Here is a 121896-nt window from a genome sequence, read left to right on the forward strand (position 1 = left end):
ACTGCGGCCGGCCCTCCGTCACTGCGGCCGGCCCTGAGGCAGCCCAGGAGCCACTTGGCTGGTTTTGCTGCTTTCCTGCACCTGGAGCTGAAAACAACTGAGGCCCAGATGTTATCTTAGGGAGGAAAGGTCAGGGGTCTAATCCCATGACCAGCGGCCTGCCAGGGGCAGAAAGGTCACCCTGGGGCCAGGCCCTGTTTTCCCAGTTTTGCCTGTTGCTAGGCACCCAGCCCGCCTTGTGCGCCTCACCTCTTGTCCTTGCTCTGCTCCTGTCTGTCTAACCGCATCTCCCACACCTTCCAGGGTTCTCTCACTATTTCCTCCATGATCCCCGGTTCCAGAACTTGTCCCAGAGCAAGTAGACGGAGCAGGGATCGGGGAAGCCGGGCGAGCTTTCCGCGGGTCAGGGCGCACACATCAGGCAGGTCGCGGTGTGCGGCTGCCTCGCTGCGCCGGCTGAACAGTGGCCCCAGGGTGTCCTCCCAGAGCCTGGGGTAGGGCCTCATGTGGATGTCGGTCATGGCAGATGGGTGGGTGAGGGGGCGGCGTGCTGGAGTGGTCGGCCCGCACCCAGTGTGCCTGGAGGCCCAGAAGAGGGAGGAAGGCCACAGATGACGCGGGCAGGAGTGGGGGGAGCTGCGGTGAGCTGCCCGCTGATGGCCCAGGGGGTTCTGAAGACAAGCGGACCACCAGCCCCTAACCCGCGGGCCCAACATTCCTCCCTCAGACGGTGTCTCCGCCAGGCCCGCCTGACACACAGGGACCGGCGCCCAAGGACAGGTCATCACCATTCCTCGCTCAGCAAGCACCACCCCTGCCCCCAGGGTGGGGACACCGGGAAGTGCAGTAAGATGTGGGCAGCGGGGCCTGGCCCCGTCCAGGGGCGGGGGGAGGGGTCCAGCCGGGGCCGCAGGAAGTTGCAACAACGCATTTCATCCGAGTGATGCCCAACGGGGAGGGGCAGGTGCGCAGAGCGACCCAGCCCTGCCGTCCCACCCCGCGTCAGCACGGAGCTGGTCCTTCTATAAGAGGCGCCAGGGGCCTCGTGGGCCATTCCCTCGGCCGCCGCAGCCGCCAGGAGACACCCATGGCTGAGGCACCCGTGGCTGAGGCGCCCGTGGCTGAGGCGCCCGTGGCTGAGGCACCCATGGCTGAGGCACCCGTGGCTGAGGCGCCCGAGGCTGAGGCGCCCATGGCTGACCTGGAGGCCGCCATCAGCATGATCATGGACGTGTTTGCCCGCTATGCAGGGACGCACGGCAGCCGGCGGAGCCTGAGCAAGGAGGAGCTGAGGTTGCTCCTGGAGAAGGAACTCCCGGGCTTCCTGGAGGTGAGGCGGGCCGGCAGGAGGCTCCCCGGGGCAGGAGGCTTGCCTGGGGGTGGAGGCTCCCCTGGGGCAGGACCAGCTGGCTGGGGGGCAGGAGGCGGCTGTGGGGAAGGAGGAAGGAGGGCATGCAGGGCAGAAGGGGCAGAAGCTGTCCAGACCCAGGGCCGCACACTTGCAGCTCTCCAGCGGGAGGGGCCGTGGCCTGGGCGGTCTTGACTGGAATCCACCCTGGGACCTGGAATCTACCGCTCCACCAGCTGTGCCGCAGCAGCACATTCTGCGATAGAATTTGCGGGTTCGGGGCCGGGTCGCCTGCGCCCCCTGCTGCTGCTTTTCGGACCTGCACTGTGGTGGTGCCCCTGCCCCTGAGCAGGCTGGCAGACACCCTCACCGCCCTCTGAAAGAAAGCCGGGGGTGGGGGTGGCAGGGACCGTCCAGGCCTGGGCTGGCCCCAGGTCCCCTTCTCCCGGTGGCCCAGACTGCTTTCCTCACCTGTAACGGTGACACCTCCCTCGCCCGGTGGATTGAGAACTGGGGGTCTACGTAGGGGCCAGCGTGGTGGCCGCGCGGGACGGTGGTCAGTAGACGTGACCTGGGAGTTCTCATAGGCAGCACCCACAGAGCTCGCGGCGCCGAGGACAGAGCAGCGAGTGGGTGCAGTTTCCTGGGAATCGTTACAGTCAAGGGCATTACACAATCCAAAGGCAGCACCTCCCCCGGCCACGTGGCTCCGTGGGTGAGCGTCGACCTATGAACCAAGAGGTCACGGTTCCACTCCCGGTCAGGGCACATGCCCGGGTTGCGGGCTCAATCCCCAGTGTGGGGCATGCAAGAGGCAGCCAATCGATGATTCTCTCTCATCACTGATGTTTCTACCTCCCTCTCCCTTCCTCTCTGAAATCAATAAAAACACATTTTTAAAAAACAGAGACAACCCTTCAAATACGTCGGGCAGGCCCCCACCTGCCAGAGCCGAGTCTGCCCTCCCAGGTGCGGTGTCTGCACGCCCAGCGGGCCTGGCACAGACTCGGACTCCTTCCCTCTGCCCCGCGTGGTGCTTGGCTGAGGCCGAGGCCCCCGCGGGCACCCCCTCACTGACCTGCCCCCTCTCTCCTCCAGAGCGGGAAGGACGACGCCATGGACAAGCTGTTCAGGGGCCTGGACACCAGCGAAGACTCCACAGTGAGCTTCCAGGAGTTCGTCCTGCTGGTGGCGGGGCTCACGGCTGCCTGTCACAAGCACTTCCAGGAGGAGGGAACCAGCTGACTCCGCGGCCCGGCTCCTGGCCGCAGCATGGGGGCAGGTGGGTGGGGGCACCTGGCCGCCAGGAAGCTCTCGGCAGCAGTGGTTTCTGGGCTGAGCGAGCTGATGGCTGTTGATAAATAAAACGCTTGTGAACTGATCCTGGGCTCAGAGAAACGGGTTATTTCCATAAAGCCTCACCACCACACACACACACACACACACACACACACACACACACAGCTCCAATTGGTACTTCATGCGCATCCCTGCCCCGGGGAGACAAGCAGGAGGAAGGACACAGGTCAGAAGGTGAGAATCCTTGTCGGGCCATTTCCTGGGTGCCCCCCTGTGCCAGCCCAGGGGTGAGGCTCGGGCCCTGCTTCTGTGTATTCGTCAGCACAGAGCGATGGCCAGCCTCCAGGGCCCCGGGATGACCGTGGGATATGCATCCGTTCTTTCCGCCAGTCAGTCATGTAGCCACTCATCAAACCCTGGCCTCCACCTTCCGTCTCTCCAAACTGACTTCTCGGGTAGCATCTCTTTACTGGCGCAGTGCCATTGTGTCCTTTCTTCGCCACGAAGACCGTAGAGCACGGTGACAGCCTCAGGGAAGGATGGTAAGCCAGGCCGGGAAGCCCCACCAGGGCAGGCCTGGCCTCAGGACCCGTGCCCATGGCTTCGTGACTCAGAGGCCAGCAGGTCAGCGACTGGACCTGGCTCAGGCGGCGGAGCCTCTTCTATCCGAGTCACTGTCACCAGAGCAGGAAGGGGGTTGCCGAGGGGCCCTGAGCGGCGGGGGACGCGCTGACCGGAGGCTCCGGCTGGTCCCTGGGGGGGGAGGGCTGGCCCGAGTGTGGGGCGAGGGAGGGTTGCATGAAGTTAGGAGCAGGCGCACACGCGGGAGGAAGGTGGGCAAAGCCCGTGGCCGTGGCCGGGCGCTGAGAGTGCGCCAGAGCGGGCATGGCTCTTCCTTCTGTCCTGCTCCTGCACAAGTGAGTCACCATCCTGTGGATGACAAAGTCCCAGGAGCTGCGGCGACACCAGAGCCCTCGCCCCCCGCCTCGCAGCTGGGGTGCAGGCTCCTGACCTGGGACCCTACACTCGGCCCTCACTTCCTCAGTTGATGCCAAGCGGGGGTGGGGGTGGGGGAGAACAGCTCCCCCGGGGTGCAGATGTTTCCAGCTGCGGGGCCTGCCCGGGCGCTCCAGGCCTCGCCGTCTTAAGGGAGAGAAGTCCTTCTGAGCCCTCTCCTGGGGGCGGGGTTCTGTGCCTTTCAGCTAGGAACCCAGACCTGGAGCCGGAGAACGCCCCGCGCTGCCCTCCGGGACCTGGCTCTGGTCCTGCAAGCCCCAGCCTCCCCGCAGGCCACAGGAGGGCCGGTCGGCATGGCCGGGCTCCCTCAAAGCGGCTGCTGGGAGACCCTTTCTCCGGCGCCTGCAGTTCCCACGCCTAGGCCGCTGCCCTGGAATTTCCCTCATCATCCTGGCTCCTCCATGGCCCCAACTGAGAGACTCCGTCTGGTTTGGAGAACAGGTTCCTGCCCCCCGAGACCAGCCTCCCTCGGCTCTCTGTCAGCCGTCTCTGTGCCGGGCCCTGAGCGGGTACAGAACGCCCACGCCTCATGGTCAAGTCCACAGCCATCTCTCGGTTCACAGCTTCCTGGTCGGGGGGTGGAGGGGTGGGGGGGAGGGGGCACCTGGCATCCAGGTCCTCGTGAAGCCGGAGCCATGTCCAACCAGCATTATTTTGTTTGTTGTTATTTTGATTGCCTAAGCTCTTTTTTAAAAAATAAGTCTTTATTGTTGAAAATATTACATATGTCCCCCTTTGCCCCCCATTGACCCCCCCTCAGCCCCCCACCCCAGGCCTTCACCGCCCTAAGGTCCATGGGTTACACAACATATGCATACAATAAACAGCATTTTTAAAAATATATATTTTTTTATTTCAGAGAGGAAGGGAGAGGCAGAGAGAGATAGAAACATCAACGATGAGAGAGAATCAGTGATTAGCTGCCTCCTGCACACCCCCCACTGGGGATGAAGCCTACAACCAGGTATGTGTCCTTGACCGGAATCGAACCCAGGACTCTTCAGTCCGCAGGCCGATGCTCTATCCACTGAGCAACACTGGTTAGGGCAATAACGAGCATTTTTTAAAAAAATATATTTTATTGATTTTTTACAGAGAGGAAGAGAGAGGGATAGAGAGTTAGAAACATTGATCAGCTGCCTCCTGCACACCCCCCACTGGGGATGTGCCCGCAACCAAGGTACATGCCCCTGACCGGAATCGAACCTGGGACCCTTGAGTCCGCAAGCCGACGCTCTATCCACTGAGCCAAACCGGTTAGGGCAACTTGACCATTATTAAAGACACAGTGTGGTGGGCAGCCAGACAGACATGACAGAGCAAGGACCAGGTGCAGGTCACCAGGGCGGCTAGCAACCGGCAAAACTGGAAAACAAGTACCTCACCCCAGGGCGACCTTTCCTCCCCGAGCATATCGCCGGTCACATGGTTTGGACCCCATGACTTCTCCTTCCGAAAGATAGCATCTAGCCCTGGCCTGTTCGGCTCAGTGGATAGAGCGTTGGCCTGTGGACTGAAGGGTCCAGGGCTTGATTCCCACCAAGGGCTCGGACCTCGGTTGCAGACTTGATCCCCAGCTCGTCCCGGGCTCACCCCCTGAACCTGTCCCCAAGGCCCCTTTTCTCTGGCTTCCCAGTGAGCCAGAGCAGCCCGCCTGGGCTCTCCTGTGGCTTCTTCTAAGCTGGGCCCTGCCTTGTCTCACTGTCCTGAGTCTGCTGTTGCTGCGGCCAATGCCTTCTTACTTGATTTGCTGCACTTTGTCTCTTGATGAAACCTTTCCTTCAAGAAGACGAGAACCGAGGTCTCCTCATGTCGCTGGTAACAATAGCTCCTACTTTGTTTTTGTTTTTTTTTACAAGTATGCTACAGTTGCCTTGGCCAGTTTGTTCAGTGGTTAGAGCGTTAGCCTGCAGACCCAAAGGTCTTGGGTTCAATCACCAGTCAAGGGTTCGTACCTCAGGTTCGACCCCCAGCCGCCGTCAGAATGGGAACAGGAGGCAACCAATCAATGTGTCTCTCTCACATTGATGTTTCTCTCTCTAAAAAAAAGTCCCTCCTTCCTTTCCTTCCACTCTCTAGGATTTTTTTTAAAAAGTATGCTACAGTTAATATTTTCATTCATAAATCTTTTACATTAAGCTCAGATAATTTCCCAGAAATGAATCTCATTTAACCTAGGATTATTAGGTAAGAGGAGAATTTTTTTATTGTGGTAAAGATATATAACATAAAAGATACTGTCTTAACCATTTCTAAATGTACAGGTCAGTAATGTTAAGTATATTCACCTTGCTGTGCAACCAATCTCCGGAACTCTTTCATCTTGCAAAACTGGAACTCCGTGCCCATTAAACAGCACCCACCCCCGAGCGCCTGGCAAACACTGTCCTGTTTTCTGTGATTTGACTACCCTAGGACCTCATGTAAGGGGAGGGGGTCATATAGCTTTTGTCTTATTTAATGGCTCATCTCACTGAGCCTAATGTCCTCGAGGTTTATCCCTAATGTAGCACATGTCAGAATTCCCATCCTTTTTAAGGCTGAATACTAGATCTTTGTATGGATAGAATACATGTTGCTTCTCGGTTCATCCATCGATGGACACTAGGGTTGCTTCCAGAGTTTTTGTGGGTGTCTTTTTTTTTAATTTGTTTTGCTTTATTTAACCAAGGTCAAGTGTCTCCCCACTATAATGCTTGGGAATTGTCCCAGGGAGGGCCCTCCGGCTGTCACCAGCAGCCCCTGCTGACGATTTGCAGAGTTGGTCCTTGGCTGGTGAGCACACTCATCTCTAGGTAACATGCTATTGGTTTCTCCTGCTTTCTGGGTGTCTCCGCTACTAGAATGAAGTTCGAGGCAGAACTTCTGGATCGTCCGTCCACTGCTGTATCACCCAGTGCCTAGAACAGCGCCTGGTATACAGTAGGCGCTAAGTAATCCTGATAAATAAAAACACCTGTGATAAAATACAATTTTAAAACGGTTTAAAGAGAACTGACATAGCCCAAGTTTCTAAGCCAGAAACTTCCGTTTGAGTTATCTGCCTTGGTAAGCAGACACCATTAAATTTAAATTAAATTTACATACTTAATTGGCCCTCATTCTTGGAAGGAGTATGAAGACACAACCATGTCCCAGCAAAAAGACACTAGGGACGGGAGGGAACGCTTCCTGGTCCTTGGCATGTGCTTTACCTTGACCTGGACGGAGGCCACGTGGTTGTACGGATGTGCAAAAACGAATGCATTTGGTACACGTACGGTGCATGCACTTCACTGCACCGCTAAACCGTCCTTGAGAGGCTTCGGACTGAGCGCGTGCACACAGAGACCACAGCGCGCGTGCGCGTGCGCGTGCGCGTGCGCGAGCGTGCGCGAGCGCGCAGGCCGGAAGCAGGGGCGTTCTGTGCGTGTGCGTGCGCGCGCGCGGAGACCGGAAGCTGGCCGGCAGCCCGGAAGTCGCGGGCTATGGAGGGTCGCTCGGCGGGTCGCGGGCCGTCTCGCGAGGGATCGGCGGAAGAAGCCGAGCCGCCGGTCGCCTCCTGGAGCGGGGACAGCGGCCACGTGTCGCAGAGCCACAGCATCGCCTCAGGGCCGTGGGAGGATGAGGGCCCGGAGGGGGGCGCGCCGGGACGCGACCTGCCGCTGCTGCGCCGCGCCGCCGCGGGCTACGCCGCCGGCCTGCTGCCCGGGGCCGGGGCCGGGGCCGGGGCGCGGCCCGAGGTGCAGGCCCTGGACGCCAGCCTGGACGAGCTGCTGACCAGGGTGGACGAGTTCGTGGGCATGCTGGACATGCTGCGCGGCGACTCCTCCCACGTCGTGAGCGAGGGCGTGCCGCGCATCCACGCCAAGGCCACGGAGATGCGGCGGGTCTACGGCAAGATCGACCGGCTCGAGGCCTTCGTGGGCATGATCGGCGCCAGCGTGGCCCGGATGGAGGAGCAGGTCGCCAGGGCGGAGGCCGAGCTGGGGTCCTTCCCCGGCACGTTCAGGAAACTCCTGCACACAATCCACGTGCCCTCCCTCTTCACCAAGGCGCCCGCCAGCAGGCCCCCGCCGGCCGCCTACGAACCGCCCGTCCTGTTCCGGACCGAGGACCACTTTCCCTGCTGCAGCGAAAGGCCGCTGCTCTGAGCGGGCGGGCGGGCCGCTGCGGGAGGACGCTGCCCTCCGAGGTCACCCCGAGTGCCGATTGCATCGATGGGGAGCCCTGTTCCCGGGCCGGTGCTGTCGGGGTGTGGAAGTGTAACGGTGATTATTGCACACCCCGTTTCTCGCTGTCTTCATAGTGGTTTCACGTAGGAAGTTTGCCCTGTTTAAGTCTTCCAGTTCCAACCCGAAAGCTGCTTGGTGGGCGCGACCGGGGCAGCAGAACGAAGGAACTCACCGGTGCACTGTGGCAACACTGCTGCTGTTGTGGATTTTATGGCTCCACCAACAGTATTACCTTTTCAAGGTTTATATATTTATATCCTCTCTAGGAAAATTCCTGGGCCGTTAAAGCTTTGTTATAATTTGATCCGAACAGTGGTTCCGTTTCCTATCGCTTACTCTATCGATTGGTGGTAAGTTACTTAACATTCTGTTAAGCTTTCCATGTGGGTTGTAAACCGAAGGAAATGGTGCAACTTCTGAGAAAAATGCCCCGACTCATTGCAACTAATTCTGAAGTATTGGAAAGTATGACCACACCACCTTAACTTGCCCCGAGCAAATATGACCATATAATGGTTGCCAACGTTTGGTTTATAGCTTAAATCTTAATAAAAGTTTTAAACTTCATTGGAAAAGCTTTTCTTCTGGAAAGGACTTTACCTGCTTCCTTTTCTGTTGGTTTGAAAGCGGACATGCTGCTCGTGCGAGTTGAGGAGCGGGATAGAGAGACGGGCTGGGAGCACCTTCAGAAGGCGGATGTGGAAGGCCGACCTGCTCCTTTTCACAGCATCAGATGTCTCTTTCCCCGCAGAGGGAGCAGTTCATCATTGGGGGGGTGGCTGGTATTGGGGTTGTGTTCTTTCACCCTGACAACGCAGAACCCTAAAGAGCCCTTCAGGCACGACAGGCTTTGATCTCCATCCTAACCTCCTTTATGAGACGGCCCCCTGGCAGCAGCCCTCAGTCAGCACCCAGCGCCGGCCGCTCTCCTGTGTTTCTCAGAGGCGGACGGAGTAGGCGTCATTCTCACTTAGCTGCGCACAATGAAAAGTGATAATGTCGTCTCAACCTTAGCTTTCTTGGGCCTTCTGTGTCGTTACACATTTATATTTTTTATTCGAACAATTCACTGATCACACACTGAAGGACTCCTGAATTCAGAGGCGGAAAGAACAAGTAACCTGTACTTAGTATTCGGCCACTACTGGGTACGTGAGTAATGAGTATATCCCTGCAGTGATCCACTGGGTGGGAAAATAGCTGTCTTGCATAACATCTGTACTGCTAAAGTGTTCTCTAAGCTTGGGGCTGTATTAAACAGCAGGTTTAGGACAAGTTATGAAAAAATAGAATAACTTAAAAGAATTAATATCTGCATAATAGACACTCTAAATTTCAGAAAGCATAAGTTAAGTGTTTTATAAAGTGATACTTTTAAAATATATTTTTATTGATTTCAGAGAGGAAGGGAGAGGGGAAACATCAATGAGAGAATCATTGATTGGCTGCCTCCTGCACAACCCCTCCTGGGGGTGGAGCCTGCAACCTGGGTATGTGCCCTTGCCTGGAATCGAACCCAGGATCCTTCAGTCTGCAGGCTGATGCTCTATCCACTGAGCCAAATCTGCTAGGGCAAGTGATACTTCCTTAACTTAATTAGGAACATATAATGCTTAGAAACTTACTTTCAATACTACAGAAGAAAATTAAAAGTATCGTAACCAGTAAAAATGAAATTCAGCTTAACAGATTTTAAAGGCAACCATATGTAATTTTCTGGCAATACGTGGTAAGTTCTGGTTTAGATGGTAATTTACATGATTATATGTACAGCTTTACTCTAAGGGACCTGGGGCCTGAGGTTCTCAGTCAGTGCTGTATGTGGTTTCTAAGCGGGAATTACAGCCGGTTTGCGTAGCACAAGCAGAGTAGAGACAGGTCATTTGTCTCGAGGGGGTTGGGGAAGCCAGACACCTCCATTCTCTGGCTCTGCCACCTTCAGACCTGGCTCCCTCCCACCCTGACCCCCTGGGGCGTTGAGAGGGCCCCTCGCATCTTGGAAACTGGTCCTTCCACCTTCTCATCAGTCAGCCAGTTGGGAGGGGGCTCAGTGTCTTCTTGGGTGACCCCTGCAGACTGCCCAGTCTGCTGGCGGCGGGACTCCTTGACTCTGGAACGGGCAGCCCACCAGTCACACTGGAGCCAATGAACTTGTTCTTCGCTCCACACCCAAGAGCACAGTAACCTCTGAGGGTTTTCAGGAGTCCGTAGGACACACCCCGTCAGTCCACGGGCAGCCGGCACCCAGGAGTCTGTGCACACATAGTTGGGTACCAGGGAGCTAGAAAGCGCCGTAGGCTTTTTCTTCCCAGCCGGGACTTGCAGGAACATGCATGTTGGGTTGGGTGAGGAAGGGGGTCCTGGAGTCAGAAGCCTGGCGGGAAGCTGCTGACGGTGAGGGAGGACCGATCGGCAGGGCCAGGCAGCACACAGACTTGCAGGCCTTGCGGCCACAGCTCACTCTGCCCTTGTACCGGCACAGCAGGCACAGGAAGCATAGACAGGTGTGCAGGCCGGGTGCGAGTGGACTGCTTACAAAACGCATTTCTTAAAACACAAGACACACTGAGAGGAAAAACGCGTAATGGAGGGGTTTCAGGTTTTAAACTCCCCGGCTAGACGGCTGTCGGGCAGCGTGGGAGAGGCGAAGCTTTCGTTCCCAGGGCTGTTTCCTGCTGCCGGAGGTGAGGAGGAGCAAGATGCGCAGACGGAGCTCGCCGCTCCTCTAGGACAAGACACGCAAGGAAGACACACAAGGCATGAGGCAGGCGCAGCCCAGCTCGAGGTCCCATCAGCCTCGTCGCTCCCACTGTTCATTTCCAGAAACTGCCGCGTGGACTCTGGTGAGAGTACCTTCTAATGACCTGTTCATCGCGAGGGCTGACATCCACTCTCAGTAAGGCTGCAGGCACCACCCAGAGCATCCCCAGTGCTCCTCCTCTGTCCCCCGCCCCACCGCACCTGCCCACGGAGAAGTCTCCGAGCCACTCTCCACGGGTACACAGCAGCCAGTGGATCCCGAGAAACCATAAGTCAGATACTGTATGGTGGGCTTTGCCGAAAACCTTCAATGGCTTCTCATGACGTTAGAATAAGGTGACCCGACGTCCTGCTTTTGGCGGGACAGTCCCGATTTTTAACTATTTGTCCCGCGTCCCGCAGCGTTTTAAAAAAGTCCCGATTTTTGGAAAGAATGCACGACAAGCTAGGGAGCGGCGGGAGAACAGGAAGGGAATATACGGTTTTCAGGGGCCATGTGGCTATTTAGCCAGGATATGAGTTTTATATTATTTTTGTTAATTTTATAATGTTAAACTTTAATAATAACAAATAATTGTTGAGAACTGATTATCGAGAACTGCTTATCAAAGTTCGCATTGTTGATCAGTTGTTAGAATTCGACCACCATTGTTTGGACTTAATGAACAATGGCATTTTTTGGGATTGGCAACGACGAAAACATTTTGTAACTGTCTCTCAGACGATACACATCGTACTGCGTGCTAGTAAGCTAGTTACACAAGTGATGTCATTACAAATCAGCTATTCAGATAATTTAGGTAAGTAATTTATTTATTTCATAAATACATAAATTTTATTGAATTTAGCAGACAGTACTCGTATTATTTATATTTTATAGTGGCGGCAAAAAGTCTAGCGCCGGCCTTGAAAGTGACACTTACGACTTACGTTACGGCAAATTCATGACCTTTTAAACAACGACAGCAATCTACTAAAAAAATTCACTCAAATGAGAAATATGCCAAAGAATAAAATAATACTATACATAATTTTTTATTTATTATATTTGTAAATTGTACTTACGTTGAAATTTAAAAAACTATATTACAATACTATTTTTGTGTTCTATGAAAATTTTTGTTGCTCCATATAGACCAAATTTTTAATCAAGAACCCCACCCCCCACCCCCAGTCAATGGTGTCCCGCTTTACCAATGTTAAAATCTGGTCACCTTACGTTAGAACAAAACCCAAGTTCTAATGTGGGCAGAAAGGGGGCCGCATACTAAGCCTGACAGGCTCAGGGGAGGCCGGCGGGGTGGCCTCACGAACTCGGACACCGGAAGTAGCCGCCCACGGTGGTCTGAAGTTGAACTTTCTAACTGAAAGTGAGTCATGGCGGGCACTAACCACCTACTCTCCTAAACCCTCCGACGTGAGAGAATGCGCGTCTCCACGTTCCTGTTATCCAGGCTCAGAAATGCCCGGCCTCGCTTCCTCCGCCTCCCTGATCTATTGCCAGTGGGTTTCACGCAGCCCCCTACGTCCGCCCTTTGATTCCGACGTGTTAAATAAGTGGAAACACTGCCATTTCCCAGGCCATCTCTCAATCCATTGAGATTTTGCTTCCTGGCAGTTTTCAGTTCGGCTCAAATAAACAAAAATCCCCTAGAGGTTGGACGCTTCTTACATCGACACGTCTCTGGCCTCTCTCCACTCAGGCCCCTCCCGCGGACTTGCTCCTGGAAGGTGCCCGCTGCGCGCCTTCGTAGCACTTGTCACAGTTGTGTCCGTGTCATGTAATTACCCAGGGCCAGTGGCACTCTGTCCGTCTCGCCCTCACCCGTGTTCCCAACAGGTAACCATGCCTGGCACGCTCGGCAGCTGGCGGAGTAAGTGAAAGGCTAGACAAAGCCTGGGCACCCCGGAAGGAGTGGGAGACATTCAGAAAGGCAAGTGCAGCAATTCGATCAGATGGGTGCTGGGAAGCAAGCCCCGTGGTGGGCTGAGGGCACCGAGCGGGCCTGCCCGTGGGAGGAGGGTCACACGCCAACGGAGTCCAGCGCAGGGCTCCAGGGCCAGCGTGGTGCATCCGCAGGCCTTCCCGGGGGCTGCAGGAAGGCCTTGTTCCCTCCTGCCCGGAACTGCGGGCCTGCCTTCCTTTACACGCCAAAAGGTTAGAAGCATGGCTCAGGAAACACTTCTCATGGCTGGTGTTGCTTGTGGGGTAGAGCATCTTTTATATATATGTGTGTATATATATAATATATATGTATATATATGTGTGTGTGTGTGTGTGTGTGTGTGTGTGTATGTGTGTATATATGTATATATATATATTTTTTTTATAGATTTTTTACAGAGAGGAAGGGAGAGGGAGAGAGAGTTAGAAACATCGATGAGAGAGACATCCATCAGCTGCCTCCTGCACGCCCCCCTACTGGGGATGTGCCCGCAACCAAGGTACATGCCCTTGACTGGAATCGAACCTGGGACCCTTGAGTCCACAGGCCGACGCTCTCTCCACTGAGCCACACCGGTTAGGGCGTGGGGAGAGCATCTTCCTGTGCACCAAACAGTCGTGGGTTCGATTCCCGATCAGGGCACATACCCAGGCTGTGGGTTCCCTCCCTGTCGGAGTGAGTTTCTCTCCCTCTCCCTTCTCTCTCTACAATCAGTGAAAAACATCCTCAGGTGAGGATAAAAAAAAACCAAAAACATTTCAAACACCTAAATCCTTAGTCCCAGTCACAGGGGAGGAAATGCATTTCTGTTAGAATGATTCCTCCTCCTCTTCATCCTCAAAGGGGAGCGGGCAGGGCTGGTCAGACCCTGGGTGGGGAAGGGCCTAGTCTAGGCCCTAGGGATTCTCCCGGCCCCGCCGGCGGGAGAGTTGAGTGGCTGCAGGAACAGCCCCTGCCCAGCAGGGGGCGCTGGCGGAGCAGAAAAGCCGCCTGGAAGCAGCCGGTCCCGCCCAGCCTCCAGGAACTGAACACCAGCCTCCAGCAGCCCTGGCCTGGGCGCTGGCGCTTCAGGGCTACCCGGCCTGTCCACCTGAAGGGCTCACAGCGTGGGACCTCTGCGCACCCCAACGCTGCTCTTCTTGCTTGGGGCACGGGAGGGAGGAGGGTGGAATGGGAACGCCCAGTCTGGCAGACACAGAGGAGGCCGGGTCCCCCCCCTTTCTGCTGTTCTTGCCCTCTCTCTGCGAAGGAGCGTGCTCATTCACCGGTTTGCTTGTTTTTCTGTCTCCCAGCCGGGGCAGGGAGCGTGGCCTTTCTCTGCTCTGAGTGCCCCTGGATCCCAGGCCCTGCAGACGCATCTGCGGGATGAATGGAAGGGGCCGGGAGGACGGGCAGCCAGACCTTAGGAGCACGGGAGGGCCGCGTCCCACGGCGGCTTGGATGTTGCTTAGCGCCTGTCCTGGCGGAACCAGAACACCTGCTTCAGTGTTTTCTCGGGGGGTTGGGGGGGCAGACTTTCCCCCGCCCCGTGTCCCCCCTGGAATATCTGTCACCGTGTCTAGGCTGTGGAGATGCTTCCTGGCAGGCTTTTAAATAGCGCATCCTTCCATCCTTCCCGCGTCACTGTTACTTGAGATAAGAACCAGCAGGATGGGAGGTTTTGCAGGGAGGTGGTGGGGGAGGGGGTGTTAGTGATGAGATGTGGAAAGGGTTGGGTACGAGATTGTTCAGGAAGGTGTTTAAGTAGGAAATGTAAGTGTTCTTTTAAAAATATATTTTTATTGATTTCAGGGAGAGGGAGAGAGAGATAGAAACATCAGTGATGAGAGAATCATGGATCGCTGCCTCCTGCACGCCCCACACTGGGGATCGAGCCCACAACCCGGGCATGTGCCCTTAACTGGAATCAAATCTGGGACCCTTCAGTCCACAGGCCGACGCTCTATCCACTGAGCCAAACCAGCCAGGGCGTAAGTGTTATTATTCCATTATTTAAAAAATGTCATCGTTTTTCCTTTTTTCAATTTGTGGTAAATACACATAACACAGATTTACCCCTTTCACCATTTCTCAGTGTGCAGTTCAGTGGCATTAAGTTCGTTCACATCGTTGTGCACACGTCACCGCCATCCATCTCTGGAACTCTTTCATCTTCCCAAGCTCAAATCTGTCCCCATCGCACAACCCCCACTGTCCCTCCCCCGTCCCTCCCCCCAGCTACTTCCTGTCTATGAATCTCACTCCCCTAAGGACCGCACATGAGTGCCATCATGGTCTGTGTCCTGTGTGGCTGGCTCCTTTCACTGAGCATGATGTGTTCCCCGTTCATACATGTTGTAGCTGGTGTCAGAGTTTCCTTCCTTTTTAAAAAATATATTTTTATTTATTTCAGAGAGGAATGGAGAGGGAGAAAGAGATAGAAACATCAATGATGAGAGAGAATCATGGATTGGCTGCCTCCTGCACGCCCCACACGGGTGATCGAGCCAAAACCCAGGCATGTGCCCTGACAGGGAATTGAACCGTGACCTCCTGGTTCATAGGTTGTTGCTCAACCACTGAGCCACGCCAGCTGGACCTTCCTTCCTTTTTATGGCTGCATCATATTCCACTGTGTGTGTAGACGGACCACATGTGGTTTATCCTTCCTCTGTCAATGCACACTGGGTTGCTTCTACCTTTTGGCTACTGTGAATAACACTGCTGTGAACATGGGGTGTAAGTATCTCTCTTAGACCCTGCTTTCAGTTGTGGGGGTATAAACCCAGAAGTGGAATTTTTGGACTACATGATAATTCTATTCTTTGAGGAACCGCCATACTGTTCGGCACAGCAGCTGCCCCCTGTTACATTCCCACCAACAGTGCACAGGGTTCCAATTCCTCCACGGCCCCCCAACATTTATTATTTGTTTGTATTTTTTTATAATGGCCATACTAATGGGTGTGCGATGGTAAAAAGGCAAAGGTTTTTCAGGGTAGATGATGATGATGATGATGGTTATAGTGATGGTGGTGATGGTGATGGTGGTGATGGTGATGATGATGGTGGTGGTGGTGGTGATGATGATGGTGATGGTGATGGAGATGATGGTGATGGTGATGGTGGTGATGGTGATGGTGGTGATGGAGATGATGATGGTGATGGTGGTGGTGATGGAGATGGTGATGGAGATGGTGGTGATGGAGATGGAGATGGTGGTGATGGAGATGATGATGGTGGTGGTGATGGAGATGGTGGTGATGGAGATGATGATGATGATGGTGATGAAGATGGTGGTGATGGAGATGGAGATGGTGGTGATGGAGATGATGATGGTGGTGATGGAGATGGTGGTGATGGAGATGGTGGTGATGGAGATGATGGTGATGAGATGATGATGATGATGGTGATGAAGATGGTGGTGATGGAGATGGAGATGGTGGTGATGGAGATGGTGGTGATGGAGATGGTGGTGATGAAGATGATGATGGTGATGGTGGTGGTGATGGAGATGGTGGTGATGGAGATGGTGGTGATGGAGATGGAGATGGTGGTGATGGAGATGGTGGTGATGGAGATGATGATGATGATGGTGGTGGTGATGGAGATGGTGGTGATGGAGATGGTGGTGATGGAGACGATGATGGTGGTGATGGAGATGGAGATGGTGATGGAGATGGAGATGGTGGTGATGGAGATGGAGATGGTGGTGATGGAGACGATGATGGTGGTGATGGAGATGGAGATGGTGGTGATGGAGACGATGATGGTGGTGATGGAGATGGAGATGGTGATGGAGATGATGGTGATGATGAAGATGGTGGTGATGATGGAGATGGTGGTGATGGAGACGATGATGGTGGTGATGGAGATGACAACTGCAGCAGGTGCTTGGTTCCCTGTGTTTATGCATCTCTTTCCGGAGCTCCTGTCTTCAACCCCAAATAGGCGCTGTGGCGCCTCAGGCTGCAGACAGGTACTCATTCCACCCGAGAGGCCGGAACGTGGAGCCCTGGGGCCCGCCACCCGGGAGTCTGCTCACAGGCTGCACACAGACCACTGAGAACCGAGCTTGGTCCTTCTCAGCGTCCTCTGGGTTGGCCTGGGCTTCTTTCTGCTCACTTTGGGGTGAATCTGCTCTTCCCTCCCCAGTTTCCTAAGGTAGAAGCTCAGGCGATGATTTTAGGTCTGTCTTCTGAAATATGCACTCCATGCTATCCTGTCCCTCTGAGGACCGCTGCCCGCCCACAGCTTCTGATACACTGTCCTTTCAGTTCGTTTAGTTCAAAATACTTTCACATTTCGCTTCGGGTTTCTCCTGCCACCCATGTGTTATTTGGAAGAGTGCTGTCCACTCTCGGAGTGTGTTGGGGTGACCCAGCTCTCTCTCTCTCTCTCTCTCTCTCTCTCTCTCTCTCTCTCTCTCTCTCTCGGTTGCTGATTCCATTGTGGTCTGAGAGCACAGTGACTCCTACCCTTTCAGATGAAGGTGCGTTCACGTCTGTCTGGGCGAGGTCTGTCCTGGTGAATGTTCCATGGGAGCAGAGAAGACCCTGCCTTCTGCTGCTGCTGGATGAGGTGGACTCTGTTTTTATTTATTTCACCTTTGTGTTTTGAAGTAGGTTTATTTTTTATTTTTTTTTTGTAAATATATTTTTATTGATGTCAGAGAGGAAGGGAGAGGGAGAGAGAGAGATAGAAACATCAGTGATGAGAGACAATCATTGATCGGCTGCCCCCTGCACACCCCGCACTGGGGATCAAGCCCACAACCCGGGCATGTGCCCTGACCGGGAATTGAACCGTGACCTCCTGGTTCACAGGTCAACGCTCAACCACTGAGCCACACTGGCTTGAAGTAGTTTTGAACGTGTATAGAGGTTGTAGAAATACTCAGAGAACTCACCCCGCCCCCCTCACCCCGCCCCTGCCTCTCACATAACCATCGTGCACTGACCAGGCCCAGGATGCTGGCATTGGCACCGCCCTTCTCACCAAACTCGGCTCGGAGTCCTCCCATGGCTGCTGGCCTGACCCCCACAGCCCTCTGAGTCTGGCACCCTGTTCTGCTGATCCCTGATCCAGATAGTGGGGGCCCCTGAGGCCTTGGCAGTTGGAGGCTGGGGGAGGACAGGGAGCAGGTGGGGCCTCCCAAGCCACGTCTGACTGTGGCCTTCATCCTGGGGACAACGGGAGCCGCAGAATGGCCTTCCCGCGTACGTCAGAGTATTTTGACCCTGTGGACACCCACAGGCACGCAGTGGGGAGCAGGTCCAGCAAGGAGCAGGCGCAGGCGCAGTCCGCACCACCCTGTCCCGTAGTGACCGCAGAGGTGGCTGAGGGCGTCACTGATAGGGGCGGGGGTCACCAGGATGACGGGGTGTGATGACACAAAGTGCATGGATCACTCGCTGCGCCAGACCCTGCCAAGGTTCAAGAGTTTGCTCACGTGGCCCAGGAGCCGCAGGGTCAGGCTCCCCGGTCAGTGCAGGGGCTCAGGCCCTGCCTCCGGGCCATCCCGGCTCTGGCCACGAGGGGGCGGTGTGGCGCAGCTGGACCAGCACGCAGGGCCTCCCGCAAGTTACTGCAAATCTCTGGGTCTCAGGTTCCCCCTCTGGAGGCTGTGATGGGACCACGTGGGCTCAACAAAAACCTGGGGGCGGCCCTGAGCAGGCTGGGGGTGCAGTGCGCGGTGGGCTGTGTATCCCTTAAGGCCCACCCCGTGCGCCCTCCTCACACGGGGACCCGGACACATCCCGCGGGGCAGTGAGGGTCTGGGTCCCTGTCCTGGGAGCGCCCCTCACCCGCCTGCACCTTTGGGGTCGCTGGCCGCCTGCTGTGAGGAAGCCCAGGCTGGCGAGGCCCCGGGGGACAGGCGCACAGGCTGTCCACGGGGAGAAACCGCGGATTCCTGCGAGGCCCCCCGCCGTGGGCGGAGACCAGGCCACAGGACCCGGGAGCGTAACCAGTGGCTCTCAGCGGCAAGGTCACGGGGATTTGCTCCACATCGGCGATGGCACAGCCTGGAGACGCGGCTGCACGTGGTGTGCCCACCCGGTGTGCCCGGAGCCAGTGGAGTTTCCGTCTGGGCCTAGAACAGCAGACCCCGCCCACCTGCCCACACACCCACCTGCCCACACACCCACCTGCCCACACACCCACCTGCCCACACACCCACCTGCCCACACACCCACACACACTCACGTGATGCTCACACACAGGCACGCACCCCCCTCGGGTGGAACACGCAGCGTGGGCACGGGAACACCTGGGCCCCGTCCCTGCTCCGTTGCTCCCCAGCTGGGCCCTGTAGGATGCTCTCCGACCCTCAGGGTCCTCACCTGCGGCTCGGGGCTGGGAGGGGGCCGCTCCGTGGGTTACTGAGGAGCTCAGGCAGCGCGGCTGGCCTTTACCGCCTCCACCTTCCATCGGGGAACTAAATCTCGTTCTCTGCCTTCGGGGAGAGGGGAGGAGGGGAGGAGGACGTGTATGTGTGTGTGCGTGTGCGTGTGTGTGTGTGGATTCCCCGGGGAGACAGGGTCTGTGACTACACATGTAACTCACTGCGTCTGTCCGAGCTCTGGCTGTCCAGCCCCACGCGGCGCAGCCTCCGGAAGGCGGCAGAGGGATGGCCCAGCGTGGCCTCTGCTCGGGCGGGGCGGCCGCCCCTCATAAAGGCCTGCTTCTTCCTGGCGGCGCTCAATGGGCTCTTCTGAGCCCCGCGCCCGCCCTGGACACACTCGGGCCTCCTGTTTGCCCGGCTCCCAGGGACGCGCACAATGTGGCCCTGTTCTCCCCACGCCCGCCGCCCGCCCGCCGGGGGGAGCCGTGCCAGCCGCCGGGAGCTGCCCGCCTGGCTTCCAGGAGGACGCGCTGTGTGTGGCCTGAGACGGGCACCCCTTCCCGGCCGCCCTCCGGGTTAGGGGGCGATTTGTAAGAGCAAACACCTCCCTGGTGCGCGGGCTCCCCTGCCCCTCCGCACGGGCCTCTGCAGTGCTCCTGCCTCCTCGGGGGCCCTGCCCGCCTGAGGCTCAGCTCCTCCTCCTCCCCCCTCCTCCTCCCCCTCCTCCTCCTCTTCCTCCTCGGACCCAGACCCGCCAACGCGGACACTGTCCCGGCCCTGTTTGATTTCCCCACATTTAGCACTTGTCCCTCCATTGGGAGCTGAGCGCCGTCTGCCCTGTGCGTGCCCGGCCTCCAGGCCCAGCACAGCGCGGGCTCCGGAGGCCGCAGCCAGCCTGCTCAGGTGGGTGAGTGAGCAAATCACCCCTCGGACGGACTCCGCTATGAGCCGGTGAAGGCGGGAGTCAAGGGGTCAGTTACTGAATCACTGCGGCCAGGGGCACAGGCAGGGGTCCCCCTAATCTATCTTCAGTCACCTGACCTCCCCCCACCTCTCAGCCCTCCCAGGGCAGTGGTGGCCTTCCCCCCAGGGGCCCAGCACCCACCCCACCCCGGCCTGGAACACCACTGCCCCCTGGTCAATTTGGGGTCACCCCAGCTTTGTCCTGTCGTAGGACCTTTGCACCGGCTGTTCCCTGGGCCTGGAATTCTGCTGCGTCGCCCGCCCCCACCTCCTCACATGAGGCCCCGCCTCCCTCCGGTCTCAGCTGGAACAGGTGGCCTCCCTGGCCACTCTGACCTGTCCCAGCGGCCCCTGCCCGGCACCGCAGAGTTCCTCCCTGGACCTCAGGGAGGTCAGGGTTCGTCTACCTGTTTCCACCACAGGGGAGTGCCGGGGCCGGGACCTGCCCTATCTTGCTCACCGGGAGGGGGCGGGGGGGGGGGTCCTGGTCCCCGGCACCGTGCAAGGCTCACAGTCGCTCAGTGGGCATGTCCAGGGTGCAGCAACCCCGGATGCTGACTTTGTGTCCACTTTACAGCGCAGGGCCCAGGCGAGACGTGGGCCGTGTGGGAGGTCACAGTCAGTCTGAGAGACAGGCACCAGGATCCGTCCTCCTGTGTACCAGCAGGTGTCACCCCGACGGGGCTGAAGCTGCCAAGGGGAGGGACGGGACAGTGACAGAGGCAGGTGTTTCCTTGGAGAGGCCAGGGGTAGGCTGTGGAGGAGCCGGCCACCTGCTTCTTGGAAAGAGGTGGTCAGGGAAGGCTCCCTGGGGGAGGTGAGGCCATCCCTGGATGGAGTCCCAAATAGGAAATGCCATTCAGCAGGGGTGGGGCTGGCCTCCTGCTCTGCGGGGCCTGTGTGAGGCGGGGCCTGGATTCGCTCTGCGCGGCCTCGAGGGCCAGGGTGAGCGGGGCCAGCCCGGAGGACCGACGCCATTCAGTCCGTGGACAGGGCACCTGGCCCGGGAAGGAGCGAGCTCCCCGTGCAGGGGGCCTGTCAGCTGGAGGGGGAGAGGGCAGAGGGCGAGCCCGCAGGACGCTGCAAGCCCTGCTCATCCGGCGACGCTCGGGGCTGGAACGGAGTGCCGTCTCCTCCCGGTGAGGCGGTGTCTCCCAGGGAACAGCACACACCCCCCAATGCGCACAAACCCGACCGTCGCCGTTTTCACGGTGGTAACACCCACCTCATGAAGGCCACTTCCTGCGCGTCCCCCGTGGGTCGGCGTGGCCTCGGCCACCTGGCTCAGCACAGCATTGTTGTGACAGGGAAACCGGGTGCCCTGGAAGCCCGTCTGTGAACACACTGTGCTTCCCTCCGGATTGGCTCCAGGGGGGGCCTCCCTGACGAGCCGCTCCTCCCTCGTCACACCTGGTGGCTGGGAGGTGCAACCCAAGCCCCGGCCCGGAGCTCAGCAGGTTAGAGCGGCGATCCCCGTCAGGGTGGATCAACAAATCCATGTCTCTCTCTCTCTCTCTCTCTCTCTCCTCCCCCTTCCTCTCTCTCAAATCAATAAATTAAAAAAAAGAGAGATCAATGCAGTTTTTTTTTTTTTTTTTTAAGTACAAGCCCAGGTCGGTCGGCGTGGCTCAGTGGTTGAGCATCGACCTATGACCCAGGAGGTCACGGTTTGATTCCCGGTCAGGCCACATTCCCAGGTTTCCGGCTCGATCCCCAGTGTGGGGCACACAGGAGGCAGCCAGTCAATGATTGTCTCCATCATTGATGTTTCTCTCTCTCTCTCCCTCTCCCTTCCTCTCTGAAATCAATAAAAATATATATTTTTTTTATTTTTTAAGAAAAGAAAAAGATTTTTTAAGATAAAGAATCATTGGCAGTTGCTGAGAAATTCCTCTAATCCTTTCTACTTGGCTCAGCCCAATACAAGTAGTCTGAGCCTCCAACAAAATGAAACATGAAGTCACTTTCGGCCGAGTGCCTGCATCCAGCCGTAAAGGCTGGGCAGCTGCGAGCAAAGCCTTTCTTATCCCGCTCACAGGGATGCTTGTCCCGCTCTGCCTCAAACTCTAGCTCAGGGGTCCTCAAACTTTTTAAACAGGGGGCCAGTTTACTGTCCCTCAGACCGTTGGAGGGCCGGACTATAGTTTTAAAAAAAACAACTATGAACAAATTCCTATGCACACTGCTAAGTCGGCTGCTAAGCAGGACAGGCAGCGGCGGCAAAAACACCCGGCGGGCCGGATAAATGTCCTCGGCGGCCGCATGTGGCCCGCGGGCCGTAGTTTGAGGACCCCTGCTCTAGCTCCTGCTCATAATTACGAGATAAATCTTTATCAGGTGGGCTTTTGACTGCGGTCGCAGGAGCGACACGTGGAGGCGCAGAGGGCGCAGCGGGGGTATTCTTAGAGATTTGCGCCCCTCCACTGTAGGCTGTAAGGCCGTGGCCACATCCCGCTTGGACATTCTTACACTCTCCTGTGCTGGGTCAAGGCCATCACGAATTAAAGTAGGAATAGGAATCTTCTCTGGACCTTCCGCGGTGTATCGGTCACGCAACTGCTTTCCGACCATTTCCCACATTTCATCAACAAGACTTAAGAAATCAAGAATCTGACTACGCTTAACAGAGAGCATAGTTTTAAGTGTTTGAGAGTAGGAATCTCTTTCCTGAGACCCTGAATTACCCATATTTTACACCCAGTTAATACAACTTACAACAATCTGCTCCTTACCGTCTTTAAATCTGTTGCGCGGCGCACTTCTTGGAGCGACCCCTCGCCCGACTTTTACTTTTGTGAGTACCCGGTACTCAGTCCCTGTTCGGGCACCAAGTGTAGGTATTTCTCTTTCCGCGTCCAGCGCGGCTAGAGAGCGGGTCCGGTTCCTGAGTAGGGGCGGCTGGGGATTGAGAAATAAAAGAAAGAGGCAAGACACAGAGATAGAAGGAAAAAGCTGGGACCGGGTGGGACCACCGTCCTCTTCTGAGGGAGAGACAGGGACAGTGACCTAAAAATATTTTTAAATAATAAATAAAAATAAAAGCATAAGCCCATTGATGAGGGGAAGGGGTGGGGGGGGGGGGAGAGAAAAATGCAAGAAACAAGTCAAAATGCCAAGTCTCACCCTAAGGAAGCTATAGGAGAAGCTAAGGGGTTAGGGAGTGGCCACGCACGGCTGCTGGGAGGTGGAATTGAAGGTGGTTTTGTTTTCTTCGTGTTGTACTGTATTTCCCACGCTCTGGGTCATAAACACGCATATGTTTGCCCTGTGAGAAGACTCCTGAGGAAACAGGGCATGACGTCAGGGTGAAAGCACTGTTTGGTTTGCTGAGCTCCGGGCAGGGCGTTTCCCCGCCCAACTGAACGCGGGAGACGATCCCGCCGTCCCTGGTGGCGGCCCTTTCCGTCTGGCTGGGAGCAGCAAGCGCAACCCAGCTCCCTCGAGTGGGGAGCAAAGCATGTCCAGTTGTGCCGTGGCCACTCCTAAACGTCCCCCCTCCCACACCCCCACCCCTCACCTCCCACCCCCCCGCCCCCGCGTTTTTTACGGCTTCCTTTGGCTGCAGACTTGACACTTATCTGGGCAAACAGGGCGTCCAGGCGGTTGGGGCGTCCCAGAGCCGCCTCTGTGCGGGCCGATAACGAAGCCCAGACCCCCGCCAGCCGGACCTGCCTTTGAACCTGACTTCCAGAACCAGCTCGCCCCTCTCCCTGCGGAGGATTGTTCAAGGTGCCCAACGGCCCCTCCGTGTCTCCACGGCCAGAGGGACTCAGCCTCCACGTGGGGCAGCCACGGGCGGGCGCGACGTCACCATCACCCATGGCCCCCTGGGGAGGCACGGCGCTCCTGGCCCTGGCTGTCCCCGAAGCCTGGTCTCCCTGCTCTGGAGGCGGTGACTCCCCAGGGAGCCGGTCACCCTGTGGGGAAGGCCGAGCGGCCACCTGGCTCTGCTCTGATCGCCACCAGTGTGGCTCGGCCATTGCCCCGCGGGGGTGGGCAGCTGGCTGGGAGCCCTCCAGGAGGGCCCGGCGCAGGGCCGGGCATGGGAAGGCGGGTGGGAGGAACCCACTCGGCTCCCCGGGAGCCAGGAGCCCTCGGCCTGGGAAAAGCTAGCCATCCTTCTCTGCCAGCCACCGCCTCCTGGAGAAGCCTCCCCCGTCACCGGAAACGCCAGGGCGCTCAGGACCAGGTGGGACCAAAGATCAGCCCACCCGTGCTGACTCGAGCCCTCGGTGGCTTATTGCTGCTGCGCTGTAGGAGTTCTTTATTCATCTGATATTAATTTCCTAGGAGATGCATGAGTCCCTCACATTCCTGGGGTGGCCTTTTCCCTCCGTTGGTAGCACCCTCTCATGCACAGAAGTTTTCATTTTGATGAATCCAATGTATTTTTTTAATTTTGTTGCCTGTACTTTGGTGTCATATCCAAGAAGTAATCGCCACATTCAAGTCGTGAAGCTTTCCCCCAAGGTTTTCTTCTATGAGTTCTGTAGTTTTAGCTCTTCCGTTTAGGTCCATGGAGAGCTGACTTTGGATGTGGTGTTAAAGAGGGCCCAGCTTCTTCCTGTTGCACGTGGACACCCAGCTCTCCCAGCACCATTTGCTAAAAAGCTTGTCTTTTCCCCACCGAATGGGCTCGGCGCCTTGCTGCGGGCTACTGGCCCGAATACTCAGGTTTTGTTCCAGCTCTGCGTCCTATCGGCCTGTGTGTTTGCCTTTATACCTGCGAGGCAGCACCGGCAGCTTCCTGTCCCCTGGGGTGCACACTTCCTTCTGCTGCAAATGCGTGCTTATTGGGGGGTGAGACGAGAGGCGATTTCTTTCTTTCCCTAGTTTTAAATTTTCAATTCGCTTTATTGTATTACTGTTAAAATAAACTCTATGTGCATGTAATTTCTTAAAATATATTTTTATTGATTTCGGAGAGGAAGAGAGGAGAGAGAGAGATAGAAACATCCATGATGAGAGAGCATCATGGATCAGCTGCCTCCTGCACGCCCCCTACTGGGGATCGAGCCTGCAACCCGGGCCTGTGCCCTGACCGGGAATGGAACCGTGACCTCCTAGTTCACAGGTTGACAGTCAACCACGGAGCCACGCAGGCAGGGCTCAGTGCAGGTAATTTGTAACAAATGGCCACTTTTCTTATCACCTTCCCGCCACCCCATCCCCACGGCCATCCCAGACCTGCGTATCCGGGAACACCGGTGCGCAGGGGGCAAGCGTCCTTTCTCGTCATCCCGACTTGATGGCAGGGAGCGGCGATGACACCAGCAGGCTGGGCTCCCACACCTGGTGACCCGGTGGACGTGACCACAGGCCCTCCTCCCGGGCCCTCCCCGCACAGAGCCGCCCTCCCCACACCTGGTGACTGGGTGCCCTCCCCACACCTGGTGACCCGGTGGACGTGACCACAGGCCCTCCTCCCGGGCCCTCCCCGCACAGAGCGCCCTCCCCACACCTGGTGACTGGGTGCCCTCCCCACACCTGGTGACCCAGTGGACGTGACCACAGGCCCTCCTCCCGGGCCCTCCCCGCACAGAGCCGCCCGCGGGGGGGGGGGGGGGGGGAGGAGGAGCACGAGGAATGTCTGGCTCCCGCAGGCTGAGAGTTGCGGTCTCCTCTGCGCAGATGGATTCCTGGAAGCCGTCGGGGGAGGCCCTCAGGAAAGGTGACGCCACCTGCCTTCTGCTACGGAGAAGGTCACGGCCGGACAGGCTCTGTCGGGTCATCAGCCCATGGATCCCAGGCCAGGGGAGTGGAAAAGGATTGGGAGTCGATCCATTAGTTTGTCAAAAACTTTCATCTAGTGTCACCATTCTCTCTCTTTTTTTATTGATTTTTTACAGAGAGGAAGAGAGAGGGACAGAGAGTTAGAAACAACGATGAGAGAGAAACATCGATCAGCTGCCTCTTGCACACCCCCCACTGGGGATGTGCCCGCAACCAAGGTACATGCCCTTGACCGGAATCGAACCTGGGACCCTTGAGTCCGAAGGCCGACGCTCTATCCACTGAGCCAAACCGGTTTCAGCACCATTCTCTCTTAAGAGAAAAACCACTAAGCAAAAGAGGGACTTATTCTCACACCAGCAACAATAACAAGAAAGGACAGCTGTCACCTGCACATGGCGTCTCCAAAACTATTCTTTAAAAAAAAAAACACTTTTTTTTTTTTTTATTGATTTCAGAGAGGAAGGGAGAGGGAACGAGATAGAGAAACATCAATGAGAGAGAATCATTGATCAGCTGCCCCCTGCACACCCTATACCGGGGGATCAAGCCCACAACCCGGGCATGTGCCCCGACCGGGAATCGAACCATGACCTCCCAGTTCACAGGTCCACACCCAACCACTGAGCCAAGCCGGCTGGGCTCCAGAATCATTCTGTAAACAATGTATCTTAAACAGTTGTTCCAAACAACCCAGACGGTCCTCAGTGGAGGAATGGGCCTGTCTGAACACCCGTGGAAGGGACACCGGCTCCCGGGGACCAGCCTCAAAAACGTGCTGCCGGGAGCCAGGCAGAAAGGCCTCGCGTGGCCGGGTTCCGCGTGTAGGAAACGCCCAAAATGGGCAAATCCGCAGAGACAGGAAGGAGAAGGCGGGTCCGGGCTGGGGGAGGGGAGTGGGTGTGGCTGCGAGTTGGGCTCCTGTGGAGGGTGATGCGAACGTTCTGGAATGAGACGGTGGCGATGGTTGCACAACACCAGGGACCTACTGAGAACCACTGAGCTGCACACTTTCAAATGACAGACTGTGTGTGACGTCAATGCAGGTAAATAAAAATGCAGCTAAGAACGCGTACACGCAGGGGGCATGTTTGCGAATGGATAAAAATGGCCACGTCCGTTATGCTGGTCAGTCATCCTGTGGCCCCCCCTCTCAGGTCGGGTCCGCGGGACCTCACCCAGCGCCCCTGCGCCTGTGCGCGGGTGACCCGGTTTTGAATTTGTACCTGACAAATCCACCTTCCCAGCACGAAGCCAGAGAGCGCCCTCATCCGCTCAGGGCGGAGAATGCCTCTCAACGGCCGCGGGCCAGCTGCTGGGCGGGCGCCCCGGACCTGGATGGAGGGCAGGGGGAGGGGGGCACTCCTGCCCCGAGAAGCCCCTTGTGTCTGCCCCCCCCGCCGACCCCTAAGCCCTGCTGTGTGCTCGCGGTCACACCAGGACCCAGGGGACAGCACCGGCTGCGAGGCCCTTGCAGGGACCCCCGGGCCCGGCCCCCGCCGTCCGCCCTGTGGGCGGAATGGAGGGTGGGCAGTCCCCGCTCGCAGGGAAAAGCCTCCGGCAGCAGGTCCAGGAGGTGCCCGGGCCCGGGCAGGCCCTGCAGGGCACTTTGTGAGCCCAGGGCCCAGGAGGGCAGGGCTCTCCTCGCCACGCAGGCCAGGAATCGGCATCTGCAAGCCTGGGCCTGCGCTTGCCTTCCGGCCGGCTGCTGGCCCCCGGGTCAGGCTGACCGTGTGAGCACGGGGCTGGGCGTGGGCATACGTGCATCAGTGAGCGTGACGTGAGTGACGGGCGGTGTGTGTGTGCTGCGGCGTGTGCGTCAAGTGTGCGGTGGGCACGTGTGTTTGCCGGGGAGCGAGATCGCGTGTGGGCTGGCCACTGCTCAGAGCAGGGAGGCGGGGGGCAGGCTGAGGGCCGCACCCCCTCTCCAGGGCTGCCCCCAGGCTTGTGCCCTGGCCCGGCCCCCCAGGCCCCAGACCCTCCCTGTCCAGGCCAGAGCAGCTGTGCCCAGGCTGCCTCCTTCTCCCTCCCTGCCTCTCACCTCTCTCCTTCCCACCCTCCTGGGCCACCTCTCTCTCCCTCTCTCTCTCTCTCTCTCTCTCTCTCTCTCTCTCTCTCTCTCTCTCTCTCTCCCTCTCATTCACCTCCCCTCTAAGGAGAGGCCGGCCCAGGCCCTGCCAGGCCTTTTGGGCAGACAACCCAGCTGCCCTCCCCCTCCCCCTAGCGCCTTCGCAAAGCCTTGTCTCCTCATCTGTGACACAGCTCGTTGCTACCGTCTCATGGGTCTAAATGAGTGTATTCGGCGGCTGGAGCTGCACCAGGTGGGGGACAGATGTGGTCATTAAAGAGGTGCCAGTAGCCAGCCGGGCTGGCACCGGGGTGCCCGGGAGCAGGAACAATAAGGGACCTGCCTGCTCCAAATCCCCACGACGTCTCCCGGGGACCCTGGGGGCTGCAGAGACCGGGGAGCTAAGCCCTCCCACCCCCACACAGCCCTGGGCACACTGTGGTCACCATCCCATTTCACAGATGGGAAGACTGAGGCCAAGGAGGGCCAGGGGATGGCCTGAGGCTGCATCGCAGGGCGAAGGCGCCAGCTGCCAGGATTTCCCTGTCTGTGGGAGGTCTAGGCTGGGAGGAGCCCCGAGTGAGAGGACTGGCGGGCGGGGGGGGGGGGGGGCTGGGGGGGACTGTCCCCATTCAGCCACCAAAGGTTCCCTGACGCTTCCATCACCACCTGAGAGGCTCAGCTAAGTTCCCAGAGTCACGTTCTCCCCGAGAAGGATTCTGGGTCTCATTTCACAGACACTCACGGGGCCTACCAAACCCAGGGCATGGTGGGCCCTGAGAGCCAGCAGCGAACCCCGTCGTAAGCGGGGACCCAGGCCGTGGGCCCCCTCCCAGGCCCAGCGAGGGCCGCTCCCTCAGGAGAACGGTGCCAACCCGTCCCGAGGCCCCTGACCCTGGTGCCTGAGCCTCAGAGGCGGGTGCTGGCTGCGGTTGTCTGTCTGTCTGTCTGTCTGTCTCCTCTGGCCGTGGCTTTTGTGGGCCCCGGCGACGGGCCCGCCCCAGCAGCGGCTGCACAGGGATGGCAGTGCCTCGGAGGTCCATGGGGGTGAGGGGTAGGAGGGCGAGCGGCAGGCGGGCTGGGGCGGGCTGGACGGGAGGGGCCCGCGGGGCGGGGACGGCCAGGTCAGGGGCCAGGTCAGAGGCCTGGTCTTGGTCCAAGTGCCTCAGGCTCTGGAGCGGCCCTGGCCGGCCCCGCCCCCCTGGCTGACCTTAGCCTTTCTCGGGGTCAGCCGCCCCCCCCTGTGGAGCCGGGGGCCGCCCCTCCCAGATGGTTACAGCTGGGGAAACTGAGGGTCAAAGAAGCACCCGCCCGGCTCCAGGGCCCCCAGAGCAGAGCCGGGTTCAAATCCAGGGCTGCCTGCTTCTCGCACCCGTGGAGCGGCCCCAGGGGTCCGCGCTAATAGAGGGGTAACAGCGTCACAGCAACAGCCCCCGCTCCATGCATGGCCTGGCCTCGGGCCTGGATGCTCCCGGGGCTGTGCGGGCGGGCGCTTACCCCACGCACACCCCGCAAGCAGGCCGAGTGGTCCCTGCCGAGACCCGGGCAAGCTGTGCGGGCAGATGCGGCCCACGTGAGGCGGAGCGGGGTGGGGACAGCTGGGCAGGGACAGGCTCTGGGCTCCCCCTCCCCCTCCCCCGGGTGTGCCTGGCCTGCAAGCTCGCCGGGTGGCCTGGACGCAGGGCAGGGCGGGAGGGAAGGCCGCAGGGAGGTCGAGGGGCCGCCCAGGCCTGCCCTGCTCCGACCTGCTTTCCTGGCACCGCTGGCAGGCCCGGGGCGGGCTCCCTGGCGTCCTGCCAAAGCAAAGGTGGCCGAGGGGTCAGCGCGGCTCCCTGCCGGGCCGCCCTAGCACGGCCGCTCCTCCCGGGAGAGGCCTGCGCTCTCAGTCCACGCGCTGTCCCCCCCTCCCCCCGGGCAACGCCGCCCCAGGAAACCCTGGCCTCCCCGGAGGGACCTGCCCCTGCCTCATCGCCACGAGGGTCTCGGCCATCCTGGCTACCGCAGGGGTCCCCGTCCCTGTCTGGCAGGCTCGGCTCCCCCTTCTCTTAGGTGAGGGGTCACTTTAAACCAGGGCGAGTGGGGGGTCGGGGTCCCAGAATCAGGTGTGTATCAGGGAGAGGGAGGGGCTGCTGCAGAGCTGTCTGGGTGGGGCTGGCGGCTCAGGGGCCATGCGGGTAGGAGGAGGCCTGGCTGCCCAGCACCCGCCAGCCTCCATCCTGGTGGTTCGGGGTGCCCGGCTCTGCCCAGCAGCCCAGCTGACTCCCTAAGAAGCTCCATCTTCTTGAACTGGCAGATACCCTGTGCCCTCTGCACCAGGCAGCACTCACTTGGTCCTCACGGCAGTCAGGCATGGAGGGCACTACCGTACCATCTACAGGCGAGGAAACGGGCACAGAGCGGCCAGGAAGCTTGTCACAGTCACACGCCAGGAAGTGGCGGAGCTGGGATTCGGACCCTGGCCGTCGGGTGCCAGAGTCGCTGTCCCGCTGCCCAGAGAGCCCTTTGCTCATCCCGGGGACCAGCTCCCCTGGAGCCCAGAGCCCAGAGCCCAGAGCGGGAGGGCTGCTGCCGGCCCAGAGGCCGGTGTAGACTCCGACCGAGCTCAGGGCCCACCTCCTCCTGGCTGTGTGGCCTGGGCCAGTTGCTCAACCTCTCTGGGCCTCAGATGTCTCCTTTCTAGTTGAGCCAGTACCAACACCATGCATTCGGCGTGCACAGAGCCCCTCTGTGTGCCGGGCCTGTCCTAGAACCCGGGAACAGCGTGATCAGGAAGGCTAAGCCGCCTCCCCGAGTGGAAGGGCCTCGGGCACCGCCCCCAGGACCGGCGCCTGCTGTCATCGGGGAGGCCCTTGTCAATGCTCCGGGCCTGACGGCTCACCCGGCCAGTGACCGTCGGAGTGGCTGCTTCTGTTGGGCCGACCGCAGGCCACACACCACAGAGCTCTTTACCCATCAGGCTTGGGGCCCTTCACCGTGACCCTGATTTCCAGCAGTGGGGTCGTGAGGTCAGAGCTGCTGAATGACACGTTTGGGGACAGAGCCCCGCCCGCGTGGGCACCTGGGTGGGTGGGAGCCCGGGCACCAGCCTGAATCCGGAGAGACTAGTCAGTGTGGTTGCTCCCGTCGGCTCGGCAGGGCGGAGGACGCTGCTGGCCTCTGGCCCACACTGCGGGCGAAGCCTGGGCTTTCGACACCCGCCTCCCGGCTGCCGGGTTGTATCCAATCTCACACACACTCACACACACACTCACACACACATTCACTCACACTCACACAATCACACACACAATCACACACACACACACATTCACTCACACAATCACACACACACTCACACACACATTCACTCACACTCACACAATCACACACACATTCACTCACACACTCACACAATCACACACACATTCACTCACACACTCACACACACACACACACATTCACTCAACACACACACACACACACACACAATCACACACATATTCACTCACACACACACACACATACACTCACACACTCACACAATCACACACATATTCACTCACACACACACAATCACACACATATTCACTCACACACACACACACACACTCACACTCACAATCACACACACACTCACACAATCACACACATATTCACTCACACACATACACACACATTCTCACACTCACACACACACATACACACACACTCACACACACACACACACACACTCACACTCACACTCACACACACACTCTCTCACACACACAGGCCCCCATTAAACCCGGAGAGCTGCTCACTCCAGCCTGCAGCCTCCTGCCTCCGAGGAACACCGTCACCAGCTCCGTCCGGAGAGGAGGTGCCCCGGCAGGCCGAGGACACAGGCAGCTCTGTCCCCAAGCCCAGCAGCCACTCGTGTGGCTGCGCGGCCCTGACTGCCCGCCACGCAGACCATCCCGCCCCCTCCCGGTGTGAAGGGTGGCCCGGGGCTCGGGTTTGGGCACCCACCCGTGTCCCTGCTGCAGGAATGCACCCAGAGCCCTCCGGCTCCCGGGCCTGCAGGAGGACCTGGCCTGGCGGGAGGGAGGACGGGGCGGGGGGCTCCGATTCGCAGAGCTGGGCAGCCCGCCGGGAACAGAGGCCCGCAGCCCTGCGTGAGGCAGGACGTGGCGAGCCGCCAGCCGCCCGCGGGGCTGGGCTGGGCAGCCTGCCCCGGGCACGGGCAGGTGCGGGTGCCAGGGGCTCCCTGACCGCCGGCCATGCCCCCGCGGCCAGCGTGTCCGGAGGAGGAAGCCGGGCCCTGTGACTTGTGTCTGCATGCCTCCCCTGTTCCACGGATTCACTTTACATGTGAAGTATACTTCCCTTCCCACTCGCTGCACACGGAGCGTCACACAACGCCTGGCTCAGAGAAGCCCTGCACACATTTTAGATAACTTTCACCGGCCTAGTTATGTGTGGGTGACTTTAAAACATGGCCCCCGGCCCCCCAGTACTCCTTGCATTGGGAGGAGGGGCCCATGTCCGCACCTCCCGACCCTGGTGGGCCTGTGACCGCTTCAACCAAAAAGTGCCGAGGACGCCAGCCTGGTGTGGCCTGGTTAGGGTGCAGACCTCTCCAGGCCTCTTTCCTCATCTCCAAACGGGGTGAAGGGGTTCCTTCTTCACGGGGTGCTGGGAGGACCAGGGGTGCGCACAGGTGAAGCTCGCGAGCGGGAAGCCGCCCATTGCCTTCCCTAGCAGAGAGGTGTGGACAAGGAGCCCGGAAGGCTGGTGACCCTTGAGCCCTGGCAAAGGTCAGGGCTGTACACCCACTGTTTAGTCCAGACAATGGCAGCTGAAGCAACTTCCCCACCACAGTCACGTAAATCCTTACTGATAAGATAGTCTGCCTGTTCCTGGAAATCACCTGCCTAAGGGCTGTAGGTGTGTCCCAAACCGAATAAAAGGATGGCGAGGCCGGAGCCCACGCGGAGTCCTTCCTCTTGAGCTGGGCTCCCGCCTGGTCCCCCAATATTTCCAAATTATTGTGTCTTGTCTCGTCTCTTTCATTTGTGTGCGGCCCGTCTTCCAGAGCCCGAACCCTGAACCACGCGGGAGGTGGGTCTTCACACACACGCAGTCAGTGCCAGGCTCAATAAACCCCACCTGGGGGTGCCAGCCCCCCACCTCCCAGGCGCGGCCACCCCTGTGCTAGTCTGTGCTCCTTGCCCACACCGCCCACACTCTGCTTTCACTCTCCCACCGCATGATCCTTCCACGCGTGTGCGCGCACACACACACGCACACGCACACGCACACGCACACGCACACGCACACGCACACATTACCCAACAACCAGTGGTTAAACACATCTTTCCTGCACCAGGAGCTCTGGGAGCAGGATGTGGCCACAGCACACCTGGCGGACACAGGTGTTGAAGAGAAGATCATGTGACCAGGGACTCCTCACAGCTGTGCCGAGGCCGTGACGGGAGGCTCGGGGCCAGGGAGCGCCCGGCAGCAGGCGGGTCAGCGGGGGCCTCCTGGGGGGGAGGGGTCCGTGTGCTCTGCAGAGAGAGGGGGCAGGACGTGATGTGGGCACGCAGGCCCCGCCGCAGCCATCTCCATCTTTGAGACGTTTTTTTGTTAGCTTTGGCGCACGTTAAGGTTCCGCGCTGTCTGCAGCGAGCTCACGTCTGTCTCGCCTGCCTCCGTGTCTTCCACCCGATCGCCGAGCCCCGTGCCGCTTCCGCCTGCAGGGGAGGACCTCACAGGGGCTTGGAGGAGCGTGAACAGGACTGACCTTCATTTTAATATAAATATGTTTTTATTGATGTCAGAGAGGAGGGGAGAGGGAGAGAGAGAGAAACATCAATGATGAGAGAGAATCATGGATCAAGCTGCCTCCTGCACATCCTCCACCGGGGATCGAGCCCGCAACTCAGGCCTGTGCCCTGACCGGGAATAGAACCGAGACCTCCTGGTTCATAGGTCGGCGCTCAACCACTGAGCCCCGCCGGCCGGGCTGGACAGGACTTCCTTAAATGTCACCGGCGACCCGGGTCCCGCACAGGCCAGAAGCTCTTCTCAGGGACCCGCTGCACCCGTCTCCCGTCCCTGGCTGGGCCCTGCTTTCCCTCCTCGGCCGGCCCCTGCCCGCTCCTCCCTGGGACGGAGGACACCCGCCCTTCCTGTTTGAAAGGGAACAGGCAAGCCAACAAGGAGCAAATGTGGGCAGAGCCCCAGGTAGGGCTCTAATGGCGCCGCCCCCACCCTGGGCCCTCTCAGAGAGGATCCCGAGCCCAGCAGAGGCTCTGGCGTCTGCCCGGAGGCCCTGAGCGTGTGCTCGCGACCCCTGCCCTCAGAGAGGCCCCGGGGGCAGAGGGCTCAGTGGCACCCCGAGCCCACTTTTCTCAGCTGGCAGGGCCGAGGCCCCTCACCAAGCAGCACCTGCCCCCTGGGCGCTCAGCCCCCATCCAGGGTCCCCTCCCATCGCCTGTGTCCTCGGGGACCCTGGGGCCCAGGTAGCCAGGCCCGGCGGGGGGTGCGGGGGAGGCCCACCTCCTCGGAGATGGGGGTGTGGCTCTGGGACTGAGCCCATCGGCACACTCACTAACCTTCTCCAGGGCCGCGAGTTCGGCCGGCGGTCCCAGCCTTTCGGACCTCACGGACCGCCAGTGGCCCACGGACCACCGGTTAGCGACCGCTGCTCCAAGGGCTTCCTTAGGCCGTTCCCAAACGCGGCAGCAGGCCCGGGGGTGAAGTGAGTGGCCTGCCCAGGGCCCCAAGTGCGGTCAGGACCCCCACAGCTCTGCCCCTCCGGCCCCCTGTGTGGGACCGACCCCCGTGCTGGGGGTCATGGCGGAGGAGGAGCCTCAGCCGGACGCTTTAGCCGTGAGCCCCGCACAACCCGGACCCTGCGGCAGCGGGAGGGTCACCGGGACCCACTCCCCACGCGAGCAGAACCAAAGCCAGGTGCATGCGAGAGCCTGCGGCCATGCCGTCTGCGTGCGCGGGCTCCCTGGCGAACCCTCTCAGCGCCTGAGTGACGGCGGCAGTGGGCAGCAGCCCCTGCGGCGGGAAGCCGTGTGCCCACCCGACGCCTGCTGTCCTGCCGGGATGGGGCCTTCGGGGGGGCGGGGGGCTTTGCGTGCTCTCTCACTTCTTTTTTTTTTTTTAATATATTTTATTGATTTTTTTACAGAGAGGAAGGGAGAGGGATAGAGAGTTAGAAACACCGATGAGAGAGAAACATCGATCAGCTTCTGTCCCGGGGGCGGGTGACCCTGGACGCGATGATTCTTGTCCGGACAGACCGTGGCCCATTCATTGTAAGCGACACCCTGGCAGCTAGGACCGCACTTGGGCCCTGGGAGTCTGGGACGGGCGTCAGTGGTGGATGGGGGTGGGGGGAGTCTGAAGCGCCAGCCTCTAACAGGGATCCGTGCCTGGGTGGCTGAGGGAGATGCAGGTTTCCAGCAGTGGGGTGCCCCTCCCTCTCGGCACGCTCCCCAGTCCTGTTGGCCCACCCCTAGCTCCCTGCCAGGCCCACAGCCCCCTCCACTTCCTTCCCAGCCCGGGCCCCTGCGGTGTGCCCGCTTCCAGGAGCCGAAGGTGGTGCCGATGGCAGTGCCCAGGCCTGGCCCCCTGGAGGGAGCACCCAGCACCCCACGTGTCCTGGAGCCCATTGCTCGCCCTGGCTCAGGCCTCAGTGTGGTCAGTCTTCCCGTGCAGCTGGCGGGGGTGGGGGGAGCAGGGGGAGGCTGAGTCACCGCTCTCCGGCTGTCTTCTCAGCGTCAGAGCGGGTGGTGTCGGCCCACGTGCCTGTGTCCGCTAATCACAGAGCCATCTCCTGTCCTTCTCAGACCAGTCCACGAGGCGGTGACGATCATGGCCTCTGTTTCGCAGGCAGGAGACTGAGGACCAGAGAGCTCAAGTGACTTGCCTCAGGTCACACCGCTGGGCTGTGGCAGAGCCAGGCCTTGAGTCAGGCACTCGGAACCCTCCCCGCCCTGTAGCTCCAAGGCGCACGTGGGGGAGGGAGTGTGGACTGCCTTGGAGAGCAAGCCCTCCCCTGGCCTGCGCCTCGGCCCCCTCCCCGGCTCCGTGGAGAAGTCCCTGAGCTGAGCATTCAGTCAGCACATCTGTTTTTTTTTTTTAATTGATTTCAGAGAGGAGAGGAGAGAGAGAGAGAGAGAGATAGAAGCATCAGTGATGAGAGAGAATCATGGATCGGCTGCCTCCTGCACGCCCCACACTGGGGACCGAGCCCACAATCCGGGCATGTGCCCTGACCAGAAATCAAATCGTGACCTCCTGGTTCATAGGCGATGCTCAACCACTGAGCCACACCGGCCGGGCTCAACAAATCTTTGACACGCAGCCACCTGGGGCCAGGCTGGCGGGTCCAGGCGCTGGGGGTGGGGTGGGAAACAGAGCGGCCCCTGCTGTCCTGCCGGTGGCCTTCGGGGGACCACCGACGAGGAACCGATTCTCAAGCTTATTCTAGGTCAGGCGATCGGTGACAGGGACGCGGGAACACTCAGCCCCACTGCAGCGGTGTGCAATGGCCCCTCCCCCACCCCCCGAGGGGCGTCAGGAGCCCAGCCCAGTGCACAGGGGGCCCCGGGTGGGGCAGGGTGTGGGTAATGTGATTGCATCCTTCGCCGCCAGGGGCTGATAGCTGTACCATTTGGTGTTGTCCTCCCCACGACCCGCAAGGGAGGTTTTACCCCTCCCTCTCCAGATGAGGAAACTGAGGCTCGAAAGATCAGGCTCCTGGCTGGGACGTGCACAACCTGGATTCGAAGAAGCCTCCGGACTCTAGGCCCCGGAACCACGTGTTCCGAGACACACGCAGACGGAGTTCTTGCTTTATGAGTCTAGATTGAACTCGGGAGAGCCTGAGGTCAGAGGAGCCGAGGAATTCTCTCACGTGTTCCTCCGACCTGTGACCTGTTCCAGGCCCGTCCCGGAGCCCGGGTGGGGGAGTGAGGGGGGAAGGGACCACTGCGATGCGTGAGCCGAGGGCGGTCCTCCTCCCAGGGGCCCAGGGTTTAATGAGGGGGCCCGGGCCTGGGACCCAGAATCCCGGCGATGGTTTGGGGCGCCTCAACAAGGGATGGGCGGGTCACCCTTTCCTGACAGGCATTGATTAAACACTTCCCCTGTGGCAGGGCGGGGCGGGGCGGGGCAGGGCAGGGCGGGGCAGGGCCCATGTTCTCTCCTGCTGTGTGACTCAGGGCAAGGTCCTGCCCTATCGGACACTGGGGCACCGCTCCGGGGTGACACTGGCAGAGTGATTCCAGGAGGAAGGTGGGGCCCCATGGCACGTGTGGCTGCTGGGCAGACACATTCCTCCCTGTGGCTTGTAAGGAGGTGGGGCTGCACGGGGACAGCCTGGCGGAACCTGTCGTGCCTGGGCCCTGGGGAAGGCGCCCGGGATCGAGCGAGGAGGAAAGCGGCCCCTCCTCGGGGCCGGGCATCATAGGGGCCTCAGAACGAAGCCCAGAGGCTCCCATACACTTTGGGGTCTGGGGACTGGGGTGCGATCCCGGCTCTGCCGCCAGCCAGCTGTGTGATCCCAGTCACCCAGCCCCCCTGAGCCTCCATGCCCTCATCCACAGAATGGGGTGATAGTTGGGGGAGCCTGGCACAGTGCCTGGGAGCTGCTCGCTCAGTGGATAGTATTTGAAGCCACAAACGATGAAGCTGATGATGATGAGGGCGCAGCATGGAAGCTACGTCTGTGAGCGCCTGCCCGGTGTCCGGCGTGGGGCGCGGAGTGGGCTCTGCATCGCGGTGACACGTGTGTGTGAATAGAAACACAAGCTTACACTCTGCTAACAACCTCTCGCTCTCCCTGTATGCTGACCTGTGCACCAACCAGGAAACACGCTTACAGAGAGAAGGAGAGAGAGGAGCGGGAAGGAGGGGAGGAGGGAGGGAGGGACAGAGAGAGCAGCCTTCGCGGAGGATGAGGGCCGGTTGGCAGGAAGCCAATACCCCTTTCTGTATTTGAATGTTGAATCGCGTGACTGTTTGGCTTATTTAAAATGTCATTTCGTCTGCCCGGCGTGGCTCACTGGCTGAGCGTTGACCTATGGACCAGGAGGTCACGGTTCAATTCCCAGTCCGGGCACAGGCCCGGGTTGGGGACCTGATCCCCAGTGGGGGGCGTGCAGGAGGCAGCCCATCCATGGTTCCCTCTCATCATTGATATTTCTATCTCTCTCTCTCCTCTCCCTTCCTCTCTGAAATCAATAAAAATATTTAACAAATAAAAGTAAAGACAACGGCACTTGTCTTAGACTTCTTGATTTATCATTGGTCCTCAGAATGACCTGCAAGAGCGAGCGGGCCCCACCTGTCTGGCACACGGGTAACCTGACTTGCTCAAGGTCACACAGCGAGAGGGTGGCTGAGCCGGGCTGAGCCCCCCCCCCCCCCCCTCCCACACACACACACACACAGCAGCTGAGTCACGGGCTGTGCTCCAGAGGAGGAGCCCCCGCGGCCACTCCTGGTGGCCTCTGGCCGGGCACGCGGACCAGTGTCCTCACTCTGGCAGGGCTCACTGGTTCCGGCTGAGAACCTGCCCCAGGCCTCAGCTCTGCAGGGGGAAGAGCTAAAAATAGCCCCGCGGAGAGGACGCTGGGGCTGTGGGCAGCAGGGCGTGCCTTTCCCATGACTGGGGTCTGCAGAGCAGTGACCTACCCTGAGCATCCTGGGTGTCAGGCAGGAGGCAGAGCCGGGTCAGGAGGAGAGAGAGGTCACGTGGGAGAACACCGGAGTTAAGAAGGGGGAGGGGGAGGGGGGAAGGGGATCCAGGCAGTGGGAACAGCATTTGCAAAGGCTCCAAGTGACAAACGTGGGCCGTGGGGAAGTGCAGGGAGCTGGAGGATCTGGAGGGCGGGGCCTGTTGGGCAGGATGCTGCCGGCTGGGCAGGCAGGCAGGCAGGCAGGCCCCCGCAGGGGAGGCAGGACAGGACTGTGGGGCCATGGGGAGCCAAGGGCGGTTGCGGAGCCGGAGGTGACATACCAGATCAGCATCTTAGAGAGACTGGGTCTTCCCGACTCAACGAGACAGTGGCACAGAGGCCTGGACCCCACCACCGGTCCCTTCGGCCCTGCCGCAGAGGCTGCTGAGCACACTACCTGGCCTCCAGTCCCAGCCCCTGCCAGTCCTCCCGAGGGCCTCTGGTCCCAAAATCAAAGCCCCTCCCACCTCCGCCCCCTGTCCCCAGGGCCCTTGGAGGTGGCTCTGGGGCAAGTGGACTAACTTCTGGTGCCGGCGCCCCCCTCCCCCCACATGCCCCCTCCTGCTGGTTTAACCGTACTGCCTGCCACTCCCCCGCTGAGTAAGTTTCCCGTCTCTGCTGTAACAAATGGCCCCCAATTTAACAGCTTAAACAGCACATGCATTCTGTGGGTCTGGAGGTCAGACGTCTGACACAGGGCGTGTCCAGGCTAAATCGGGGTGTGGGCAGGGCTGCTCTGGGGAGAGTCCGGGTCCTTCCCTCCTCCAGGTCACCCGAGTGCCTTGGCTCCTGCTCCCCTCCTCCCCCGTCACAGCCAGCAGGTCAAGTCTCTTCTCCTCCTCCTTCTTCTTCTTCTTCTTCTTCTTCTTCTTCTTCTTCTTCTTCTTCTTCTTCTTCTTCTCCTCCTCCTCCTCCTCCTCCTTCTCCTCCTCCTCCTCCTCCTCCTCCTCCTTCTCCTCCATCTCTTCCTCCTTCTCCTCCTCCTCCTTCTCTTCCTCCTCCTTCTTCTTCTCATTCTTATTCTTCTTTTAAATATATTTTTATTGATTTCAGACAGGGAGAGGGAGAGAGAGATAGAAGCATCAATGAAGAGAGAATCTTTGATCGGCTGCCTCCCCTACGCCCCCTCATAGGGATCGAGCCCACAACCTAGGCATGTGCCCTGACCGGGAATCAATCAAACGGTGATCTCCTGGTTCATAGGTTGATGCCCAACCACTGAGCCACGCTGGCCGGTCTCAAGTCCCTTCTCATCTGGTGCCTTTCACCCTCCAAGCCCCGCCCCCGGCCGAGGCTCTCTTCGGGGGACAGTCAAGGCAAAAAGCCGGGCAGAGAAGGGAGCCACACTAGGGCTGGGAAAAGGGCACAGCTTTGGCCTCCGTGGGATCCGGGTTCGAATCCTGCCTCTGCAGCTTCCTTGCTCTGCAGCCTTGGGAAAGCCCTGAGCCTTTCAGAAGCTCGGGTTCCTCGGGTTCCTGCCACGGGGAGCGAGGGCCGCAGGGGTCGCTGGCCGGGAGACGCGCTGCCGCTTTCCTGGGCAACGGGCTGCCAGGTGGCCCGGTCCTTGTCGCCTTGGCATCAGGACAGAACCACAGTGAACACAGGCTCTGCTACCACCCGGGACGGCCAGCCCTTCTGGGGCGAAAGGCCTGTGTTTGTTTGTTCGTCTCCTGGAGACCAAGCACCAGTTGGCCTCTGCGAGCCTGTGCAGGGACACTTGTCCCCGCCGCGATGACGCTGCCTGGAGGCGGCCGACACGGGGTGGCCCAGGAGAGGGCTCCTCGAGGACCTGCCAGCACCTGTGCCTCAAAACCAAGACGAGCTGCAGGCCTTGTGCCAGCCCCGGGGTAAGAAATTGGTCTCGAGGCAGAAATTCCAGCCCGTCCGGAGTGTATGCATCCAGCCGCAAACGGAGCGCGGGCGTGAGATTTCCCCCGGCCGGGTGGTGGTTGTGCCGCGATGTCTCCCTCCAGGCGCGGCTTCTGTGCGTCCGGCCAGCCTTCCCTCCACGCCATCATGGAAATACATCACATGATGGATTTTTAAAAAATATATATATATATTTTAAAATTAATTTCAGAGAGGAACGGGGAGGGAGAGACAGAAACATCAATGATGAGTGAAGATCATCCATCTGCACACCCCGCTGGGGATCAAGCCCACTACCCAGGGCATGTGGTCTGAACAGGAATCGAACCATGACCTCCTGGTTCATGGACCGACGCTCCACCACTGGCCCACACCGGCTGGGCTGCATGATGGATTTTGATGTTTGGGGCACTAATGTATATCCTTAGCATTATTTTTCTTTCCCAAAAAGATGTATGAAATGGGAGTTTTCACATGATTCTGAATGGGTTCTGTTGTCGTCGTTCTGTTCTGTTTTCAAAGGGTGGGCTGAAGGAACATTACTTTTTGGTAACAGCTGGGCACCTTTTGGCCAACGAGATGGGCTGCAGGGCCCTCTGTGCCTTTCTCCATCTTCCTCCCCCGCTGACCCCGCGGTGACCCACTCCCCACAGTGGGGATGCTGGGGACCAGCCAGGCTCAGCAGTGGGGCCAGGAGAACGGGCCCCTGCGAGCTCCCAGACACGCCGCACCCGGGACCACGGGTGGGGGAAGGTCAGGCCCGAGAGAGCGTGTGTGGCTGAGCGAGCCGGGCTTGGAGCCAGTCTCGAGCTCCCGTCCCAGCTTGGCCACTTCCTGACTGTTTGACCTTGGGCAAGGTCACTGCTTCTCTCTGCTTCCATAACATGGCACAGCCCTGGCACCCACCCCACAGGGCGGTGAGGGTGTGCGGCATAAATTCAGGCACAGGTACAGTCCCCGCACAGGGAGACCTGCGCACACGCCGGCCTCTCCCCTGCTCACAGGCCCCTGGCCCGGCAAGCACACGGCAGGCAGCTCACTTCACACATGAGGACGGCACCACTTACCAGTGAGGAGGCTCCCAAAGGAATGACCCAGCCCGGCCGCGTGGCTCAGTGGGTGAGCGTCGACCTGTGAACCAGGAGGTCACGGTTCCATTCCCGGTCAGGGCACAGGCCCGGTTTGTGGGCTCGGTCCCCAGTGTGGAGCGTGCAGGAGGCAGCTGATCCATGATTCTCTTATCATTGATGTTTCTATCTCTCTCTCCCTTTCCCTTCCTCTCTGAAATCAATTAAAAAAATATTTTTTAAAAAGTTGAGGCTACCTCATATTTAAAAAGAAAGAAAGGAAAGAACCTGGTAGCATGACTCCCGTAGCCTAAAGGTGGACACAACACACACGTTGGAGGAGGCTGAGGGGATGAACAAAATGTGGTGCATCCCTACGATGGAATGTCACTCGGCCATGACAAGGAATGAAGGCCTGACAGCTGCTGCCCGTGGGTGCGCCCTGTTAACGTAACAACCATTGAAACCTGTAAAGAATTTTGTGAGTTTATTGGAGCCAAACTGTGGACATGTGCCGGGAAGCAGAACCTCAACGGATTGAGATGATGCTCCGGAGAATGGCGGGTTACATCTGTATTTATACATTGCCATCAAAGGAGGGACGTAGGTGGGTTACATGAAATCCATTGGTGACGGATTAAGGAGATAGGATAAAGCAAAGAGGTGGGAAACCCCTGGGATTGGATAAAAAGTGAAATGATGGACACATACTTAGGTGGGTGCAGGAACAGTTAACATGACAATGAAGGAATTTGTGGCATCTGTCCTGGCGCCCAGCACATTAGGTTGTGCCTGGAGGGGCCCAGAAAAAGGGAAGTTACAGGTTACCCAGACATTTCAAGGGTGTGTTATCATAGATGCAAAAAGACAGATAGGCTCAGTTAAGGTAAAGGCTGACCTTGTAGGTGAAGATACCGGCCTAGGATGTAACTACTAACGAAACTGCTTTTGGTTAAAGTTTCATTTCAGACGTCCTTTGTGGTGACTTTAGGGCTCTGAGTTTGCAAGACTGCCACGCAGGCCTCCCCTGAGCTGTCAGGTCAGCATGTGGCCCCTTCGTCCACAGCCCTGAGGACATGATCCTGAGGGGAAGAAGCCGGACACCAGGGCCAGTACTGCCTGTCCCCTTACAGGAGGTGCCAGGGGGTCAGAATCAGAGACCGGCAGTGGGATGGTGACGGCCACGGCTGGGAGGGCGGGGAAGTCCGTGTTTAATGGGAACCGGGTCAGGCTGGCAAAGTGAAATTATGGGGATGGTGCCTGTGACAACATTACGATGTATTCAGTACCACCGACCCGTGCACATGGGCATGGTGAAGACGGCAAATTGTATGTTCCGTGTGTTGTGCTACAATGAAAACTTTTCAGAAGCAATGAACGACCCAACTTTCCAGGCCTCTCTGCTGGGAAGCGCGAGAGGCAGGATTCGGACCCGGGTCTGAAGGCTGCCCCGCCAGCGGCTCCCGTCACAACCCTCCTGCTGTGCGCCTGTTTGACGGATGCAATCCGGGGGCGAGGTGCTCCAGAAAGAGAGCTGAACACGTTGCTGAGGAAAGTCACGGGGGCGACCTGAGAGAGAGGGGAGATCAGCGAGAAACGGAGGTGCAGGCAGCTTCCGCTGTGAGCGAGGGCACCCCACCCCGCTCCCTGGGGTCCTGGCTGGTGCTGGGCACTGTCTTCTCCCCTCAGCGCCGGGCCAGGTCCCTGCTGGGGGGCTGGCATCCACTTAGGGGGGATAGGCAATACCAAGTAAGTGAACGGGACTCGATCCTGGGAAGAAAGACGGGGGAAGGGGAGGGTTTTTTTCAGGGGCGGGGCCAGCAGAGTAACTGGCAAAGGGAAGGCTGCACTCCGGTAGGGGCCCCAGGAGGGCATCCTGGAGGAGGCGGCATTTGGGCCAGGTCTGAGCCCTTCCTGAGCAGACTGTGCAGCTGGGCTGGGGGAGCTAGGGACGAAGAGCTCAGTCTTGTGGGGGGACTGACAGATCCCAACGCAGCTGGGGGGGGGGTGGGGCGGGCACAGCAGGGCCCCTCAGGGAGCTGTTGCCACGCGTGAGCTGGGCTTCGGGAGCGGCAGGTGTGAAGGCCCAGGGCCCGCTGCGGAGGCTGGGCCCCCGTTAGGTGATTCTGCCTCTGAACCCCGGGCCCCCACTCCTCAATGAGGGGGGTTCTCGGGCGCCTTGAGAGGGCGCTGTTTGGTGAGAACTGGCGCAGGGAGCCGGGTGATGCAGGGACACAGGAGGCTCCTTCCTGCCCCTCCCAGCCCTGTATGGCTGGTCACGCTCCGCTCGGACCCTGGCCCAGCCCCTTCGCTACCAGGGCTGCCCTCCCCTTGGAGACCCCAGGGTCCTCAGGGGGAGCCCCCAGCCCCCAGCCCAGCCATGTCCACCCGTCCAGGCCGCACGCCTCGGGCCCTTCTGCCTGCTTCTGTCAATGGCTGGCGAGGCTGCGGGAGTTCCTGCCCCGTCCAAGCGGCTCCGGGTCCTCTCCCTTCACCCCCAGAGGGACAAGGGACACCGCTGGGTGAGGACACCTGGAGGGGGGCCGGGAGGGGGGGCAGGTGGGCGCTCCCACCACCAAGGCCTCCCCCTTGAGCTGAAGGGTCCTGGGGAGCAGCCCCCAGCACCCCTATTCCTGTAGCAGAGGCTGTAAGCAGCAGACCCACCAGGCCCCGGGCCCCGCTCCCCAAGGCGTCTCCTGACTCACATCCCCCCCCCCCCACCCCGAAAGCCCAGCTTCCCCCGGGCAGGTCGGCTGCCTCAGGCCATGGCAAGGTTGTGGCTCATAAACATAAGTACAGCACCCGCTTTCATCAGCATCCATTACCCCGCCCTCGCCCTCGCTGCAACCCCCATCGGGGGCTGTGGCCGCTCTGGCCTTCAGGAGTGACCCCGCTGGGGCTGTGCCTCTGTGGCCTGGTCTCCATTCATTGAATGCGTGTTTATTGTGAGCTCCTGGGGTGTGAGGCCGCCCGGGGGGGGGGGGGGGGGTGCGGCAGGGCATGGGGTCACAGAGGCCTGCCCGCCCTGGAACTTACAGTTGGGGTGGCAGGGAGGGCCCCACACAAGTAAGCACACAGGAGGCCGGGGGAGGCCGGCGGTGGAGAGGAGATGGGGTTGCACGAGGGGGGCGGGGGGCTGTGCTGTTTGTGACCACGGGAGGTTTTTAGGACCACGATGCAGCGGGTTGAATGGTGGCCCCCGAAAGACAGGTCCGCCCAGGAGCTGTGACGGGGCCGTGTTTGAGAAGAAGGGTCTTTGCGGATGTGATTAAGCGAAGGAGCTCAAGAGGCCGTCATCGCCCTCCACCCGGTGACAGAGTCCTCAGAGGAGGCAGAAGACAGACACAGACGCCCAGAGGCTGCCGGTGGCCGGAGAGGCAGGGGGGGGGGGGGGCGGGGAGTGACGAGGCCAGCAGCCAAGGCATGCGGAGTCACCGGAGCTGGAAGAGACAACGGCTCTCTCTCAGCACCTTAGGAGGGAGCACGGCCCTGGGGACGCCTCGGTTTCTGGTCTCTGGGACGTGAGAGAGTACATTTCTGTCGTTGTAGCCGCCAGCCTGTGGTGATATGCTGCAGCGGCCCCGGGAAACGGGTGCACGCCTTCTGACCCACGCTGGAACACAGCGAGGCAGTCACCCACGCTGGAACACAGCGAGGCAGTCACCACGCAGGCGTGTGGAGGAGAGCAGTGCAGGCTGAGGCGACAGCAAGTGCCAAGGTCCTGAGGCTGACTGAACAGATTTGGGAAACGGCAAAAGGCCAGCGTGTCCGCTGCACGTGGTGTGGGGGGATGTGAGAGTGAGCAGGTCCGGAGCTGCTGGGAGGGCCTTCTCAGGAAAGGACTTTGACCTTCACTCTGCATGGCCTGGGGAACGGCTGGAGGGTTTGGGGTACGGGGTGACAGGATCTGATGTGGCCAGTAATCACACCGTTGTGCAGCTAAGATGAGACTAAGGGGGAGCAGCCCACTTTCCATGCCCCCCAGAGAAGTGAAATCTGACCCCCAAAGTGTTGTCAAGCTCACACGTCTTCCTGCAGTTCCGGTGGGAAAAGAAAAGGGGAAGTTCCGAGGCCCCGCACCCGGCGCAGGTCACCCTCCTTCCTGTTTGAACATCTCAGCTCCTTGCGAAGGCATTTCCCGTGGACGCCGCGGGCTGTCTCCAGGCAGCCTCAGCGCCAGAGCCTCCTGCGGCCCAGGGCCAGGCCCGCCTGCTGGCTCCGTTTCCGTGCCAGACAGTGAGCCAGCATTTTCCGTACGCAGAGTAGGTCTCCCTCCAAACTCACCAGCAGGCCGGCCCATTACCCCACACCCATTTCACAGGTAAGGAAACTAAGGCTCGGAGGGGGCAGGGCCTTCAGCCCAGGCTATGCAACCGACAAGCAGAGGAGCCAGCGCGCCGGCTCCGCATTCATGCAAACGTCACCCCGACTGGACTGAGGCCAGGAAGGTCTGCAGGGACCTGCACGTGGGGGACTGGCAGAGGCACCCGGCCACCCTGTTTCCTGGCACAGCCGGGACACTCAACACTGGCCTCTGCGGCTTCAGGCACTTCCAGGCCCCTGGGGTGCACCCCAAAGGGACCAGCAGGCAGGCTCCAGACTCCCTGTCACCCCCACCCCTGCCTCCTCCTCAGCACGTGGCATAATAAATGCACTATTTTTTAAATATATTTTTTTTCCAATTGATCTCAGAGAGGAAGGGAGAGGGGAGAGAGAGAGATAGAAACATCAATGATGAGAGGGAATCATCAATTGGCTGCCTTCTGCACGCCCCCTACAGGGGGGACTGAGCCTGCAACCCCAGTATGTGCCCTGATCGGGCCTGGAACCATGACCTCCTGGTTCCGAGGTTGACGTTCAACCACTGAGCCACGCCGGCCGGGCGCTCTTTAGCCGCCCTCTAATCCTAAGTCCCAAACTTGCAGGGCGGGAAGCATCCTTGGCGATCATCCTGTCCAGACGGTGCCATGGACGGTGCCATCGCTCCCATCTCTCCTACAGGGTCTCAGCCACGGGGTCGGTCCCTTCGCAAACCCTCCACGTACAAGTTCCTACCACTCCTGAGAGGGTCCACCCCATCCTGCAGCAGCCGTGGCTGGACGGATCACCAGAGATCTGGTCGGACGCCGAGCCCGGTGACCTTGAACAAGTCACTTCACCTCCCTGAGCCTTACCTGGGAAAGGGGGGCTCTGGGGTCGTCGGTGAGGTCGAAAACACACGGTCTAGGTTCTTAGCACAGCACCTGCACACAGGTACTCAGTGAAAGCACCCACTGCTAACAGGGTGACCCTGTGTCACCTCCTCGGGTGCAATTCCAGGTGCAGCACCGATGGCGGGAGTCAGCTGTGGGCACGCTGGGGGGGGGCTCACCGGCAAGGTGGGCGGTGTGAGAGGCAGGTCTGGGGCCTGGGGGAAGGTCAGGGGAGGGGAGAGGCGCGTGTCCTTCCACCTTCCTGTCAGTGCGCGAGGCAGAGTACGCGGAACTGCCCCGGAGCAAGGCGAGCGCCGGGCTGAGTGGTCCATCACTCAGGAAGGACGGAGGAAGGGGGACCGGAGAGGGGGCGGGGCGGGAGCCTCGGAAGGAGGCCCCGCACTTGCTGACTGTGGGCCGGGCACTGCTGTGACCTTCTCTGTGGATGCCCTGACCCGCCTCACCACAACCCTCTCAGGCAGATACTGTTATGCTGACGTCAGTCACAGGTGAGGACGCTGAGCGGCTAAACGGCCTTCCCGCCTCAGCGATCTAACAAGAGGTGGATCCGGCTTCCCCATCATACTACCCTCCCTCCAGCCTGACGGGTTCTGTGGGTTGGGGTGCAGGGGTAGAAGTGAGGAAAAGCCATCAGCCCTGGGAACAAACTCGAAATTGTAATGATGAGACATGACATTTATGCCTCCAGGAGATGGTGGAGGGCACCACACCTCTGAATACAACGACAGGCCAGCACCTTTCTCTCCCCGTCATTTCAGATACTCGGGAGCCCTGTGAAGGGCACGGAGCCTGTGAGGCCGTGTCAGAGGCTGGACCTTAGCTCCTCACACGCTGGAGCGGTCCACACCACTCCTAAGAGGCGTGCAGGGCGCGGAGAGGGCGAGAGGAGGGCTGGCGGGGTGCAGGCCTGGGGAGGGTAGTGGACCACCTTGACAGACGGTGTCCAAGCTGAGATGACCAGTTAGAATCCTGACCGAGGGCGCTGGTGCCCTGGGAGGGCCATGGGGGCGTCTCCGGTGGGGGCTCTTACCTGGACATCACTCATTTAAAAGCGGACTCAGGATATTGAGCCTTGAACAAGAAGGAGCCAGCTCTGCAAAGATCTGGGGAGAGAGGGTTCCATGAACAGGAATTGGTAAGTGCAAAGGCCCTGAGGCGGGGGTCAGCCAGCCTTCCAGGACTTTTATCAAAACAAACCATCTGAAGGGGAACCAAGTAACCAAGCGGGTTTCCTTCTCTAATCTGTGTGGCTACAAAGTTGCTCCTGTTTCCTTTGCTCTGAGACACAGTGTTACTTTTTTTTTCCTCTTAGTAAGTCCTTTCACAAAATAATGCACGTTGATGACTACAGTGTTACCAATGTGGCAACATGAAAAGCTGACCACTCTGCAACCCTCCTATAATATTTGAGGGGGGCATTTTACTAGCCTGTGATTTCCAGGTCTGGGGGCACTTGGGAACTAGCCTCAGAAGCTCCGTTCGTTGCTCCCAGATCACCCTGGATTTCCCACACTCTTTCATCCCCTTCCTCCCCTTTCAGAGTTTGATCTCCAAAAGGCTAGGGCCACCCCTGCCTGGCATCCAGCCAGGCCCACCACAGGTGCAGACGAGACACGGATGGAATGAATGCACTGTGATTCCTGATGAAATGAACACTCAGAGGGTACACCTGCGAGCAAGCCTGGGGAGAGCTGTGTGAAGGAAAAGGCCCCAGACCTCAGAGCCAGGAGCCTGGGTTCAAGGCCTGCCTCCTGCAAGGGGCAGTGTGGCTTAGGGACGTCAGAAGACCTTGCCCACTTACCACACTCACGGCTTAGGTGAACTCTGAGTCTCAGCTTCCTCACCTGTGACATGGGGATGCTAATGCCTGGACCCAGGGTTCTTCTGAAGAATGGAAGTAATGCTGGCAGAAAACCACTTTGTAGGCGGTGTGTCACTGCCAGCTCTCCGGGCTCGTCCCTCCAGCGCCCCAGCGCCCAGCACGCAGTGCCCCTCCCAGCCCAGAGGACTGCTTCCCGAACTGGTGCGCGCACTTTGCTAAGTCCTGAACTGCAGAGCTCAGTGCCTGGCACCCAGTGGGAGCGCAATAAGTAAATCAGTGAATAAGGACCCGGACAGGCCGCTCCCCCTCTGAATCCCCCTCCTCTTTGTAAGTGGGTCCCTCCCGGCTCCCTCCTCCCGGGCTCCTCTGATACCGAATGATTTCCTTTTTCGGGACAGGCCTCGGAATCGCATTCAGGGAAGGTGGGTGGGTGAGAAGAGGCTCATTCAAAGGTTAGTGCACATTTTTGGTTCCCACTTCCGTATCTTCCAGATTTATTTTTGCCTACTTAATAAAAAGAGCCACGTTACATTCCTTTAGCTTGTCTTTTTTTTTTTTTTTTAAATTAAAAGTCTTTATTTTAAACCGCCCACTCCAGCCATCCCAGGACGCAGCGAGGAGGGGGCGCAGACAGGTGGAGCGAGCGCCCGGGAAGGCGGGGGCTGTGCCGAGCCGCGGGTGTGGCGGCGCAAGCCGAGCCCCACTCCCCCCGCGGGGGCCGGGGCGGCGGCGGAGTTTAGGGGTGTTTGCAAAGAGCAGCCCCACGCGCCCCTCCGGAGGGGGCGTCTCCTCTCCGACGCCTCCAGCCCTGCTACCTCCCGGCGGGGTCCGACAGCCGCCCCAGGTTGCAGGGCTCCGGCCGGCACCCGTGCGCTCCGCCCGCCTCCGCGCCGGCAGCGCTGCGGCCGGAGGGGCGGGGCCGGGGCGGGCGGGGCGGCGCTGATGTAATCCCGGCGCCTGGGCGGAAGGATATGGAGCGCGCCCGGGTGGCGGGGCGCTGAGGCCAGTTGCCGGGTAACGGAGCGGAGCGGCTCCGCGCGCAGCCTCCCGCCCTCCGCGAGTGGCGCCGGAGCCGCCGCCGCTTTACGTAAGGCGCAGGCCAGGGCCGCCGGCGCTCGGCAGCCGCTCGGAGCCCGCAGAGGAGAGGAGAGGAGGCGCCGCCGCCAGCCGCAGCGCCGCTCGGCAGGTACCGGGAGGCCGGGGCGGGCGGGCGGGCGGGCGCGGCCCCTCGGCCGGCCGGCGGGGCGGGGACCCGACGGGCAGCCGCCGCTGAGGGACTCCGGGGCCGGCGTGAGGGAGGCCGGGCCGCCCCGTGAGCCGCGGGCTCCGCGAGCACCCCGGCCCGGCCCCGGCGTGCGGTGGGCTGCGGGCTCCGGGACCCCCCGCCCCGGCCCGGCTTGGAACCGCGCTCCGGGAGAGCGAGGGGCGGACGATGAGTCCGCACAATGGGCCGGTGTCGCGGCGCTGGGAGCGGCTCTCTGCGGGGAGGTGAGCGCGGGCCGGACGTGGGCCGGGGCGCGGAGCCCCGGGCGGCGGCGGCGGCGGCGGCGGGGTCCCGGCGTGGCCGGCCGGCCTGCGGGTGGGCGCTCGCGGCGCGGCCCCCTCCCCGCCAGCATTGTCCTCTGGGGGCCCGGGGAGGGAAACCGCCGGCGGGGGAGGGGCCGCGCGGGGCGGGGCCGGCCTGACGGACGGGCGCGCGGGCCTGTGGCGCGGCGTGCGGGGGGCGGGGACTGGCGGGGGCCGGGGCCGGGCGCGCGCGGGGCGGGCGCGGCACAAGGTTCGGCGAAGGTTACGGCCGCCGTCGGGAATGACAGGCCCGCAAAGTCACTCGCCGCGGCGGGGCGAGAGGTCCCGAGCCCTGGCTCCCGAGCACTCGCGGCCTCTGCGGCCTCTCGAGCCCCCGCTCCGCTCCGCTCCGCCCGGGAGACGCGGCTGCGGCGGGTGACACGCCGTGCGCTGGCCCGGCGTTTAGCGCGCGGCGGGGGGTGCACTGACGGGGGCCTGCGCGTCCCTGGTCGCAGACGCCCAAATGGCCGAGCCCGGTTTTGATTTCTCTTTCGCCACCTCTCAGCCCTGCCCTCCATGGGGAAGCTGCAGAGGCGTCAGCTGGTAGAAAGTGTAGCAGAGAAGCGGGGAGGGGGCCTGCGGGTCGTTGGAATGATTTAACTAAATGCGGTTCCTGCCCGTAATTTCCTGGGTTGGACACTTGGATATGCAGGTTGGATACTTCTTCCAAGTTCCCGAGAAGGGGCTTTGACATCTTTGGGTCTTTGCATGTTAAAACATACACACACACACACCACAAAACGGTGGTAGAAGTTTGGTGAGGTGGGTTGGGGGCAAGCAGTTTTGATAATAGGTGTTGTGAGTAATCCAGATTTCTCCTCTAATATAAAACCCGCGCCAGAACACCTTGACCGTTTCTTAGACTTTGAAATTTAAAGGGGAGGGGGAAAAAAATCTACCACTCTGCATTCTGAAGGTCAGATGTTCTCTCATCATTTTTTTTTTGGATCCATCCATTTTTTAAAAATATTTTTTTATTTTTATTGATTTTAGAGAGGAAGGGAGAGGAAGAGAGAGAAACATCAGTGATGAGAGAGAATTATTGATAAGCTGCCTCCTGCATGCCCCCCACTGGTGACCAAGCCCACAACCCAGGCCTGTGCCCTCACCAGGAATAGAACCTGGGACCCTTCAGTCCACTGAGCAAACCAGCTAGGGCTGGAACCACCCATTCTTAAATGGGCCTCAGGATCTTTATGCCATTCTTTTGTGACAAACACTGATTCTGAATTAGGTAAGCTCCTCGCACGTACATCTTACCCAGGGCGGGGCCGAAGGAGCTGTACAGGTGTGCCTGCGTGAAACATCGAGTTTGTTCTTTACTATTACTTATTAGTTATTGTGGTATTTTCCATATGAACAACTGTAAACCTCCTTCTGTCCCACCCTGTGTTCTAGATTCAATTGCTGTAACCTGCTAAAGAATGACTTTTTAATAATTCAAAAAGTAGTTTAGGGCTTCAGTTGGGGCACAGGTGTAGTGGTTTCTACTCAAGCCGGTTTCGTCAATGAAATGCCAATTTGGCTACTTGAACATGGAATGGAGGGCAGAATACTACTCTTAAATGTTTAACTCCATAGCACGTGGGATTAGAGGTACCAGGGTTTTTCTGTTCGCTTTTTAAAGGACAGGTCTTTAACATGGGGTTAACAGAAAGCATATCTGTAACTATTTTAAGGCTAATTAGCTTATTTGTTACACAAGTTGCAAACATTTGGGAAAATTACACGGATTTTTAATACTTCTCTAGTGATCTTATAGATCAGTCTGCTTTTACAGTAGCAATATTGCTTTTCAAAAGCAATAGGATTAAACATTTTTTGCCCAGTGTGGAGAAGTACTGAGCCTGGATTTTCTCTGTTTTAGCAGCATTTCACTTGGAACCATTAGTGGCCTCTGAGCCAGTTTTCTCATCAGTAAAATGGGAATAATGATGATATCTGTCTCAGGATGGTTGGGATGATCAAGTAAGGGGAGATGTGAAATAATTCCAGCAACATTCAAGCCCCGTTAAAAATACTAGATTAGTGCCAGTGTCTCAAAGCTTCTGATTCCTTTCTTGGCTTAAAGCTCTGTCTTCAGGCTCCTCGCCATCTCCTCCTCTCTGGCCGCCAGAGTCCTCTTTCTGAAACACAGATCAGATCTTGCCAGTCTCTGGCGCAGAAAGCTTCTAAGACTGCCTGCTGGTTGGGGAATGGAATCCGGGCCCACCAGCTTCACATCCACGGCCCCTCGTGGCCTGTCCTTTTCCTCACCTTTCCACACTGTGCCGCCAGTCAGGACGACTCTTGGTCTCGGAACATGCCACGCTGCTGCTTCCTTCTTTGCTTGTAGCCTCAGCTCTGATTGGAATGCTTGTCTCACTCCCATCCCCTCCAGTTTTTAAAATTGTTTGTTAATCCTCACCCGAGGATATTTTTTCCATTGATTTTTAGAAGAGAGGGAGTAAGGAGTGGGGGGAGAGAAGAGAGAAACATGATGTGAGAAAGACGCATTGATTGGTTGCCTCCCACACGCAGCATCCTGACCTGCATGAAACCTGCAGGATGAAACCTGCAACCCAGGTACTGCCCTTGACCAGGAATCGAACCCGAGACCCTTCGGTCCACGGGCTGAGGCTTTATACACTGAATCAGACTGGCCAGTGCTCCCCTCCAGTTTTTAAAAGCCCACATCTGATTTTACCTCCTCTGGAGCCCTTTGGAAATCCTGTAAAAATGAGTTATTCATTTCTGCAGTCATAATCCTCTATTTTTACTTGTATTATTGCCTGTATCGTGTTGTATTGTGTATGTTAAACCCTGGCTGTGTTACATTAGCCCCAACACTTTGCTCAGGAGTTTAAACATGAAAGTGTTCAAACGTTTGCTAGAGTCTGTAATCGCCTTATGTAGTGTGTTATTGTTATGAAATATGTTAATAGCAAATATCAGAGTACCAACCACAACATTCAAAATGCAGTTATACTGTGTTGAAGATAGTTAATACTTAGAATATTTCTTTTCAGTTATTTTTGGCCTCTCATGTGATACCAAGTGGGATCTTTATACGAAGTACAAACAACCGCCTCCCATCTGTCTCACTGCCAGGACCCAGGAGCCTGCCTGCCGCCCGCGAAGCCACCGCACCTGTCTCCTGGGTGGAGGGAGCCAGGACACACGTTTTAAAATGTCCCTTACCTTTGAAATCCAGTTGTACTCCCAGCAGATTACTTTTTATTAAAATGGTTTTTAGAACGAGATTTATTAAGCTCATTAGATAGTAGTTTGCACCGGGAGGGCTTATTTAAAGCGCCCGAGGCCTGCATTGGAAGACTCGGCTGTGTGTTGGCGCAGCGCTCACCCCTGGGTCACTGTGGGCAAGGCGGTTACATCCCTCTCGGACTTTAGTCTCTTTGTTCTGTGAAATGAGAGCAGTCTTGTCTGTGCTATTTTTGTTTGTCGTGTCACTGAAAGTGGCCATACTTGGTGTCCCGCGTGTCCTCGCTCCGCTGTAAGTTAGTGAGATGCCTTACCTCCAGCACACTCGTCCTTCTCGTTACCCAGGCCGGAAGCTCCGCGTCTTCCGCTTCTTGACCAGATTTTTACCCCGTCTGCCTCCACGTGTCTTTTCCATCCACCTTTTCCTAGGGCTCCTCCGCCCCTGCCCCTGCGGGCTCTCGTCAGTCCTCACGTGGGTTGTTAAGTAGGCCTGCTGCTGACCGGCTCGCTTTCTCAGGCTCTCTGGTCCTCCCGCATTGTTACAGAATGATTTAATATGCAAATCACACGATAGCACGCCTTCCCCCAGTGTGCACCAGAGGTTCTCGGCATCCCCCGCCCCATCACACCTGGAGGGGATGGCCTGGTTCTGCTGGGAGGTGGGCTGACGCCTCCAGAGCCCGCCCTTGGAGGCACACCACCCGGCCCTCCCTTGGTGAGAATTCACGTTCTAGGGTTAGGAAATCATTCTAAGACCTTATGCCATCTGGCCTCATTCCAGCCTCGAGCTTGATCTTTTACCGTGTCTCTCGTCACCGTGTGTTTCAACACTAGACCTCTGGCTGCTCTCATGGTTGGTTGTCCAGTTCCTTTATTCTGGAATGTCCTTTCTGCCTCTTTCTTCCTGGCGGAATTCTTGATACTGAAGGTTTGGCTTAAGTACTTCTGCTTCTACGAGAGAAGCCTCCCCGGGTTTGCAGAATCAACTCCTCGTTCTTCTCCCACACGGTGCTGGACTGGTACCTCCAGTTCGCTACCTTTTCCCTTTGACTTTTAGGTAAGTCTTTATGTAAACTCCTGGAGGGAAGAGAGGGAAACCTTACCCATTGCTGACTCCTGCTAATGGGCAGTGTAGCTTTTCACATAGTACTTACTCATTGAGTGTTTGAATTAACTCATTTAGTCTACAGTCTCTGATTTCAGCAGGGGGGAGGAGGGTTGGAGTGGCTTTGTATGAGAGCTCCTTGAATCCATCCACATGACACTCGAACAAGGCCCAGCGCGTAGTAAGTGCTCAGTAAGTGGCAGCTTTTAGCTGTTGGTTGGAGCAGGTGTAGGAACAGGAGTGGTGGGTAAGTTGATTGGTTTTATAGCTTATGCTGGTTTACTGTAACTGTTCACAGGGTTATTTCTGGGCCTGTGTGGTCTCTCCAACTGCACCTCTGTTCTTTCGTTGGTTTTGGGAATAAGCAGAAAAGCGAGCATTGGCTGGAGAGGGGTTTTGCACAAGTCGATTCGTGATGGTGGCCCGCATTGTTCTGAAGACGGCAAACTGACTAGGCCAGGCGGTTTCTTTTGCCTGTGGCTTATGTGGGAAATGGAATTGTCAGACTTTACACTGTATATTCTTTTTCAGTAAAACAAAGGTTTCCATTTCAGTCTTATATCTTGAAATAATTCATTAAACAATAGTGTCTCCCTGTGTAGTATTGGGAATGACGGTTGAGATGGAAATTCTGGTTTAGACATCTTCAAGCTTTTGCCCTGAGTGAGGCTTTCTCTGTCGCCCCCTCTCTTTGTCTGGTCAGCAGCCTTACCCCTGACCCGCTAGGGAGGAAGGAGAGGGGAAAACCAGCTATAATTTGGAAACTTGTAATTCAGTATTTGTTATTTTTCAGTTTATATGCACTAGTTATTAACAAGCTGTATCCAGAAACTTGAAAAGGTACTGTTAGTTCTAAAATAATGTGGAATTTCCTACTTGCAGCAACACAAGAATATGTGTTGATTGCTATTTAACGTACATTGACTATATTTGTGATTTTGAACTTTAAAAAAACCATTGGAAATCTACATATTCCTAATAAACTGCTCTTAAAACTCGCCCCAAAGAATTGGGGATGATAGGGCTATCCCACTGAATGAACGAACTAGGAACTGTACTAGAAATAAAGACAATAAAACAGTTAGAAAATTAATAGTTACAAAAATGCTTGAGAATGTGTTGCTCCGTGCGTGTGTGTTTCTAGCTAGAGTGATGAAGGAAGGTGAGTGCCATGGGTGCAGGCTGTGTGTGTGTGTGCATGCGTGTGCGCATGCTCATGTGTGTGCGTGCGTGAGTGATTCTCTAGTGACCAGAGTGAGCCTGGTCACTGTGAGTGGAGTCTTTAATTTATGGTGCCTGGCGCAGGGCAGTGGCACTCAGTACATATGGAAATGAATGAATCCATCCCTATGAAGAAAAAATACATGGAGATAAGTAAGTGTAAAGAAATACGCCTCAATGGATTTTCAAAATTGTTTTTTGGGGGTAAAATGGTTGTTACCTCAGTAATGAAGAGAGGTAGAACACGGGAGGGATTTATTTTCCCTTCAGCCAGGAGTTTGCTTGGAGCTCAGTTACACTCCCAGAGTACCTTTGGAATCTTAATAGCCAGTACATCACTGTTCAAAATTGTCTCCCTAATTGGGGATTTATTCAAGTTCTTTACTTTTTTCCTTCAGTTACTTGCCTTTTCTTAGGTGTCTAACATTTTGCTCCTTGTTAGCATCTTCCCTGAAGACTTTAATGGAGAGGAAGTTGAAATTGAATGGACACGTTCTTTTACCCATTTTTTGGTGGTGGTGGTTACTCGCTGCTGCTCTCATTGGTTATCACCATAGATAATTGGCTACTGATAGTAATTTTAATAATTTTTTGCTATTACCAACTAAGGAGTTTTTTGTTTTTATAAAATGTAAAGCTTACAACTGTTAAAGTATATTTTGTATTATTTACCAAAACATTGTTTTGAATATAATTGTTATAAAGCCCATTTGTTTATTTATTTAAAAGCCTGAAGATGGTAGAATCATGTATCTTTAATTTGTTTTTGTTAATCCTCACTTGAGGATATTTTTTCCATTGATTTATTTTTTTAAAGAGTGGGAGAGAGGGAGAGAGCAAGGGAGGGAAGGAGGAAGGGAGAAAGAGAGAGACAGAGACAGAGAGAGAAAGAGAGAGAGAGAGAAAAGCAAAAAACGTTGACGTGAGAGAGCCACATCCATTCATTGCCTCCCACATGCACCCTGACTGGGGCTGAGGATAGAACCTGCAACCCAGGCATGTGCTCTGACTGGGATTGAACCGGCGAGCTTTCAGTGCACAGGACAACGCCCAACAAGCCACCCTGGCCGGGTGAGCCTTCTTTTTATTTTAAAAAATCTAAGAAAGAAGGAAATTTTAAGAAGAAAAGTAAATCTTCACTCCTCTTCCCATCCTGTACTCATCTTGAAAAACCACTAAGTTTCTTGGATGTCATAAAAAAATTATGCCTATACTTGTAAGAAGTGGGGTCATGGTAGAGAGTGTTCGTGTTTAAACAAACACTAGACTTTGTGTCTTGGGTGCTTTTCTTATCAGGCACACAGATCTGCCTCCTGTACAGATCGCCTTCACGCTTCTTACGGTCCAAGAATTCCGTTGTGTGAATGTCCCCTGGCTGATGGGAGGCCTCCCCATTGCAGTGGACATTCTAGACGTGTGTCCTGGGGAGCTTGCATGGTAACCTCCTTACCCTGTGCAGCCGACAGAAAGCTGACCAGCACGTGGCTAACTTCTCTGAATTATTGTTGATCATGTGAAAATTTTTCTTGGTGGCTATATTTTAATAATTTTAGGCATTAGGCTTGATATTTTTTCTCTGAAGTAGTCCTGTAATCTAATTTTGTAGTATTAAGGATGACAACTTTTTAAAATTAAAAAAAAATTTTTCTTTATTGATTAAGGTGTTACATATGTGTCCTTATCCCCCTTTTGCCCTCCCCACCACCCCCACTCATGCCCTCACCCCGCTGTTGTCTGTGTCCATTGGTTCGGCTTATATGCATGCATACAAGTCCTTTGGTTGATCTCTCCCCCTTCCACCCACTCTCCCTTTCCTTCCTCTGAGGTTTGACCGTCTGATTGATGCTTCTCTGTCTCTGGATCTGTTTTTGTTCATCAGTTTATGTAGTTCATTATATTCCATAAATGAGTGAGATCATGTGATATTTATCTTTCTCTGACTGGCTTATTTCGCTTAGCATAATGCTCTTCAGTTCCATCCATGCTGTTGCAAATGGTAAGAATTCCTTCTTTTTTATGGCAGCGTAGTATTCCATTGTGTAGATGTACCACAGTTTTTTAATCCACTCATCTGCTCATGGGCACTTAGGCTGTTTCCAAATCTTAGCTATTGTAAATTGTGCTGCTATGAACATAGGGGTGCATATATCCTTCCTTATTGGTGTTTCTAGTTTCTTGGGATATATTCCTAGAAGTGGGATCACTGGGTCAAATGGCAGTTCCATTTTTAGTTTTTTGAGGAATCTCCATACTGTTCTCCACAGTGGCTGCACCGGTCTGCATTCCCACCAGCAGTGCACGAGGGTTCCTTTTTCTCCGCATCCTCGCCAGCACTTGTCATTTGTTGATTTGTTGATGACAGCCATTCTGACAGGTGTGAGATGGTACCTCATTGTCATTTTAATTTGCATCTCTCGGATGATTAGTGACTTTGAGCATGTTTTCATATGCCTCTTGGCCTTCCTTCTGAAGGATGACAACTCTTTGTGTTGCACATTAAAAATTAGATTGCTAAAAATTACAAAGGTTCACAGCCCGCCTCAGGAACTAGCAACCTGGACAGTCACGTGGGCCCTCACTTGGTTTAATGCTCTGCTGTCACGGTCTCGATATTCTTAATGATTTTACCCTGGACCCCACAGATTATGTAGCCAGTCCTGTCAGACTTTTTAAAAGAAGTTTATAAAAATAAAAACCCTCACCCTCATGCTTCCTACTCCTGCTCCCTGTGACTCACGCTGACCATTTAGTTACCCACTTGGAGGTTTTCCAGAATGCATATGTAAGAGGTGCACATACGTCATGCTTGAGGTTGTTGTAAAAACTGCTGAATTGAAATCCACGAAAAGTCAGAGCATATGTTCTTGAAAAACTCCATAATAATCTAGAATGCTACAAACTTAAAAAAATTTTTTAAAGGGGCTTTGAAAACCTTAGTGTTAAGAAGTTGGTACTGAACTGTATTTTTAGATTTTGGACTGCGTGTTTTTTTTCAAGTGTACTTTTTTTTTTTTTTTATCCTCACACGAGGATATTTTGTCATTGTTTTTTAGAGAGAATGGAAGAGAGAGGGAACGACAGAGGGAAATACAGATTTGAGAGAAACACATCAACTGGTTGCCTCCTGCCTGAGCCCCGACCAGGGCCCGAGCTGGGAGGAGCCTGCAACCGAAGTATGTGCTCTTGACTGGAATTGAACCCGGGACCCTTCGGTCTGCAAGCCGACACACTATCCACTGAGCCACACCAGCTAGTGCAGAAGTGTACTTTCTTGAAGCTTTAGGGAAACAGCTTAAGTTTCAGAGTATATGATACCCATCTCTGATGATATTTCACTTTCTGAAATCTAATAAATAAACTCGAAGTCCATCATAGGAATGAAAGTAGTTTTTTCGTTAGTTAGGCTTAATTGAACAAGGGATTACTAGTGGGTATATAGGGTCATTTGGGGCTTTATTTCATTAAAAAAGGTCAGAAGTCATGGGGAAGGGGAAAGGCAAAGGATCTCAGCAGCAGCTACAGGAGTGGGTTAGGAGGAGAATGAGCTCACACTCGAGGACGGGGCTGCGTGGGCGGCCGTGTGGTGGGACCTTAGGGAACTGTCATTTCATCCTCCTGACAGTCTAGAGAGGGTGGGATTGTCTCCATTTTACAAATGATGATGCTGTGGCTCAGGCCTCAAGAAACTTCCCAAGGTTACAAATAATAAGACAGCAGGAGCCCAGGCGTCTACCCTTGCAACTTAAAGTGCACGTTCTGCCACTGCCCCACTCTTCCTAGAGGGTCATTCATTCACATTCCGTATTTTCCGGCGTCTAAGACGACTTTTTAACCCGGGAAAATCTTCTATACGCCCAGTCGTCTTATACGCTGGAAAATACGGTTATAAAGTGCCTGCTTCGTCCTAGGCACAGATGCCAAGACCGTCAGACGTGCAGGAGACTTGCCTGGGAAGGGAAGGAGGGAGGGCAGGGGCACATCGGATGTGACTGAAGGGAGAGGAGGCAGGGACTGGGTGGAGCAACCTCGGGCCAGGCAGTTCTGAGGAAGTCATGGCCAAGCTGATAGGAGGTCTGCCTTGGGCAGGGAGGCTGGGTCTAGTCCCCCTCTCTGGTCAGTGTTGCTGTGGGCAGCCTGATGTCCTTTCTGTGGTGACTCGGAATGTGCAGCAGGCGGAGGCTGTCGGCCACCTGAGGGGACACCCACCCACACAGCCAGCACACGGCACTGTTCTGTCCTGGGAGGGGTGGGGGAGTCTGGTGATATGAGTAAGCGGTGGATCCGCATGTCAGGTGAAGATTTGTGCTAAGAGGAAGAACAGAGCAGGAGTGGCAGGGTTGTTGTACCGGGTGGACAGGGAAGGCTCTGGTAAGGTGACGCGAGCTGAAGGAAATAGGGAGAGAGATGGGAGGACATCTCAAGAGCACAGCAGGCTTTCAGGGGGAGGGCAGAACATGGGAGCACCCCGTTCTGGGTGCAGTGTGAAGGTAGAACTAAGAGGAGGTGCTGATGGATAGATATGGGATGTGAGAGGAGGGGAGTCAGTATGGTGCCAAAGCTTTTGGCTTGAGCAGTGGAATCACGGCATTGCCCTTGACTGACATTGGGAAGGTCATGGCAAGGATGGTGGTAGTGAGAATGCGGAGTTTGTTTTTTATTTAAGACACTAGAGGCCCGGTGCCTGTGCCCTCTCGCAGTCCAGGAGCCCTCGGGGGATGTCTGACTGCCAGCTTAGACCCGCTCCCAAGCTGTCAGTTGGACATCCTTAGCGCTGCTGTGGAGGCGGGAAAGGCTCCCACCACCGCCGCTGTGCTTGCTAGCCATGAACCCGGCTTCTGGCTGAGCAGTGCTCCCCCTGTGGGAGCGCACTGGCCACCAGGAGGCAGCTCCTGCATTGAGCACCTGCCCCCTGGTGGTCAGTGCGCGTCATAGCAACCGGTTGTTCCGAAGTTCGGTCCATTTGCACATTAGCCCTTTATTATAGAGGATAAGTTGTGCCCTAGCCAGTGTGGCACAGTGGATAGAGCATTGGCCTGCCGACCTAAGGGTCCCAGGTTCTATTCTGGTCAAGGCACGTGCCTCGACTGCAGGTTCCTCCTTGGCCCCGGCCCTGTCAAGGCCCATGCCAGAAGCAACCAGTTGATGTGTTTTTCTCACATCGATATTTCTCTGTCTTTCCCTCTCTCTTCCACTCTCCCTTAAAATCAATGGAAAGATATCCTTGGGTGAGGATGCACAACAAAAAAAGACATAAGTTGAGCAGCCAGTTGGACACCTCATGTACCTTGATGACTCTAGAATTCTGGGGTTCATGAGAAGCAGAGTAGAGAGGACACTTGGAGTAATTGCTACATCGATAATAGTTGAAGTCTCGGGACTGGAGATCACTTAGGACTGTGCTGTTCAGTACGGTAGCCACGAGCCACATGTGGCTTTTGAGCACTTGAGATGTGGCTATTTTTACTTGAGCTGTCTTGTGTCAAATATTCCCCAGATTTCAGAGACTCAGTATCGGAAAAAAGAATGTAAAATACCATTCGTAATCTTTAACCTGGATTGTATTTAGAGTGATAATATTTGGGATATATCGAGTTAAGTGAAATATATTAAAAGTAATTTCATTTGGGCCCTGACCAGTATTGCCCAGTGGTTAGAGCGTCAGCACATGCACCTAAGGGTCGAGGGTTCGATTCCCAGTCAAGGGCACATACTTGGATTGCAGGTTCGATCCCCAGTACCAGTCGGGGCATGCGTAGGAGGCAACCAATTGATGTGTGTGTCTCTTTCTCATGTTGATGTTTCTCTCTCCCCTCTCCTCCCTCCCTTCCATTCTAAAAATCAATGGAAAAAATATCCCTGCATGAGGAGTAACAAAAAGTAAACAAACAAACCAAAAAATTTCATTTGCTTTTCCCTTTCAATATGACTACTAGAAAACTTTAAATTCCACACGTCTGCCTCAGGTTTTGCTGTAGGAGACGCTGATGGAGGAAGTCAACTGGAGAGGGTGGGCACCAGGGCAGGAGAGGTGACCACGGACTTTAATGCCGGAGAACGCTTCTTGTTTTAAAGCACAAATGTGCCAAGAAAAACTGGAATGCTTTTGGAAGACGAATATCTTTCTGACCATAGTGTGGAGAAGGATATTTGAAGACTGTGTTCTCAGACCTGGTAACATGCAGGTTCTTTCTTACTCAGCCTTCAACTTACTCAGGCCTCCGGTGGACTGGCTGCGGCCCACCCACACGGGGAGGGCAGCCTGCTGTGCTCAGCCCACTGATTTGGACGTTCATCTCGTCGAGAAGCACCTCACAGACACCGGCATCGTGCTTACCAAGTATCTGGGCACCCATGGCCCAGGCCCGCCGACACACAGCGCGGGCCATCCCAGTGGCTGTTCCTCTCCTAAGCCAAAGCTTTCCCAGCTGCTCTAGTAACGCACTCAGAGCCTGGGAGACACCCCTGTATCTTAGCCCTCTCCCTGCGTTTCACTCCTGCCTCTTTGCCAGCACCTTCCTGCTGGGAAGTTAGTCTGTGAGGCCTGGTGGCGTTGGCTCCACTGTGGGCGTTGAATCCAACCCGAGTGCTTCATCTTTCCCTGCCCCGAGGACGGAAGGACACACGGGACTTTACTAGAACATAACAGATTACACCGTGGGAATGCAGGCACAGAGCAAGGTGCTGGACGCAGGGAGCCAAGAGTGGTAGATGAATGGACGTAAGGTTTCCTCTGGGAGGGCAAGAATGCCGCTGTGGAAGGAAGGATAGCAGTTAAAAGTGTGCGTCTGCGCACGCGTGAGGTTCTTCTAGCGATCAAGGCCCAATGGGCGTAGACTGAGGGCACAGGCTGGGCCGTGGTCGGCAAACTCATTAGTCAGCAGAGCCAAATATCAACAGCACAACGATTGACATTTCTTTTGGGAGCCACATTTTTTAAACTTAAACTTCTTCTAACGCCACTTCTTCAAAATAGACTCGCCCAGGCCGTGGTATTCTGTGGAAGAGCCACACTCAAGGGGCCAAAGAGCCACATGTGGCTCGCGAGCCGCAGTTTGCCGACCACGGGGCTAGGGGATTTGATTTGTAGGCAGTGACATTAGTATAAATTGTACAGATTTTTTACATTGAAACATGAATGTTCTAGGGTCTAGAACATCTCGAGGCAAAAGTCACGCCAGCATTCATAGTTACTGGTGGTTGGGTAACCCCTGGAAGATGCATTTGGATAAGATCACTTTAATTCATTAAATATTTCAGGGATGGTACTCTATTTCCAGAGTTGTCTACTTTCATAGTCACTTGAGCAGAATACTTATTACTAACCCCCAAATCAAATATTTCTCATGATAGAAAACTTGACCAGAATCTATAAGAAAGGACGGGTCAATTTTGTTTAACATAAGTCATTTGAAAGTTGGTTTTTATGTTTAATGTTTAGTTAACTACTTTTTTTCCATCTTTGCTTACATGTTTTTCTGAGCCATGCAGTGTATATTTCTACCCTTTTTCTTCCTTTACATTTACCTTTATAGTGTAGTAATATTTATGAGTTGCATATCAGTGAACTTTTAGAGTTTTGACTTGTATGGGGCTCTGCAGGTAGTCATTTCAATCTAGTTTTTGAGGAGAAGGGTCTTAATTAGTGTAAAAATTCCAACCCCCAATGTGTCACCTCTGCTGAGTGTCATACTTTGCTGAGTATTTTTGAGAACTTTGCATTGCTAACCTGTCTTTAAAGTATTTATAATTGGGGTTTGAGGACTCTGTCTGTTTCAGTGATCTAGGGAGAACTCCATAGATAGTCATATTAATGCTACCCCACTTTGGCTTGAATTGTGGGGCTTCTCGCACTTTCCCCAAATTCAGGGGGGCCTGAAGGTACACTTAAATTGATAGCATTCCTAAGTTTTTGGCAGCTATGCCTGACACCCAGCAAATGCAGGTGCTTCTCATCAGTTTGCTCTCCCCCAACCCCCGGAGGGAGTCTCCCCCCTCCCCCCAGCACCACACTGCCTCCCTGTGCTGGGGCCACTGGCAGTGGGTACAGGCCTCTTGAGGGCTCTGCCATTAGCACCTGTTGTCACGCATCTGTCTTCTGATCCCCTAAAAGCAGCGTGTGGTTCTGTGACGTGGAAACAAACCCAGGATCATCTGCGTGGCTGCAGGTGCCTCCTGGACGCTCAGGTTCCTGCCTCGCCCAGGGCCGTGCAGTGTGGCAGAGAGTACCCCGAGGGCATGCTGGCAGAGATGACAAACCAGGACTGAGGCCTGCCTGGGGGAAAAGGAGAATCTGGAAGTTTCTGAGCCCATGTGAAAGGGACTACTGATAGATTTACTCTCCAGAATAGAACAACTTATGCAGATTATTTAAAGGAAAGAAAAGAAGAATATACTTAATGATCTTATTCCTAAGATATATCTTCAGTTTAACTTTTCAGTCCTGGGAAGTTCAGGCCATAGGACCCAGGCGATCTGTCTTCTTATCACTTGGGCCTCAGGGAAAGGCTCTTCCCAGAAAGGGTCCACAGTCGTGAGGATGGGGAGTGCTGTCTACCGGTTCCTTTGCACAAGGCCATGGTAACAGCTGCAAGATGGCCCACGGTAAGCCTGCTTTTGTTTCAGCTCTGGCATTTCCCTACTTTCTGCAAAGGAAGAAGTTTATAACAAAAATAATAAAAATTTGTATCACCCACAGTACACTTTGGGGAAATTGTAGTAGGTTATCTTTTAAATGAGGACACTGTTCATTTAAATAGCTTTCTAGGGCCCTAGCTGGTTTGGCTCAGCGGATAGAGCATTGGTCTGCGGACTGAAGGGTCCAGGGTTCTGTTAACCTGTGAAGAATTTTTGTGAGTTTATTTGAGCCAAACTGTCGACAATTGCTGGGAAGCAGAATTTCAGCGGATTGGGATAATGCCCCGGAGAATGGCGGGTTTTCCTCTATTTTTATACCTTGCAATCCAAGGAGGAGACAGGTGGGTTACAAGAAATCCATTGGTGATAGAGAGTAGAGAGGCGGGAGAAAGCAAAGGAGGGGGGACCTCTGGGATTGGATAAAGAGTAAAATGATAGACACGTACTTTGTTTCCTTAGGTGGGTACAGGAATGTGAACATGAAAACCATCACAATGAAGGGATTTGTGGTCCCTGTCCTGGCGCCTAGGGCATTTGGTTGTGCCCTGAGAAGTCTGGAAAAAAGGGAAGTTACAAGTTACCCTGACATTTTACATGTTATCGTAGATGCAAAAAGACAATAAGCTCAGTTAAGATGAAGATTGACCTTGTCAGGGGAGATACCGGCCTAGGAGGTGACTACCCACCCTCACTGCTTTTTGTTGAAGTTTAATTTCAGACCGTCCTTTGTGGTGACTTTAGGGCTCTGAGTTTGCAAGACCGCCACGCAGGCCTCCCCTGAGCTGTCAGGTCAGCATGTGGCCCCTTTAGTCCACCGGGGCGGGAGAAAGCCAGCACAGAAACCTCGGGGGTTGGATAAAAAGCAAAGCAGAGAGACAGGCCCTTCTTCTCCGTCGGAGGGGGCTGCACCGTTAGCATGTACAGAACCGGAGGAGGGAAACACACGGTTAGCATGTACAGAACCGGAGGAGGGTACAGCACGGTTAGCATGTACAGAACCGGAGGAGGGTACACACGGTTAGCATGTACAGAACCGGAGGAGGGTATACACCGTTAGCATGTACAGAACCGGAGGAGGGTACACACGGTTAGCATGTACAGAACCGGAGGAGGGTACACATGGTTAGCATGTACAGAACCGGAGGAGGGAACCACACGGTTAGCATGTACAGAACCAGAGGAGGGTACAGCACGGTTAGCATGTACAGAACCGGAGGAGGGTACACACGGTTAGCATGTACCGAACCGGAGGAGGGTACAGCACGGTTAGCATGTACAGAACCGGAGGAGGGTACAGCACGGTTAGCATGTACAGAACCAGAGGAGGGTACACACGGTTAGCATGTACAGAACCGGAGGAGGGAACTACACAGTTAGTATGTACCGAACCGGCGGTGGGTACACACGGTTAGCATGTACCGAACCGGAGGAGGGCACAGCACGGTTAGCATGTACAGAACCGGAGGAGGGTACACACGGTTAGCATGTACCGAACCGGAGGAGGGCACAGCACGGTTAGCATGTACAGAACCGGAGGAGGGCACACACGGTTAGCATGTACAGAACCGGAGGAGGGTACACACGGTTAGCATGTACCGAACCGGAGGAGGGCACACACGGTTAGCATGTACAGAACCGGAGGAGGGTACACACAGTTAGCATGTACAGAACCGGAGGAGGGTACACACGGTTAGCATGTACAGAACCGGAGGAGGGTACACACGGTTAGCATGTACAGAACCGGAGGAGGGCACAGCACGGTTAGCATGTACAGAACCGGAGGAGGGTACACACGGTTAGCATGTACAGAACCGGAGGAGGGCACACACGGTTAGCATGTACAGAACCGGAGGAGGGCACACACGGTTAGCATGTACAGAACCGGAGGAGGGTACACACGGTTAGCATGTACCGAACCGGAGGAGGGTACACACGGTTAGCATGTACAGAACCGGAGGAGGGTACACGGTTAGCATGTACAGAACCGGAGGAGGGCACAGCACGGTTAGCATGTACAGAACCGGAGGAGGGCACACACGGTTAGCATGTACAGAACCGGAGGAGGGTACACACGGTTAGCATGTACAGAACTGGAGGTGGGTACACACGGTTAGCATGTACAGAACCGGAGGAGGGCACACACGGTTAGCATGTACAGAACCGGAGGAGGGTACACGGTTAGCATGTACAGAACTGGAGGTGGGTACACACGGTTAGCATGTACAGAACCGGAGGAGGGAACCACACGGTTAGCATGTACAGAACCGGAGGAGGGCACACACGGTTAGCATGTACAGAACCGGCGGTGGTGTGTGAGCGGACAGCGGACAGCGGGGTCCCGCTCTGGTGCAGTGGCTGTGCCTTCCAGGGGTTTGGGCAAGATTGCGCTGCTATCTCAAAGGCACCTTCTCTTAGGTGCACAGACAACAGGCCATGTCACAGGCATGTTATCTCAGGGCACAGGACTGTAGACAAGGTCAAAGGTAAAGACTGACCTTGGCCACAGGCCTAGGAAGGGACTCCTCCCCGCCGGCTTTAGTCTCTGGGTTTGTAAGACCTGCCCTGCGGGCCTCCCCTGAGCCTGTCAGGGTTAGTGTGTGGCCCCTTTTCATCCACAGTTGTCTGATTCAAAGTTTTCACCTTTTTGGGAAAAAGGCATTTTTGTAAATCTATAAGGACTTTTATGCAGGCATAAAAATCTGCCATTTTTGTAGCTCTGCTAAAGATTGTTGACATCTAGTAGTAGATCGAGAGGAACTGAGCACCTCAGTGGTTATCGTGGTGTGGTAACCTGCAAAGAAAGTTTAATCTGTGAAAAGCAGTCCAGATTTTAAACCACAGATATTAACAGCTGAGTATGAATCATCAAATAACTGCCAGTCAAGTGAAAGAACTAACACAATGTTACTTTACATAAGCAGGCTGTCTCCTTAAGAGGCAGCCCCGTTAAAACTAGAGGCGGGTCCAGACTGTCCGGAGAAGCTGTCCAGGTTCCATAGAGAGCTCTTCCCTTACTTAGTGTCATCAGAGTGAATGCCTGGCCTCTGCCTGCGTCTTGTTCAAGCCTGTGTGGGTGGGTCCCGTGCCTTCATGCTAAACGCTCTGCTTAGTCTTGCATACAGACATGCTCACCATTAGAGGGGTTCTGCTTTTGGCTTGGCTTTTATAGAAACAGCCCCTTGTAGAAGGTTAAGGAAAGTATGTATTGTTTATCAAAGATTTGCAGGAACCTCGTGACTGGACTCACATCAACTAGAGTCAGCAGACTAAGAACCATCTTCCTCAGACCCTGCTGGTGTTTTCGGTTGTCCATCACCTCTTGTCCCTCCCATTTCCCCTTCCCTTGCTGTAAAAGAAGCCTGAACTCTGTACTTTCTTAAAATGGATTTGAGAAATAGGTCTTCCCTCTTCTCAGTTGGCGCCTTCTCCATCAATAAACCTTTCTAAGCATCAGAGCACAGACTTTGGAACAGTAACATGCTTAGTGCTTATGCTTCCATGTAGAACGGAGTGCTTTCACCTAGATTTTTATCATTCTATCTTGGTTCTTCCTTATCTTTTTTTCCTTATCTTTTAAACATAGAGATTAACCAGGTCTACTAATATTCTGTGCCTGTAATTTGCTAATTCCTGTTATTATCAAGTACTAGTGTTATCTATAAGAACAATAATACATTTTAATTGCCACTGGAGAATATTCACTAATCAGTTGATTTCTGATAACCTAGCTAGTAAAAATGGAATTTCTTAATATTTATGCAGTTCTTCCTATTTGCATAGAAAGTACTTATGTCCCACACTAGTTTTATTTATGACATTATCTTAAAACGAAGCCTTGTTCATTTCCTAGGACTTGATAACTTCTAAATGGGGATGAGGCTGTAGGTCTGATTGTCCATTCCAGATACCTAGGCTAAACAGGTGTCCATGGCCAGCTTTCAGCACTTGGTCCTGTTTCTTTGATAGAGTTTCAGTTCAGGTTGTAGAGTCTCGACGATTTTCTTTTCTGGCTATACCAGGTGTCCCGGTTAATAATGCAGACTTTTTTCAATAGATGGAGTTACTCATATGTTGATATATATGCGATTTGATATGTATGCTATTTTGTTGTATTGACAACAAGCTTCAAAACTTCATATGTCAAATTTTCTGAAGGTGTTAACATCATAGATATTTTTACGCTTAAAAATGTCAAATTTTGCCGAGACCGGTTTGGCTCAGTGGATAGAGCGTCGGCCTGCGGACTCAAGGGTCCCGGGTTCGATTCCGGTCAAGGGCATGTACCTTGGTTGCGGGCACATCCCCAGTGGGGGGTGTGCAGGGGGCAGCTGATCGATGTTTCTCTCTCATCGATGTTTCTGACTCTCTATCCCTCTCTCTTCCTCTCTGTAAAAAATCAATAAAATATATTAAAAAAAAAATGTCAAATTTTGTGCCAAAAAAAGAGCATTTGCGGGAAGTTTTAATCAATTATAAGCATTATTGGATGAAGATGCGTGTCAAACTGAAAAACTACTTGCAGAAAGATTAAACGTTGCTCAGCAAACAGTTTCCGATCGTTTACAAGCAATGGGAAAGATTTTAAAGGAAGGAAAATGGGTGCCACATCAACTGAACGAAAGACAAATGGAAAACCGAAAAATCATCAGTAAAATGCTTCAATGGCAAGAAAAAAAAGTCTTTTTTGCATCGAATTGTGACTGGCAATGAAAAGTGGATTTATTTTGAGAATCCCAAACGCACATAATCATGGGTTGATCCAGGTCAGCCATCAACATCGACTGCAAGGCCAAATCGCTTCGGAAAGAAGACAATGCTCTGCGTTTGGTGGGATCAGGAGGTGTGTTATGAGCTTCTAAAACCAGGTGAAACCATTAATACTGATCGCTACTGACAACAAATAATCAATTTGAACCACACTTTGATTGTAAAATGACCAGAATGTGCCAGAAGACACAGCAAAGTAATTTTGCTTCATGATAAAGCACACACTTCAAAACCAGTTAAAGACACGTTAAAAGATCTTGCCTGGGAAGTATTAACCCACCCGCCGTGTTCACCAGACCTTGCTCCTTCAGATGACCACTTGTTCTGATCAATGGCAGATGCACTTTCTGACCAGCACTTCAAAATGTATGAAGAAGTGGAAAATTGGGTCTCTGAATGGTTTGCCTCAAAACAAGAAAAGTTCTATTGGGACGGTATCCACAAATTACCTAAAGATGGGGGAATGTGTAGCTAGCGATGGACACTACTTTGAATAAAGCACTTTTGATGTTTCTCTTAAAATTACCGTGTTTTCTTTGATTACAAAATCCGCATTATTAACTGGTACACCTGCTAGATTGGCTCTGAGTCAGGCTACCTTTCAAAGAGAATAAGCTGTACCTTAGTTCCAAATTAGTGTGCTGAGATCAGAAAATACAGGCCAGGGTTATGTATAACTACCTGTTATGTGTGTACAGTCTAGTTTGCCAGGCAAATATTATTTAGGATCTTGGTGAGAAGTAGTAGAATCTTAGTATTTTAAGCATCCACTTTCCATGTTCTCTTTTCTATGGTCTGCTATTTATACTTTATGTCTTTTACCTTTACCCTTCAAAGGCTTTTCTTTGTGCAAAAATTCTGAGGACACCCTAATTGAAGAGTTATGAAAGGTAATGCACACCCTTGAATACTGAGCACTTCAGCATGTCCATTGGGAAATGTGTCGTGAGACAGCACCGTTTAAAATTCAGCACGAAAGGCGTGAAGTGCAGAAGTGCCTTACTAGATCAGCGGAAAGGCCGTGGTTTCCCTGGAAAGAAGTACAAGTTGGTTCTCTAAGGATGAAGACCGAAGCCCACCCACCTAGGATGGCCAACACAGAAGGACAACCCCAAGGGTCGTCATCTGCAGGTCACATGCCCAGTGCCGGGGGCACAAGAGCCTCCAGTACCTGTGTGGGTGGGGAAGGAGTTGAGTCCCCCTCCCCATGCTAGTATTATAAATATTGTTTTCTTTCCCAAATCTTCCTTTTCCAGAAGTTATTCCCCCCATGTAGGTTGGGAAGGATTTAGTTTGACTTAGTTTTGATCACCTGCCAGGGCCTAAGCCTTCTGCTAACTAGTGCATGGAATATGTCACAGTGTGGCCCTGAAGAACTTGGAGCCTCATCTGTGAAGGAGCCCACACGCAGGAGGCAGATGGAGAATGTGTGCATGGAGGGCGTTGGAAGCAGAGGGTGATGGGAGAGCAGCATGGCCTAGGCCAGTGGTTGGCAAACTCCGGCTCGCGAGCCGCGGTTTGCCACTCTGTTGACTAATGAGTTTGCCGACCACTGGCCTAGGTAATTAGAGAAGCTTCCTAGAGGGGGTGGGGCAGGCGGGGACTCTGCTGCTGTTTGGGTCTGAATGTGTTAGCGGTTTTCATGCCTTCCGAAGCCTCTCTGAACATATTACTCTAGCTTCTTTTGTAGGGATTAGTTTTTCTTTGGCAGTTTTTTTTTCTTTTTTCTTTGGCAGTGTTTTAATTCACCCGTGCCTCGCATAGTCCATCTAAGTTGGCCAGAGTGCTGGTTTCAGCAGTGTTGACCTAGAGCAGTGATGGCGAACCTATGACACGCATGTCAGCATTGACACACGTAGCCATTTCTGATGACACGCGGCCGCTGAGGTTTATTAAATACAATTATATATAACAATTACACATTTATGTTATTTAAGCTATAAATATCGCGAAATAATGTTTTTCCCTCAAAGTGACACACTACCCGAGTTATGCTCAGTTTTTTGGCGAAGTTTGACACACCAAGCTCAAAAAGTTGCCCATCACTGACCTAGAGAGTTGCTTCTGATCACGGAAGTAGCCGTGAGAGCTCTGACACCTGTTCTGTTCTTCCCTCTTCTCTCCGCAGAGGTGGGCATAGGTGAGGGTGCATGTCCCCCCTCCCCCCCGCAGTGAAGGCGGCCAGGAGCCTGGCTTGACTGGGAGCTTGTGAGTGGTTCACTTCCGGGGAAGCTTTCAAAGCTCCAGCGCACGCTTTGGACAGATCTTGTCCTCTGGCTCCTGGGCTGGCAGGGTTCAGTCTCCCAGGGCGATTGCACTGAGTGGGCACACTGAGCACCCTGCCAGCCCAGGACGATGTACAAGAGCAGAATAAAGGCCTTGGTGTTAAGCAAGCTGCTGCGATTTGGGGTGGTTTGTGTCTGCAGCATAACCTACCTGTTTTGACTAAAGAACTTTTCCAAACTTTGTCCTCTGGCCCTCATCCTGGTTATTCTGAATTTTCTTCTTCCTTTGTAGTAAGCTTCATCTGTGCTTGCTGTTCTGCACAGTCTGACTTCGTCATAGACCGTTCCATGATTACGCTCTGTAATGAAACCTGACCAGTTGAAATTTGAGACCTATCAAACATAAAGGCAGTTCCCAGTTCCCCAAACAGTTCCTTTGGGCACATTGTTACCTCACATAGCTGTGTGAGCAGCCCAGCTCTGGGAGTAAAGGGGAGTGTGGGGCACAGCCCCCCGGCACATGAGGAGGGGCACGGGAACTCCGCTGAAAGAGCTCAGGACTCTGCTCAGCCCAACCAGTCATTCGCTGGAGAGTCACAGCCAGCACTGGAGAGTGTGTGAATGGTGGCATCGAAGCAGAGGGTGACGGGGCAGCGCAGCAGGACCTTGCGCCACGATGGAGCCGGCTGCTGAGCACTTGAACTGTGGCTAGTGGCCCACGGAGCTGACTTTTAACTTAATCACACAGCACCACATGACTTGTGGCTGCCACGTTAGTGCCATGAGAACAGCGTTGGGAAGACATAATATTAGGTGAAAAAAGCAGAATATAAAATAATATTATTCTACATGTTGAAATAATAAAATTTAAGTTCTATGCAAAGGAAAAAACAATAAACCCACACCAAAATACTAACAGTGAATTGTGTTAGGATGGGGAGATTATGTGTATCCTTTTAAAATATATATATACTAGTAGCCCATTTGCAGGAAAATCCTGCAAGCGGCTGTTGCGGCCGCGTGCGCTGCTGCTGCCGCCGCCTTTGCGGCCACCGCGCCTGCACCCGCTCGCCACTGCCACCTGCCCCGCTCCGCCCCATTCCACCCCGCTCCGCCCCACCCCGCCTGGGCTTTCCCTCTGGCAGCCACCTTGCTTTCCGCTTTTCCTCCCTCTTCCTTCTAGGTTGTCTTCAGTCTTCACTCCTCTCTCTCTCAGCATATACAAATTAACTGCCATCTTTGTTGGGTAATTTGCATACTCACCCTGATTGGCGGGTGGGTGTGGCTTGGGCGTAGCGAAGGTGCAGTCAATTTGCATATTGCTATTTTATTAGGTAGGATTTTTAATGATTTCAGAGAGGAAAGGAGAGAGAAAGAGATAGAAACATCACTACTAGGTGCTATAGGACATCATTAGGGATCGATCCTGCAATCCGGGCATGTGCCCTGATCAGGAATTGAACTGTGACCTGCTGGTTCATGGGTTGATGCTCAGCCACTGAGCCAAGCCAGCGGGGCAGGTGCCTAATCCTGTGGATTTTAACCCACATTTTATATTTGGGCCCCACAAGTAAATTGAGAAAACCTTCCACAAATAATACGTATGTGCCACGTCAGAGAGAGATTATGCTTTATAAAAAGTATTCTGGCCAGGCTCACTTTAGTTTAATAAGTGACAAGCAAATCCAAATTCTTTAGCCATAGAAAATAATGGATTATTTGTGGTAAAGTTTAAATTTAAAGAACTAATTCTCTTTATCAGTATTTCAGTGACGTTACTATTCAGCTGCTCATTTTTTGTTATACTTAAAAATGACGAGTGGTTTGTTACCAGATAAATTCTTTCAGTATTACATATGAACAGAATTTTTGACTAGTTCTCGAAATAGCAAAATAAACATGAGTCTAATGGAGCACAAGCACAAGAATATAAATTTCTGAGTTTTAAAAGATATTAAAATTTTTAAAGTTTAAAATGCCATTTAGCTAAAATGTCAAAGATGATAGCAATAAAAAAATCAGTGTTCTAAGATACCAAAGGTGTTTTAATAAAGAGGAACAGTTCATTTGGATATTTTCAAAAGATCAGTAACTTAATTTACATGTCTACGTAATGCATACCTTTCTCTCTCTCGTGCTTGTAGGTTCTGCCACAGACTCACATTCGGCCTCCATGGGAAGTTAAAGGAGAGCATCCCACCTGCTTGTATGCTGTCGGGATGCTGACGCCCTGGTTCCGCCTGCAGAGGGGAGTTCTGGGCTAGACGCTGACTGCCAGCCAGACCAATGCTCACCCCGCACGTCCCGCCTCTCTCCCCTCTCCCGGAGTGAACCCCTCTGACACCAACAGCACGTCAGCTGCGGAAAATGCTTTGCGCTCTAAGGAAGTCTGCCACCTGAATTCATGCGCCCCGTCTGTGCAGTTGTGGATGGTTTACCACCTGAAGGCTCCTCCGGCTCTTTCCCAGGCCCCGTATCTGTCTCTGAAATGTCTCTGCTGCATGCTTTGGGTCCAGTGCAGACCTGGCTGGGACAGGAGCTGGAGAAATGTGGCATCGATGCCATGATCTACACGCGGTATGTCCTCAGTCTCCTGCTGCATGACAGCTATGACTACGACCTGCAGGAACAGGTACGTGCCCCTCTGAGTGTCGTGTGGAAATCCATGACTGTGTGCACGCTGGTGTTTCTCTTCAAAGGGCGCTCGCATACTCTGGAGCGGGGTGTGACTGGCGGGGCCCCGGACTTCAGCCTGGAGCCGAGTCCCAGAACCACCGGGTCGCAGACGGGTGGCAGTCCGACGACCCCGGCCTCTGAGGGCCTGCTCCAGGGTTTGCTGCTGCTCGTCCGGACATGTCAGTCATTGCCTGTTATCTGCCTCGCTCTCCACAGCGCAGTGCCGTGCGTTACCTGCAAGAAGGGTGTGCGGCGGCTTATCCATCAGAGAGTGTTCCCGGTCAGCAGACTTACGTTTGCTAAGCACAGGGCTTTGCCATCGTCACTGTGTATCCCCTGGTGATTGGCCGTTACCACATCTTGTTTGACTGACGTGCTGAGCTCAAAGTGAGGAAGCAGCCAAACCCAGGTTCTTGAGGAAAGTCTCATCAGTCTCCGTTTCCCGGAGGAGCTCCTGAGAGGGAGGTCGGCCCAGAGGCAGGTGGAGTCACTGCCAGCAGGCACGGCTCTGGGTGACTTCTACATACACGTCACTCAAAACGCAGTGTTTGGGGGCAGTTTCTGTTGTTTTAAACCATGTTCTTAACACAAGAGCCTCAGTCCCTCAGATGCAGGGTTCAGTGTGCTTGACCTGTGTCCCTCTGGGCTCCTCACCCTTCCCAGCTGGACTCACCGCACTGGCCGGGCCCGCTGCCTTGTCTGGAAAGCATTAGGTCAAGTAGAGTTTCCAGGGGATTGACTTATAACCTAACTAGAGGCCCAGAGCACAGATTCGTGCACGGGTGAGGTCCAGCTGGCCCCACCCCCAATCGGGATGGCGGATGGCTGATGGGGGTGGGGCCGGCCAGGGGGAGGGGCCATGCGCGGTTGGCGGGGTTGAACTCCGGTCAAACTTCTGGTCAAGGGGACAATTTGCATATTACCCTTTTATTATATCGGATAATTAGAAATGTGTTATTTTGGTCAAAATTTTGTATAAGGATACCAAGGTTCTATAATTTTCCATTATTTTTCTAGTAAATGTAAAATATACTTCAAAGTAAAATGTTAAATCTATAAACATGGAAAAATTTTTATTTCCAGAAATAAGGAGGCTATTTCTCTTAACTCAAAAATCATGTACTCTTGGAATTGTCCTATATAATAAAACCCTAATGTGCAAATCGACCAAACGGTGGAACGACCGGTCGCTATGATGTGCACTGACAACCAGGGGCAGACGCTCAATGCAGGAGCTGCCCCCTGATGGTCAGTGTGCTCCCACAGGGGCAGTGCCGCTCAGCCAGAAGCTGGGCTCATGGCTGGTGAGCACAGCGGTGGTGGCAGGAGCCTCTCCTGCCTCCGTGCAGGCAGGTGGTAAGGAGCGAGGGGTCCCGGACTGCGAGAGGGATGTCTGACTGCCGGCTTAGGTCTGATCCCTAGGGCAGTGGTCGGCAAACTCATTAGTCAGCAGAGCCAAATATCAACAGTACAACCATTGAAATTTCTTTTGAGAGCCAAATTTTTTAAACTTAAACTTCTCCTAATGCCACTTCTTCAAAATAGACTCACCCAGGCTGTGGTATTTTGTGGAAGAGCCACACTCAAGGGGCCAAAGAGCCACATGTAGCTCGTGAGCCGCAGTTTGCTGACCACGGCCCTAGGGGGATCAGGCTTAAGCCAGCAGGCGGACATTCCCCAAGGGGTCCCGGATTGTGAGAGGGCACAGGCCAGGCTGAGGGACACCCCTCTCCTCTCCATCCCCTTGCCCAGTGCATGAATTTCATGCACCGGGCCTCTAGTATATTAATATCAGTCTAAAATATTTAATAAATAGCCAATAAATTTGTTAGCACAAAGTATTTATGTACTAGGTGCTATAGGACATCAAAAAGGGCATAAAACATAGGCCTGCTGTTAAGATTATAGTTGAACACATCTCTGATGAGATGTGTCTGTGAGTCCTCCAGTTTTCTTATTAGTGGGGGCTTGGAATCAGAGGTCAGCGCTGCTCTCGGTGCCCGGCTGTGTTTGCTCCTCCTTCCAGGGTTCTGGTTCAGTTCTGGTTCGTCTTTAGGAAACAGGACATCCTGGAGTTACAAGGGGAATCCACAGGGAGGTAGAAGACCCCTAAACACCTCTTCAGTTTAGCCCAGGGCGGGAGTGCCAGGCCCCATGCAAATGCAAGTGATCCTTGTTTTAATTAGAGGTGACCTAAGAGTCAGTCAGCACCTCCATTACTTGTCCATGACTGGAGGGGATGATGTGCTCCTTGTTTCTTCAAAGAGAGTTAGGGCGAGGAGGCGAGGGAAACCTCTGACAGGAGGATGGGAAGGGAAGGGCCTTCAGCCCAGCTAGCAGTCACGTTCGCCAGCTATTGTGGACAAGGAAGGGTGCCACCTTTCCTGGGCTCTCGGTCAGGCTTCCGGGGGTCTAGACCCTCAGCTGGAGGTCAGGTGACTCCACTTTTGTTTGTTTTTCTTTTAAAATATGTTCTTATTGATTTTAGAGGGAAAGGGACAGAGAGAGAGAAACATCAGTTGGCTGCCTCCTGCATGCTCCTACTGGGGATTGAGCCGCAACCGGACGTGTGCCTCAATTGGGTTCATGGTTGACGCTCAGCCACTGAGACACACCGGCAGATGACTCCACTTTTGGGTGCTCCTTTCATCACATCTTCCCCCACCCACATACCCAGTTCTTGAATTAGTTGAACCTGAACTTGAAAATGGCCAATTTTAAGGCCATTACGTCAGCTACTGGCCTCACCTGCCCTGTTAATCTATTGTTTTTCCCATTCTTAGACCCTCAAAGAGCTCTTGAGTTCTGAGAAGCAGACTTTGAACATGACTTTGGTCTCAGCTGCCCAGGATGGTTAGATAGGAAGTGAGGCTGATCGGACATGGTCCTGGTGGGGGCTGAGTAACTAAGGCCAACCTCTGAGCAGGGCTGCAATCCAGTGGCGTTGGCTGATGACTGTAATTCTCGAAAACAGCCGCCTTCTAATGTGTCCCGGTAGTTTGACTTCCACACACTCTTTTCTTCTTTTCCTTTTTTCTTCTGGTCATGATTGCCATCCTCCAGTAAATGTACTCTCAGATAATCAGGAATTCATTTTAAGATGATATATTAACTACTTCCTAATACATTCTGTAAGGCCCACGTCACTTTTCTCTAGGAACCCTTTTCTGATAATTCCTAAGGAAAAGTGTCATCTTTCAAACTTGGTCATATTTCTACTGCAGAGCTCTTCACATTAAAGTTATTACATGTATTGTCTTTACCAGGAGATAAAAGTCTTATGGGCATAAATCACATGTTCTTTTTTGAAAAAAATTAAAACTTCTTGAGAAATAATTTCAAACATTGGGAGAATTGCAACACCAGTACAAAGGACTGTGATGTAGCTTCACTCAGTCAGCTAACTTTTTCTGCTTTTGCTGTCTTTCTCTCCTTTCCTTGATGCCCACTTCTCCTAAATAAGCATACTCTTCTTACAATTGGACTTTCTCTTAGTCGTAGTACAATGATAAAATACAAGAAAATTAACATCACCACATTCTTATCTAATATACTGTCAATGTTCCGTTTTTATCAGTTGTCCCAGTGTTAGAAATAAGGCGAGTCCCCCAAGTCAGGGGTCCTGGTAGAGCACAAAGCATTCTCGGGAGCCAGACAGCAAGGCAGTACCTTTGCTCCAGCAGCAGGTGTGCACCAGCACGGAGTCCGGCAGCACGCACACTGAGCGCAGGCACGGGCTTTAATTCCTGGCCACGTATCTGTCCCTCACTCTTGATTGGAGCTTAGGCTCCCAGTCTTACGTGATTGGCTAATTTAAAGGGAGGGGTTGACCTTTGCCTTTTCAAAATGGCAGCCCCCAGGGAAGCTGCCAAGTAACTGGAGCCAAAAGGGTGGCTGTGAAGTCACGTGAGCCAACATGGCAGCTGCCTAAACTCCCTTCTTTCACAGAAAAGATTACTTGTTTATTCTCACACCAACAGTGTCCTTCGTTGTCATTTTCCCCTCATCTAGGATCCCGTTTGAGACGACACACAGCCTCAGTGGCACCTCTCCTTTAACCGGAGTGGTTCCTCCTCTTCCCTTTGTCTCTGGTGACTGACATTTTTGGAGCATCCCGTACTTTGGGTTCTCCGTTGGCAGTCAGCTTACAGCTCACGCAGGAGCATTGCTGAGTGCTGCAGTGTGCTCTGCAGCCGCTTCCCTCCTTGCAGGCCCGCCTCCCCCCAGTGGCCCTGGGACTGGGAGAGGCTGACTGAGTTTCACCCTCCATTGGGGATCCCACCTACCTCGGTGGTTGCTTTGTGGTTGCAAAACGGTGGGTTTCCTAACAGCTCTCCCGCCACATGCAGTGGTTGGCGCTCTCCTGCCAGGCCTTCATCTTTTTAAACCAGGTGCCATCACATAGGGACCGCCAGCGGCCACCCCCCCCCCCATCCCCCCCGCACTGGCGCTCACATGCTGTGTCCTCCGCCATGAAGGCAGGCGCTGCTTTCCTCGCTCACTCCTATGGGAATGCCCATGAGAGGCTCATCTGTCGGAGGCACACCCACATCACGTGCCCACTTTTATATGAGAGACTTTTGTTCTTGTTTGTTCTCATATAAAACAAACTAGAGGCCCGATGCACGAAGACTCGTGCAAGAATGGGTCTTTCTTCCCCTGGCTGCTGGCACCACCTTCACTCTGGCCAGAGTTGCCTTTTCGCTCCGGCCTAGAGCCTCCTTTCTGCCTTCCCATGCTGCCCAGAGGACTGGAATGGCTGGGGCGGTGCGGAACGCCTGCATCCTGCCCCGCCCCTGGCCACTTGATGCCTGTGTACACAAATTAACCCGCCATCTTTGTTGGGTTAATTTGCATACTCCTCCTGATTGGCTGGTGGGCGTTGAGAAGGTATGGTCACTTTGCATCTTTTTTTTATTAGTGTGGATAATTGTTGATGGAGGACCTACAAACACTTGTGAAGGCACGTTTGGGAAGGGTGTGGTTGTTAGAGGTGGGAAGCTCCTGTGTCCTCTCAGCTCTCAGGTGAATTACGAGTGGAGCCCCACAGAGCACACGTGAATGATGCGGCAGCTGCCTTACCGGGGGCTGGCCAGTGAGCCTGCCCTGTACTCTTAAAACAGACTTGTGCTCCCTTGTTTGCAATCATTGTGTAGTCTTGCTTAAATACTAGAGGCCTGATGCATGCAATTCATGTAAGGGGCTCAGCCCTTGCAGCCCTGGCTGCCTCGTGGCCCCGTCCACCACCCCTGGACGTTCAGGAAGGTTGTTCCGGAAGGTCATTCCTCCATCCGGTCTAATTAGCACATTAGTTCTTTATTATATAGGATTATATAGGATGGCTAAAAGGGAAGCTAGTGAAACCCTGAGGGTGGATGTCAGCTTCCCTGTGGGAGGCTGTGTTGGGCTGAGGATCCCGCCCGTCCCATCCTCTGTCCCGAGAGGAAGAGGGCTCCTCTCACCTTCTTGTAACCCAGAGTCTTAGTTTTCCTTTTTCCCTGACTGAGACCACCATCTGAGAGTTTATTAAAATACTAGAGGCCTGGTACACAAAACTTGTGCACTGCGGGGGGGGGGGGGTGGGGGGCGGTGTCCCTCAGCTCAGCCTGCACCCTCTCCAATTTGGGACCCCTTGGGGGCAGTTGGACATCCTCTCACAATCCGGGACTGCTGGCTCCTAACCACTCGCCTGCCTGACTGCCTGATTGCCCCTAACCACTCTGCCTGCCAGCCTGATAGCCCCCTAACCGCTCCCCTGCCAGCCTGATTGCCACCTAACCGCTCCCCTGCCAGCATGATTGCCACCTAACTGCTCCCTTACCAGCTCGATCACCCCCAACTGCCCTCCCCTGCTGGCCTGGTCGCCCCCAACTTCCCTCCCCTGCAGGCCATCTTGCAACAACGTGGGGACGGCCATCTTGTAATGTAAGGGCGTGAGGGTCAATTTGCATATTACCTCTTTATTATATAAGTTTTTTTAGTCTCTATATGGTAGTGTTCTCAGCATCGGGAAGTCTTCACGCATCAGGAGCCTGTGATTACGACAGACCCCGTGGCTCGGTCCCATCCGGCTAAAACGGGGGAATAGTAAAATGACCTTGTTCGTGTCACGTGCGGTGTGCGTGTCACGTGCTGTGTGCCAGCCAGGAGTCTGCACTCACTTCACGTGTGCAGGGACTCAGCCCTCACCGTCACCTCCAGTTCCTAGGCGGAGGTGCTTACAGATAGTGGCTAAGTCACCTGCCCAGGGTCACACAGTAACTTTTGGCGCATTTGTTGGTGTAAAAACCTGCACTTTCAAGGGGGTAAGGCTGGTTCAGTGGCCGCTTGATCTGGGGCCTTCCCTCGCAGCAGTGCCCATTGGAAGCTGCCTTCTCCCGAAGCTGCCCGCTCCACGCCCTGCTGCAAGCCCAGACTCCCACGCGGGAGAGCCTCCCTGCTGCTCCACGTCCTCACGGCGCCTGGTGCTGTCAGTGGCCCAGATTCTGGCCGTTCTGAGCGGTGTGCAGTGCTGCACTGTTCTCACGTGCAGGTCCCTGATGACATGCACAGCTCTTCCCAGCTCAGGGCATCTCTGAAGCTGCTTCACTCAAGTGTCTGTTGAGGTCAGTGTCAGGTTGTTTTCTTATTGCTGAGTGCTTAAGAGTTTTTTTGTATATTTTGGATAACAGTCTTATCAGATGTGTCTCTTGCAAATGTTTTTCCCAGCCTGTGGCTTTTCTTCTAATCCACTTGACATTGTTGTTCAAAGAGCAGTTTGTATTTTAATGAAGTTAAAACGTACTCATTTTTTCTTTGATGAATTGTCCACCAGTTATTTTTATAAATACATTTTTGTTGATTTCAGAGAGGAAGTGAGAGGGAGAGAGAGATAGAAACATCAGTGATGAGAGAGAATCATTGATTGGCTGCCTCCTGCACGTCCCACACTGGGGATCGAGCCCACAGCCCGGACATGTGCCCTGGCCAGGCATCGAACTGTGACCTCCTGGTTCATAGGTCAATGCTTAACCACTGAGTCACACCGGCCGGGCCATCTTAACCATTTTTAAATGTGCAGTGTAGTGGCATTAAATACATTCATAAATGTTGTGAAAGCATCACCACCATCCATCCCATCACTCTTCATCTTGTGAATATAAAAAACTGTCCCCATTAAACAAATTTCCTACTCTCTTCTTCCCCTGCTCTTGGCCACCACTATTATACTTTCTGTCTTAATGATCTGACCACTCTTCGTTCCTCATATCAGTGGAATGATCTCGTATTTGTCTTTTTGTGGCTGGCTTAATTTCACTGAGTGGTAAGGTTCATCCTTATTGTAGCATGTGTCAGAATTTCTTCTCTTTTTAAGGCTGAATTTCATTCCATTGTATGGATATGCCACATTTTGCTTATCCATCCATCCATCAATGGACACGGGTTTCTTCTCCGTTTTAGCTATTCTTTTGTGAATAATGCTGCTGTGAACATAGTGTACAAGCATGTCAACTCGCAGCGCGCGGGCCGCATGCCGCCCACACGAATGTTTTTGCGGCCCAGCCAATGTAACGGCATGTAAGAAACGTTTTAATAAAAATTTCGTAACCTAATTTTTACAATATCCTGTTATACATAATTATTAATAACGAACTACACCATTTAATAATGACTGATCACTATCATCGAGTTGCATTCATTTCCCTTACGTGCCTTACGCGCAGGCGCACCATTTCTCTCCACTAATACCAGCAGCGAATATTTTAGCAGCCGATGGCCACGTCATTAGTCTTGTACTGACCTGTTTGGTGTGCACAAGAGGAAATATTTCACTTTCAGAGAACAAGAAAAATAGGTTTATTTGCATGACGCTTATTAATTTGTACAGTTATTAATTTATGCAGTCTGGTAAGTTAATGTTCAAGAAAACAATATTAATTTTTATTAAACTGTTCTATTATTTTATGTTAACAATTACTCATTTATTTCAGCTCTTTGTATTCAGCATGTCTCTATCTAAATAAACCTACGTTTCTATGAAAATTGAAGCTTTTGTTTTTTTGCAGCCCACATAAACCTTGTTTATTTGGCCCGTGTTAGCCTTTGAGTTTGACATGCGTGGTGTACAAATTTTGAGACCCTTTTTTCAATTTTGGGGGGTATATACCCGGTAGTAGAATTGCAGGTTATATGGTAATTCCATTTTTAACTTTTTGAGGAACTGCCAGCACTGCTCCATTGTATATCTCCACCGATGGTGCACAGGGTTCCAGTTTCTCCATACCCTGGCCAGTACCTGTTACTCTGATTGGTGTGAAGTGGTGGCTCTTTATAGCTTTGATTTTCATTTTTCCTAATGATTAGTGATATTGAGCATCTTTTTGTGCATTTATTGGCCTTTGTATATCTTCTTTGGAAAACTGTTTTTTTAAGTCTTTGCCCATTTTTAAAATCTGGTTGTTGTTTTTCTGTTGTTGAGTTTTAGGCGTTCTCTATGTATTCTGGATATTAACCCATTATCAGATATAATATGCAGATACTTTCTCCCATTTTGTGGATTTCCTTTTCACTATTTGTAGTGTCCTCTTTTTAAATTTCTTTTTCAATTACATTTGACATACAATATTAGGTTATTTTCAGGTGTACACCCCAATGATTAGCCATTATATACTAGTAACTTACTAACTGATCATTCCAATAAATCTAGTTCCCATCTGACACCATACATGGTTACTACAATATTATTGACTATATTCCGTATGCTGTATTTTACATTCCCATGACTATTCTGTCACTACCAATTTGTACTTCTTAATCCCTTCACTTTTCCACCCATCCCCCAACTCTCTTCCCATGTGGCAACCATTAGTCTGCCCTCTGTATCTATGAGTCTGTTTCTGTTCTGCTTTTTCTTTTATTTTGGTTTTTAGATTCATTTGTTCATAGATATGTATTTATTGCCATTTTATTTTTCATGTTTTTTATTTCTTCCCCCTTCTTCTTCCTCTCCTTAAAGAACACTCTTCAACATTTTATGTAATACTGGCTTAGTGGTAATGAACTCCTTTAGCTTTTTCTTGTTTGGGAAGCTCTTTATATGTCCTCCGGTTCTAAATGATAGCTTTGCTGGATAGAGTAAATTGGCTTACGTTGGGGAAAGAAGTCTCATAACTAAAAGTTCCGAAGTAGAGCTGGCCCCAGCTGGTTCTAGTCTGAGCTTCATGGTGCCATCTGGGGCTTGTGCCCTACCTCTGTCTGCCTCCCTCTGTCGGTGGGTTTTGCAACCAGCTGCCTGGGAATAGAGGACAAAATGACAATGAGTACAACATATTTCCCCCCCACACACTGTCTGAAGGATGTGTTCCCTACATTCTCAGCAGTAAAACTTTTAAATTATTGTTTGCTTATTTCTGATTGGTCACGTGCCTCTCTCTGTACCAATCTTGAATTAAAGGGATGAAACACGCTGATTTGTTTTAAGCCCGTTGGGACTCAAAGACGGAATGGCTTTTGTCCCATTCAGACACATCATGGTTTTAGTTTTTCAGGATGCTGCTAACAGGAAGGTGTGGGAGGCGGGGGTGGATGCTAAGTGGCGAACAGCAGACGTCACTGTACCAGCTGTATTCCAGAATGTCGTGTTCTTTTTCTTCCTCCAGTTCCGTTTCCTTTTTGATAGAAGACAGCAGGGAAAGTCAATCAAGACTGTAGCCTTATGTTACCTTGCAGTAGTGTCTGAAATAGACCGGCAGATTCCCCTGTTGAGAAGTTCTTCAGCCGTGTCTTCGAAGTTTTGGTACTTAGCATTTGTACTCTATCTTTGAGATTATGACTTTGAGAAGTCATATTTGATTTTACTGGGAAAACATTTGGCACATGTCTAATTTTATGTTTATGTTTTAATGAGTACAGCACAAGAGACAGACTGAAAATGGTAAAATAGAAACACGTGGACCCTTTTTAAAAAATACTGTGTTCTTTTTAAGATCTGTTTATTTGTTCAATGCTATTGATTAAGTAAATGATAATACATTCACATAGTACATGAAGCCAGAAAAAAGTAGGGTGAAGGAGCTCTCAAATAAGTGGAAAGAGCATAATGCAGAAAGTATATCTATTTTTTGTGTAGATTTTGCTATAAACTTGATGTTTCTAATGAAGCCAACCTAAAATTACAAGGCAAAAGAGCACTTATATCCAAAATTCATAATGTAGTAAAGTAATTCTAACAGATAACATTGTTTGAATCACAAATAAGTGGCATTATACATTTTCTGTCAAAAGTTAAAAAAAAAGTTAAAACAAGAAGCAGAACCCACATTCCCACACAGACCTGAGGCGGTGTGTTGTTCAAGCTCAAACTGCAATTCCAGTCTCATGTTCACACCTTGGCACAGTGCAAAGGCAGCGTCCGCGTCTCAGAACCTGTTTAACTTCAGCTGAGATGCTTCCCCCTAACGTTAGCTTGGGAATGATGCATCTGCAATATAATGGCCTGCTAAAAGACAACTATCAGGAGAAGAACCCAACAGAGTTTTATAAAAGCCTTCTAAGAATTACTGTGTTCAGTCAAACTCATGCCTGGGGATTAATATCAGTAATTTGGCAGTATATTTACGTGAAGACATTTTCAAAGATGAAATACATAAAGTCTTATGATAAATCAGCATTAACAGGCAGTTAAGTAAGGAAGAACTAAAAATATCTCTTATTGACATACTAGATGCCTGGTGCACGAAATTCGTGCACGGGTAGGGTCCCTAGGCCTGGCTGGCAATCAGGGCTGTTCTGAGGAGCGACTGGTGGGGCGACCGGGGGCCCCTGCTGGCCACTGCCCGCTTGCCGGCCCTGCCCTCCGCTGCTGCCACCAGTTGCCTCCCTCTGTGGGACGACTGGTGGGGCGATTTGGGGGCCCTCGCTGGCACTGGCCTTGGCTGGCCTAGGGCCTGCGGGCTGGGGGCAGCTCCTGCACTGAGCATCTGCCCCCTGGTGGTCAGTGCTAACAATAGTGTAAAAAAATTAAAATACTTGGGAATAAATTTAACAAAAAATGTGTAAGATTTGCACTTTAAAAATATAAAGTGTCATTGAAAGAAATCAAAGAAGACCTAACAAGTTGAAAAACACCCCACGTTCATGATCAGAAGGTGTAATAGTGTTCAGATAGCAGTACTCTCCCAACGACCTGCAGATTCCACACAGTCTATCATAATTTCAGCTGCCTTTGTTGTAGAAATTGGCAAACGGATCCTAAAATTCATATGGAAATGCAAGGGATTCAGAATGGCCTAAAAAATCTTGAAAAAGAACAAAGTTGGAGGACTCACACTTCCCAATTTCAAAACTTACTACAAAGCTCCAGTAATCAAGACAGTTTGGTACGGAGAATCTAGAAATCTTTATATTTATGGTTAGCTGGTTCCCAGCAAAACCGTTCAATGGGGAAAGAACAGTCTTTCAGCACAAGGTGCTGGGACAGCAGGGGAGCCACATGCGAAAGAATGAAGTGGGATTCCTGCCTCATGCTGCATACAAATATTAGCCCAAAATGGACGGTAGACCGAAGTGTAAGAGCTAAAACTATAAACCTGAGGAGAAAACATAGAGTAAATCTTCATGACTTAGAGTAAGCAGTGGTCTCTTAGGTGTGGCCCAAAGCACAAGCAGCCAAGGAAGACGGCGACACGTTAGGTTTTATCACAGTGAGAAACTCGTGTGTTTCCTAGGGCACCATCAGGAAAAGGAGAGACAGCCGCGGAGTTGGAGGCTATTTGCCGGTCACAGAGTTGATGAGAGATGTGCATTCAGAACAGACAGTTCTGAAACGGGCAGAAGATTTGAATAGCTATGTGTCTAAAGGGCCAACAAAGTTATGAGAAGATGCTGAACATCATTAGTTCTTGGGGAAATCACATCCATGGTGACATACCATTTCACACCCACTAACAAATGTTGGTGAGGACGTAGGGCGTAGAGAAATTGGAACCCTCATACCTTGCAGGTATGTAAATTGTAAAATAGTGTAGCTGCTTTGAAAAGTAGCCTGGCAGTTCTTCAAAAGGTTGAGCGTAGTTACCATGTGACCCAGCAGTTAGAGAATTGAAAGTAGATGTCCATACAAAAACTTGTATATGAACATTTATAGCAGTATTATTCATGACATCCAAGAGGGAACAACCCAAATGTCCATCAGTGGATGAGTGGATAAACAAAATGTGGTACATCCATGCAATGGAATATTATCCTATATAATAAAAGCCTAATATGCAAATCATCCGAATGGTGGAACAACTGGTGGAACGACCGGTCGCTATGATGCGCACTGACCACCAGGGGGCAGACATTCAACACAGGAGCTGCCCCCAGCCTGCAGGCCCCAGGCCAGCCAAGGCAGGTGCCAGTGGGGGCCCCGCTGGTCGCCTCGCAGAGAAAGGTGACCTGAGGTGGCAGCGGGGGGTGAGGGCGGGGCCAGCGCCAGGCTGGCCATTGTGGGTGCCAGCAGGGGCCCCACCGGTCGCTCCACAGATCAGCCCTGATCGCTGGCCAGGCCTAGGGACCCTACCTGTGCAAGAATTTCATGCACTGGGCCTCTAGTTCAGTCATAAAAGGAAATGAAGTACTGACATATGCCACAACATGGATGTGTCTTCAAAACATCACACTAAGTGAAAGAAGCCAGACACAAAAGGACATACATTGTATGATCCATGTATATGACATGTCCAGAATAGACAGTCCAAAGAGACTGCGGATTAATAGTTACCAGTGACTCAGGAGAGTAATGGGAAGTGCTGCTAGTGGGTGCAGGGTTTCCTTGTGGGACGGTGAGAATGTTCTAAACTTAGATGGTGGTGGTTGTTGCATAACCCTGAGAATTATTCTAAAAACCACTGAATAAATACACTTAAAAGAGTAAATTGGATAGTATATAAAGTATATGTCAATAAAGCTATTATTTAAAAAATGAGCATTAACAGGTGAACATTTGTAATTGATTTTGATGATAGAGAACACTAACTTGGAGCCCTGATTTAGCAACTGTTATTTACCCCAAAAAGAATTTCATTTTTCTCATTAGCAGACCAGTGTTACAAAAAATGTACTGAATTATATTTTGAATTCTATCAGTAAATGTGAAAATTTAATTTCTCTCTTTTTGGTAAAAGTACCTCATTATCCCCTTGATTTATCCTCTTGGCCCATGAAGTTTAAAGTATTTACTATTTTGCCTTTGGAGAAAAAGTGTGCTAGCCCTGGCTTCAGCTCATTGCTTCTGCCGGTTACTCCCCTCCTTCCAGTCCCAGCTCCTCTTTCAGACGCCGCTTCCCTGACCCTTCCTTCTGCAGGAAGCCTTGCTTAAACCAAGCCAAGGAGCAGTGCGCCTCTTTTGTTTTCCGAGTGCTTCCCACAGCCTTCCCACCAGCAGCAGCCATGCATCGTTGTTGCTCCCAGGTCTTTATCCCACACTGGACCCTGGGGCTCTGGCAGGCAGGGACTAGCTTGTGTGCATTCTCGTAATCCCTGGTGCCACAGGAGGGAGTGGCAAGAAATACTCACAGCGATGAACAGCCAGGACCTGCAACCAAGATTACTCTACCCAGCAAAGCTCTCCTTTAGAATTGAGGGTCAGATAAAGAGCTTCACAGACAAGAAAAAGCTAAAGGAGTTCATCACCACCAAACCAGTATTACATGAAATGATGATGGGTATTCTTTAAGAAGAGGAACAGGAAGAAGGAGATGGAGAAGGAGAAGAAGAAAAAAATAGATAAAAAATACGAACAAGTTGCAATAAACAATATCTATCAACAGTTGAATCTAAAAATCAAAATAAACTAACAAGAAATCTAATGAACAAAATAAACTGAATAATAAAATAGAATCAGCGGCATGGAAACATGGAACAGACTAACAAATCTCAGAGGGCAGGGGGGTCGAGGGGTTGGAAAAGATTAACCAGAGATCTTACATGCATTTATGCATTACCTGTGGACACAGACAATAGGGTGGGGAAGGCTTGGGATGGGATGGGAACCAGGTGTAGAGGAGTAATGGGGAGGGGGAAGGGGAACATCTGTAATACTCTCAGCAATAAAGATTTTTTAAAATATGCATATTTGAGATGTTTGGTCTGTGTTGTCAGGCTGCCCTCCAGAAGAACTGACCGCGTGTCCATGTGAATTTTGGGGGCGGGGGAGGCGTGCCGGAGGCAGCTGATCAGTGATTCTCATATTGATGTTTCTCTCTCCCTCTCCCTTCCTCTTGAAATCAATAAAAATGTTAAAAAAAACCCACAAAACTATTAGGACCTTTGAATGTGTGCTACCTCTGCTGGGCTATAATATAGCTTCAGTAGAGAAATCTATAATAATAAAAGCATAACATGCTAATTAGTCCAGACGACCTTCCAGACGAAGCCGGGACTGCGAGGGAAGCCCAGGTCCCAGGTGCCTGCTGGCAGCCAGAGGGAAAACCGGGTCCCAGTTGCTGGATGGAAGGCCAGGTCCCGGGTACCAGAGGGAAGCCGGTGCCGGCAGCTGAGGGAAGGAAGGCCTACTCTTGGACGAATTTCGTGCATTGAGCCTCTCGTATGGTTATAAGGCTCAGTAAAGAGAAAGCCAGTCTCAGAGCTCAAACAGAAAGGATTCCTGCTTTGAATAATTACACAAATAACTTCTCTACCATGTTTTATGCACTATGAACAACAGAAAACTCTAACAGTTCCCCTGCCTTCAGAAGCGTGGAATCTCCATGGTTACGGTTCGGTCCTCTGTTCCTGTGAAGGCCAAGCCCTATCTCCAGAAGATATCATTGATAAGAATCGCAGGTTTCAGGTGCAGCCCCGCGAACACGTCAGATGGAAATATACTGATGGTTCTTCCTTGGCCCTCACACACATTTTCCCTTGGAAAATGGAATAGACACCACTCAGCCAGAAAAGATGGTTTTCAGGTCGTTAACCCTGCAAACATGCCTAAGAAATTGGGTAAAAGGGCGCTAATTCTGGTGAGTGGGGAGGAAGGATGGACCTTCTAGCACTCTCATCTGGTGGCATCAAAGTAGTTGTATTGTTTAAAGGAAAACCTGGTTTAGACAGTTGCTGGTATATTATTTGATCTTAAAAGGTCTTTTGAATGAATTGTTATGCTTTTCCTTTATTCCATCTCATTCATTTATATCTATTTCCTCAGGGCCCTGGAGGCCAAGTCCTCTTCTAGATAATATTCTTAATTTTTTTTTTAATATATTTTTTCGATTTTTTACAGAGAGGAAGGGAGAGGGATAGAGAGTTAGAAACATCGACGAGAGAGAAACATCGATCAGCTGCCTCCTGCACACCCCCTACTGGGGATGTGCCCGCAACAAAGGTACATGCCCTTGACCGGAATCGAACCTGGGACCCTTGAGTCCGCAGGCCGACGCTCTATCCACTGAGCCAAACCGGTTTCGGCAATATTCTTAATTTTGACATTGTGTGTCTCTCCTATCTTTTTTTCCCTTGTCTCTCCACTGGTTTTACTCATAATTTATCAAATAAAAGCTTTTAAAAAGACAGAACAGCCCTGGCTGTTGATAAGTGGTTAGAGCATCGGCCTGAGAACCAGAGGGTTGAGAGTTTGAATCCTGGTCAAGGGCACGTACCTGGGGTGCTGGTTCGATCCCCAGCCCTGGTTGGGCGCATGGGGGAGGCAGCCAGTCTATGTGTCTCTTTCCCATTGATGTCTGTTCTCCCACCTCTCTCCCCGCTCCCTCCACCTCCTCCCTCCCTCCCTCCTCCACTCCCTCCTTTACCCCTTACACTCTCTCTAAAAATCGGTGGGAAAATATCCTCAGGTGAGGATTAATATCAACAACAAAAGACAAAACAAAGCAAATCGATTAAAAATATTAAATTTTGACAGTCCCAGTCTAAGGAAATAGCTAAGTAAACCTAACATCTTGGAATATTATGTAGCCCCAAAGAATTTGTAGTAACATGGGGGTAATGTTCACACTATAATAAGTTCAATCCAATTAAAATTATACTAACAGTGTGAATTCACCTCTGTGTTTTAAAGCATAAGAAAAGACCCGGTGAAGAGACCAGGTTGTTGTAGTGTTCACTGGCGGTAGGTCATGGGTGATTTGCCTGCTTTCTTCCTACTCTTCAGATTTTCTTCAGCTTCTTGTAATGGGCATAAAGATAGAGGGAAAAATAAACTTTAAATACGAACAAAATATTTTGTATCTGTTTTTTGTTGTTAATCCTCACTGGAAGATATATTTTTTCCCCATTGATTTTTAGAGAGAGTGAAAGGGAGAGAGGGAGGGGGAGAGAGAAAAGAACATCCATATGAGAAAGACACTTCACATGGTTGCCTCCTGCACACAACCTGACCAGGGATCAGACCCACAACTCAAGCACATGCTTTGACCAGGAATCAAATCTGAGACCTTTCAGTCCTCAGGCGATGCTCTAATCACTGAGTACAACCGCCAGGGCTGTTTTTTTTTTAGACTACAAGATATAGAAATAGGGATTTAACCATTTAACTGTTAAATCCTGAGCACTCACTATTGAAGAGTGGGAATTATAGAAGAGAGGACACTTAATTGTGTATGTAGTTTTGGACTCATACTAAAATTTAAGTAATACTTGAATTTATATACAAACTAGAGGCTCGGTGCACGAATTTGTGCACTGGTGGGGTCTGGCCAGCCCGCCCCGATGCGGGGGAGGTCGGCCGGGGTGGGGGTCGTGGGCAGTTGGCGGGCTGGCTCTGCCCCCTGGTCGAACTCCTGGTTGAGGGGACAATTTGCATATTAGCCTTTTATGATATAGCATGTCTGAGTTGTTTATTAGCATTTGCTATAAATATGTGGGTCAGATTTAGTAAGATCATAAATAATAAATCATAAGTAACCAGTAATCTCAGGCGTAGATACCAAACCAGTGGGTCATCCTGAAGTGTTCTGATTGGTAGTGTTCTGTGGTCACTTGGTTAGTGTGTACCAGTTTATGAACTAATATGCTTAGTAGGGGATGTATGTGTAAGTATGTGCGAAATAGTGTATGGAGCTTGTTATTTATGCTTGGTCATTGAAACTTGTCCAATCTTACTTTAGGAGAATGACATCTTCCTGGGCTGGGAAAAAGGAGCTTACAAGAAATGGGGAAAGAGTAAGAAGAAGTGCTCAGATCTAACTCTGGAAGAGATGAAAAAACAGGCTGCTGTCCAGTGTCTTCGATCTGCATCCGATGAAGTAGGTTTAAAAGTTTACAAGTATAACATCCTGACTCAAACCTTAGAAAAACTATCTACTTGTTATCTTACCATGTAACATAAACATTATTACTTTTTTCTTTATGGTATTTATATAATCTATTCTTTTATATGTATCATTGTAATTAGAGTATACACAAAAATTTTATATTCTTTTCTCCATTTAACATATAGAACATCTTGTTAATATATATCTTTATTCCTTTTAGTGTCTAAGTTATATTTCATGAAATAATACTCCAACAGCAATATAATACACTTTTTATTGCTGGATATTTAGCTTACTCTTGATTTTGTTGTTGTTGTTATGCTCTCCAGGATATTTTCATGTGTGACTTTTTCCTTGGTTTATATTATTTCTTTTTCAAAAATTTTTTTATCCAAGGATATCTTCTTATATAATAAAAGGCTAATATGCAAATCAACCAAGCGGTGGAACAACCAGTCGCTATGATGCACACTGACCACCAGGGGACAGATGCTCACTGCAGGAACTGCCCCCTGGTGGTCAGTGCACTCCCACAGGGGGCGTGCCACTCAGCCAGAAGCCCTGAGTTGGGCTCATGGCTGGCGAGCACAGCAGCGGTGGCGGGAGCCTTTCCCGCCTTTGCAGCAGCGCTAAGGATGTCTGACTGCTGGCTTAGGCCCGCTCCCAGACTGCAAGAGGGCACAGGCCGGGCTGAGGGACCCCCACAAGTGCACAAATTTTGTGCACCGGGCCTCTAGTATATATATATTTTCTGATATATTTTTGTTGATTTCAGAGAGGAAGAGAGAGGGAGAAAGAGATAGAAACATCAATGATGAGAGAGAATCATTGATCGGCTGCCTCTTGCATGCCCCCATTGGGGATTGAGCCCACAACCCAGGCATATGCCCTTTACCGGAATCGAACCCGCGACCCTTCAGTCTACAGGCTGACGCACTATCCACTGAGCCAAGCCGGCTAGGGCCATATATATATATATATATTTATTTTTTTTTTTGAATATATTACTGATTTTTAGAGAGGAGGGGAGAGGGATAGATAGAAACATCCTTAAGAAGCATCTTTAATCAGCTGCCTCCTGCATGCCCCCTCCTGGGGATCAAACCTGCAGCCTGGGCATGTGCCCTTGACCAGAATTGAATCCAGGGACCCTTCAGTCCACAGGTTGATGCTCTATCCACTGAGCCAAACCAGCTAGGGCGAGGATATGCTTTTTTGCTTTAAGAGAAAGAGAAAGAAACATCTATGTGAGAGAGAAACATTGATCAATTGTCTCCCATATACGCCCTGACTAGGGATCGATCCAGCAACATTTTAGTGCACGGGATGATGCTCTAACCAACTGAGCCACCCGGCCAGGGCTATATCATTTCTTTTGTATGTATTTCTAGAAGTGGAATAACAGTTCTCTAACATTTTAAAAACACTGTATTTGCTTCTGATTTATAAATTTTTGTTTGTATATTAGAAAATATTATGATTATTTTATTAGTCTTTTAACATCCCATATAATAAAGAGGTAATATGCAAATTAACGCTCATGCCATCACAAGATGGCTGTGCCCACAGCAGAGCAGGGTTCCCATAACGAGCCATCAGTAGGGACCTGAGGCTGCGTGGTGCTGGGCTGGGGCGGGGGACCTGAGGCCGCGCCCCCCCGCCGGCGGAGCTTGACAGGGGACCTGAAAGCGCGCCCCCCGCTGCCCAGCGTGCGCTGGGGGACCTGAGGCTGCGCCCCCCACCCAGCGGGGCTTGATGGGGGTGGGGCCGGCCGATTCTGGATCTCGCCTAATGGGGGTGGGACTGGCAGGGTCTGGGTCTCAAGTGATTTCGAGGCACGTGCGGGTGGGCGGGGACTTGACTCTGAGTCCCACGACTCAGAGTCCCAGACTCTGACAGAAGGAAAATTTTCATATACATTTTACTAATTTTCTTTAATCTCTTACACTTTTACTATAGAGAAAGGGTAAATAGCAATATTAAAATATTCCTCTAATTAATTCCCTTTTAATGTGCACAAATTTCGTGCACCGGACCACTTGTTTCATATAAAATACTTCTCATGGCCTTCAACATTCTGAAATAACAAAGTAATTTTAGAATATAATCATCTATTTAAAATTAGTACTATGAATTCTTGTTTTATTACTCACTGTATGATGCAATCTCTATCATAATTACTTAAAAATTATTTTGCTTTACCTTTGAGGTAGTGTACGATACCTTTATAATGCAAAAGTTAATGGAGAGTTAGAAAAAGCAATTCTTTTTTTTTTTTTTTTTTAATATATTTTATTGATTTCAGAGAGGAAGGAGAGAGAGAGAAACATCCATGATGAGAGAGAATCATGGATCGGCTGCCTCCCGCACACCCTACACTGGGGATCGAGCCCGCAACCCGGGCATGTGCCCTGACGGGGAATCAAACCCTGACCTCCTGGTTCATAGGTCGACGCTCAACCACTGAGCCGCTCAACCGCTGAGCCACGCTGGCCGGGCGAAAAAGCAGTTCTTGAGTTAAGTGGTAGAATCTTAGCATTTTTTCCACCTCCAGCATGTTCTCACTAAAAATGGGTATAATTTTTCCCTGTATTTTATATTCTGTTTCATTGAATGATTTATCTGTTCACACACCAATACCTTAGTATTTTACTTTGTGGTTTTTTGTTTTGTTTTTTAATATATTTTTATTGATTTCAGAGAGGAAAGGAGAGGGGGGGAGAGAGAGAGAAACATCAATATGAGAGAATCATTGATTGGCTGCCTCCTGCACGCTCCCTACTGGGGATCAAGCCCAGGCATGTGCCCTTGACTGGAATCGAACCCGGGACTCTTCAGTCTGCAGGCCGATGCTCTGTCCACTGAGCCACACCAGCTAAGGCTCCTTTGTGTTTACGTCTGTTGTTTTTGTTTGGTAGTATTCCATACTTCCTCCTTCTGTTTCCTCCCCCCCCCCTCCCTCTCTCTCTCTCTCCCTCTCTCTATCTCTCTCTCTCTCTCTCTCTCTCTATATATATATATATATATAATTGTTTCAGAAAAAAGGAAGAGGGACAGAGAGATAGAAACATCAATGATGAGAGAGAATCTTTGATCAGCTGCCTCCTGCACGCCCCACAAGCCAGGCATGTGCCCTGACTGGGAATTGAACCAAGACCTCCTAGATCAGAGGTCAACGTTCAACCACCAGCCATGCCGGCCGGGTTGTTTCCTCTTTTTTTTAAGCTGTGTGACCTGGTGTGGGGATTTTTGTGTGGTTACCATTATGTTTATAGGAAATAAAGTTGTGTATAGTACCGTGGTGTTCTTTTTCTTTTGAGTGCATCTTCATCTTCCTTTGCCAATTCAGATTTTTATCCCCTCCCCTTTTATGTTTTTGTTGCCACAAATTATTCCTGTTTATGCTGTAAGTTTTTTGGTGATGTTATTCGTAGTGTTGTGATCTTATGTTCTTTATTTTAGGTAGAATAACTCCCTTGAATATTTCCTGTAATGGAGGTTTTCTGGTGATAAAATCCCTCAGCTTCTGTATGTCTATGTCTGAGAATGTCTTTATCCACATTTAAAGGATAATTTTGCTGGATATATTATTCGTGGCTGGTAATTTCTCTCTTTCTGACGTTTGAATATTTGGTTCCACTCTCTTCTGGCTTGTAGGGTTTCTGCTGAGAAGTCGGATGAAATTCTGATAGGTTTTTCTTTGTAGATCACTTCCTTCTTTTTCCCTGGCTGCTTTGAGAATTCCTCCTTTTTCATTAATTTTTGGCAGCTTTAATACCAAGTGCCTTGGAGAGAGCCTCTTTGGACTGAGGTAACTAGGTGTTCTGTTTGCTTCTTGGATTCGAGGCTTTGATTCTTTCCATAGGTTTGGGAAGTTCTCACCCACCATTGTTTGAATAGGCTCTCCATTCCATGCTCCCTCTTCCTTCTCCAGAATTCCTATAATTCTAACGTTGCTTTTTCTGATGAAGTCAGATAGTTCTTGTAGAGCTCTTTCATTTTTCTTTATGTCCAGGTCTCTCTCTCTTCTTCCCTCTGCGTCATTTCTAGATTACTGTCTTCAATATCACTAATTCTTTCCTCCATCTGGTTGGCTCTGTTTTCTAGTCTCAGTAGTTCACTCTTAATCTCTTTAATTGCATGCTTCATTTCTGAGATTTCTGATTGGTTCTTGTTAAGTTTTAATCTCTTTAGTAAAGTACTCCTTTTGTTCATTGATCTGCTTTCTGAGTGCATTGAATTGCCTGTCTGTATTTTCTCGAATTGTTGAGTATTTTCAGAACTGCCATCTTGAAATCTCTGTCATGTATATCACACATTTCCATGTGTTCCAGCTTGCTTTCTGGGGAGTTTTCATTTTCTTTCCGATCCTCCTTGTTACTGTGGTTGTTCATGGTGTTTGGTTCTGCTTTGCTTAGGTTCTTTGCTTTTCTGTCTGTATTGACGAAGAGGTCTTTCTACTGCTTTCCAGTAGATGGTGCTGAATCGCAAGATTTTTTACTCTGTGACCTCCTCTTAACCTCCACAGCTTCCCCAAGACACTCTGCTTGGTGGGGTTTGTTTTACCTTCCCTGTAATGGCGACCCCTGACCTCCATGGTGCCCAAGCACCCCTCCTGGGCATCAGTCAGAGGGAAAGTGCAGTTCGCCTGCATCAGCTCCTGGTTTACAGAGAACACGCTCCGGGACCCAGCTCCAAGGACAGCGGGAGGCGAGGGTTGGGAGTAGAAGCAGCGGCAGGGCTCTGTGGTCTGTTTCTGTTTGAAACACGGCGTGGAGAGCCGCACGGCAGAGCCCTGTGCCCTGTCAGGCGTCTGCTGCTCAGACACTGTTCACTCCCGCGCAGCTCGCCCTGCTGGGCTGCCTGTGCAGCGCTCCGTTCCTCCGGGCCGCGAGCTCCAGGCTGCCGGGCTGTCTGCGGCCGCCTGCGCGTTCCTCCTGGTTTTTCCCGGGTGCCCACCTTCAGATGTTCCCATGCACGCGTCTCTCAGGCGTGCTTCTGTGTTGAGCAGGGATTTCTCTGTTGAATTATAGTTGATTGACTTGTTGACATTTCAATAGGGGAGGCCAAGGGCTCTCTCACGCCGCCATTCCTCTGAGGTCACTCTCGCATTCTTGAATGCCCTGTGGATGTGGTATACTATTAAAGTGTAATTTTTAAGGTTATGTAATAGTTTATATTATAATTGGGAAAGCAAATAAAGTTTCTCATTGGCAGCTCCAAACGGACAGTTTGGAGCACCTGCCCGGATGGGAGGGGACGCTGCTCTTTTTGCTTCTCACTGGCTAATACGATAGCCCAGGGGTCGATTGATTAACATGCACACACACGTGGGATGCTGTGATGGTCAAGGACAGGAAACAGACGCCTGGTGGGTCAAGCTTGCTTTTTCTTTTTTTAAAATATATTTTCATTGATTTCAGAGAGTTAGGGAGAGGGGAGAGAGAGATAGAAATATCATTGATGAGAGAGAATCATTGATCAGCTGCTTCCTGCATATGCCTCACTGGGGATCGAGCCTGCAACCCAGGCCTGTGCCCTTGACTGGAATCGAACCCAGGACCCTTCAGTCTGCAGGCCGATGTTCTATCCAGTGAGCCAAACCAGCGAGGGCTAGAGCTTGTTTTTAGGCACAGAGTTAAGCAGTAAGTTCATTGTTTCTTTGCTATTAAACAATGAGAGCAAGTATATATACTTCTGTGTTGTATTACTATCCAGGACAACTAAATGACAGGTGTGTGGAGAAGACAAGCATGAGAAAGAATATCTAGTCCCTGGTTGTGTGAAGGTTGTAGCATGCAGACTGTTAGACAGCCAGCAGCCTTGGTGCTGAAGGCAGAGGCGGAGGCGACGCCCGAGGCTCGGTGCTCTGCCCTGGGACTGGCACTGGCTTCAGAAACAGTGACATAGGCCTGTGTACAGAGCCGCCTGCAGCAGCGCGCGTGTCAGCTGACGCTGGGGTTAGGTTCATGATCTGGAGGAAGTGGAATAAAACGGCCATCCTCATCCCACCTTGAACATTATGGTAAGCAGTCTTTCCAGTGGCATTGTGTAGGAGGAGCGTGTTTATGACTAAGAGCTGCCATGGGCTGTAAGAGTGGTTTAAGGAAAGAATAATTCTCTTTTGGCCCATTTCCCAGTCTCCCTCCGTCTCGTCTCCCTAGTGAAAGCTGTGAACTGATGTGGATAGAATGTAATTATCATCGTTACAATTAACTGTTTTCATGTAATCTTGCTGCTTAAACTGCTCACACTGTGTAACGCCCGTGTTTCTTGCTTAGGGTGTCTGTAAAACTTGTGCTGAGTCATTCTGAGTGAAGTCAGTGGGGCGAAGTTCTATTCTTAGCCCCTGCAGGCCCAGGCGGGCAAAGGGGAGCGGTCCTGTGCACCTGTTCGGTGCTGCCCACCTAGGGAGACTCAGTGCCGTCCACGGCATAAGGACAAGGTTCTACAAAATACATTCCCTTTCCTTGTATATGGCGAAAGATTTTCTTTCCTCTAGAGAGAAAGAGAGAATTTTAAAGTTTAAAAGTTTACATAAGTAAAAGGTTATTTGCTTGTGCCTGTTTGCAACATTCATTTTTCTGTAAAGTTGGCTCTTATTCTTACCCTCCCCATCCCCTCCTCCCATTCACCCTGTTTCTGCACAGGGACTGGTGTCTTGCCCGTGACCCTGAAAGGAAAACGGGCCGGGCCGCCCGGGCCGGCCTGCTCTCTGCTGCTCCTCGTCAGTCATGAGGGCTCGTTTCGGAAAGAAAAACCACCTTCTTTTCTTCAGACCATGAGCTCCTCAAGGACTCAGATGAACTTTTTGTGATTTTTCTTTTTTAAATGACTGACGTGTTTCCTTTTTCTTTTGAAATTGATTTTAAAGAGAGGAAGGGGGAGAGAAACACCAGTTGGTTGCTCCCTCACACGCCCCAGTCGGGGATGAACCCACAACCTGGGTATGTGCCCTGACCAGAAACCAAGCCCTCTGGTATGTGGGGGGAGCCCGCTGGCCAGGGCTGCGGTTTTTCTTCATACGAATTTAGCACAAAACCCTGTGACGTAGGCAGTGAATAGGATGGTGACGTTCAGCTGTGCGGAGGGCACGTGGGTCCTTAGGCTGCCCCATCAGCAAGATGCTATGCCCCTGGGAAGACAGTGATTTTTTTCAGTAAGTGCCATTGAATATACTTAATTAGTAAAATATGAATATTAAATTGGGTCTACAGATGTATAATGTTTAAACTTTTGTGTTCATTTAAATATCGATAATGTATTTCTTTTGAAACATGGAAAATTAATTTCTTTATAAAACCTTCATATTAAAGCAAAAGAAGACAAATACCTGGTTTCTACATACCCGGCAGCAAATGAATGTGAGTTTTGTTCCCACACAGAGCTCTGGGATCGAGACGTTGGTGGAGGAGCTCTGCTCCCGCCTGAAGGACCTGCAGAGCCAGCAAGGTGAGCGCTGCCCCAGGCCTGTCTGCGCAGGCGCAGTGGTCACCAGGACGGGGCGGGGGCGGAGGGGAGGCCTTAGGATGGAGCCAGCAGGAACCACAGCGGTGGAGAGTCTGTGTTCAGCGTGTCTCCAGGCCGCGTGGGACAGCCCTCCGCTGTCACCTGAAGGGAGACCCCTGCTGCTGAGGGCACGGCCGCAGGTGCCCTGGGAGAGAGCAGCAGCACTTCTCTTCCCTCCTGTGCCCTGCTCACACCTCCCTGCTGACACCAAGGCTTGTTAATTAGGTGTCAACACTGAGTGCCGCAGCTCTGGAAGAACTTCTGCTTTGACTCTTGAATTTTGCGGGGAAGGCAGGCTTGACCACCTCAATAAGCCATTTGGACTCATGAGCCCTCATCACGTCTTTTCCCCACTTTTCTGTAAGCCCATACTAAGATTAAGCACCTTTATTTTCCTGGTCCTCCTCATGCTCATTTTGCTGCCCACCAAGTCTTGACCTTCCTGTTAAGGGCGTGGTTGGTTGGCTTGTGATTAATTCCTGGCAGGGTCTTGCGCTAAGCTAAGGGACTAGCCCTTTGATTCTGTTCTAGTGGGAACAGCCCTCGGCCATCTAGATGCTAAGTGACGGGTTGCGAATTGTGATTAAGAATTTTCTGTTGAGATTAGCATTAGTCAAGGTGAGTGGGTATAGAAAGTCCGTGAGTGCAGAATTTTGTGAGAAAATATTTTTGGAATCTAAACAGATGTTCTTTCTTCCTGGTGTAATTAACAAGTACCCAGGGGATTTCAGTTTCTCAGTCAGGTGCCTCCAGAGCACTGGCTCGGTGATGAGACGAACAAGTCTCACCTCAGCCGTCTTCACGGGGTGTAGCCAGAGTCTTCCCGCTGGCACGCTGCAGAAATAGGTTGTTATTACCAAGATAAACTGCCACAGAAGCCTAGTAATTTCTGTTAAAGTTCGAGAAATGTTTAAAAACATGACAAATCTTTCTCAATTTTTGTTTCCCAACAGAAGAGAAAATTCACAAGAAGTTAGAAGGGTCTCCCTCTCCAGAGGCAGAACTATCCCCGACAGCAAAGGATCAAGTGGAAATGTATGTAAGACTCGTTTAGCCACAGAGTGCACATTTGTTAAAACTGCATGGTTTACAGTTTTGTTCATCGTCTTGTATGTAGTTTCTTATTTTATAATTCAGGGAACATTGAGCACTTATTTGCATATTTGACACGGAATTCAAAGGCGAATAAGATTCTATCCTTAACATACATGTTGAATCAATATTTGTGCAGTGACTGAAGGAAACAAGGTGATTATTTGCGGTCCATTCGTGTCCTGTGACCACTGAAGCTCCCACCATCCTCCGCGGCACGGAAAGGCGCTGTGCTTGCCTTGTGGCACACACAGGGAACCGGTGCCACTGCCGGCTCCGGTCCTGGCCTTGCCAGACTTGTTCGCTAGAACTTTAGTTCTTTCTCTGTAATGGCTGGTATTAAAGTCAGCTGCATTGTAAGCAGACTGCTTCATCATACATTTTATTTGAATCTTCTGAGCCGCTAAGACTTAAGGAAAGAGTAGCATTGGGTTGGTTTGTGTAAACCTGTGATGTCCACCACGGTGGCCTAAGCCACGTGTGGCTGCTGAGCCCTTGAAATGTGGCCACTTCAAAACGAGACGTACTGTGACTCTAAATGCCAGCAGGTTTCAGAGACTGTGTAAAAAAGAATGTAAACTATTCTGTGAATATCTTTTAATACCAATTACATGTTGAAGTAATGTTCTATATCATGGTTATATTTGGCTAAGTAAAATATATTATTGAAATAAATTTCACCTGTTTCTTATACTTTGAATGCGACTCCCAGAACATTAAAAATACACCTGAGGCACACGGTATGTTTCTCCTGGCTCTGCTGCGGACTGAGCGGGAAGACGCCGCATGGGCCCTTGTGAGCGTGGCCTTTCGTTGCTTCACGTGTGACCTTGACTGTTGCACCCAGAGCGACAGTCCCCTTGGTAGCCAGCCTGCCCCGGAGTCTTCCTTTGCATTCTGTCCCGCTGTGAACTCTTCTGGGCTTCCAGTTTCCTAGCAAACTCAAAGCTCTTCTCCCACTTTTCCGGCCTCTAAAGCCCGCCTCCCGAGGTCCCATCTGCACCGCAGGTCGCTGTCTAAGCAGGCTCCGGTCCGGGCACATCTGTGTCCCCAGGGCCCTGCACCTCACCGGTGTCCTCTCTGCACTGCTTCCTCTCTGGACCGTGAAGGCGCCCTGTGGTCCACCTTCTCTGATTGCCCCAGGCCTCGCTAGCACCTGGTTTGCACACTTGCGGACCATAACCCCTGCTAATTCTGAGGGTCTCCTTAATGCCGCATTGTGCTGTCTCCTGAGAAAAAGCAGTAATGACGACAGTCACTCAAGAAGATGCTAGCAGGACTCATTTCACATGCTAATTCCTTCCTCCTCACAACTCTGTGAGGTAGATACTGTTACTAAAGTGACATGCTTGAGGTCACACAGCTAGAAATGGACAGCCAGGATTTGAATTCGGGAAGTGTGGCTTCAGAGTTTATGCTCTCACCTGCTTGGCTATACAGGTTTTCAACTTCATCCACTCCCAGCCTCACAAAGCCTGTGAGGTAAGTCATGTCATCACCACTCCACAGCTGAGAAAAGACGGCCGCGGCATAAGTAAGTAGCTTAAAGCCGCGGCGGAGTGGGTCCTGAGCTGAGAATGACATTCAGGCATCTCTGATCAAAAGATTACATTTTCCCACAATATCGTATATTTCACTTATGGCTTCTTAGTTAAAATTCAGACTTTGAAAATAAAACTCATTTTACATATTTTAATATTCTTATAATGCTTATCTCGGTACTTGGCACATTGGACTAACTGTAAAGGCTATTTACTGTGTTGGTAATTATTTAAAAGTTAGTGACTCATGGATAACGTAACCATTGACTGTTAAGATGGACGTCCCCATCTTCCGTCTGGTCATGTTTACTAGGGCCAGTACATCTCCGTGCCCTGCCGAACTCTCTGGCTGTCTTGCAGGTACTACGAAGCGTTTCCCCCGCTGTCGGAGAAGCCCGTGTGCCTGCAGGAGATCATGACCGTGTGGAACAAGTCTAAAGTCTGCTCTTCCTCCAGCTCCTCGTCATCGTCCACCGCGCCCCCAGCCAGCACAGACACGTCCCCCAAGGACTGCAACAGTGAGGGCGAGGCCAGCAGGGACAGAGGCGAGGCGGCGCCCACCGCCGTACACGCGAAAAGCCTGAGCAGAAGTAAAAACGAGAAGGAGAACAAGTTCGGGAACGGCACGATTGAAGAGAAGCCCGCTTTGTACAAAAAACAAACCCGACACAAACCCGAAGGCAAGGCTCGCCCTCGCTCCTGGTCTTCCGGCTCCAGTGAGGCAGGCTCCAGCTCGAGCGGCAATCAGGGGGAGCTCAAAGCGGCCGTGAGGTGCGTGCGAGTGAGACACAAGGCGCGAGACCTCCGGAACCGGAGAGGGCGGAGCGGGCAGGGCAGGCTCCCGCTGAAGCAGGGCGAGAGGGCCGAAAGGGGCACCCACGGGGGCGGCGGCGGCAGCAGCAGCGGCGGCGGCTCTGGCAGACAGCTGTGCAGGCGGGCCAAGAGACCATTGAAAGAGGTGGGCAGGAGGGACGCGGACGGCACGGAGGACAGAGACGTGCACCTGGACAGCAGAAACGACAAGGAGTACAAAGAAGAGCCACTGTGGTACACCGAGCCAATTGCAGAGTATTTCGTTCCTGTGAGCAGGAAAAGTAAACTAGAGACCACGTACCGGAACCGACAGGACGCGTGGGATCCGCCGGCTGAGGTGGTGGGAGAGCTGTCTGACTCGGTGCACGGTCTTTGCATCAGCAGCAGTAACGTTCATAAAGCATACCTCGCAGCGGGTACTTTCATCGATGGCCACTTTGTAGAAATGCCTGCGGTTATAAATGAGGAGATTGACCTCCCTGGGACCTCGTTCTGTTCTCTCCCAGAGGACAACAGCTACTCGGATGATATTCATCTATCAGAGTTAACACACTTCTATGAAGTGGGTATTGACCAATCCATGTTGGATCCTGGTGCCTCAGAAACAATGCAAGGAGAAAGTCGGATTTTGAATATGATTCGACAGAAAAGCAAAGAGAGAAGCGATTTTGAGGCAGAATGTTGCATAGTGTTAGATGGGATGGAGTTGCAAGGGGAACGTGCAATATGGACAGATTCCACCAGCTCCGCGGCCGCCGAGGGCCAGTTCCTGCAGGGCCTGGGCCACCTGGCGCAGTTCTGGGAGTGCTGCTCGTCCAGCTCCGTGGATGCTGACGGCGAGAGCTTCGGGGGAGAGTCTCCGATCAGACTCTCTCCCATCTTAGACGGCGCAGCCCTCAATCCGCATCTGCTTGCTGGCAATCAAGAGCTCTTCTCAGATATTAATGAAGGATCTGGTATAAACTCTTGTTTTTCAGTGTTTGAAGTGCAATGCAGTAATTCTGTTTTACCATTTTCTTTTGAAACACTCAACTTGGGGAATGAAAATACAGATTCTAGTGTGAACACGCTTGAGAAAACACAGTCCAGACTGCTAATATGGACCAGAAATAGTGCCTTTGAAGAAAATGAACACTGTTCTAATCTTTCCACAAGAACCTGTAGTCCATGGTCCCATTCAGAAGAAACTCGTTCAGACAATGAGACATTAAGTCTCCAGTTTGAAGAATCCACGCAGTTTAATGCAGAAGATATTAATTATGTAGTTCCTAGAGTCTCGTCAAATTATGTAGATGAAGAACTTCTAGATTTCTTGCAAGATGAAACTTGCCAACAAAACAGTAGAACTTTAGGAGAAATTCCTACTTTAGTTTTAAAAAAAAAATCGAAACTAGAATCTGTCTGTGGTATTCAGCTAGAACAAAAACCAGAGAACAAAACCTTTGAAACCACGCACGTGCGCTGTGGGAGCAGCCCGGGTGGAGACGGCTACAGCCCAGGGGTCATGAGAGACATCTGGACACAGCTGGCGGAGAGGAACTCCGTGGCGCTGGTGGAAGTCGAAGGAGCTGCTGATGAGCTCTTCTCGACAGACGTGAATAACTATTGCTGCTGTCTGGACGCTGAAGCCGAGACGGAGCCGCTCCGGGAGCCCAGCAAGGCCGTGCAGAGGTCGGAGTACCGCCTGTGGGAGGGGCAGAAGGAGAACCTGGAGAAACGAGCCTTTGTTTCGGGCGAGCTGTCCAAGGTGGACGGCGGCGACTACACCACACCCTCCAAGCCCTGGGACGCGGCCCAGGAGCAGGAGAACGCGTTCATCCTCGGGGGCGTGTACGGAGAACTGAAGACCTTCAGCAGCGACGGGGAGTGGGCGGTGGTGCCGCCCGGCCATGCCAAGGGGAGCCTGCTGCAGTGCGCGGCCTCCGACGTGGTGACCATCGCCGGCACGGACGTCTTCATGACGCCGGGGAACAGCTTCGCCCCCGGCCACAGGCAGCTGTGGAAGCCCCTCGTGTCCCTGGAGCAGAGCGACCCGCCGAGGCCTGGGGAGGGCGGGTTCAATAAGGGGTTTTCCTTGGTCTTCCGTGAAGACCTCCTGGGAGCTTGTGGCAACTTCCAAGTTGAAGATCCGGGACTCGAATATTCATTCTCTTCCTTCGACTTAAACAATCCGTTTTCACAAGTTCTTCACGTGGAATGTTCCTTTGAACCCGAAGGGATTGCATCTTTGAGCCCTAGTTTTAAACCGAAATCCATCCTCTGCTCTGATTCCGACAGTGACGTGTTCCACCCCAGGATATGTGGCGTCGACAGAACCCAGTACAGGGCCATTCGGATCTCGCCTAGGACTCACTTCCGCCCCATTTCCGCTTCTGAACTGTCCCCTGGAGGGGGGAGCGAGTCCGAGTTTGAGTCTGAGAAAGACGAAGCCAGTATTCCCGTTCCTCCTCAGGTTGATGCGTTCGAAGATCCACAGGCAGATCTCAAACCCCTGGAAGAAGATGCGCAGAAAGAAGGCCATTACTACGGAAAATCTGAACTGGAGTCGGGGAAGTTCCTGCCCAGGCTGAAGAAGTCCGGGATGGAGAAGAGTGCGCAGACGTCCCTGGACTCGCAGGAGGAGCCGGCGGGGCTGCCGGCGGGGAAGCAGGCCCAGTGCCTGGAGTGCGGCGGGAACGAGCCCCCGGAAACCAGTGCGGAGAGCTCGGAGGCAGATTGTAAAATAACGGCCCCGTGCGAGGAAGAAGTTAACCATTTCTGCAGCTGCAAAGCAGGTTGCCAGCTCCCTGCCTGTGAAGATGACCCGGTTCCTTGCGGACCGCTGGAGGAGGTATGTGTCCATGTGTGGGTGTCCGATTCAGGGGTTTGACAGACTTTACCCCAAGGACAGGCAAGGAAGGCTAGCGGTAAATTATTGGGGAATGAGTGTAACTAGCTTAAAATTGATCATCCTTATGGTTTTACATAAGGACTTAAAATGGACTTGATGTTTATAAACTTAAACTAGACATTTTATGCAGAGGAAAGACATTTAAAAATAGTGGGTCTAAGATTCTCATGTGTTGTATTAACATGCATGTATTTTGCTTAAAGCCAAACCTAGTATGTAAGCGTTACAGCTTCCAAAGTTGATGAGTCAGAGACAGGGTGGCTCTTTACTCTTCAGGAGGTGGTTTTGTTGGCACTGCGGGAGTGGCACCAGGTGCTACAGCAGTGGGGTCAGACCACCTCGGTACTTGAGTTCTGGCTGAAAAAGAATTCCGAGCCAAACTCTAAGAGAGCGTTTATTTAGAAAATCACAGGTAGAAGTAATTTGTAGAAGAAATGTGCTTAGGAAACAAGTTATAGAGGGAAAGAAAGGCCCTTGGGAGCTTAGAAGTGAGGAAGGTGAAGGTGCCATGCTTGGGGGGTGGGAAAAGGCACAGCCGTGCTCCCTGGGGGAGAAGGTGCTGGGTCCTCACCCTAAGGGTTTTAAGGGCGGAGATTGTAGGGGAGGCCCCAGGGGAAGATCTCAATAGAATATCAGCAGCTTTCCAGGTGTGTCCTTCAGGGTCAGGGTCTCCACTGATGGATCGGCGCCAGGGCAGGGGGTCATTATCTAGTGCGGCCGGTCCTGAGGTCAGCCGTGGGGTTGAATGTCTGATTTTGCTGCTTTTCTGGTCCTGAAGCTAAAATACAACTGAGGCCTAGATATTAGCCTAAGGAGGGAAGGTCAGGGGTCTCAACTGGATGACCAGAGGCATGGTAGGTCAGGGGGTCCAAACCGCATGAGCAGCGTATGCCAGGGGAGGAAAGCTCACCCTGGGGAGGAGGTCCCACCCTACAGTTGTCTGTTGCCAAGCACCCAGGGCTTTCCGCCCTGGTGACCTTCTGTAGCTGGCCCATCGGCCTCGCTCTGCCCATGTCTAACTGCCCTCCACACTGCTCTGCAGAAGTAGCAGCGAGTCCCTCTAACTGCCTCTCAGCATTGAAGTCCGTGGAACCTGTATAGCGTTCTCTGCATACATGTGGTGCATGTAAAACTAGCCCGCAGCTCACGGGCAACCCGACAGCTTCCACAGAACCTCTGCGCAGGCACCTCAGCTCACCCCTGCGCATGTTCCCGAGGCTGATGAGTTGTCTGTAATCTGACGAGGGAGAGCAGGAGTCAGTTAATGGGAATCACTGTCCCCTCTGGGCTCCTAGGTGTGTTTGAGCTTAAATTCATTGCCAGGAAATACCACTTAAAGCAATCGCCTGCTTCACAAGAGTGCAGTGGTCTGCCCACTTCCGGCCATTATTCGGTAGAGCAGCACCTGGCCTGCGGGAGCAGCTGCTCAGCCATGGCACCGGCGCCCGGGAGCAGCCGCGAGTCGCCTTCCTCCCATGTGTCCTGCGCACTCCACCACCTTTGGCACATCTGAATCCTCCCCGTGCCGGAGCCTCAGACCCTCCTCCTTCCCTGGCACGTCCCGAGCTCCTCTCGCCCCTCCCACGGCACTCCCCGCCCACCAGAAGCAGTTCTCTCTTCATTGTCCCTGCATCGCATGCCTCTTCTTTTATTGCATTTGCCATTCTTCCCGAGTCACTGATGTACTTCCTCTCATTAGACTGAAGCCCCTTTGCAGACAGACCGGTGCCTTCCTCATTTGTCCATCGGGCCTGGGTGCGGGCCTGGGTGCATGTGATGGCAGGAAGCCCCAGGTGACAGGAGTGCTGCCCTCATAGCTTGCTGGATGTCCTTAGAGAGACTGAACTGAAACACAGAATTCCTGACTTGCTGAGGACAGAAACAATGTTGCTCGCCTTTGTTTACTGCCCACTTCTCCTCCTTAAACATTCCTTTATGTACTTTGTATCTCACCTGGCTCCAGATTGGGAAGAAAGAAAAGGAGGGAAGAAGCGATTCCACATCAACCACTACACTACCATATTCCTCGCTTGCTAGTATGTTGATGTATTTACGTGTTATCAGCATTCTGGGTTGTCTGGAAGGTTCTAGCACCAGTACAGTCCTCAGAGGACATTGCGGTCGCCTGTCAGTGTAGGTGTTGTTGGTACCATCAGCCCTGTCTCTCGGCAGCGGCACCACAGGTCAGAGCTGTCTGAGCTCACTTCATAGACTCGTGAGGGTGGAGAGGGGCCTGAGGGACCGCATGGCGTCAGGCTGGGCGAGCCCGTGCCTCCTCTCTCACCGCCTGGTCAGCCTCGGAGCTGCTGCAGGGCCTCCCCTGCCCTGGGCGCCCCGCCATGTCCGAGCACGTGGACTACACATGCAGGATTTCTAGTAGAATGGGTGCCCAGGAGCATGAATTACTATTCTTTTCCGAAGTTCCAATCAGCAAACATTCATCGCATACCTGACAAGGCGCTGTCCCTGCCCCGAGGAGTCCGGTCTAGTCCAAGACCACGTTGTAAACAGATCACTTATTGTGGTTGAAGCAGGTCATTCATTCATTGGTTCAAGATCCAACCTTAGAGGGAGCGCACAGTGAGGGTCCCTCCCCGGCCACAGCCACAGCCACGAGGGGTTCTGGGGTCTCTGAGTGTTTTCCACATGTATATGCAAGTGTGTGGTCACATCTATTTCCCCCTATTTGTTCTTTTTACTGAAATGGCACTTTATTCTAATGCCCCTTCCTTTGTTTCTGCACACTATTCCGTTGTGTGGATGTACCGGGATTTGCCCGGCGGGTCCCTTATCTTCAGGTAATTTTAGGCTGCATGGCCGGGGCAAGGCGCCGGGAGCACAGGATGCTGGGAGCCCAAGGCGCGCCCTCGCCCCCGAGAATCAGGGAGGCATCTTAACAACCCGCGGGCCCAGGAGGAAGGAGGCCGGCGCACAGGCAGGAGGGACGGCTTGGGCGAAGGTCAAGAGGCTTGAGATGAACTCCTCCACATGTGCAGGCCCTGCCTGCAGTAGCTCCCGGCTCCTGAGGGCCAGCAGAGTGTGTCGCAGGACACTTGTCACCTGCTCGATTGCCGCCTTGGAGCCCTGTACTTCGAAGCACGGAACCGAGGCGGAGGCCCGGTCATAGAACAGCACATACTTGTTTGGCCAAGGTCATGTATGTCAGATGGTCACTAGACTCACCGTGGCGATCACGTCCTGGGTCTGTCCATGTTGAGTAACTGTGTCGTGCAGCCTGCAGGAGCCTGCAGTTCTGGAGAGGAGGCCGTGGGGCAGGCAGGGTGCCGGGGCCAGAGGCTGATGGGGTGGCGCCCGGGGCCGCCCCACAGGTGCCGGCAACCATGTGACCATCCCCGCTGCTGTGCACCGCGTGCCGCAGAGACCTGCAGCCGGTCCCCTGTGGCTGCCAAGGACACTAGGTCCAGGGGGTAAGCACCTGTCCCAGATCCCCGTCTGAGGGACAGAGCCGAGTTCTCGCTCAGATTTGTACTTGCTGTCGGTAAAGGGAAACTTCAGCCAGCCAGCGTCGGGTCTGTCAAGTCTCTCGTTGGTCCCTGTTCTCTCTGCAGCTCTTCATTTACACTTCCTTCTTCTTCTGAAGAAGAGGCCATGGGAGGCTTGCTTTTCCTTCTGTGACCGCATAACTGAGACAGACTGTGGCAAAGTCAGTCCAGAGGAACCCCAGTCCTTGCTCTTCACCAGAACCAGGAACACGCAGCGAGTTTAACGGAGCCTCTGCCCCTTCCACCTGCTGAGCATTCCTGAGCGCTGCTCATGGCTGGCGGTGCGGGCTGGCTCTCTGGCTTCAGTTGGTGTGTCTCTCTCTCTCTCTCTCTCTCTCTCTCTCTCTCTCTCTCTCTCTCTCTCTCTCTCGTCCCTGTGAAGAGCCTGTGATGCCGGGTGCTGCTCGGTGCTGGCACAAGGAACAGCGACTGCGGCCGATGCTGTGGGAAGGGGGAGGGCTGGGTAAGGCTCGGTGGCAGGAGGAGGAGTGTCCGGCAGAAATCTGGTGGCTGGCAGGCGTCCGGTGCAGGGCAGTTTCAGGAGAGGCCTGAGGGAGGACGAGCTGAGGCGCTGTCGGGAGGCGTGAGGTCGGGCAGGTGCCGGCTCGTCCAGGCGGTGCTCTCCCAGCCTCCTCCTCTTCCTCTCACTCGAAAACAAACGGAGGTCGAGTTAATGCATGAAGCAGACTTCACTTAAACAGCATGGGCCTCTCCGCTGTGCGACCTAGAAGCTGCAGACAGCTAAGCGGGAAGACGTCCTAGAACAGCGCATACTCGTTTGGCCAAGGTCACGTGTGTCAGATGGTCACGAGACTTACCGTGGCGATCACGTCCTGGGTCTATCCATGTTGAATAACTATGTTGTGCACCTGAGACAAATATAATATTGTGTATTAACTATATATTTAAATACGTTTTTATTGGTTTTAGAGAAAGGGGGAGAGAGAGAGAGAGAGAGAGAGAGAGAAACATCAGTGTGAGAGAGACATCAGTCACACCCTGTCCTGCACACCCCCTATGGGGAATCCAAGCCCGAAACCCAGGCTTGTGGCCTGACTGGGTATTGAACTGGCATTCTTTTGGCGCACAGGACCTGGCCGGAGCTTATTAACGATATTAATAAAAAAACAAACCAGGAGACAAGGCAGCATAAAAAATAACGCTGCACATTGATTATGTGTTCACTGTAGCGTGAACAGGACAGGAAGTCCCTGCCATTGGGATTGCCACTCTAATGGAGGATGCAGAAAAAATTCTTCAAACTGGCAGAAACTGGCACGATCTTCACAGGTTTCAGCATGAGAGGGAGAGAGTGTGCTTGCTAATCAGGAGCTTTAGGCAGGGCTCTTCCGCGGGTCCACAGACCCAGTACCTGTGTGTGCCAGGTCCCCTACCTGGCGCAGAGGTAAATAAGACCTGCTCCTGCCCTTAAGAAGCGCACAGTCCGGCTCACTCGTACCCCGCCTCCACCTCGCTCCTGCCCGCCCTGCTCCTGGGTGGTGCCTGCACCCCTCAGCCTGCACTCCTGGCGTTCTGTGGCCTCGTTTGCATTAAGCCTCGCCTGGGCAGTCCCTCTCGCCTTGTTTCTGTTGCTCTAATCGTAGTGCTAATGGTCATTGTTCGAGGAAGCTGCAGGAGGGGATAGTGACGGCCAGCTGACACTGGGTGACCGCATAACTCCTTCCGTTTCAGATCTAGGCACATTTCTGGCAAGTTATGTTAAGCAAAAGTGAAAGCTTAAAGTGTGTTTCCCATTTAGGTAAACAATAAAAAACATCCCGTTGCTAAATCAAAAAGTTGTAGGTCTACAAAGTATTTTAAGAGAGTAACAGTCCTGTTAGAGGATTGGTGAGTGTTAGTTGCTAAAACAGATTTAAACTTGAACACTAATAACTGTCTCCTAAAACGGTGAGGATGTGTGCAGTGTGCACAGGCCTGTGCCCTGAGAGGGCCGGGGCTGTGGGTGGTGAAGACACCAAGGCCAGGCCTTCCCCGGGGAGAGCCTGTCCTCCGGCCCAGGGAAGGAGGAGCATGGCGGAGGGTTGCCCTGGCCACCAGCAGCCAGGATGCATGTGGGCACTGCAGCTGCCACAGACGTCTGATTGCCACCCCACGGACACCTGCTGCCTTGCCCACTGGCCACATTGCCCAGGCAGGTGGGCGGGATCTGGCTGGGGCCTGAGAGTCGCACTAGTCAGGGATGGAGCCTGGATTCAGATGGGTCCCCTTGGGGCCTGGTGCCACTGTGCAGGGCCGGGGAGATGCAGAGAGTGTATGGGTTTCCTAAGCCTCAGAGTTCCCCCTCCACCACCCCCACCCCCACCCCCCATTTCCAAGGCCATGTCCTGGTTTGAATCGGAATTGCTCTCAGCATTATTATTGGGTTTTTAGTCTCAACTTCCTTCTGGTTCTCACTGAAGCAAGTAATTCTGTTTTAAACACATTTAGGCCAAAAACTGGCTATAAAATTTCCTTCTGTCCCATTTCTTCTTTGACTCCCTCGAGCCTGGTGTGTGAAGAGGAGGGTCCCCCGTTTTCTGTAGAGCACCCACACCAGCAGAGACCCAGACCACCTGACGGCACTCCCAACGTCTACAACCTTCCTTACTTGGGGGTATTTGCTCTAATATGTTTTTGCCTTGTAAGAATTTTAGTGTCTGTGTGTTTAAAGATTTTTCATTCCACTTTCAATATACGTGCTTCTTAAGAAAAACTCTCTTTACATGCTGTGATCACTTTGGCTTTTTAAAATCCACCTTGTCTAGAACAGAAAAAAACAACACTCATCAATTTAAAAATACTGGGTTTGTGGTCCATAGTTAATGCTTGGATGCTTCCTTTATCCCGAAAGCTTGTAAACCTTTTCTGTCTGTGGTTGAATCTAAACAGTTTCCCGTGTTGAGCACTGATGTACAAGGAGTAAACAGAAGCCAAGAGAAGCAGAGCTGGTGGGAGAAAGCCCTGTACTCGCCCCTTTTCCCTGCGTCAGAGTGCGAAGGTAAGGAGACGCGGTTAGGTCCTCCCTTCACGTTTCTCATCCGTTAAGAGCAATACATGCTTTTGCTCTGAATGTCAGTCTGAAACAAATGAGGTGTCCGTGTGGCTGGCATGGCAGGCGCTGGGGACACGGATGGAGGAGAGCCGGTCCCTGCTCTTGCACTCGGCCACAGCCTGACGTGGGGAAGGCATGGAAACGCACCCGCAGCCCCGGCCTTTGCCGAGGCTGTGCCAGCCCCCAGGGAGCTGCGGGAGGAAGTCGCCCTCAAGGCCTGCAGGGAGGCCCAGGTGGGAAAACCGGAGGCCAGAGCCTGAAAAGAGCAGCTGCACAGAACCGAAGGCTCTGAGCAGGGCTGCAGCTGAGGCCAGAAGGGCAGGCGGAGGGGCGTGTCAGGTGTGGGAGCCCTGTGGGTCAGGCGCAGCTGACCGTGCAGGAAGGAAGGCCACCCTCAGGAGTTCACTGGGTGTGGGGCTGGGATTACAGCAGTCCTAGCAGCGGGTGCAGATGGAACAGAGGCCGAGGGCCTGCGGTTCCTAGGCCCTCCCAGTGTGGCTCCAGCGCGCAGCAGGGAGAGAACGGCTTCTGGAGGTTTGCAGAGGGTGCCAGAGTTTGTTGGGTGACTTGCTGTGAGGAGTGAACAGCAAGGGGGCGCTTGGGGAGACCTGGGGGAGGAGAGATGGGACCAGAGGTTTGGTGAAGGTGGTTTTCATTTATGAGCCTCCTAGGTAGACCCACCCAGGAGCCATACAGACCTCGGTCTGAATTCTGGGAAAGGTGGGCGGGAAGGAGGCACCCTAAATGGACCAGCGCCAGAGGCTGAGCTTGTCGGGTTGCTGCGTCTCCCGGCGTCAGCGCTGGTTTCACAGTCTCTCCCGTCAGCCCTGCGGCCACGTAGCTCATTTGCTAGCGTGTACATGTTCACGTCTCCCAGCTGTTTGTAGTGTGGGCGCAGCGCCGTCTGTCCCTCGCTGCCCAGATGCCGCGCCCCTGGGTGCTCAGGGCCTGCACTGGCCTTCAGTCTGGCCTCGGCTGATGGGCAGGCCAGAGCGTGCTTGTCTCTGTGAGCACAGAAACAGCTTCCCAAACCCCGCCTCCCTCCTTCCCAAACCCCGCCTTCCTCCTTCCCAAGCCCCGCCTCCCTCCTTCCCAAGCCCCGCCTTCCTCCTTCCCAAGCCCCGCCTCCCTCCTTCCCAAACCCCGCCTTCCTCCTTCCCAAGCCCCGCCTTCCTCCTTCCCAAGCCCCGCCTCCCTCCTTCCCAAGCCCCGCCTCCCTCCTTCCCAAACCCCGCCTCCCTCCTTCCCAAGCCCCGCCTCCCTCCTTCCCAAACCCCGCCTCCCTCCTTCCCAAACCCCGCCTCCCTCCTTCCCAAACCCCGCCTCCCTCCCCCTCCCTCCTTCCCAAACCCCGCCTTCCTCCTTCCCATGCCCCGCCTCCCTCCTTCCCAAACCCCGCCTTCCTTCTTCCCAAGCCCCGCCTCCCTCCTTCCCAAACCCCGCCTCCCTCCCCCTCCCTCCTTCCCAAACCCCGCCTCCCTCCCCCTCCCTCCTTCCCAAACCCCGCCTCCCTCCTTCCCAAACCCCGCCTCCCTCCGCCTCCCTCCTTCCCAAGCCCCGCCTCCCTCCTTCCCAAACCCCGCCTCCCTCCTTCCCAAGCCCCGCCTCCCTTTCCCAAACCCCGCCTCCCTCCTTCCCAAACCCTGCCTCCCTCCTTCCCAAACCCCGCCTCCCTCCTTCCCAAACCCCGCCTCCCTCCTTCCCAAACCCCGCCTCCCTCCTTCCCAAACCCCGCCTCCCTTTCCCAAGCCCCGCCTCCCTCCTTCCCAAAGGTTTGCTGAGTCAAAAGGGGAGCCCAGAGCGGGGGCTTCATTTTTAGCGTCTATTTTATTTGACAGCGTTCAGTAAAGGCCAGCTGCTTTACCAGTAGCTAACGTCTGGGTTGCCCTTTAATATTGACAAGGTGCTCTCAATATCTTTTCTGTTCTATAGCTCCCACAGAAGCCTTGTGCAGTGTCACCCCCGGTTTTCAGGCGGGAAGCTAATTCTCAGATTTCATAACTTGCCCGAATCCTGCACTAGCGCTAAGCTCCGGCTTGAGGCCAGCTGTCTCCCCGCCGTTCCAGGGCCTTGCTGTCCGCAGCCGGGGTCTGCGCTCGGTGTCAGGGAGACGCTTGGGCGATAGGAGCACAAACCTGCCTTGACTCGTGTCTAGTCTGGTTCCCTGGGTGCGGGTTACGTCACTGAGATGCAGTAGGAGGGCCGAGTGCCCCCGAGCAGTGCAGCAGGGACCTCCTGGAGGGGCCAGGGCGGAGCGAGGGATGGGCCGACGGCAGGCTGGGAGTCGAGGAAGCCCAGTACCTGTGAGGCTGAGGGGGATTCTCAGACACTCGGAGTCTTGCTTTGTTAGCGTGCCCTGCCCAGTTGCCTCTCACCAGCTAGCGAGGGACCTAGTCCTGGCTCTCACGCCGGGTCCTTGTGTCTGTACGCCCTTGGCAGGTGCTCACATGGTTGCTCGTGCATTTTCACCGTGACATGGCTACAGAGAAACTGAGTGGGTGCGGAATGGTGACCAGGCTTCTGAGTGATCTCTAACTCCTGTGAGTTAGCTCCTGCACAGCTGCCTGCGGTGGTGTTTGGAAGCGTCTTTCTTTCCTCTAGGGCAGTGGTCGGCAAACCGCGGCTCACGAGCCACATGCGGCTCTTTGGCCCCATGAGTGTGGCTCTTCCACAAAATACCACGTGTGGGCGCACACGTACAGTGTGATTGAAACTTCGTGGCCCGTGCGCAGAAGTCGGTTTTCGGCCTGGGCGAGTCTATTTTGAAGAAGTAGTGTTAGAACACTCAAGGGGCCAAAGAGCCGCATGTGGCTCTAGGGAGTGGGCCTGTCATTTCAGGAGGTTGGCCAAGGAAGCAGGTAGCCCCTCCTCCACTCGGCTGGAGGCAGCTCCTGACCCTCTCAGGCTGCTAATGATGACTAACAAGTTCATGCTGCTCCTTCAGGGGCTGACCTGGGAGCACTCAGCCTCCTGGGGAGGAGGGTCCTCCCACTCACAGTGAGGCAGCTTGTCCAGGCGCCCAGAGCAGCGTGGGAGCCTGGCTGGCGTGCGCCCTGCCACTGCCGGCCTTGCTGTGCACTCATATCCATTCGGCAAACACTTCCTGCATGCCTACCTGTGCCGGGCACTGTTCTAGGCACTGGGGGCCCGGAGGCCACAGGCCGAGTCCCTGACCTCCTGGGGAGCTGACATTGGAGCAGGGACCCGAGGGAATAAGGATGCTGGAGCTGCTGCAGGGACAGGTGCCCGGCAGAGGCCCGGCTAGAGCCGGAGTGCATTGCCGTGCCCCAGCGTGCCTGGCAAGGGGGCCCATGCGGGACTCAGACCCCAGAGCCTTGCCGACTGTGCACGGCGTTTATCCTGCGGCGGGTCTGTCCTGGCTGCGATCCCAGAGCTCACACACTCGACTCTGAACTCATTGGCAGCGTATGCGTTATTTTAGCCCAAAGGGAGCCCTGGAGGAGCCAGTGAGATAATAGCTAAGGGCTCAGGAGACAAAACTGAGTGGGAAGCGAGTGCCTACTACCAGCTACTGGACCTTGGCCATGACCCGACCTCTCTGTGTCTCCATGGCCCGTATTTGTAAAAAGGGGTGGGAGCTAAGCCTCCCTGACAGGGTAGCTGTGCAGAGAAGAGCCTAGAACAGGCCCGGCACAGGCACAGCCTGGACACGTCCTTCCTGTGGCGTCACAACCCCCTTTCGTCCAGAGAGGGCTCCTGAGCCCGAGGAGAAAGCGGGTTGGGCGGCATGGACCCTCGTCTCCTCTAGGTGTGTCCCAGGCCCTACCACTCACCTCACCTGGTACCAGTTCTGACCCGGGGTGGGCCTGTCAGGCCGCCCAGGAAAAGGTGGCCTCCTAGAGCGGGTGACGGGTGTCCCTGCCTCATCAGAGTGCAAGGTGACCTCCCAGCTGTCCCGGGGCAGCCAATCCCCGAGCCCGGGGCGGGGTCGTGCCCGTGGGAGAGGTGTCACTGGGCATGCCAGCGCTGCACAGGGCGCACCACCCGGAAGCCTGGAGGTCCGTGAGCCCCTGTGTTAGCAACGAGGGGCGGCTCAGAGCGGCCCAGCCAGCCTCCCCTGTGCCTCACACGTGCCGACCCGGAGCCAGCTGGGTCTGTCCTGAGCCTGAGTGCTTTCACAACCTGCACTCCGAACTGTGAGGGCCTGAGGCAGGCTCTGGCGAGGGCGGTGTGCCATCGCGGCCTCGGGGAGAGGCCTGGCAGGGCCCAGGTGGCCTGCCTTCGGCACAGGCCCCCCCACCCCGGGCCTGTCCTCTGCTTCTGTGGAGAGGCAGCCATCTTGTTGGACACCTGGGGGCAGATGCTTGGGGTGTCAAAGGACCTACACACCGTGACTTCAAAAACGGCCCGAACCCAGGCCTGCCGAGGGCCCACTCACTGCATCTCCTCCAGCTGTTCCACAGTCGTGGGAGGAGGTCCCCGCCCTGGCTGTGCATCAGCCCTCCCTGGGGAAGAGTCAACTCTGACTGCAAAATTAAAGTCAATAAAAGGCTATACAAACATAAAACACTGGAGAAAAGGAGTCCCTGGGAGCTTTTCGGGAAATGCTAATCCCCAGACTCTTCCCCAACCAGCTGAGTCAGAATGGCAGTAGGCTGGGCCTCGCCCTCCTGCAGTCGCTAGTGTGGGCTCCAGGACCCTGGGACACACGCCCTACTTCCTCTGACTTCAGCTTCCGGCTCCTCGCGCACCCCTCTGTGGGCCGCTACCCAGCCAGAGCCCTGGCCCGTTCTCCTCCCGCCACAGATGAGGAATGTGTGGTCGTCGGTGTTGAGTTGCTGAAGGGCAAGCAAGGACGTCCCTGCTTTGATTTCTCATCGCAGTTCCCCCTGTCTGGCCCCTTTGGCCATCTGTTAGACCAGCATACATGGGGCCCGTGGTCTCCCTCCATGCCATGCGCACTCTTTCGAGCTTGGACCTTGCGTCTTTGTCCTGTGTCCCAGGGCCCACGACTCTGGCGTGATACAGGCACACCTCGGAGGTTCTGCGGTCCGTTCCCGCCACCGGTGAAGAGCTCACAGTAAAGCGAGTGGGAATCGTTTTGCTGGCAGAGGGTCTTGCCTTCAATTTGTTATTTTGTTGTTTTTTTAAAGTAAATCTGTGAAGCGCAGTGAGATGAGGCTGTGTGTGTGGCTGTGTGCGTGGTTGAGTGGGTGTGTCCTGGTCGGACAGCAGGAATGCAGGGTGATGCTGGCCTGGTTTAAAGACCCAGTCTGTGAAAAGAATGTTTCCGTTGCCCAGTGTTTGCCTCGCATGCCCTGGCTGGCTACTTAGTGACACGGACCCCCCCCCAGGCCCCCCCGGGTTGGTCGCCTAACTGATCTGACTTTCAGCAGAAAATGAAGCAAGGATGTATGTGTCATACTGTGTCTTAATGGAATTTCCCCCTTTCCCTTTTTTCCCTTCTCCACTCAAAATGAGTAAGAATGTTATACAAATGCCAAGGGAGAGAATGGTATAGAAGAGTATCCAGATGCTAAAGAAAGGCCCTGTAACGAAGAGCGCCTGTTAGATTTTAATAGGGTAAGTGGACTGTCCTGCTCCTCACTGCTGACTCACCAGCGGCAGCCCCCCCCCTCGCCTCGAGGCCGAGACTGGGAGTCTGAGCTGCCCCTGTCCTCCCCTCCTGTCACTGAGCTCGGGGCTGCGACCTTTCTCCTCTGTGGCCCTTCGCTTGGTCCACAGCGCCTCTGGCCTCACTGAACCCAAACCTGAGCCTGTCGCTCCCACATTCACACGGTGGGTACCCTGCTCACCTTCCCCAGCACAGCCCAGGGAGCCCGCCTGTGCCTCCCGTCCCGTGTCTGCCTCCCCCGCAGGCCTGGGCCTCCAGAGGCGGGCAGGCAGATGAGTTGCAGGAAGCTGCTGCTTCTTCCCAGTGTGCCTGTCAGTTCAGCCCGTGCTGTGAGACTGTTCTCCCCGAGCGCCCTGCGTCTCGCGGCTCCTCCCGCGTCATGCTCGCTGCCATGGCCCGCAGTCCCTCCCTCCCCGTGAATGCACCCCGCCCACAGCTTCTCCCCAGCCTTGGGCATTCATCCCTTCTCACCTTCCACGCAGTCTGTATGCCAGGCCTGACCCCCCACCTCAGCCATTCCAAACCCTCCGCTCCTCCCGCCGCCAGGGCTCCCTCCACACCACGCCCCCTGGTCGGCTTCGGCCTTCCCTTCCCCTGTGCCCCTCTTCAGGCTCCCCCACAGCAAGGCACATGACCGCCCCGGTCTGACCTGCCTCCTGTGGTCCTCAGCAAGCCCCCGAGGTAGGTGCTGTTACCCTGTGTGCAGGAGAGGACACCGAGGCACTCCGAGCTCCCGAACCGTGTCTCTCAGCTCATGCAGCTGCGCGCTGAGGGCACCCGGAGCCGGTGAGGATCCACACTCCTAGCCAGTGTCCTCTGCCTTCTTAGATGAAACCCAAACCCTTGTCATGCCCCTGAGGCCCTGTGTGTGTGTCCCCAGGGGCCCTAGCTGCTGGGACAGGTGGGCGGGTGTTGCTAGTTACTGTGATGGGGAAACTTGGTTCGTTATTATGAGTGGGGGGTGCTAGTTACTGTGACTGGGGGTTGCTATCACTTTGGGGGCTGAGGGAAGCGTTACTAGTTACTATGGGGGGTAGTATGCTGGTTACTATGACTAGGGAGGGGTCACCACTTACACGTGGTGTCCTGGGGCAGAGATACTGACCCTCTAGTGTGGGAGACAGCCCCATACAGCAGAGTTCTCCTAAAAGTACCAGATGGTGCTGGAGCCCTAGTCCGAGGCCCAGCCCCAGTCCCCGGGGAGCTTTGGCTGTGACTGTGGCTCCGCCTGCTTCTCAGTCCTCAGGCGAGGATGCCGCTCAGAGACCTGCCTCCCCCAGGACTCCTGTCTGACGTGCCCCCGTGCGTCGCCGGTCAGTCCCCCACTCCCGCAGTGGGGTTTTGTGGTTGGCGTGGTGGTCTCCCTCTTGGATGGGAGCCGTGGGAGGGCGTGGCTGTGCGTGGCGTCCCCATGCCAGCCCCACACCCACCTGGATCCGGGGAGAGGCTGCTTTGCTTGGAGACACTCAGACTCTTCACGTGTGTCACTCTCCGCAGGAAATCACCAGTGTTTGTATTGGGCCACGTGGCCCTGGGGACAGCCTGTCTGACCTGTGGGACATGTTCCTTCCTTAGGTGTCTTCTGTCTGTGAAGCGAGGTGCACGGTGGAGAGGACGCCCGGAGCAGCACCTCGGGGCGCCCACCGGAAGCGCTGCTCCAGCGCCAGCTCGGGCTCGGAGGACTCGGGCTCGGACGGCGCGGGCGAGTGGGCCGACCCCGGCGAGGAGGAGCTCTTCTCTCGAACTCATCTCTGACCGCAGAGTGGCGCCCGTTATTGTTTAAGAGGAAATGTGATGGGAAATGACCCTTTGTGAGGCCTGTTCATCTAAACAACTTAGGTTTCTTCTCAGTAACTGAGTCAGATCAGTAATTCTCTTTCTCTTCTTGCTTATTTTAGAGTTGAGGACAGCTATCCTGTTGAAGATTTTTTTTCCAAGCTGTTAAATTCTTGGCTCTTTGAACTAGACTAGATTGTGTTGTCAAATCAAGAATGGGTGTGCATGTGCTTGTCTCAGAAATGCCACTGCTCCTGGCATCTCCCGCGGTCACTCCCCTCGGACTGTGGTCCGTCGCGGTCCCCATCTTAGCCTAACCACAGTGGCTGCGACCACTTCCGCCCTCCGGAGACTCGAGCTCGGAACGCTAGGCTTTATTCTCTTTGAGAACCAGGATAGAGCCGTCCCCGCAGTCACCTCCCGCAGTGGATCGGCGCCGGTGACCCGAGCGGTCTTCCCCATGAGATGGCGTGCACGTCGGAAGTGGCAGCCACGGGGCGAGCTCTCAGAGACTTACAGATGCTGTTTCCCCCTAGGATGTCCGTGGAGTGCCGTGGAAGGTGCTGTGGTTGGGACTTCCTTGCTAACTGAAGAAGCCAAGGATTCGGGGTGGGGTAGTGCGTGAGGCACGTGGCGTGTGGGCCCCGGCGTGTGCCGTGCTGTATGTGCTGACACCAGAACACCCTTCAGGGTCCTGTGGGGCAAGTCCGACAGTACCGGGTGAGGATTTTAGTTGCAAATTATGATTTCCTCAGAATCTACGTTGAACCGAAAGCCCTAGAACTCAAAATCGTAAACATCTGAATGCATTAAAGGCCACCCCATCACCCGAGGAAACCTTGGCCGCTGCTGCTCCTGTGGCTGTGCTTTGTGTAGCTTAGCTCTCCTTCTGTGTGTGAGAGGATGCTCGGGCAGTGCCGTCGGGGGGCGGGGGGGGGGGGGGCGGGCAGGTGGAAGATCGGTTTCTCCCGAACCTGTAACCGCCTCCCGAACCTCCCCTTCTCGGCGGGGCCCAGGGTCAGTGCGTCCCTCTCGCCGCCTCCACGCTTCATGCGGCTCTGCCACGGGCGGAAGTGAGGAGGAGTATGTCTCAAAACCTGAACATTCACAATTGCTTTTCTCTTCTAAACCCATTACACACACACACCTAACGTGGGAAGTCAGTTTGGCATGTCTGGCCTCATGCAGGAAAGCCCAACACGGACAAGGCGGCTTCGCCACGGACTTCGGTGAGCAGTAGCGTCGTCGTTCCCCAGCGGGGCGCGGCTGCTGGCCATGTGGGGCTTGCTCTGAGCATGGGGCTCTGTCGCCTTTTCCTTAGTTGATGACACCGAAAACTCCCTCTGAGGCTGTGGTGTCCTCCCAGGCTCTGCACGCTCCCTGAGGGCCCGGCAGGTGCAGCGGCTTCTGACACTTTAAAGTGGGTTTGTGAGTGTGCGTGCGTGTGCGTGTGTGTGTGTGTGTGTGTGTGCGCGCGCGCGCGCGTGAGCATGTGCGTGCACGTGGAAGGTTTTACGTTGCTGTTATTTATTTACAGATTTTATAAGGTTTTACGTATTTTTCTTTCTTCCGGAGCTTCCTAAAAATTCATTAGCACCTGCACTGAAATATAATTTAACAGCAAAGGCAAAAAAGAATTGGATGTTATAAATTCCTAAAATCACTACAATGATAACTGTCCTAGAAATCATTGCTTATGTAGCAGAGACCAAATAACTCTCAGACACCACCTTTAGCTCAGTTGATGGACAGCTGCTGCTGATCAGAGACAGCTCCAGGTGGTGGCGGGCAGCCTCCCCCACGCCCACGCGGGAAGCTGGCTGCGCCTTCCACGGGTGGGGATGGATGACCAGTGGGCCAGGTTAACAGGTTATGTATTTATTTGTTTTCATAGCTAAGTGGCTGAAGCCGGAGGCTTTCAGCTACAGAGTTGCAAGTGTGGTTTTTAGTTTTGTGAATGGATGATCACAAAGATAAAGCATTTTTAAAAAGTTGGCAAAACGCTGAGACGCACTGTGGTATGAAGCGCATTGCACATCCGTAGCACTGAGTGTCCGTGTCCGTCCCGGGCCGAGGTTTCCCGCGGTTGTATTGTTCTGATTTCACGTACACCGGAGTAACTGAGTTTTTGTTTTCTTGTGGAGTTAACACCAAAATAAAAAATTTAAAAAAACTGGCTGGTCATCTCTATTTGTCGTAGTAATTATGATAATTATGCGCATCATTCCAAGGGAAGGTTATACCTTCTTACAGGCCTGCTGCTTTGCTGGAGGAGAGAGGGGTGGGGCCTGCTGAGAAAGGAGCCCCCAGCCCGCCCTCCCCCCAGCCGCCACCTCGGTCTTGCAAAGGACAAGGCATTTGTGTCCCTCGGTGGCAGACAGAGCTTAGTCCTTTTCTTCTGAAAAAAGTGTGTATACTTTCTATATTAACATGACAACATTCATTGTAAAAAAGAAACCTTGTAAAAAATAAAAACTATATTTTTTATTGATTGGCTTTAGAGACAGAAGGAGAGAGAGAGAGACATTGATTTGTTTTGTTCTGCATATTCATGCATTCATTGGTTGGTCTTACATGTGCCCTGACCAGGGATTGAACCCAACACCTTGGCGTAGCAGGAAACACTCTTAGTGAGCCACCTGGCCAGGGTCCATACCAGTGTATTTTTAAAGACATGAAGGAAGACTCATCTGTACTTCATCACTCTGAGATGGTAGCTTCTGGCATTTGTGCAACACACTCCTTGACGCCGAATGTATCCATGACCGTATGTACATAGAGAAATTCACGTTAACGGTTGAGCCACAATGGCTCTTGTGTAAGGTCAGAAATAGGGTTTTACCCAGTGTCTTCGTGTCGGTAATTCTCGACCTACTTAACTTTTCAAGTTGTGTTACTCCATTATCTAGACAAGTTTTCCGTTGAGGAGTGCTGTCTTCAGTGCTCTGAGCGGCATGTCGGCGGGCCTCCCTGTGACCGCTCCCGGGAAATGCCAGCCTTGGGAGTGCCCGCTGCTGCACGTGCCAGCGCTGCCCACGTCCTGCAGAGCGGGCGGCCCGGAGGCCTTGTTTGAAGCCGGACGTCCAAAAGCTGATGCCTCTACTGACTTGAGGCAAGTACTTTTTTCCAGTTA

The 121896-nt window shown here is 53.4% G+C and overlaps 3 protein-coding genes and 1 long non-coding RNA gene across 6 annotated transcripts; 3 read left to right on the forward strand and 1 right to left on the reverse strand.

The window, feature by feature from the left end:
• The first annotated feature begins 1161 nt into the window (after window positions 1-1161).
• Window positions 1162-2593, forward strand: S100P (S100 calcium binding protein P). The gene is made up of 2 exons (XM_054722443.1): window positions 1162-1330; window positions 2447-2593. Exons 1-2 carry the CDS (start codon window positions 1193-1195, stop codon window positions 2591-2593), a joined length of 285 nt encoding a protein of 94 aa, XP_054578418.1. The 5' UTR covers window positions 1162-1192.
• Window positions 2594-7078: 4485 nt separating this feature from the next.
• BLOC1S4 (biogenesis of lysosomal organelles complex 1 subunit 4) lies at window positions 7079-8443 on the forward strand. Its single transcript, XM_008150949.3, has one exon. The coding sequence runs from the start codon at window positions 7132-7134 to the stop codon at window positions 7795-7797; it is 666 nt and encodes a 221-aa protein (XP_008149171.2). The 5' UTR covers window positions 7079-7131; the 3' UTR covers window positions 7798-8443.
• A 41022-nt stretch (window positions 8444-49465) lies between these two features.
• Window positions 49466-120924, forward strand: KIAA0232 (KIAA0232 ortholog). 3 transcript variants are annotated; one of them, XM_054708231.1, is made up of 10 exons: window positions 49466-49551; window positions 69697-69749; window positions 73229-73716; window positions 90845-90982; window positions 98377-98443; window positions 99454-99535; window positions 101494-104776; window positions 111229-111337; window positions 116838-116935; window positions 118563-120924. In XM_054708231.1, exons 3-10 carry the CDS (start codon window positions 73489-73491, stop codon window positions 118740-118742), a joined length of 4185 nt encoding a protein of 1394 aa, XP_054564206.1. In that variant the 5' UTR covers window positions 49466-49551; window positions 69697-69749; window positions 73229-73488; the 3' UTR covers window positions 118743-120924. The 3 variants fall into 3 exon arrangements, with proteins under 3 accessions (XP_054564206.1, XP_054564197.1, XP_054564211.1); XM_054708222.1 differs by lacking the exon at window positions 69697-69749 and having other exon boundaries at window positions 49494-49551; XM_054708236.1 differs by lacking the exons at window positions 69697-69749; window positions 116838-116935 and having other exon boundaries at window positions 49494-49551; window positions 118563-118667.
• Window positions 63901-71386, reverse strand: LOC129147195 (uncharacterized). Its single transcript, XR_008554527.1, has 3 exons — window positions 71296-71386; window positions 64539-64646; window positions 63901-64100 (listed from the first exon to the last, which is right to left on the reverse strand). It is a non-coding gene; the product is annotated as an uncharacterized LOC129147195 (long non-coding RNA).
• Window positions 120925-121896: the final 972 nt, after the last annotated feature.

Source organism: Eptesicus fuscus, chromosome 2 (assembly GCF_027574615.1).
Source record: "Eptesicus fuscus isolate TK198812 chromosome 2, DD_ASM_mEF_20220401, whole genome shotgun sequence".
In the NCBI taxonomy this organism is placed as follows: domain Eukaryota; kingdom Metazoa; phylum Chordata; class Mammalia; order Chiroptera; family Vespertilionidae; genus Eptesicus; species Eptesicus fuscus.

What these genes read in the sequence shown, in the direction of transcription:
- S100P (XM_054722443.1), top strand. Translation starts at nt 1,193, where the DNA reads ATGGCTGACCTGGAGGCCGCCATCAGCATGATCATGGACGTGTTTGCC. An exon ending in AACTCCCGGGCTTCCTGGAG is followed by an intron (nt 1,331 to 2,446) that starts GTGAGGCGGGCC and finishes TCTCTCCTCCAG; the next exon opens with AGCGGGAAGGACGACGCCAT.
- BLOC1S4 (XM_008150949.3), top strand. Translation starts at nt 7,132, where the DNA reads ATGGAGGGTCGCTCGGCGGGTCGCGGGCCGTCTCGCGAGGGATCGGCG.
- KIAA0232 (XM_054708231.1), top strand. Translation starts at nt 73,489, where the DNA reads ATGCGCCCCGTCTGTGCAGTTGTGGATGGTTTACCACCTGAAGGCTCC. An exon ending in ACTACGACCTGCAGGAACAG is followed by an intron (nt 73,717 to 90,844) that starts GTACGTGCCCCT and finishes ATCTTACTTTAG; the next exon opens with GAGAATGACATCTTCCTGGG. An exon ending in GGACCTGCAGAGCCAGCAAG is followed by an intron (nt 98,444 to 99,453) that starts GTGAGCGCTGCC and finishes GTTTCCCAACAG; the next exon opens with AAGAGAAAATTCACAAGAAG.